The sequence below is a fragment of a genome, unplaced genomic scaffold, assembly GCF_019419815.1.
Source record: "Pyrus x bretschneideri cultivar Hongxiangsu unplaced genomic scaffold, Pyrus_bretschneideri_v1 Contig14, whole genome shotgun sequence".
In the NCBI taxonomy this organism is placed as follows: Eukaryota; Viridiplantae; Streptophyta; class Magnoliopsida; order Rosales; family Rosaceae; genus Pyrus; species Pyrus x bretschneideri.
In genome coordinates this window covers 1600999-1722894 of record NW_025999435.1, presented here as the reverse complement: position 1 = coordinate 1722894, position 121896 = coordinate 1600999, and the positions used below count along the sequence as shown (strand labels likewise).

Genomic DNA, 121896 nt, shown 5'->3' with positions numbered 1-121896 from the left:
ATGTGGTGGATTAGGAGGAAGGAATCCGGAGATGATAACTTTCTAAGTAGATTGCCTCCTCAATTGGTACTCACCATATACAAATTTCCAAAGCCTCCCATTTCTTCGTTGAGTTTAGTTCTCTTAGTTACCTAGTTAAGAGGAATTCATGGTCATCCATTTTTAGATTTAATATCAAAGGTTTCAATTTTTCTTCAATGGTATGTAAAGCTGAGTGATGCAGAAAATAAGTGAATGAGATTAAAATAGATCTACCAGTTTGTCAAAATCAAATCTAACAGCTCAAACATGTAGCATCGAATGCTATGTAACGTTATAATCGACCCCAAAGATTGAGATTAAAACACTAAAAGCACATCCGTTTACTCCGCTTCCTCGATATCAAATACAGGGGTGAGCAACTGCATTTCTTGGTCACATTGCCCATTTCTTTGCAGCATTGGCAGTTATTATGCATATCCACATTCTAGTATATACTCTGAACCAAAAGGAGCGAACAGATTTTGTGTTACTAGGAAGATTGGGCATGAAGAGATCATACATAGCTGGATAAAAGAATACAACCATTCATTCATTCATTCATCTCTTATGAAAGAATCTGATACAGAACACAAAGTGCAGTGAAAAAAAAATTCATGGAAATGGTCGAACCGATACACAACCAGATGACATGCATACAATGGAGCTATTTGACACAAAATGTTACTGGTTTTAAGTTTATACACTGTATATATGACCACTAAATTCGATTTCTATATGTTGCATCGGTCGTAACCAGAGAACCATGATGAGGGTTGGGCGAGTTTTCGCAACTCGCCCTCTTCCCCATTGTAGAATGGTTCAAATTCCTCCCTCCATCTTTGATCACTTAAGCTATGAGGCTCACCTGCATCGTATTTTGCCATATTGGAACCGTCATAAGCAGGTTGGGTTGCTTGTTTGGGCATACGAGACTCGGCAATGAGCTCATTAAGACTGCTGATCTCCTTCTCATGTTTTTTCTTCAGTTTTTCAATCTTCATGTAAGCCTTGTCTGCTTCTTGCTTGGCCTCCATTGCTTGCTTCTGCAGGTTATTGGAAGTTTAATGAGATATCAAATACAAGAAAAAGGCCGTATAAATGGAGGAAGGAGAGAGCAAGCTAATAGTGTCAAAAGTTTACTAGATAACATGAATGAATTCTATGAAAACGAAAAAGATAGAGAGCGTATCTGAAATGATTCAAAACATAAAACTCTCCATCAAAATGCAGTATCTCAGCTCAACATGGTTGCATGTATTGATCTCAGAGAAAAAATTCAATACAATTTCAATTAGTCTCTCATTGTCGGTAAATTTAAGTGTCATATTAGGGTTCTGGCTAATTGGACTGGAAGTTACTACGATTAACCTACAGGTCTTTGCAAGTATTAGTTAAGCTCATAAATGATGGTTTTCTACAGTTCTTTGCAACTCGTTCTGAAGGAGGGAGGGGAAGTTGTTAGGCAGGTAGTTACAAAAGGAGACCAAAAAAGAACAGCATTTGTGTTCCTTTGCGTCATCTTGTGTAATGAAACTTACAAGGAAAATGGTTTGAGATCAAATTCAGAACTTAATTGCAAAGAAAAAATAAGGACGAAAATAGAAACAATTTATCCAATTAGGATGGAAAAGGAAAGTCATTAGAATCCTGAAAGCAAGGATCTCAACCGAGGAAAACGGAAAAGCATCAAAGCACAAACAACTTTTAACACACCTGAGCAGTTGCAACAGCCTCATCTGCTTCTTTGAGTCGCACGAGTAATTCGCCTGCAGCCTGCACAGCTTCAGCAGTATCCCGCAATTGTGCCTGAAGCCCCTTATTTTCATCCCTCAGATATCGCCTCTCTCTTTCTCTTTCTACTCTCAATGCTGAAATTTCTGCAGCGATAGCATTTATGAATTTGGACTCGGCACCCCTGACTCCTGCCTTAGCAGCTGCTTTCTTCACATCCTCCACTCCATCCCGTATCATTCTATGCCTCGCAAGCAGTTGCATATGTTTCTCTTCCAAATCCGCATACTGTTCCAACATCCGTGATTGCCCCTCCATAGCCAGTTGCATTGCTTCCTTGAGCTCGTCTGCACATTTCTTTTCAGTTTCTAATTCTTGCATCGTCTTTTCGGCCAGTGATCTGCTAGCCTCAAGTTCCATTCTTAATTCCTCAGCAAGAGATATCCACTTACTTTCTACCTCATTCCACTGTTGTCTCTCTTGTTCAAGTTTCTGTTCAGAGCTTTCCTCATTTGACTCCGAAATTGTACTGAGAGGAACCACATTTGGGTCACGTGAATGGGTCAACTTCATCATAGAGTTTCGTGTCCGGGCTGATGTGGATGAACAGTCTACATAATACTGTAGCTGGCTTCTTAAATCTTGAATCTCTTCCAACAACACTTCCCTTTCACCCATATCACAAAAGTTTCGTAAATTTTCCAGCTCATCTTGAACTCTTTTCAATTCAATATTTGTCCTTAAAAGTTCTGGGTGATTCTCGTATTTCTCCTTCAAAAGCTGTATGTCATGGATAATCTATAAGCATAAAGACAAAACAAGATCTGGCAAGAAAAGAGAGAAACACACGTAAATGGAGCCTTCATAGACAGTTTATACCTTATACTCGAGTGTGAGAGACACTAGCTCTTCCTCCATGAACTCCTCAGTTGGTAAAACACCATCCATGAGGCTCTCAAGGCGTAGAATCTTATCCTCCCTTGTCTGGGCTATAATGCCATTGCATTCTCTCTCATGCTTGTACTGCTGAACCTGTAAAGTACAGCTAAAAAACGTCAAGCAAACAATAGAGGAAAATAACTGTTGTGGATGGCTGTCAGAGAATTTGGAGAAACCTACCAATCGGTTTAGCTGCATAATTTCAGAAGTTTTCTTGGCACATATGTCTTCTAATGCCATTTCTCTCCTAATAGCTCCAGCTAAAACCTTCTCCACAGCCTGTTCAGTAATGGGGAAAATGTCAAGTAACTGCTGCTAATGAATAAAAAAAATCGGAAAAAATAACTGAAAATCCAGCTTTTCTCTCTTGAGCTTACTTTGGGAACTTGTATCTTGGATTTGTCAGCAGACTCTGATCCATCAACAGGTACCAATTGCATAATTTCATTGCCCTCGACGTCTAGCTGCATCCTGTTCTTGCAATTACTACACATAAACTCCACTGAATCTTCTTTTACTATTTCTTGACTAGTTTGTACTCCCACGTCAGCTTTAGAAACTGGCACAATCACCCTAGACTCTGAAGGTTTCAATGAAAACCTAAACGACGACTTCCTTAAAGCTGAACTTTGGCGGTGACTACCAATAATTTCAAGGCCATGCCGAATGCTTGCTGCCAACTGTTCAGCAGGTGCCGAAAAGTTATTACATGTTTGAGCAGATAGGTCATTTGCTGAGCTCTTTATTGCAGGTTTTGCCAAAGATATGTGCATGCCGTCTGGGCTTAACGTACTCCCACCAGCAAGATCCTTCTGAGAAGCAGTCAACATTGAGGAGGTCCTCAAACTTTTCCTGCTGGCGTTGACCCTGGGTGAAACACTGGGAGTAGGAGACTTTAGAACTTGGGGTGCATCGCATGGAACTATGCTCAGGCATGGAGAAACACAATTAACTAAGCCATTTGAAGAACCAATGCATTCATCTGCAACTGAAAGGCAGCCAGGCATGCTTCCAGGAGGATCAGAGGCTGCACATGAGGAGCCCTTCTCTGCACTTTTGCAGGCTGATTCTTCAATTAGAAAATCACTAATGGAGGACATTAGAATATTTTCCTCCTGAACGGGCTGCATGGAGGTATCTTCCATAAGATTGTGAATATCCGATGCACTAGCACTGGGAACAACTGGGGTGCTGGTACCACATTCAACAATCACGTCCCCTTCTTGTTCAGAGATTCCTTCTTCCATATTAACATCTGTATCAACAACTTGTTCTTTGATACAACCACTTCCAGATGCATGGTTTTGAGGACCTTCAGAGCTTCCAATTTCAACAGCCACAAGTTGTGAATGCGATTTCATTGTTTCTACACTGTTCACATCAGCTCTGTTGTTAGCTTCACTGACAACTGTCTGGTTACTTACTTCAGCACAAAGCCTCTCAACAGCTTCCTCATCAACTTCCATCTCCTCATCACTGTCATCATCGACATGGGGTAATGTCATCGAAGGGTTAAGGCTAGCCTTTAGCATATTCAAACTATGACGAAACCATGCTGCACTGTGACCCCCATTTGAAGCAGCTGGGTTGTTTCCGTGTGCCTTAATCCGCCGTAGTTCATCCTGTCAAATTAACAAGCTCATAGGGATGAATCACATGTTTAATTTGTATATGGATGGATCACAATATTCCAAACTACAGTGAGAGAGAACATACCCTAAGCTGTCGTATCACCTCGCGCAACTGATTCACGTCTTCCTGCATTACTTCATTAACAACTGCCTTGTTCTTGATAGCCTTAGCCCGCTGTGCAAATCTCAATGTACTGAAAGTCTCACTCTTACAGCTGCAAGATTATATCAGTTACTTCCAATTCACAAAGACAGATTAAAAAAAAAAATGCTAAATGTTACTTTCAAGGAAGAAAGGGGCTGCAGGACTACCTTTGTGTTGGAGAAATAGCACAGACCATTGCTAATTTTGCATTTCCACCCAGAGATTCCTGTAATAAGAATGTAAGCCTGGAATCTCTATAGGGAATATGCCTTTGCTTTCCCGTTTGAGAAATTTCAGCAAGAATGTTTATCAGGTTCCTGCATCAAATAATAAGCTGCAATTAGCACAAAAATATAAAAGAAAAGAACAAAATCTCGAAAATAACAAAACTCTGAATCTGAGATAAAATTTCAATGACACGCTCAGCTGAGTATTAAGCTTTGGATAAAGAATTAACACATGATATTATTCTTAGCCATTTAGTTAAACTGATACCACTGTACTACAAATCACTCTATCAAGCTTGTGTAACTTTATGATGCAGCACTCTAGCCAGGTAAAGCTAGGCTCAGCACAGCTTTGTTTCAAGTGTGTAAGCTCAAAATTTGGATTAAGTGTTGGATACAGAATTCAAACTTGCTAGTATTCTTGACCTATTTAGGTATAGTAAACTGATACCACGGTATTACAAATCACTGTAATCTGTAATTAACCTCTGTGCTTCAACCAAACAAATAAATAACAGCTATACTAAATAGGACTTTTAGAAAGCTTGAAACGCACCTATAATGGAACTATGAAAGAAGATAGATAAACCATACCCAAGCTGTGAGAGTGATCGATTGATATTCCCTGCTTCCTTCAAGCGCTCTCCTGCTGCCCCTGTTAACTTCTGACGTTCTGATCCAGCTAGATCAACAAGATTTATTCTGCTGGTTTTAAAGCTTATACCATTTGTCACATTCTACAAAAGTGAAAGTTCATTTTATTCACTTGATGATATAAGTGAGTACCAAAATGAGAATAGATATAAATCTCAATCTTTTACATAAGTAAAATTATGATGAACAAGTTCATTGGGAAAGTATTATGTTCATAGGTCCTGCACATAGGTCCTCAAATCAGTTATTACCTTGCATTGAGATTCAACAACACATGTAAATACAGTATGTGAGCGGGAACTCTCAGCATTGATACTAGTTGAACCTGTTCTCCTGTTTGACAAGCCCTGTATAAAGCACATGTTAATAATAGAATTCCTGAAGAAAAAAAATTTATCCAAGCTCCAATCATTCATCAACAATGCCGTTTTCTATAAAGATTATCTGATTATGTATAAAGCATTGCCACTGGGAATAAATATCTGAAGTGTCGGAAACGAAATCAATACTCATGAGACTCTTCTAATTCATATATTTCTTCTCCCTGGTTATAATCTGCATCCTGAGAACTTTCTTTCATAACACAACCACTTCCAAGTTCCCTTATTCTAATCTACTCTATATTTTTTACTTGCTTAAGAATCCACCCTAAATGCGAGCTACTAGATTGCAAAAATAATCAGGATGTATTATTGAAAATACAAACAAACCTAAATTTCCACATCTTGAAAGACAAAGGTTCCTGAGAGAGAACTATATGTATTCCAGAAACGGTTAAGATTTGCTCAAAAGTAATCTGACAATGTTTCTCCTTAGTATTATTATATGCACTTACACTATGAATATTGTACAGGTGAAATAATAAAGCAAACCTTTATCAAAAGCTGAGTCACATCTTTGATTGTACGTACACACTCCTCGGTGAGATTTTCGACATAAACGCCCGATTTAACATCTTCTCTTATCTAGAAAAATAATGTAGAAGACCTATGAACACCAGCCCACATACTGTACAAAAGGTTGATGATTAAAAAAGACAAATATTCCATTTACCTGAAGGCTTTTTTGATTTGGATCTAAAAGATCTGTGATTTGTTCATTGTATATCTGCAAGCAAGCCGATAAATTAAGTGAAATAAGTTAACAGGCAATTGACCAATAATCAGTCAACCAAAATGAATAATTACGTAATGCTTCTACCTCAAGAAAAGAACAGTGGCACTGATACTTGAGTTCTTTGTCAGCATGCTTGATTTGCTCCTGTAAAGACGAATTCCCAAAAATTGTGGGAAAACTTTAATACAATAACTTTAAAGGGTGTTATCTTAATTTACTAATGAACAAAATTAAAGCTCACCTCATTTAAGCGAGCAAAAAGACGCTCAAAAACACGGGGGGTTAACCCTTGTTGATCACTTGATAGATTCTCATCCATCAATGCATTGGCTGGACCCCACATGGTATATGTCTTTCCGCTTCCAGTCTGATAAATTCAATAACCAAACATATATAACAGAAATAGCATCAGCATCATAACATAGCGCAGACACAGAATGAAGCAAAAGACGAATGGAAACAGACCTGTCCGTATGCAAATACAGAACTGTTAAAACCTGCCATACAATTCTCAACTAGAGGTGCTCCTACAAGCTGGAAAATATCTAGCTGCAATGACAAGCACAACAAAAGGTAAGACTTTACTCCAAATCAGCTATTGAAGAGTACCATTTTGTAAGAGTTCATGCCTGTGATGCATCTGCGTCGCAAACCGAGTCAAACGTGAAGGTCTGGCCATTTATCGACAAAGAGTCACTAGATAATTTCTGCACCATCATATCTCCTTCATCCTTGTCCTTTCGTGGTGGTCGCATTCTCACTACTACCTATACATATTAAGAAAAGAAGAGTAATAAAGAAGATTATTTCGAATCCTTTAGCAGATACTTTTTCGTTTTGTTTTCTTTCAGTGAGCCCTTTTTTAAATAGAATAAGCAAAATAACAGCCATATGGTGAACCAAAGAATAATTAGAGACTAAGGTTAGCATATACGAAGCACTCCTTGGTGGAAAACCGACATTTTCTTTAATTCACTCTCATTCTTAACTAATTATATTTTGATTTTTCTCGGCAGCCAAGGAAAACAAAAGTGGGTCAATAATCATGAACTGCAGTCAGCAATCAAACTGTAACGATACTATCCACTCAAAATAAAAATAAAAATAAAAATTTCAACAAAACAGATTTCGCCAATCTTATGAATTTAAATATATAGAAAAAAGAACAAAAATGTTGAAAAGTGATGAAGGTTAACAATAAGAATTCAATGTCAGTATATAAGAATCGCTCCCTAGTTGAGGTGAAAACGCAATTATCTTTAATTCTTCTGAGTCTTAATGCCTGATTGTTTACTTAACCTTTTATATTTCACAGCAGCCAAACAATCATTTACAAAACCTACAGACAAAGATAGTAGTTGAGATGTAAACATTTTGAAATAGAGGGGATGATGATATCAAGTCAAAATTAAGAAAGATTTCAACAAAAATTACAAGATTTTACAGAGCCCAAGCAGAAGTGATTCAAGAACAACGTGCCACAGACAGCAATCGAAGTGTAGGCAATACAAAAATGGAGAAATCCAAACAATATCAACTCAAAGGATAAAAGATAATTCAACAAATCCCACAAGATTTCTAGGCAACCAAACAGATTTTAGCAATTTGTCAATTTAAAATTTAAAGAAAGAAAGAAGAAAGTACCTGGACACCAGAATCGGAGGTTCCAGCGGCGGAGTTTTCAGTCTGAGAGTCAACGCTGAGCTTCCGCTTGAGAGGGTTCGACGACGGTGGCCGAGGTGGCAATGGGCTCTTCAACTTCGCGGCCGGCGAAGGTTTTGAATCGGAGATCATGGAGCTCGGATCGGACGGGGGAGTGTTCTCCTTGGAGGCCTTGGGCTTCCGAGGTGGCCTGGGCTTGACGGAACTAGGGTTTGGCGACGAGGGAGGCTCCGTCGTCTCCCTCAATATTGTGTTTCTGGGCTGCATGAAGTGCTTCATCGAGAAATGTAGAGAGAGAAAGCGAGGGTTTCAGAGAGAGAGGGTGGAACTGAGAGAGTAGGGTTTGGATGGACAGAAGAGCGAGATAGAAGGGGAAGAGAGAGAAATGAGGGGTAGCCGTTGGAGAGGAGAGAGAAAGGGAAATTTGAATTTTGGGGAGATTTGGGGAAATTGAAAAAGCACGTGAGGGTGGGGTCTTTTTCTATTGAAGTCAAAAAAAAAAAAAAATTGCAATTTGAATTTGTGATGGATCTGGAGCGTCGTGATGGAGTTTTTGGGTAACCCGATGCGCATATGGACCCTTGATTTACTTTCCTTATACATGGACGTCCAGGATCCATTTACAATTATCCAACGAACAAAAAAAAGATTCCTTTGCAACTTGCAACTACGTTTTTATACATGGTAAATAGAAATACAAAACTGCTACCTGATTTTCGAATGCAGTGGATCGAAAAAGAAGACCCTGACCGCAAGAAAGATTAATTATACTTGAGCTAACTTTAAAGAGGATATTATAAGTGGTAGATTGATATGATGAATGAACCTTCAACTCACTGCGTCACACATTCAAATACTCTTTCTTTTTGTAGTTCAATTGAATTTAGTGTTAACTATTCTATCATTTTACTAAATCATTTCTGATTTGGTTGGTTTAGATCACTGTGCAATACTATAAGCCAAGAAAGTGAACCAAAAATGTAGAACGAAAAAATTCAAATGAGAAGATTACTAACGTTTCTCAGTATTAAAATTTGTCAATTTTTCATTTTAGGCAAAAAAATTTGAACTGCGTTCCAAAGAAGATTAATTATTAAAGCCACCTTCCTTCACCAGTGTTTGCAACTAATGGAATATTGATGTGAAATTGAATCAATAATAAGCAATCATGACAGAGAGAGATGGGAGATGGGAGATAGGGGAAGATTAGGGGATGAATTGGGTTGTGAGTTGAACTGAATTGAAGTTTTGCTGATATATGTTGATTTGTACATAATAAATGTAGTAAATAAACTGATTTTTTTTTTTTACGCGCTTGCATTGTATTTCTATTTAAAAATGAATTTTTAGCACAAATGGTTTTTGAGATTGATCAAACTCATCATTTTGGTCTCTTACTTTCAAAATCAATCAATGTCATCCATGAAATTCACCTCACATCAATTTGGTTCTTCCATTAAGATTTCGTCAACTATTCTGTTAGTTTGTATGTGGAATCCACAAATCCCATCAAATGGCGACACGTGAATTACACAAAATAAGGGTTTTTATCGCAAACAATCCTTGACAATGATCTAACTCCTTATTTTGATCCTTGAGTTTCAAAAATCAATAAATTTGGTCATGACTTTCACTACCGCACATCAATTTATTCCCTCCATTAATATGGTCCTAGTAATCCAATTATATGGCCCAACGTGGATCAACTATAAGAAACTATTTTTTTAAGAGTGAACCAAAATAAGAGTATTCTACGCTGACATTTTTCTCCCATCCCACAACCCCAATTGGAAAAAAAAAATCAATCTAAATTCAATAAATTCAAATCCAAATTCAATTCAAATTTGATAGGATTTAGTATTATAACCAACTAGGGAGAATGAGAAGTGAGTTAAGGAGGCCAAGTACTTTAGTGGTATGCCTTCATTTTCCTTTTGAGCATACCTTGATGAAGATGATGATGACCTTTTTTTCTTCTTTTAGTTTTGGTTTTTAGTTTCTTATTTTACTTTTAGTTTTAAATCTTAAAAAAAAAAAAAAAGTTTCATATAGTTAATCCATGTGGTGCCATATGATTGATTAGTGGGACAACAAATATTGACGAAACTTTAACGGAATGATTAAATTGATACTTTAATGGAATGATTAAATTGATACTTTAATGGAATGATTAAATTGATGTGTGGTATTGAAAGTTAGGGACCAAATTTATCAATTTTTAAAACTCATGGACCAAAATGAGGAGTTGGATCAATGTTAGGGATTATTTGCGATAAAAACCCTTATTTTGTCTAATTCACGTGTCACCATTTTATTGGATTTGTGGGTACTACATATAAAATAACAGAATAGTTCATGGAATCTTAACGGAAAGACTAAATTGATGTACGGTAGTGAATGTTACAGACAACATTAATTAATTTTAAAAATGAATGATCAAAATGATGAATTTGATCCATCTTAAAGATCATTTAGGATGAAAACCTTTTCAAAATTTGTATTTAGCACTAGAACTTTCCAAAAGTTCAAATCCCGAATCCCAAACTACTCCAAACTTTTTCAGTACATATCTCCCATGTGAATGTTGTCAATTGTGTTTTTGGCTTTTACTTGATACAAAACTCTTTCCACCTCTCCAGTCCACAGCAGCTTAGCAAGTTGCATGCATGCAATCCCAACGTGGCTGCACTCTCCCTATCAGATCCACACGTGTCGCTCTCTCATACTCTCTGTGTCGTTCAGATAAAACCAAAACCAGCCTCTGCCACCGTGCTCTTCCCCCCATTCTCCATGCTCCATGCTCCGTCAACTGCAGAGACCGAGGCGATAAGCATCACAACAGTAGGACAGAGAATTGAATTATACGAAACTGAGTTTATGCAAGCAGTCCTTTATTAAATAAAAGTATTGAGTTTTTGTATAATAGTATGCGTTCAAATTTTATCGACAACGAGTCTAGCGTTTAATTTAATAAAATTTGTCATTGATAAAAAGAAAAGAAAAACGAGTTTATCCTCATGTGATTCGAATTTACAATATACGTTATGCTTGGATGTGTAAATTTATGCATCCAATATTATCTAATCATGACGTCACAACCACCTTGAATTCATCTTGAGTAAGTTCTTCGCTAATAATAATAGGCAGATGTGATGACTTCCAAATGTAATAACCAATTGTTTGAAGTTATTATCTTCATATAGAAATTTCCACTTCCATTAATATAGAACTAGCCTTCATACACGAGCTCATGCGCATGTAGAAAATATTTTTTGAATCATAGCGTGCTACGTTTGATTTACACGTTTTAAATGTATTTATATACGTAAATTAACAAAGCAAATGAATAATATTAGATTTGCTAGAAGAAACCTCTCATAAATCAATTAAAGCAGCTGAATCTACTAATAAATCGATCTCTATAAAATTTACATTAAGAATAGAGAAAATAATATTTAATAAACAACTTATTAAATCACATTACTAGCTCATTGTGAGGCTAAGCCCACCCCCTCTTCCTTAGTGTAGATAATATCGTTTGTTTAAAAAAAAAAAAAGGAAAAAAAAAAAAGACAATCATTTGACAACTAATTTAATCACATTATTATCCGCGTGCGAAAGACCTTTTTTATAACCGGCATAATGACATACCCCGCCGATGAAGGTCGAAGCATGATGGCCATCACTGTGAGATGACGTAACCATAAGGGTAAGTGATGTGAAATGGTGAATAAATTAAAACTAAATTAGAACTGATTTAAATTAAACGGTGAAAGAGTATGCAGTCGTGGGAAAAACCTACTACAATTATTTAGAGCATAATAGACAGTACGACTACAGTAAGGTAGTCAAAATAGCTAAAGTACACTTATTACACAACAATGGATGAGTTCATACTTCTAAACAGAGATAACATCAAAACTGCCGGAGGTTCCTCGAAGGCCACAAAAAGTACATCTATCTAGGTCTTGGAGGGGTGAAAGACAAAGTTGAGTCGCCCAGCAAAAAAATGTTTGTAAGAAAACCTTTATATTCGAATATGGTAACCCCTCGCTGTAAAACAAGTATAGTTTCCTTAAAACATACTGAGTAAGTATGTAAACAACAGTACAACAACAATAGCTATAAATATGCCAAGTCATGATATATCAAATGCCGCAATAATATAATTATGTGATAAACAAGTATAACTAAGTGCTTATCCATCTAAGCTGACACACGAGTTCGTACATAAAATTTCTGACACCAACAAGACTGGGTACAATTAGTAAAGGACTGTCTCTGGCCCTGGGGCAGAGTACTAACACTATGATGCAGCAAGATGAGCATATACAAATATGTATGAATGTCATGATAGTAATATCCCAACCATATAGCAGCATTTATCACAATAACGATATTTGGCAATATAAGCGTAAAAAATAAGGTAAATACGGATTCATGGAAACTATAATTATATATAGGTATAAAAACAAACTGCTCACTCACAAATATGTCGTCGGATCGTAGCCCCCGAGCCTTGCCTAACCCCTCAAGTCCTCGAGATATGTTTCCCCTATATTCAAAATAACTATTTTTAAATTAATTAAAACACGTATACGAAAACTTAAATAAAACCCTCATAGTTTGCTCAAACCTAGGGTTTAATTATATGAAATTGATCTACTCAACGTCACGGACCTACACAAATTTACAGAAAGCAAATCGAAGGCTGGACGCGCCCTTACGCGCCATCTAAGGCACGGCCATATGCGCCACCACGCGTAGGCAGAAGTTGATGGAGGTCTGACGACCGTTAGAAATATTTCATTAAATCATTAACAGAGATTAACAGCATTACCTGATGCAGTTAGAATATTCCATCAGAGTTGATGGAATATTCCGTCGTCTTCTCCGGTGGTCCTCGCCGGTCGCTGCCGTCTGAACTTGCTGAAAACTGGAAAATTTTCAAACCTTCATATCTTCTTCATTTCTCAACCATTTTTCACAAATTTTATATGGAAATGAAGCTTATGAAGTGTAGAATCACGTTATACCTTCCAAAAGTCCAAAAAGTGGATGGAGGTGGACTAAAAAGGGCTTGAAATATCTGGCCAAAACTGGGCTCGTCGAAACTCGGTTGTTTAGACGTCAAAGCTTCTTCAAAATTGTCCTAGGAGCATCTGGGAGTTGTGAGAGAGCTTCCCCGAGTCCTAAAACGCCATGACTCGGTCGAAAACACATCGATCTAAAACTGGTCCGATTCGGACCTTCCGAGTTTGCGAGTCAAAACTCGTACGTTTTGAGTTTGGTTGGTATGGTTGTGTTCGTGGAGTGGAGATGAACACAATGGTGTGATTTTTGGGCTCGATCTACAAACTTTGGTGCTCATTCATGGCGATTACAGAGAAGGAGAGACTTTGGGAGGGACACAGAGAGAATGCTTTTCTCTTCTTTTTTTCTTCTTCTGATTAGGTGCAGGGAAGTGGGAAGAGATGTGATTGGTGAGAGTGAAAATGGGAAAGTTTGGTTGGTGAATGACAAAGGAAGGCATGTGTTGGGTTAAAAAGAAAATATGGGGGTTTTTTAGATTTCCTACAGTAAAAGGAATCAGAAAATCTATCCAGCACAGTGGTTCTAACACTGATAATTTAATACACACGTGTGTACAAATCTACTTGTTATCCTCATACTTTGATGGAGCATAACTTTAACATTACAAGTCCGATTCGAGTCTAACACGCGCTCATGCGTTCGTAGTGACGAGTACAATTTAATTACGATAGCGAGAAAAATAATTTAAGAACAAATAAACACATCCACGTCACTTGCCAACAAGGGCATTAATGTCAATTCACATACTCGGGGAGAAATTACATAGAAAATTAGGGACGGGTCGTCACACATTGCACGCCTCTTAAGATGTTTTGAACGTGTTTAAAAATAGAAAAAATAATATTGAATGAACTGCTGATTGAATTACATTATTGTTAGCCTATTATGAGGTACTAATTAAAAAAAATTACAAAAAATTAATTATTAAAAAAAGCACTGTTAAAATGACAAAAATACCGTTGCATTATTTTGAGATGCCTTTGAAGTTTTTTTATTTTTGAGGCATTTTTGTCCAAATATTTTTGTCGAAGCTTGGTGACACCAAAAACACTATTCATCTTTTGCGTTGGCTTTATATATAAATTAATGACTCATATAATAATTTGTTTGCTCTCTCTACACTCGAGTTCGAATTTCTCTTTCGCAATTGTAACAATTTTGTAAAATATTTTATAAATGAAAGAGTCAGTGTGTTTGTCCTCTATGAAGGACATCCGATAAAATTGGATGATTAAAAAAAGATTAGCATGACCTCTCCACAAGAATGACAAGCATAAAACGAAAGATTGTCCAATTTTTTTTGTGAATAAGAATTTGTTCACTATATGAGATTTTTGTTCATCAAATTTATGCGACCGACACTTTTAAGATTAGAATCGCTCGCACAAGGTGACTGGATTTAACATAATTCTACATTTTCTAATGTGATTCTTAACAAAATTTCAGAAAATTCACTTAGGCAAAGATGATCATCCGGTGAAGCAGCTACAAAACAGAAAACTATAAGACATGAATTTTGGCTTCTCCAAAAAGCAGAAATTGAAGGGAGAAAAAGGAACACCCATCAAAACCTCTATCCCGTTCATCATAAAAAAAAAAAAAAATATCCCTCAGTGCCAGTCGGTGTGCCTACACGTAGGTGGTTTACGACGTGTCGTTTCCCAGCAAACTAAGACGCGGCACGCCGTCTGTGTTGCAATCCCCACCTTCTTAATTTGCGCGTCGAAACGTCCCCTATTTTTTCCACAATATACCCCAGAAATATAACTATAAGACCCACCAGATTCTGCCAAAACCCATCAATTTCAATCCTCATTCGCAGCAAATTTCGAAAACCCAGAAAAACCCACTAGCAAAGTCGAATCAATATCCTGTTTTCCAACAAACAATACAAAATCATGATGAAAGTTCCGATTTTTGCCCTTGTGATCTGCCTCCTCTTCGTCGCGTCGAATGGGTACGGCGGCATGCTCGGGGGAAGGAAGGAGATCGAGAACGTGAAGACGAACAAGGAGGTTCAAGAGTTGGGGAGGTTTTCGGTAGAGGAGTACAACAGGCAGAGGGGTACCCAGAAGATGGACGGCGGCGGAGAGCTTCAGTTCTTGGAGGTGGTGGAGGCGCAGAGCCAGGTGGTTTCCGGGCTCAAGTACTACCTCAAGGTGTCGGCGGTGAGGAATGGGGTCCACATGTTGTTCGATTCGGAGGTGGTGGTGAAGCCGTGGCTCCGTTCCAAGCAATTGCTCAACTTTGCCCCTCACGGTCGCAAATGATTGATTCGAATTTGGATTCAAAATGCTTGATCTCGAATCTGTGTTTTGTTTCTGGGTTTTTGTTTTGTTATTTGTGTTGGGAATCTGGGTTGTGTAAAATATGGAATGTGTTCATGCAGTTGTATCAATAAATGGGGTCCGCTGTGAATCCGTGAACCGCTTTCTTTGCAAGTTTTCGTGTTTTTCGAAACGTCACGTAACTGTGAATCCGTGAATCCGCATTCTCGGCAGGTTTTTATCTAAGTTCAACGTGTAAGAAACTGTGCACCATGCAAGCCAGAGAAGGACCTCTCACCGCCTCAGCCTTCGCCAAACTCAAAGCACATGCTCCACCCGGACCACCTCTCCAGGCTCCAGCCACAGACCATGATTGACCTCCACCTTCCTAAATTCAATTACTTAACTGAAAAGGCAAAGGCAAAAGCGAGTAGAACCCGTACTTCAACTTCTTGACGGATGTATCCAATATGGAGGCAGATTGTCTGCCCTCCTGTCCTTCCCGGCCTGCTGTCGTCAACGGTCCGCTTCCTTGAGGTACCGTTTGGTACGTGGGACGGGACGGAACAGAGTAGGACGAGGCGTTCCGTCCCACGTTTGGTGCGCCTTAAACGGGTGGAACGAGCTGTTCCACGGGACGAGTTTTGGATGAATTTTCGTTCCACCTCACCCCCCTGGAACGACTCGTTCCACATCCGTGGAACACAAAATTATAACCTCTCCGTCTCCTTCTTCTTCCTCCTTGTTTCCATCCGAGGGCATCTTTGCTCCCGCTTCGTTCCGTTCCGTCTTGTCCCGTCCCGTCCCGTCCCATCCCATTCCGTCCCGTCCCGTCCCGTCTGCATACCAAACGATACCTGAATGAAAGTTGGTCTTCCCGATCCACGAATACTGCCCCGTTGTCCTTTACTTGTTTAGTGACTTCTGTCTGAGGACATCCGGAATTGTCTGTTTCGGTATTAATGCTCTTTCCATCATTTTTTTTATTTATGCGGTCATGTTTAAGCCACGTTAATATTTTATATTAATTTTTTTATAAAAATAATAAAACAAAAAGTAATAGGAATATAAAATGTTAACGTGAATTAATCGTAACCACACAAAATAGGAGGAGATAAGAAGTGCATACAATTTGCCTCCATCCAATATGATGGTAATTGAAAATGAAATGTTAGAGATGGTCAAATGTAGTACAAAATATAAATGTTTCTATAATATTTAAGATATATTGACAATATCTGTCAATTCTAATTTAAACATAAAAAGTTTTTATTTTTATTTTTTAAAAGGGATAATTGATGAAAAGTTATGGTTATCCATCATTTCGAAGGTTGAGAAAATTCATAGAGTTTAAACGTTAGCTCATTTTTATATTTTTATCTGATAACTACTGTATCCACATACTCACCATCGTAAAATGTATATTATAACCAAACATGAATCGGTATTTTCCTATCAAACACGTTTTAAAGGTTTTTTTTTTTTTTTTTTTTTTGGCTTAAAATCATTCTCAAATTAAACCAGTGCACACATTTATAAAAATATGAATCTCTACTCAGGAAAAATATTTTATAAAATTCGCACAATAACATTTTAAAAGTCATAAAACTATGTTGTTTGTAAGTTACCGAACGGTTCGAAATTGTCGGGTGGTATTTGTGCAATTTTTCAAGAAAAACACAAGAAGGAAAAAGGAAAAATAAAATAAAATAAAAATAGCCACCTAAAAGGACGAAAATATCCTTCAGGCTCGTATAATCTCCCTAGGGTTTTTGACAGCCACCCTCTTTAACAGAAGAAGGTTTCAGGGTTTTACTTTAGCCGAAGCGCGGAGGAGAAGGAGGAGGTGGTCTCGCCGAAGCTCTCACTCCGGAACCATGGGTACCACTCAGACCCTCTCTCTCTCTCTCTCTCTCTCTCTTCCTCTCACTCTCTCTGTATGTGTGTCACTGGTTTTGTATATGTGATAATATGCAGGTATCTCACGTGACTCGATGCACAAGCGCCGTGCTACTGGAGGCAAGAAGAAGGCATGGAGGAAGAAGAGAAAGTAATGCTTTCTACCTTCAACCCCATTTCTCTCTCTGCTTTACTCTTTGATTGCTTGTTAATTTTCCTTCATTTTCTATTATTTTCCCTCTGTAATATTTTTTTATTGATTTGTTATGTTGTAATTAGGCGACAGATCTGTTATTAATCGTAAATTATTTCTGGGTTTTTCGTTGTGGTCTCCGATTTTTTGTGAGTATGTTGGTGCCCGCATTGCATTGCTCGGCCAATTACTGGGTTCTATGTGGTAATTATGATTAGTGCTTGTCTTAGAGAATGTGATTTGTATCTTAACTTCTAGATATTTTTAATTGAAGTCTCGCTCATTTTTTTATTCGAATTTGTTTACGCTGAAACACCGTGTTTCATTTGTATCTTAACTTCTAGATATTTTTAATTGAAGCCTCGCTCATTTTTTTATTCGAATTTGTTTACGCTGAAACACCGTGTTTCATCTGTTTTGATTTTTCGGGTTGGTATGCTTTTGTGAGGTTTAAAATTTTGCTACATGGCTCTATCTATTTCGTGGTATCTAGGTTTTACAATTTGGGCGCATAAAACTTCAAAAGAATCTTAATTTTAATATGTCGATTCTGCCGTTGAAGAATTTTGGAGTTTGTTAGTCCTGTTAAACATTCTCATTTGTTTGCTTAGTCGAAGCAGTGATATCGCTAGAAAGAATGTGAAATGAAACGTCACAGGTTTTCCTTTGGGCTTCCCAGGAAGAGAATAGAATAGGATAGAACCAGCGTAGATCTTGAATCCCATTGGTACTGTGCATGTGGCATTGCCTAGAATGGGGAATTAAGAGGGAATTTAACCATCTAGGATTTTTGAGGAATAAAAATGTTGATTTTGCTTGAAAGATGGACAATTGTAAGGTTATGAATTTTTAATTGTTTCTCATTCTTTGGACTTAACCAGGTATGAGCTCGGCCGTCAGCCTGCAAATACTAAGCTCTCCAGCAACAAGACTGTAAGGAGAATCCGTGTGCGAGGAGGCAATGTCAAATGGAGAGCTCTCAGGTTGGATACTGGGAACTTCTCGTGGGGCAGTGAAGCCGTTACTCGCAAAACCCGTCTCCTGGATGTTGTATACAATGCGTCAAACAATGAGCTTGTTAGAACACAAACTCTGGTGAAAAGCGCCATTGTGCAGGTGGATGCAGCTCCATTTAAGCAATGGTACCTCCAGCATTATGGAGTTGAAATTGGTAGAAGAAGAAGTCTGCTGTTGCTAAGAAGGATACCCCAGAGGTAAGCTTTTTGTGAATTCAGACACCTTTTGTTTGCTACATTGGGCGCGATAATTTATTGACCCTCTACTTACTTACATATCATCATTGTCAATGTAGAACAACCTGGCTTGAAAATTAGTATTCACTTCTGAATGGTTGCACGGACTTGTAACTGCACATAGTTGTTGAATTGCATTGTGAGGGTAGTGAGGTTAGCTTTGAGAGAAGCATTGATAAGTGATGTCAAATCTCACTGTCCTATTTGGTTATAATAAAAACACAAATGATGTCGGTATGTATTGTTAGGGCCCATCAAGGTTTTTTCAGTAACTTATAGGCGACGGTGTGTATGTGCATGGTTTGTGAAATAAGGATAAGTGGTTTCGTATAGGCTTTCATGTTATCACCCTGTCCGTTGCAGTTCCTACTTTGTATTTGTTAGTGGATGGTAATTTTATATCATTATCACACTAACTAGTTCTATGTTTATATGTACAAGCAGGAAGGAGAAGGAACTACAGAGGAAGCAAAGAAGAGTAATCATGTTGCCAGGAAACTTGAGAAACGTCAGCAAGGTCGCACTCTAGACCCCCATATTGAAGAGCAGTTTGGAGGTGGGAGATTGCTGGCTTGCATATCTTCCCGTCCAGGCCAATGTGGCAGATGTGATGGGTGAGTCTAAAAACTCGTGTTACTATTCTCTTGAGTTGTATTCCTTTGTTTGCATCATCTTATTTTGTCTTGCATACTTTTCGTCAGGTACATCTTGGAGGGTAAGGAACTTGAGTTTTACATGAAGAAGCTCCAGAGGAAGAAGGGAAAGGTGCTGGCGCTGCTGCATAAACAGTTTGTTGACAAGGCTCTTTCTTTTTTGGCTTTCGATGAGATCCGTTTTAGTTGGAACCTTTTTCATCTGTCTAGGACATATATGTTGGTTCCCTGTGTGCTAATGCAAATCTTTCGAGTTTTGCTTGGCATATCCGGTATTTCAAGATTTTGACAATTTTTTATACCTATTACTAGTCATTTAGTATTTTTATGGCGCGAGCCGAAGCAAACTGGTGTAGTGAATGTTGAGTTTGGTGGATCTGGATACAATTCAATCCGGAGTTTTATGAACTCTAAATCTTGGTGTTCGAGCGCTGTTTGATCTAACCCTATTGCAGAAAATTAGGTTACTTTAGCATTGAAATTTTGTTGATCAACGATGGTGTGCTGAGTTTATTGTGTTTCTTCGATATACTAGGTTTACAGGAACTTTAACGAAAAACTTTCGGTGCTGTTCACTTTAACGAAAAATTACATTTTTACATTAAAAAGTCAATCCTGGTATTATTCATTTTATCATTTATTTTGTCCTTATTGTTAAAATTCAAAGTGTTCAAGCATTTTCATTAATTTTCCTTAGTTTTTCTATTTCTTTCGTTGATGCTTGTTTGCAGAGTATGTGAACTAAGAAAGCAGTTTCTGCAATGCATGCAGTTTCTTTAGACGATGCCATTCTGGTAAATGACCTACCATGTGAATTTTTACATGAATTAATTCGTCGTTACAGTGATGGTTCAAACAAGCAGGCCACAATTTTTCTCACCACTGGCGAGTGATTACTTTTTAACTGGCAATTTTTTTTTCTTTCTTTCAATAAAACGATATTGGAGGGTTCATGATTAAATCGTACAATGAGTTAATTATAATTTAATAGGCCACGGTTTTAAGGTTCGACATCCTAAAACCGAGTTAATCTCACTTTATCTTTTGATTTGCCTCACTTTTGTGTTCATGTTGGCAAAGATTTAACAATTTTAGAGGTTTGCGGCAGTTTGAAAATTTCTTACCTCACCAAACAAAGGCTCATTACTATCAGCAAGACATGAAATGTCTCGACTACCATTTCATTCGACGTTCATAATGAAAATGGGATGAAATGACTCGATTTTGTTGTTTTATAGGCAAAATGAGACAAATTCAATTTAAAAATATAAATTAAGACGAAAAAATAATTTTAGTGGGAAAATAAATCAAATAGCAAATTTGAAATCGAAATTGAGAATTCTCACGGACAAACAAAAGCAGGATAGTACCATTAGAGCCAAATAGTAAGAGACAATTTTGAGGCAAATCTCTCGCCAATATTGGTATTACCATCGGGATTCGGGTGGTGACTTGTTCTTTTTTGGATTGATCGGGTTGATTTGAGATTGTTGTGCTTTTTAAAAAAGTAGTTTAATAAAAAATTGAAACATTAAATGTAAATTTGGTAAAACAAAAAAAAAAGCTTTTTTTTTTAAAGAAAAAAAAACTGCTGTCATTAACAATATAAAAGGATAAAAAAGTAGAAGCATAGTCTACCTTACTTTTTTTTAAAAATGTCTTTTTCTATGACCGTTTAATGAAAGAATGGTGATAAACCAACCTCAATGTCTTATTACTTTACCCCATTTTTTAATAAAAAATTTAGTATTAATTTTACCCTTTTATAAAATGACATCAAAAACCAGCACAAAAAAGAAAAAAAAAAAAAAATCTCTCTGCTCATCATCCCTTCAGTTGAATTGAGAGATGTAGGGTCGGATTATCTTGAAAAATGTGCCCTCAATTATGGAGAACGTGAATTTGATAATTGAACCAACTTTATTGGAAAGGACCCAATAGAGCATATTCTCAAAATTTCGTTATCATGCTCCATTTTCAAACTTGGAAAAAATTGAAACAAAAAAGACAAGAGGAGTGAGAAAATCCGCTTTGGCTCGTCTCTAATCACGCTAGTGGTCCTTTTCTTCCCTCCCCTTTATTCTCTCCCTGGACTTCTCTCTACCTTTATGTCACTTCTTTCTTCCTCAATCTATAACACCATCATTTCATTTCTGTTCATGTCCTCTCTCTCAAATTTCACACTCGTTTTCGAAGGTGTTTAATCATTTAATTTCAGTATTTTTGCAAGTGCAAGCAGAGGAGGAAGGGATATATTATAGCATATATATTAAAGGTTATTTTAGAAAGGCCTAATCAGTTAAACGGTTCCTGTGGTGATAAGGTAATCGGAAAGTAGCCATATGGTAAAAAAATTAGGATTTAAACCCTCGTGATGTAGTCCTTTAGCAAATTTAGTTCAAAAGTAATTTTTCATTAAATGCTCGTTAAATACAAGGGTAAAAACGTGTTTTGATATATGCACCTTCTTCTTCAATGTTCAATGTCTGCTCTCTCTAATAGTGTGAAAATTTGGGGAATCTGAGTCGTTGAGAAGGTGGCTAAGATGAATTTGAGCCCCGCCCACCCAATTGCTGTTCTAGACTGAGGTTGCCCACCTTTGTTGTATATTTATGTATCCAGGTGGGAACAGAGCTCACTGAGACAGTCGTCACTCGGACTGGGAGAGGAGCCGGGGCGCTGGAGAGTAATTGAGAAATTAAAGTAGCATCAAGTCTTCAACTTAACCACCACCGCCAGTGAAGAAGAAAGGACACATTGATTTGATTTGATACCAAAAGTCCCTCTGGAGTTCTCTTTAAACCACTCCCGCCCTCCCCCAAAACTCCCCATTTTCCACCCACGACATCTCTCTCTCTCTCTCTCTCTCTCTCTCTCTCTCTCTCTCTCTCTCTCTATATATATATATCTGTTTTGTTCAAAATAAAAACTAAGGAAAATGACTTGAAAATTTTGAGTTTCAATGATAAAGACAAAATAAAGGGTAAAGTGAATAATACCAAAATTAACTTTTTAGTGTAAAAATATGATTTTTCGTTAAAACTCCCTCGTTAAAATCCCAATTGTTGTTGTAAAAGATTAATGTGAGGTTTAGTTTAGTTTAATTTTTTTAGCATTATCAAATGAATTATTAGTGTTTCGAGATTGCATTGCGGTTTAATCCATGAATTTTTGGGTTGATTTGTTAGTCCCCTTCATCTGTTATGTGCATTGGTTGTACTTGTTTTACAAAAAGAGTAGAGTGGTTCTACTTGTTTTACAAAAAGAGTAGAGAGACGAGGAAGGAGATAAGGAAGAAGAAGGCACACGTCAATGTACATTTTTACCCTTGTATATAACAGATATTTAATGGAAAAATTACTTTTGGACTAAATTTGCTAACGGATTACACCACGAGGGTTTAAATCCTAACTTTTTTTACCACGGGGGCTACTTTCCGATTACCTTATCATCACGGGGATCGTTTATCCGGTTAGGCCTTTTAGAAATAATAGTGGGTAGAAAAATAACATTTTTGTTATAAATAGGCAAACATTAGAGAGATAACCTTTGCTAAGGACATGAGCGAAGCGAGTGCAAAATATTACACTGTAACTTTAGTAGCTATAACACAAAACGATGGTAGATAAAGACAGGGAGGGAGAGATACTAATATGATTTCTCCAGTTCTTTCTTTCATAGTGTGTATTTTGATAACACACGGAGTACTCTATTTATAGAGGCACATCCGTGATATACAAATGAGGGAAATCATTGCTCCTTTTGACAATATCATACCTCCACTATTAATTCACTATTCTAAAGTCTTCTCATCTTTTGCCAAATGCATGTGGGCATTCATCCCACTAATTTTACAACAATTTTAATTTTTTCTTCTTTTTGAGGTGGGTGAGATTATAATGTGGGTGGAAAGATAGGATATTGTGGTGGATTTAGTAACACTCTTAATGAAATTTTCAAATAGCAAGTGTAACCCCGCATATTTTACAAAATTACAATCTTCGTCCTTATATTATTCTCTTCGGCAATTTTTTTTTAATACATCGATATTTTTATACGAAATGGATGGGGAGTTCGGTTAAGCCACACATTGGGCAGCCCAACATGTTCATAGCAATTTTATATAAAAGTTTACCAAACACTCAGACATTCTTTAACAAAAAAAAGTTTACCAAACATTCAACAACTTTATTTTACCATTGTTTATTCTCACAGCGCATAAATAGCTTTATTTATTTGTTTATTTAAAGTACATCAATATCAATGACGAATTTGAATCACATTATTGCGAACTTATTGTGAGACGGTCATGCCAAAACATGTAAACCTTTGAATCAATGAACTTTTGGTTTATGACAGTATGTGATTTAATTGTCTTTATGTATGTATAATACAATTCACTCGACAAACCACACAACTTCTCCAATATATGCTTTTGGGTATCATTGGAGGCAATGCATAGATACTCCACATTTTCTACACTTTTCGTTTCAATGTGGTATCTATCTAAACATATGTCTTTTAAACTCAACAAATTTCAACTAGATTGAGTAGTGTACAACGCATTTTGTATGGACAATATTGTTCCATTTGGTAACATGATATGGGCTTTTCCTGAGCCTTCAATTATATCTGATTGGTTTGATATTGTTGTTACCCTTACTTTAGTAAGCATGAAGCTTGAAAAATACTTTCGATCTCGAAATATTGTATGTGTGGTTGCACTGTCTGCAAGACAAATATCTCTGTCATTTCTCTTGTTTTGAGAATAACCATAGTTTTTATCCATGTTGTTTGAGTAAAGGGGATCATGGTTAAAAACAATTTATTGATAATAAAAGGAAATCGAAATACCACTTTTATTGAATTGAAATGCGAGTTTTAAACTACAAGTTCAGAATAATAAAGTACATCAAACATAAATGATTCAATTGGACCGATACACTTCATTCAGTCTTTCCACAATGAAGTCTGAGACATCTAGGTGGATCATGTTCAACTGGCCTGACAAGTCAAACATTGGATTAGTTATATCCATTGGTCTAGCCTGGTTGAGGAAATTGGTCTCGACACCATTCTTCTTGAGGGAGGCTTGATATAAATCTACCAGATGTTTCAGGGTACGACAGGTACACATTTAGTGCCCATTACCATCACACCTATGGTAGGCTCCTTCAGAGTTTCTAGGAGCATTGTTCATATAAGCTTTGCCGTTGTGGCGATTTACATTTTTGAAGTTCGGACCTGAATTATGCCTTGGAACCTGGTTATGAAACCGGACGTCATGATTCTTGCATTTCCCGTTCTACCAGCCTCCTTTGTGGCCACATCCTCGTTTATGATTATTGCCACTAGAGGATGTTGCATTCACTTCGAGGGAAGCAGCATTCACTTCTGGGAATGGTGAAGATCTAGTAGGTCGGGACTGATGATTTTTCATCAAGAGCTCATTGTTTTGTTCTGCTACCAGGAGCATATATATCAGCTGGTTGTATTCATTGAAAGCTTCATTCTCTATATTGTTGCTGCATGAGCACGTTAGAGGCATGAAAGGTGCTGAAAGTCTTTTCCAGCACATCTTCCTCATTGATGGTTTCCCCACAGAGCTTCATCTGGGAGCTAATTCTGAACATCACAGAATTGTACTCAACCATTGACTTGAAATCCTGGATCTTTAGGTGAGTTCACTCATAACGAGCCATTGGAAGAATCACCGTTTTTTGGTGATTGTATTTGTTTCTCAATGCCTTCCAGAGAGCTATTCAACCTTTAGGTACTCGCTTTTTAGTCCTTCATCAAGGTGGTTACGGATAAAAATCATGGCCTTCGCCCGATCTTGAGAGAATGCACTGTTTTCTTCCCTAATGGTTTCTCCAAGATTCCCTGCCTCTAGATGGATCTTGGTATCTACTACCAAGGTAAGGTAGTTCTTCCCAGTAATATCCAGGGCAACAAAATCAAGTTTTGCCAAGTTTGCCATTTTCTTTTTTGAAAGAAAAAAAAGATGTGTAAGAACTTGCAATAATATGTATTTCTGGAGGACTATAGTGTTAGAACTTCTGGTTCTTACAAATTTTCATTTTGATTTTTAGGCCAAAATGATAAGTACTCGAAACTTTAGGCTCGAGATTTACATGATTAATGAGGAGGGCAATTGTACCGCACCATTCTCATTGAAACAAGCATAGGATGAGCGATTATTCCGCGCCACTCAAATAGCAGGAAATTTAAATATGTAGAGCAGGATGTGCGATTATACCGCACCACCTAAAATTGCAATAAAATTAAATCTACAGCTCAAGATGGGCGATTGTACCGCACCATCTTTGATCGCAGTAAAATTAACATAAATAAATACTGGGTTAGTAATCAAGAACCACACCAAACAATAAATCAAACATATAAGTAATTGTTAAATTGAGAACGAGAAGCAGGCATGGTGCCAGCAATTCTCCGCGAGGGTACATCATGTGGGTGAGGCAGATGAGGAAGAAGAATAGGAAAATCCTTGGAGGAAGCATTTTTTTTCGGTGAAGGGAGATGAGAGCTAGTTAAGGTTAGAAAGTCGTGCTGATAACGTGTTATAAATAAGCAAAAGTTAGAGAGATAACCTTTGTTAAAGACATGAGCGAAACGGATACAAAATATCACACTGTAACTTTACTAGCTATAACATAAAAGGATGGCAGATAAAGAAAGATAGAGTGAGAGATACTGATATTATTTCTTTAGTTCTTTTTTTCGCAGTGTGGATTTTGATAACACACGGAGTGCTCTATTTATAGAGCCACATCCGCGATATACAAATGAGGGAAATCATTGCTCATTTTGACAATATCACACCTCCACTATTAATTCACTATTCTAAAGTCTTCTTATCTTTTGCCAAATGCATGTGGCATTCATCCCACTAATTTTACAATAACTTTAATTTTTTCACCTTTTTGAGATGAATGAGATTATAATGTGGGTGAAAATATAAGACGTGGGGTGGGTCTAGTAACACTCTTAATGAAATTTTCAAATAGCAAGTGTAACCCTGCATGTTTTACAAAATTACAATCTTTGTCCTTATATTATTCTCTTTGGCAATTTTTTTTTAATACATCGATATTTTTATACGAAGGAGATGGAGAGTTCGGTTAAGTCACACAGTGGGCAGCCTAACATATTCATAGCAACTTTATATAAAAGTTTACCAAACATTTGGACATTCTTTAACAAAAAAAAAGTTTACCTCAACAACTTTATTTTACCGTTGTTTATTCTCGCATAAATAGGTTTTTTATTTATTTTAAATACAACAATACCAAAGATGAATTTGAATTAATTTATTACTAACTTATTATGAGACTAAGTGAATTGCTATCCCTCCCTTGTAAATAATATGGTATGTTCCGAGACAAAAAAAAGTACAGCCCATCATCTTCTGACTCACTACCACAATTGCCACATTTTTTTTCTTCCCTCTACATCTCATCATTTTCCACTAGGCTCGTTGACGTGCACCCCTCTGTTCATCGCCGATCATTCTACGTCAATGGCTTCTTCTTCTTTTTGTTCCGAGTCGTCGTCTTCCTCCGGCCGTCGTAGTTGGAAATACGACGTTTTCCTCAACTTCAGAGGCGAAGACACTCGCAGGTCCTTCGTCTGCCATCTCTACAGAGCTCTGGACCAGAAAGCCATCCACACTTTCATCGACGCCGAAGAGCTCCGAAAAGGCAACCACCTCTCCGACCTACTCACAGCCATTCAAAACTCCAGGGTCTCGATCGTAGTTTTCTCTCCAAACTATGCTTCTTCCACCTGGTGCCTCAAAGAACTCGTCCAAATTCTGGAATGTATGGACTCGGACGGCCAGACTGTGGTGCCCGTCTTCTACGATGTCGATCCGTCTGACGTCCGCAAGCGCAAGAGGAGTTTTGCGGAGGCGTTTGCGAGACACGAACTCGACTCCGCGGCTGAGATGGCGGAGGTGCGGAGATGGAAGTCAGCTCTTACAAAAGCCTGCAATATATCGGGCTGGGATTCGCGAAATTACGAGTAATTCTACTTTGTTCATAATCTAATTATATTTTTGGTTCTTGTTTTCGAATTTCTTGTATGCCAATTTTACTTTCGATTCGCAAAATTACAAGTAATTCTACTTTGTTCATAATCTAATTATAGTTTTGGTACCTGTTTTCAGATTTCTTATATGCAAATTTTACTTTCGATTCGCGAAATTAGATGTAATTCTACTTTGTTCATAGCTAATTGTAGTTTTGGCTCCTGTTTTCGTATTTCTTATTTGCAAATTTTACTTCCGATTCCCTAAATTACAATTAATTCTACTTTGTTCATAATCTAATTATAGTTTTGGATCCTGTTTCCGGATTTCTTGTATGCTCTTTGTTCATAGTCTAATTATAGTGTTGGTTCCTGTTTTCGGATTTCTTGTATGCAAATTTTACTTCCGATTCCCGAAATTCCAGTTAATTCTACTTTGTTCATAGTCTAATTATAGTTTTGTTTCCTGCTTTAAGATTTCTTTTGTGCAAATTGTACTTTCGATTTGTGAAATTACAAGTAATTCTAATTTGTTCATATTCTGATTAGTTTGGTTTCCTAATTTGGGATTTCTTGGATGCAAATACTTTGGATTCGTGAAATTATAAGTAATTTTACTTTGTTCAGTCTTAAACTCTTAATTGGTGTTGGTATTACAGTATTATTGTTTACTATCAAATGCAGTAAGACTTGCTTTGATTCTTTACAGACGAAATGCTGAACTTTTATTTATTTATTCTTAATTTCACAGGGATGATGCAAGGCTTATTGCAGAAATTGTACAAGATATCTTTGATAAATTGACCCATATGTCGTCAAGTGAAGGCGAGGGCTTGGTTGGAATGGATTCCCAGCTAGATGAAATGAATTTGCAATTATGCCTTGGCACGGAGGATGTTCGCTTTGTTGGAATATGGGGTATGGGTGGAATAGGCAAAACAACCATTGCCAAAGCTGTTTATGATAAAATTGCTTGTCAATTTGAAGCTTACTGCTTTCTTGAAAATGTCAAGGAAGGTTTCTCCAGGCATGGTGCAATACATATGCAGGAAGAGCTTTTATCCAGAATCTTGAAGGAAAGGGTGCCAAGTTTAGGAACTTTGGACAAAGGTTCCAAGATGATAAGGGAAAGACTAGCTAAGAAAAAAGTTTTCCTTGTTCTTGATGACGTGGACAATATAGACCAAATTGAAGGCTTACTTGGAAAGCAACGTTCATTTGGCTGCGGAAGTAGAATTATTATAACAACACGAGATGAGCAATTACTAAGACTAAGCAGAGTTGATGCAATATATAGGCCCAAGTTTTTAAGTGACAATGAAGCTCGTGACCTCTTTATGCAATATGCCTTCAGAACAAACCAACCCACAAGTGACTACAATCATCTCACATGCCATGCTATAGAATATGCTAAAGGTTTGCCTTTAGCGCTCAAAGTCTTGGGAGGTTTTCTTGATAACAAAAGTGTACGCGAGTGGGAAGATGTGTTAGAGAAGATAAGGAAAATCCCACACATGGGAATTCAGGATGTGCTTAGAACGAGTTTTTATGGGCTGGACGATTCAGAGAAGGACATTTTTTTGGACATTGCTTGTTTCTTTAAAGGAATGAAAAAAGATCGTGCAACAAATATCCTGGAAGGTTGTGGCTTCTATCCTCATAGTGGATTAAGAGTTCTAATTAATAGATCTCTCATAACAATCTCAGATTATGGCACACTCGAGATGCATGATTTACTAGAAGAAATGGGTTGGGAAATTGTCCGCCAAGAATCTATTAAAGAGCCCGGGAGACGCAGTAGGCTGTGGAGTTATGAAGATGTTCATCCCGTGTTCACTCAAAATACAGTAAGATATAATCATCAATACTGTCCTTTTCATATGCAACTAGTGTAGAAATATGTATTTATTTTATATACATAATCAAGGTTATGGGTATTTGCACTTACTTAAATTCCCCCATTCTCTATCCAGGCTACAGAAGCTATTGAGAGCATAGTCCTGGACTTGTCAAACAAATCAGAAGAAGTATACTTAAATGCTGAAGCTTTTGTTGGAATGACGAGGCTAAGACTGCTCCGTATCCAATATCATAACCCCTCTAGACGTGTTTTCATACGATGCCCGAGTAGAGACTTTCCTTCTCATAAACAACGCCTGAGTGGAGACTTTCCTTCTCATAAACAACACCTGAGTGGAGACTTCAAGTATCTTTCTCATGAATTGAGGTATCTCGTTTGGCATGGCTGCCCCCTAAAGTCTTTGCCATCCAATTTTAACCCCAACAACCTAGTTGACCTTGACATACAATTTAGTAACATCCAACAACTTTGGGAAGGAACCAAGGTACAATCATCTTTTTCATATTTTTCTTTAAAATTGGCTAATTTCTCATTTGCTTTGTTATGTAATCCATGTTTTCCTGGATATTTGGACAGCATTTGAAAAGCTTGAAGTTCATCAATTTAAACCTCTCTCAATACCTTGAAAGAACCCCCGACTTAACTGAGGCAAAAAATCTGGAGGCATTATACCTTGAAAATTGTAAGAGTTTATTTGAGGTTCATCCATCCATTTCATCTCTTCAAAATCTTCTTGTTTTGAGTCTAAGAGGGTGCAAAAAACTGAGGAAATTTCCAAGCAGCATTGATATGAGATCTCTCAAATCTCTTAATCTTTCTGGCTGCTCAAAATTTGAGAAGTTTCCAGAGATCTCAAACGTCATGAAGGAACTTTCAAAACTTTGTTTAGATGGGACTGCAATTAAAGAACTGCCCTCGTCAATTAAAAATCTTACAGGGCTTGTTACTTTGAACTTAAAAGATTGCATAGAGCTTCAAAGTCTTCCAAGCAGCATTTATATGAGATCTCTCAAATCTCTTAATCTTTCTGGCTGCTCAAAATTTGAGAAGTTTCCAGAGATCTTAGACGTCATGAAGGAACTTTCAGAACTTCATTTAGATGGGACTGCAATTAAAGAACTGCCCTCATCAATTAAAAATCTTACAGGGCTTGTTACTTTGAACTTAAAAAATTGCATAGAGCTTCAAAGTCTTCCAAGCAGCATTTATATGAGATCTCTCAAATCTCTTAATCTTTCTGGCTGCTCAAAATTTGAGAAGTTTCCAGAGATCTTAGACGTCATGAAGGAACTTTCAGAACTTCATTTAGATGGGACTGCAATTAAAGAACTGCCCTCATCAATTAAAAATCTTACAGGGCTTGTTACTTTGAACTTAAAAAATTGCATAGAGCTTCAAAGTCTTCCAAGCAGCATTTATATGAGATTTCTCAAATCTCTTAATCTTTCTGGCTGCTCAAAATTTGAGAAGTTTCCAGAGATCTCAGACGTCATGAAGGAACTTTCAGAACTTCATTTAGATGGGACTGCAATTAAAGAACTGCCCTCATCAATTAAAAATCTTACAGGGCTTGTTACTTTGAACATAAAAGAGTGCATAGAGCTTCAAGGTCTTCCAAGCAGCATCTACCAACTTAAATCCCTAAAAGATGTTACTCTTTGTGGCTGTAAAAGTCTCAAGATGTTTCTAGAGAATTTAGAAGTTTCGAAGAATCTTTCGAAACTTTGTTTGGATGGCATTGCAATTAGAGATTTGCCCTTTTCAATTAAAAATCTTACAGGACTTCATACTTTCAACCTCAGAGGCTGCCTACAACTGAAAAGTCTTCCAAGCAGCATCTGCCAACTCAAGTCCCTTAGATGGTTTTCTCTTTCTGGCTGCTCAAATCTTGAGAAGTTTCCAGAGATTTTAGAAGTTATGGAAGAACTCCGGTTGCTTTGTTTGGATGGGACTGCAATTGAAGAATTGCCATCGTCGATAAATAATCTTACGGGGCTTCGTAGTTTGCGCCTTAAAGGCTGCTTGAAGCTTAAAAGTCTGCCGTGCAGTATCTGTCAACTCAAGTCCCTGAAAGATTTTACTCTTTCTGGCTGCTCAAATCTTGAGAAGTTTCCAGAGATTTTAGAAGTTATGGAAGAACTCCGGTCGCTTTGTTTGGATGAGACTGCAATTGAAGAACTGCCATCGTCGATAAATAATCTTACGGAGCTTCGTAGTTTGAGCCTTAAAGGCTGCCTGAAGCTTAAAAGTCTGCCATGCAGTATCTGTCAACTCAGGTCCCTGAAAAATTTTACTCTTTCTGGCTGCTCAAATCTTGAGAAGTTTCCAGAGATTTTAGAAGTTATGAAAGAACTCCAGTGGCTTTGTTTGGATGGGACTGCAATTGAAGAATTGCCATCGTCGATAAATAATCTTGCGGGGCTTCGTAGTTTGAGCCTTAAAGGCTGCTTGAAGCTTGAAAGTCTGCCGTGCAGTATCTGTCAACTCAGGTCCCTGAAAGATTTTACTCTTTCTGGCTGCTCAAATCTTGAGAAGTTTCCAGAGATTTTAGAAGTTATGGAAGAACTCCGGTCGCTTTGTTTGGATGAGACTGCAATTGAAGAACTGCCATCGTCGATAAATAATCTTACGGAGCTTCGTAGTTTGAGCCTTAAAGGCTGCCTGAAGCTTAAAAGTCTGCCATGCAGTATCTGTCAACTCAGGTTCCTGAAAGATTTTACTCTTTCTGGCTGCTCAAATCTTGAAAAGTTTCCAGAGATTTTAGAAGTTATGGAAGAACTCCGGTCGCTTTGTTTGGATGAGACTGCAATTGAAGAACTACCATCGTCGATAAATAATCTAACGGGGCTTCGTGGTTTGAGCCTTGAAGGCTGCTTGAAGCTTAAAAGTCTGCCATGCAGTATCTGTTTCAAGTCCTTGAAATATTTTACTCTTTCTGGCTGCACAAATCTTGAGAAGTTTCCAGAGATTTTAGAAGTTATGGAAGAACTCCGGTCGCTTTGTTTGGATGAGACTGCAATTGAAGAACTGCCATTGTCAATAAATAATCTTACAGGGCTTCATAGTTTGAGCCTTAAGGGCTGCTTGAAGCTTAAAAGTCTGCCATGCAGTATCTGTCAACTCAAGTCCCTGAAAGATTTTACTCTTTCTGGCTGCTCAAATCTTGAAAAGTTTCCAGAGATTTTAGAAGTTATGGAAGAACTCCAATCGCTTTGTTTGGATGAGACTGCAATTGAAGAACTGCCATCGTCGATAAATAATCTTACGGGGCTTCGTAGTTTGAGCCTTGAAGGCTGCTTGGAGCTTATAAGTCTGCCATGCAGTATTTGTCATCTCAAGTCCCTTGGATGGTTTTCTCTTTCTGGCTCCAAAAATCTTGAGAAGTTCCCAGAGATTTTAGAAGTTATGGGAGAACTCAATTCGCTTTGTTTGGATAAGACTGCAATTGAAGAATTGCCATTGTCGATAAATAATCTTACGGGGCTTTGTAGTTTGAGCCTTGAAGGCTGCTTGAAGCTTAAAAGTCTGCCATGCAGTATCTGTCAACTCAAGTCACTTAGATGGTTTTCTCTTTCTGGCTCCAAAAATCTTGAGAAGTTTCCAGAGATTTTAGAAGTTATGGGAGAACTCAAATGGCTTTGTTTGGATGAGACTGCAATTGAAGAACTACCATCGTCGATAAATAATCTTACGGGGCTTCGTAGTTTGAGCCTTAAATGCTGCTTGAAGCTTAAAAGTCTGCCGTGCAGTATCTGTCAACTCAAGTCCCTGAAAGATTTTACTCTTTCTGGCTGCTCAAATCTTGAGAAGTTTCCAGAGATTTTAGAAGTTATGAAAGAACTCCAGTGGCTTTGTTTGGATGGGACTGCAATTGAAGAACTGCCATCGTCGATAAATAATCTTACGGGGCTTTGGAGTTTGAGCCTTGACGACTGCTTGAAGCTTAAAAGTCTACCATGCAGTATCGATCAACTCAAGTCCCTGATATATATTTTTCGTAGTGACTGCCCAAATCTTGAGACAGAGAACTTACCGAATTGAGGGTTTCAATTGTAATGAATTCAATTCTCTATGTTGTCGGAGCCATTTGAAAACCCACATACTTTTTGAGTCAATATGCTCCCTCGGTTCAAAACTGAGAAAAGATGGGCGGGGGCGGACAGAGAGAGATTATGCGACGATGAGCGGGGGCGGACGAAACGTGAACGGAAACTTAAACGCGGTGTTTTATGCGAAGGCGTATCATCCGATTCAGGCAGGAAGCATAGACGGTACTGACACACTTCCGCACGACAATGCCGTCTACCGAGCCTTCCTCTGCTCCTCCGCCGGCCTCTGTAACCACACATTCTCTCTCTTCTCCTTTTATCCTTTTTCTCTAATCTCCCCACCCTTTGCTTCTACTTCTTTTCTTTCAGCCATGAGCTTTTTACTTATACTTTGTCCCTGTAACTCTTTTGCTTTTGCAGATGACCCCCTGGGCGATCCCCGGCTCCTCGGCGACCCTCTTTGCACTCTTTTCGTCGGCCACCTTTCTCATCTCACCACTGAACGCACTCTTCGCAAGGTTCATCTCTTTTTTTCCCCCCTTTCTCTCTCTCTCACACACATACACATTCTGTTTGGTTGCTCAGAAAATTGAGCAGAGAAAGAAATAGAGAGAAAGTTGTTCGACTGTGATCGGTAGAAACCCAATTCAGTGGAAATTCTTGGTCTAAAAACGAATTTTGAATTTGGGTTTTCAGGCTATGAGCAAGTATGGTCGGGTCAAAAACTTGTGCTTGGTCAGGCACATTGGTGAACTTCTTAATTTTGGTTTGAATTCGAACTCTGTATAGAATGTCAAAACATTACAACTACAGTGCTCTTGAATATTATGCATATTGGTTTGCAGAGTTTTATGTGTGTGCGTGCGTGTGTGTGTTTTTTTTTTTGACACAATACTGTGAGAGTCCTTCTTTGGAATTTGATTGGTGCAATTTTTCCAGTAACTGGTGCCTCGCGTGGATATGCTTTTGTTGAATATGAAACCGAAAGGGAGATGCAGCATGCGTATAAGGTGCTGCAACTTTTTAAGCACTCTCTGTAGTCTATACAATATGGAATCTCTTCTTATATTTTCATATATGTACATGCATATTTATGTGGCGGGGAGTTCTAATTTGACACTCTGGTACTGGTGATGGATTTCGCTTCAAGCATAATAGTATTGGTGATTGTTCTCATATACACATCCTTCTCTCATGAAATTAAATTTATTGGCTGTGCTTGCTAGTATTGTGAAAAAAGACATGCATATCAATTTTATGTGGTTGGATAGCATATTTCGTAATGGTATGACGAGGCAAGCCGGAAGTTCAAGGAAAAGAAAATAGGGGATAATGTGAAAATATGATCTGCATATGTCATAACATGTCTATGATGAGCTTAGATTAGTTGCTTGTTTGCACGAAGCTCACCATTCCTTGATTGATGATTCTAAAGTTATTGTTGATTACAACAGACAGCAGTTGATAACCAGGCGTATTCTTCTACCTTCAGTTTGCATATGCCTATAGGGGTCAAGTTCATCTGATTTTATTGTTTTACCAGGAGGTGGTTTCTGTGGCAAGAAGGAATCTAGACAGCTTCGTTTTGGAGGATGAGAAAACCATTTCGAGCTCCCCTGTATGCATAACTGTCTTAATTACGTAATATATTTTGTAAACTTGCAGTGAACTAGATGTACCGACTCTTTACCGTTTATTTATCGTGGTAACCAGGCGTCCAATCCCGTAGGACGAGCTGGAGAGACTTGGGAGACTTGGTGACCCGGGTTCGATCCCCGGCAACGGCGCCAAAATTTGATGTGAGAATTACTTGACACTCAAATTAAACCCTCGTTTGACAATTGTAGTATATGAATAAGTAGGGATCGTTCTTAACCGGGGATTAGGAGGGATTGCAAAATCACTTGGAGATTGACTCAAAAACGTAAATAAAGTTTGAAAACACTAAACTAGACTCAAAGAATGCAAACTAAACGATAAAACACTAAAACAAATCAAAAGACTCAAAGAATACAAAACGCTTATAAACACAAACTAAGACACTTTCTAACTAAATTAGACACTAAGGTAAAGGGGGATTGGTTTTGGACGAGATTAAACTAAATGGGCAGATTGTAAGAAAACAGATTTTAAGACAAAATTGTGATGAATCAATGGATGATGGGATAGCTAAGGGGTTCTTCTCCACACATGAAAAATATGCAACGTAAATCAATTTCCAATTATCAATCCAATAAGTTGTGAACCTCGACACTCCAAGTTAATTAGGTCCGCTTAAATTAACCTTCAGATTTCCTTAAAATCATTAAATTTGGATGAATATGCATCGCAAACAAATTATTCCTAACAAATTCTCTATATGAACAACATGATAAAGATATAAGTTAGAATCATTACGTTCTTTGGAAATCATAAGCATCGACAAGGCATTTGTAACTATGGAAAGCATGATACGCTTGCCAGGAATCTACTTAACATGATTGTGACTAGCAACCTTCACTACTTGTGAATATAAATTCATAACGATTAGGTGAAACAAACTTATATCCTAGCACCAAATTCAAGCATGCAAATTAAGCGTGCACTCTCAATCAACATACAAGAATAAGTTCTAAATCAAACGGTTAAGCAAATTGTATTCAAAACTTATGCAACGATAACTGGAAGTAATCAACTTATTTCACATATATAATCATGGTTTCGAATCACCCCCTAGCTAACTAGGGGGTTTAGCCTCTCATGTTCACAGAAAGAGAAATACAATTGAATTTAAACATAAAGCACAAAGGATTGATTACACCTAGAACGCCCAACGAATCCACTTGAATTTCGGCGCGTCCAAGCTCCTCTTTCCTCTTCTCCTTGCTGCGGCAGAGATGTTGTGTGGGTTTATTTTGGTGATTTTTTTTGACTTTGGGATGGATTTAGGGTGTTAAAGTGGGCGGCAATGGTCGTGGAATGATGTGTAAGAAGTGATTGAATAATTTATGAATTATGGGATTATGGTGGCTGATTTGATTATAGGTAGTGCACGGCTTAATGGATAATTAGTGGGAGATAATGGGATAGTGTGGATGGTGGGAGAATAAATAAATGGCAATGGGATCATGGTGGCTACGGCTTAAATGTGAATTAATTAGGTTTTGTGGTGCTGCATGATATGAATGAAAAGTAGGGGAATTAGCGTCAATTTGGAAGGTATTGCTGGGAGAAAAATAGGGTAGAATGGGTGATATGGATGGGTGCGGCTGCAAGATTATTGTGGCTTGTTTGAGTAGGATTCCTCGTTTTGGTAAGAATTCATCGTTGGAGTAGGAATTCGTCGTTTCTTCACGTCTTCAACTCATTCATTCCTCTTTCGCTCCAAAAGGCTCCAATTTGCATCTTCTTGCACACTTTGGCCTTATAATCTGAAAATATACAAAAGTGGCCTTAAACACTGAAATAGATAAGTAAACACAACATAAATGCACGAGAACAAGCTAATTAAGTCGCATGAATATGCTCCTATCACCCACCTCCACCAGAAGGAAGATACATGTCACCCTATCAGGCATTTTTCTTCTTTTGGTCCCATTAGCCATTTATTTTCCTCCCTGATTTCAGCAGCCTATAGCTAGTAGCAGTTGCTCAAAGCAGTTTAGATCATTTAGCTTTCGAGCATTATGAGATCTCTCCTCATGGGACTTGTATCACAGAGTCTTTGTTTCTTGTTTGTGTTTGTAGGTCCCGTCCCCACCTAGAAGGAAAAGGAGCCCCATGGATAGTGAAGAAAGTACCCATAAAAGGTCCATGGACAGGGAAGCGAACATGTGCAAAAGTAGTCCTGTGGAGAACGAAGAAAGGTTTTACAAAAGATCTATTGACCCAGAGGACAGTTCTGTAAGGAGCTCAACTGAGACAGAAGAACACTATCACAACGGGAGCTCGGTTGACAGAGCAGAATGCTCTCACAGGAGCTCTAGGGATAGGGATGAGTGCTCTCACAGGAGGATCTCTAGGGATAGGGACGAGCATTCTCACAAAAGGAGCTCGAGGGATGGGGATGAGTGTGCTCACAGGCGGCACAAGTCCTGTCACCGTGTGAGGTCCACCAGCTGTGATCGCTATTAAGATTTTCAGCTGGAGTTAGGAAGGGGTTATGGAAAGATCGAGGAGAGCAGTCAGTCATGATTTCGTAAGACCCGTCGGGAACTCGAAAGTCACAATATACTCATGAGCTAGTCGTAAACACAAGCAAAAAGAATGTCCAATTTGCTTGACTTTCTCCTTCACACTCAACTTCTTCCACCATCGTCGGTTGATGGTGTCAATATGTATCACGATTTGCTCATTCACATTTAGAAATGCAGGGATCATGCTATGTAGAACTGTGTGCATTCAAATTTAGAACAAGAGCTCATGCAATGTATGGAAATTCAAGTCGCCGAATATTTTGGAACACACACTAGTAGAAATTGGTATATACTTTTAACGATACAGAATTACCTTTAAGGCTTTAACATTGCACGAGCAGGGTAAATGTTTTCATCCATATTAATCGATTTGATCGGTTTGGTTTGAGGTCAAACGATTTAAATACCGAAATAAACCAATTTATGTTTTGTTTGGTTCGTTTTTTCAAAATTTTGAAGGCGAGGAAATTTTTCAAAATGTCATGTGAACTTATATTTTTCAATGTCATATGGAATAAAATTTAAGCGATTTATGCCAATTTTTTAAATTCATTAATTTATTCTCACCCTAAATCGTTTCAACACCTCACTCCTCTTCTAATAAGTTGTCTTTGACAACAAAAATTCTAGGTTTTCTCAAAAAATACAAAAAAAAAAAAATGATTAATTTGATATACAATGATCTGAGAGTTTGCCGTTAAGAAAAAATGAATGACTTGCACTCACTTATCTGTATTTCAGAGTGTAAATTCAAAATATAGTCACTAAAAACCCTCTAATTTATGATACAGTAAAATAATATTCACTATATTAAAATGTTCGAAATAACTCTGTACACAATTTATGTGCAGGGAACATGACTTACAAAACTTAACAAAATATAGATAAGATAACCAATAAAAATTTTAAAAAATTAGTATCTAAACTTAAACAAAATATGGATGGAATGACGAATAATAATTTTAAAAAATTAGTATGACTACGCTTATAATTTAGCTCTTAAGACAAGGATTGAACAAACGTTTATAAATTCAATGACATTTCAAAAGCTTAAATGACTCTTTACTACAATGAAAATTCTACGATAGTGAAAAGGTGTTGTATACTTACATAACAACGTAAGTTCAAAACCCATCAGTGACAATATTATAATTAGAAAAATGATCATGCTGCTTCATCCCCGGACCTCTTATTCAGGTAACGGGTGTTCTTTTGTTTTCTTTTGTGTACGTTGTACTACTTGGTAAGAAACCGTTTGGAATTGATTTTGTAGCAACCACTTGTGAGGCTCACAAGTGCTTCTACCATCTTAGAAAATTTCTTGAAAGTCGAACACTTCATGAAAAACAATAGAAGCAAGCACTTCTCAAATACGCTTATATAGTGCAAAAGCACTTTTATTTAGAAGCACTTTTTAACTGTCAGAAGCACATTTAGCCACAAACATTTTGACAAACCCGAGGTTTTACATTACTAATCTTGTTCAAAAATGCACACAACCTCAAATTTTGTTTCGATTACATGACAACCTCAATCATGCCTTGCTGTCGATGGTCATCGGCACCGGCTCCTGTTTGTTCATTTTTGCAAATATGTTGCCGTAGAACTGCGCGTTCTTCTTGTTGTACTCTCTCACTTTCTGCTTCAATACCTTGTACTCCAGTTTCACATCCCTGGAAATACATAACCGCAATCCCACACAAGTTAATCGACATACGAAACATAAAAACGACACAACTCGTCAACGAACCATCTAAGACGAACAAAAACGACACGACTCATCTACGAACCTGTTGTCGGGGTCTATCTCAAGGGCCTTCTTGATATCCAGCTCTGATAAGTCCAAATCCACAAGTTGGATATACGCTTGCGCCCTTCTGTACAAAGCCTTCACATTCCGGCTGTCTAAATCCAAAACCTCCATATCAATGCTCTCACACATAAGAAGAGAAACAAACTACACTACCATCGCACTCGCGTGGAGATATGGGAAACCGGCGAGCTTGTACCTTTGTGCAGAGCTTCTCTGCCTGCTTGTAGTCTTTGAGTTTCAGCTTGCACGCAGCATCATTCAGATTGCAGGTTATTTTCAGCACCTTCGCCCGCTGCTTCTCCTCGTCACTGAAAGTGGAGTCATATTCGACAAACCTCACAGCCTGTCACTGAAAATTAGATGTTTTTATGAGTTGCCATAAAGGTCCAAGTAAAATCGGTGTCACTGAAGCAAGAGGCAAGACTGCTGGATATACCTTTTCGTATCTCTTGGAGGCTCTTTCGTGTTTACCAGCCTTGAAGAGTGCATTCCCTTCTTCCTTCTTCTTCCCAGCGGTTTCGAGTTTTTCTTGTGTGTTCGTGTCCCAAGACTCCTTGTCCTGCAACCAGTAAAGTAAGTTAGACCGGCTTAATTCACAACGGGGAACGGGGACTGCGTCGAGGGCAACATATCATACTTACCTTGACAAAGGAGACCAGCTCCACCTCATAATGGACCGTCGAATTTGCAGGAACAACAGCCAAATCTTGTGCTGATTTGGTCAACCCGAATGCATATTCTGGTTGAATGGTCACAAGAGCCACTTCACCGTTCTTCATGTTCTTTACAGCTCTATCGAGTCCCTCAATTACTTGCTCTGCAAACAATCAATACATCTCAAGTTTTCCTGTTTGGAATTTTAACTCAATAGTTTCAGAGAAATGACGTCGAAAGGAGATGATTATCTTCATCCGTCTTGAAGATCGTGCCGTCAGGCAACTTCCCAACAAGTTTCACTGCCAGACCAAAACAAATACAGAATTTAAGATCCGCGGACATTCGGGTGCTCATATCCCTCTCCCTCCTTCAATGTCTTTTTCAGGACCTTATCTTTGGTAACATCAGAAACCGTCTTCCACGATAGCAACTGGAGTGCTATCTCAATGGTCGCATTTGGCGGCACTGCACCTTCATCCCCTATAGCTGACCTGCCCGCCTCGCCAAATCCATCTACAAAATTATAGCCGTTAAGTTTTCATCTTGTGAATAAATATGAATACTCTCAATAAATAAGTAATCAACAAGTGAGCATATGGGCACAGGACTCACATTGTGGCTTTACAGTCAAAAGGACCTTTTTCGCCTTTCTTCATTGTTTTCACAGCTTTTGCCAAGGCGGGGCAGAAATAGCCTGCAATCAAAGAGGTTTCACACTCAGATTATTTGGAAAAAAACGATTCTTTCTGTCGCAAGTAAACATATGAGATACGGCAATGAAACTAATCATCCTGGACAGTAAACTCGACCCCATCGGATTTCGAAACAAGAGTCCCATCTTCAAGCCGAGCCACGCACTTAACTGAGATGCCAACAAAGCAATGTGTAAGAAACCAATGGGATAAGGCTGCCTACAACTTAAAAGTCTTCCAAGTAGCGTCTCCCAACTCAAGTCCCTTAGATGTGTTACTCTCTCGCTGCAAAAATCTTGAGAAGTTTCCAGAAATTTCAGTAGCTATGAAGCAGCCTTCAGAGCTTTATATGGATGAGACTGCAATTGAAGAATTGCCGACGTCGATAAAACATCTTCCGGGGCTCGAAACTTTGAGCCTAAAAGGATGCTCGAAGCTTAAAATACTGCCATGCAGTATCTGTCAACTTAAGTCCCTGAGATATTTTACTCTTTCTGGCTGCTCAAATCTTGAGAGAAGTTTCCAGAGATTTTAGAAGTTATGGAAGAGCTCTGGTGCCTTTATGTAGATGGGACCGCAATTATGGAACTACCCTCGTCAATTGATCTTTCCGGGCTGAGTACTTTGAAGCTAAATGGTTGTCTTGGGCTTCAAGGTCTTCCAAGCAGCATCTGCCAACTCAAGTCTCTTAGAGATGTTTCTCTTTCTGGCTGCTCAAGTTTTGAGAAGTTTCCTGAGATTTCAAAAGTTACAGAAGGGTTCACTTACCTTTATTTAGATAAGACAGCACTTAAAGAACTTCTCTCATCAATTATAAATCTTTCCGGGGTCGAATCTTTGAACCTAGAAGGCAATCTTTGAACCTAGAAGGTTGCCGAGGCCTTAAAAGTCTTCCATGCAGCATCTGGGAACTCAAGTGCCTTAGAGATGTCAATCTTTCTCGTTGCTCAAATTTTCAGAAGTTTCCAGAGATTTCAATGGTTGTGAAGGGGTTATCGAGTCTTTGTTTGGATGAGACTGCAATTGAAGAATTGCCTTCGTCGATAAAACATCTTACTGGGCTGAGTACTTTGAATCTCAGAGGTTGCCGAGGGCTTGAAGTTCTTCCAAGCAGCATATTTCAACTTAATTCCCTCAGAGATGTTACTCTTTCTGGCTGTTCAAATTTTGAGAAGTTTCCAGAGATATCAGAAGCTACGAAGGTGCTTACGTACCTTCTTTAGATAGGACTGCAATAAGAGAACTGGCGTCGTCAATTGAAAATCTTAGGTCTGTTTCTTTGAACCTTAAGGACTGCAGAGAACTTAAGAGTCTTCTAAGCAGCATATGTCAACTCAAGTCCCTCAAATATGGCACTCTTTCTGGTTGTCCAAAGCTTGAGGTGCTTCCAAGTATTTTAGAGTATATTCAACGATTATGGAATGCTTGATTTAGGTGGAACATTTAACCAAGTTTTTTCTGGATCTGTCACAGCTCTGATAAACCTTGGTTTCTTGAATTTCAAAGAAGTTTGGATTTTTCCAAGCATTACTGGTAGGAAATCTTTGTTATCTTTGATTTTATTTGCTGCTCAAATATTGGGAAGTTTCCAAGTATTCAGAAGTTATGAAGGAGAGCAATCAGTGCTCCACCAAATATGTGACTGCAACTAAGTTTGGTCAGTTGGTTGTTGCTTCAGATCTGATTTTCTATCAACCTGTTGATGGAGTTGTGGTTGATGGAGTTAATGTGTTGTTGATACCTTTGGGGCTGGATTGTCTATTTCTGGGAAAGTTTGGCTGTAGCTGCTTACGGGGCTATGGAGATGGGTTATTGTAGTCCTGCTTGGTTAGGAATGGAAGACATGGCTCTAGTAGCTTACGAATTGCTCAGTTGGATACCCACCGTTGGTACTCGCACCATGGGAAGTGGCAAGTGGCCGAACCATTGGGGTTTCACTTTATGCTTTAAAAAACTCTAGAGGACTTGCAACTCCAATTTCTTGGGAGGAGGGTTGGGTTTGGCCATCTCCTGTTGTGGCATTTTCATTCAGAGGACCCAATTTCCAAGCCCTGAAATTCTCAAGCCTGATGTGGCGGGCACCAGGGATGAACATTTTTCCTTGGACTGGAGAGTTAGGTGCATCAAGTTTTCCAACAGACCACCGTTGAGTGAAGTTCAATATATTGTCTGGTACTTCAGTATCATGCCCTCGTGTGTGCGTCATCGCTGCTTTCCTCAAGGCTAACCACACCTCGAACAGTAAAACAGCAATAAATCTGTCTTGATGACAGCTTATTTTCTTGACAACACACGAAAGCCTCTACAAGATGTCAGCAGCCGAAGTTTCAACTCCAGATGATCGTGGCAGTGAAAACATAAATCCAATGCGAGCTCTCTACTCAAACAGGAGTTGCCAGCACTCTCTATAGCTAGTCCAGGGGACATTAACTTCCTGGCTTATTTCAGATGTGTGCCCAGAGGAATACAAATGGTTTCCTTTTATCCTTCGCAGAACAGTCGGTAATGTTCGCCGTGCAATTTCAACTTACAATGCCATGGTTTCTCCATTCAAGTCATGTTAAAGTTGAGCATCGTAACCTTATTTTCACCAGAGCTAATCAATAGCCATCTTATAAAATCCCATTCACTACGAGGTCTTGGCAAGCAATTCCCGAGTTTGGAGGCTTGGTATGGAATGATGGAGAGTGCACAGGTGAGACCGTGAGATGCCCTGGCTGCCACGTTATTTGTTGTTTTTACTTGAATGAATCTAAACGGGTTTTATTACTAATTTATGTTTCGTCCAGTGGTTGGTTAACCCTCCTCTACTTGCCATAATCTTCTAATCATCACTGCCTCATGTGCTTTATAAAAAAGAATGGGCGATCCCAAGTTAACAAGGCTCCCCGCGTTGCGAGAGTTGAGCGAAGAACGTCTATTGTACGCAGCCTTGCTTAGCAAAGAGGCTGTTTCCACGTCTCATGTGCTGTATAATGCATTTGATATTCCCGGATTTCCCATTGCCTAGTTTCTTTCACGATGCTTGATATACAAAATTTAGATGGAGGAAATGAGAATTTTTAAGCTCAATACCATGATCAATGGATTGTGTTATGTTTTTTTATCATGAGGTGAAGGACAATTTCATTTCATCATCACACTAACTAGTTCTATCTTTATATGTACAAGCAGGAAGGAGAAGGAACTACGGAGGAAGCAAAGAAGAGTAATGTCGCCGGAAAGCTTGAGAAGCATCAGCAAGTTTGCACGCTAAACTCCCAGATTGAAGGACAGTTTGGGGGTAAGTGGTTTTTGGCTTTGCATGTACCTTCCCGTCCTTGCGAATGTGACAGGGCAGAGCTGATGGCTGAGTTTAATAACTCGTTTTAATACATTCGATTGTATTTGTTTTCTGCATCATCTTATTTTGTTTCGTAAACTAATCTGTCAGGCACATCTTGGAAGGTAAGGAGCCTGAGTTTTACATGACCAAGCTCTAGAGGAAGAATCGAGAGGGTGTTGGCGTTGCTACATAAACAGTCTGTTGACGCTGATATAAGAGCCACCACCTTACATTGATGACAGACTAATCTCGCTTGTTAAACAGTCCCAGAACTACACAACATCGTACTTTCGATAATGAAATACATTCATGGGAGTTCAAACCCGGATTGAGGGTTTCAGTTGTAATGAATTCGATTCCAAATGTTGTTGGAATCATTTGAAAACCCACATACTTTTTTCAGTCAATATGCTCCCTCGGTTCAAAACCGAGAAAACATGGGCTGAGCATCATATTTTTTTGGCCCGTTTGAGTCAATGCGTTGCAAATAAAAATGTGGGCCGGAAACAAAATGGGCCCAGAAAATACATCTATAAAGCCCACCTGTTTTGTCCATGAATTTGCATTGCTTCTGAAGACAGAGAGAGATTATGCGACGATGAGTGGGGGCGGACGAAACGTGAACGGAAACTTAAACGCGGTGTTCTACTCGGAGGCGTATCATCCGATTCAGGCGGGAAGCATAGACGGCACCGACACTCTCCCTCACGACAACGCCGTCTACCGAGCCTTCCTCTGCTCCTCCGCTGGCCTCTGTAACCACACACTCTCTCTCTTCTCCTCCTTTTTTCCTTTTTTCTCTTATATCCCTACCCTTTGCTTCTTCTTATTTATACTTTGGCCCTGTAACTCTTTTTCGTTTGCAGATGACCCCCTGGGCGACCCCAAGCTCCTCGGCGATCCTTATTGCACTCTCTTCGTTGGTCACCTTTCTCATCTCACTACCGAACGCACTCTTCGCAAGGTTCATCTCTCTCGCTCTCTCTCACTTTCTGTTTGGTTGCCCAGAAAATTGAGAAAAGAAAGAAATAGGAAGAAAGTTGTTCAACTGTGATCGGTAGAAACCCAATTAAGTGGAAGTTCTTGGTCTAAAAACGAATTTTGAACTTGGGTTTTCAGGCTATGAGCAAGTACGGTCTGGTCAAAAACTTGCGCTTGGTCAGGCACATTGGTGAGCTTCTTAATTTTGCTTTGAATTCGAGCTCCGTGCAAAATTTCACAACATTACAACTACAATGCTCTTGAATAGTAATATAGTATGCATACTGGCTTGCAGAATTTTATGCTTCTATTTTGACACTGTAATGCTATGAGAGTCCATCTTTGTAATTTGATTGGTGCAATTTTTCCAGTAACTGGTGCTTCGCGCGGATATGCTTTTGTTGAATATGAAGCCGAAGGGGAGATGCAGCGTGCATATAAGGTGCTCCAACTTTTTAGCCACTCTCTCTAGTCTATACGATATGGAATCTCTTCATTTATTTTCATATATGTATTGCATGTCTGTGTGGCGGGGAATTCTAATTTTACATTCTTGTACTGCTGATGGATTTCGCTTCAAGCATGATGGTATTGGTGTTTGTTCTCATAGACACGTCCTTCTCTCACAAAATTAAATTGATTTGGCTGTGCTTGCTAGTTTTGTGAGAAAAGACATGTGCATATCAAAAGACATGTGCATATCAATTGTAGGTGGCTGGATACTGTATTTCATAATGGTATGCTTAATGTCTTAAATGTGGATAGACGAGGCAAGCCAAGGAAAAGAAAATTGGGGACAATGTGAAAATATGATCTGCATAAGTCATAACATGTCTATGATGAGCTTAGATTAGTTGCTTGTTTGCAGGAAGCTCACCATTCCTTGATTGATAATTCTAAAGTTATTGTTGATTACAACAGACAGCAGTTGATGCCAGGGTGGATTCCAAGAAGATTAGGTCAGTGAAGTTTTCGTATTCTTCTACCTTCAGTTTGCATATGCCTATAGAGGTCAAGTTCATGTGATTTTATTGTTTTACCAGGAGGTGGTTTCTGTGGTAAGAAGGAATCTGGACAGCTTCGTTTTGGAGGACGAGAAAAACCATTTCGAGCTCCCCTGTATGCATAACTTTCTTAATTATGTAATATATTTCATAAACTTGCAGTGAATTAGATGTACCGACTCTTCACCTTTTATTTATCTTGGTAACCAGGCGTCCAATCCCATATGACGAGCTGGAGAGACTTGGGATCCCACCTCCACCAGAAGGAAGATACATGTCACCCTATCAGGTATTTTTCTTCTTTTGGTCCCATTAGCCATGTATTTTCCTCCCTGATTAGCTAGTAGCAGTTGCTCAAAGCAGTTTAGATCGTTTGGCTTTTGAGCATTATGAGATCTCTCCTCATGGAACTTCTATCACAGAGTCTTTGTTTCTCGTTTGTGTTTGTAGGTCCCGTCCCCACCTAGAAGGAAAAGGAGCTCCATGGATAGAGAAGAAAGTACCCATAAAAGGTCCATGGACAGGGAAGCGAACATGTGCAAAAGTAGTCCTGTGGAGAAGGAAGAAAGGTTTTACAAAAGATCTATTGACCCAGAGGACAGTTCTGTAAGGAGCTCAACTGAGACAGAAGAACACTATCACAACAGGAGCTCGGTTGACAGAGCAGAACGCTCTCACAGGAGCTCTAGGGATAGGGATGAGCGCTCTCACAGGAGGATCTCTAGGGATAGGGATGAGCATTCTCACAAAAGGAGCTCGAGGGATAGGGATGAGCGTGCTCATAAGCGGCACAAGTCCCGTCACCGTGAGAGGTCCACCAGCCGTGATCGCTATTAAGATTTTCAGCTGGAGGCAGGAAGGGGTTATGGAAAGACCAAGGAGAGCAGTCACTCATGATTTCGTAAGAACCGTCGGGAACGCGTAAGGTAACGACTTCAGGCTCACAAGTCTATGATGAGCTTAGATTAGTTGCTTGTATGCATCATAATATATTGTACTACTTGGTAAGGTAGCGTTTGGAATTGACTTTGTAGCAACCACTTCAGGCTCACAAGTGCTTCTGCCGTCTTTAGAAAATTTCTTGAAAGTCGAACACACCTTGAAAAACAATAGAAGCAAACACTATTCAAATACGCTTATATTGTGCAAAAGCACTTTTATTCACAAGCACTTTCAACTGTCAGAAGCACATTTAGCCACAAACATTTTGACAAATCCGAGGCTTTTTACATTACTAATGTTGTTCAAAAAAGCACACAGCCTCAAATTTTGTTTCAATTACATGACAACCTCAATCAAGCCTTGCTGTCGATGGTCATCGGCACCGGCTCCTGTTTGTTCATTTTTGCAAAAATGTTGCCGTAGAACTGCGCGTCCTTCTTGTTGTACTCTCTCACTTTCTGCTTCAATACCTTGTACTCCAGTTTCACATCCCTGAATACACAACCACAATCCCACAAACACGTTAATCGACACACAAATGCTACAAAAGCTTGTCCAAAACGAACAAAAACAACACAACTCATCAACGAACCATCTATAACGAACAAAAACGACACAACTCATCAACGAACCTGTTGTCAGGGTCTATCTCAAGGGCCTTCTTGATATCCAGCTCTGCTAAGTCCAAATCGACAAGTTGGATATACGCTTGCGCCCTTCTGTACAGAGCCTTCACATTCCGACTGTCTAAATCCAAAACCTGCATATCAGTGCTCTCACACATTAGAAGAGAAACAAACTACACTACCCTTGCACTCGCATGGAGATCTGGGAAACCGGTGAGCCTTGTACCTTTGTGCAGAGCTTCTCTGCCTGCTTGTAGTCTTTGAGTTTCAGCTTGCACGCAGCATCATTCAGATTGCAGGTTATTTTCAGCGCCTTCGCCTGCTGCTTCTCCTCGTCGCTGAAAGTGGAGTCATATTCGATTAACCTCACAGCCTGTCACCGAAAATTGGAGGTTTTTATGAGTTGCTACAAACGTCTAAGTAAAATCGGTGTCACAGGAGCACGAGGCAAGACTGCTGGATATACCTTTTCGTATCTCTTGGAGGCTCGTTCGTATTTACCAGCCTTGAAGAGTACATTCCCTTCTTCCTTCTTCTTCCCAGCGGTTTCGATTTTTTCTTGTGTGTTCATGTCCCAAGACTCCTTGTCCTGCAACCGGTAAAGTAAGTTAGTCCAGCTTAATTCACAACAGGGAACGGGGACTGCGTCGAGGGGGACATATCATACTTACCTTGACAAAGGAGACCAGCTCCACCTCATAATGCACCGTCGAATTTGCAGGAACAACAGCCAAATCTTGTGCTGATTCGGTTGACCCGAATGCATATTCTGGTTGAATGGTCACAAGAGCCACTTCACCTTTCTTCATGTTCTTCACAGCTCTATCCAGTCCCTCAATTACTTGCTCTGCGAACAATCAATACATCTCAAGTTTTCCTGTTTTGGAATTTTAACTCAATAGTTTCAGAGAAACAATGTCGAAGGGACATGATTACCTTCATCCGTCTTGAACTCGAATGGCTCGTCATCATGGCCCTTCTCTGTGAAGATCGTGCCGTCAGGCAACTTCCCAACAAGCTTCACTGCCAGACCAAAACAAATACAGAACTTAAGATCCACGAACATTAAGAATGTAATTACCCACGAAATTTTATGCATCACTCGTATTACCTTTAACTACCGCCCCATCATTCGGGCGCTCATATCCCTCTCCCTCCTTCAATGTCTTTTTCAGGACCTTCTTATCTTTGGTAACATCAGAAACCGTCTTCCACGATACCAACTCGAGTGCTATCTCAAGGGTCGCATTTGGCGGCACTGCGCCTTCATCCCCTGTAGCTGGCCTACCCGCCTCGCCAAATCCATCTACAAAATTATGGGCGTTAAGTTTGCATCTTGTGAATAAATTTGAATACTCTCAATAAAATAAGCAATCAACAAGTAATCATATGGGCACAGGACTCACATTGTGGCTTTACAGTCAAAAGGACCTTTTCGCCTTTCTTCATTGTTTTCACAGCTTTTGCCAAGGCGGGGCAGAAATAGCCTGCAATCAAAGAGAATTCACACTCAGATTATTCCAAAAAAACCAATTCTTTGCGTCACAAGTAAATATATGAGATAAGGCAATGAAACAAACCATCCTGGACAGTAAACTCGACACCATCGGATTTCGAAACAAGAGTCCCATCTCAAGCCGAGCCTCGTACTTAACTGAGATGCCAACAAAAAATTGTGTAAGAAACCAATGAGTTCATGCCATTCATCAATTTTTAGTCATCGGATAGACAATGTACCAAACACTTCGTCAAGATCTTTCGGATTCTCCCATTTCTCTCCTTCGATGATAATTTTCTTCATAACTCCGCCGTCCTTGAGAATATCCTTCACACTCGTCCAGGAAAGCAACTCCACATCGAACTGAAGTGTGGCATTCGGAGGAATCGTTGGAGGGGATCCAGACTCGCCGTAAGCCAACTCAGGCGGTATGGTGAAAACCGCATTTTCGCCCTTCTTCATGGTTTTGATTCCTTCATCCCATCCCTTAATCACTTGTCCTGAAATTAACCAATTGAATCATAACGGCTCAGTAAGAGGAAAATTTAACAAAATGTTATCCTCTCGAATCAAGAATTGCTCCATTGGGACCGAAAGGTCACGAATTCGAGTCGTAAAAACAGCCTCATTTCAAAGCAAGAGTAAGGCTGCGATAAATGTTCCCCACCCCTCACAAAGTGAGAGCCTTGTTGGCTTATGGTCACCCTTTACATATATAAACACAATTGAAAACAATGATAAAGTGGAAACGAATCAATCACCTTGTCCGAGATTGAACTTGAAAGGGGTCCCACGGTCACGGCTCGAATCGAATTTGGTTCCGTCCAGCAGAGTCCCAGTGTAATGCACTGTAAAATTATCACCAGCCAATTAGTACCAACGCTCACCATCAAACAACATACATACATGTGTATGTATGTACGCGTGTGTGTATAAGTATAGTATATATATAATTATACCTTCAACTTCGTCGCCGGAGCCGGGAGTGTCCCAGCCTTCACCCTCTTTAAGGAGCTTCTTCTTGAGGCCATTCTTCCCGATCTCCTTCTCATCACCAACCTTGAGAGTTGGGCTAGTTGGGTCGTCCTCGGCGTCGGGAAGGTCCAAGTCACCGGGGTCGTTGAGGCTGTTGGTGGCAGCTGAGAAATCAAAGTCGTCTTCCATGGCAACTTCCTGACCCGATTGCGATGGGCGTTTAATGTTATTGAACAAGCAAGCGCGAAACAGAACAGTGAATGCAGAGGCTTTTTCGAATTGCGGAGAAACAGAGAGCTTGCCAATGGAATTTATAGAGAGAGAGGCAGAGGAGAGAGAAAAAGAGAGGAGAGTCTAGAGAGTTCTGAAACGTGACATGGTCAGGATGGTTCCAGAATTATCTCCATTTTTGACGAACTTTGTTATAAGATACAGTCTTGCAATAAAAAAAATAATTATTCCATTAAAAATAAATAAAATATATAAATTAGTTTGGCCTCTATCACAGGATTTTTTTTTTCTAAAGATTTTAAGAATATAGTGATTAGGATCGTCCATCTGATAAGAATCCTTTTCCGTTTAGGGCCAGTTCATAATTTGAATCATAATATAATTGAATGATCATCTTAACGAAGTTTAACTAAAATTGAAAGACGTTTAATTATTTAACGAGAATTTATTATATATAATTAAAATTTAATCTCTAATTTCATAAATATTAGGTTTCATAAAGATTATCAATTATGGCAACAAATAAAAAAAATAATTATTCCATTAAAAATAAATAAAATATATAAATTAGTTTGGCCTCCATCGCATGATTTTTTATTTCTGAGGATTTTAAGAATATAGCAATCAGGACCGTCCATTCGATGAGAATCCTTTTCCGTTTAAGGCCGGTTCATAATTTGAATCGTAATAAAATTGAATGATCATCTCAACGAAGTTTAACTAAAATTGAAAGACGTTTAATTATTTAACAAGAATTTATTATATATAATTAAAATTTAATCTCTAATTTCATAAATATTAGGTTTCATAAAGATTATCAATTATGGCAACAAATAAAAAACATAATTATTCCATTAAAAATAAATAAAATATATAAATTAGTTTGGGATTTCTCTTCTAAGGATTTTAGGAATATAGTGATCAGGACCGTCCATTCGATGAGAATCCTTTTCCGTTTAAGGCTGGTTCATAATTTGAATCGTAATAGAATTGAATGATCATCTCAACGAAGTTTAACTAAAATTGAAAGACGTTTAATTATTTAACAAAAATTTATTATATATAATTAAAATTTAATCTCTAAATTCATAAATATTGGGTTTCATAAAGATTAGCAATTATGGCAACAAATAAAAAAATTCATTAGACCTAAATGCCGTAAGATTTGATACATAATTACTCTAAACCCTAAGAATTTATACACTACCGTGCTTCAGCATCTCCATCGCGCCTCCCCTCCTCTCCCGACAACTTTTCTCTGCGTTCTTCGTTCTGTCTCTGCCAGAACCCCACTTCTTCACGCGCCGCCGTCATGGCTGTTGAGTAATTAAAAGCCCTCTCTCTCGCTCGTCGGATACTGTCAACTTCCACACCCATTAGTAATCGAATTGAAGGTGAGGTGGGTTTTCTCTGCTTCTGTGTTTGTTTCAATGTAAAGCATCAATTTTTCTGGAAATTAATTATTTTATTTTTTTTGTTTGTATTTAGTTTCTTCATGTTATGGCCGGTATTCGGGAAACAGCCGCCGCCGAGTTCTTACGAGTAAGTATTCTTCGTTACCATTTTTTTCTTTGTTTTTTTATTATTGCTTTGAAAAATTGTAGCATTTTGGTAGAAAATGTCGATCAAAATCGAAAGCTGTATGTCGCTTGGTTTTATTTGGCAGGGCACGAATAGGCAGAGCCTTTTTTTGCAGAGGAACTCGGTTAAGGGAAGAAGCCAGGTGCTTTGGGGCTCGCTTCACGGGAGAAGTTCAGCTCCCAGTTTTGGTAATAGGAGAGGTGTTTCTTTGAGATGTCGTGCTCAAGAAAAGCCCAGAGCTTTGGTTTCTGGTGGTGCGAGCACCTTGGTAGATGATGAGCAGTCAAGCTTGCTTGAGAAGCCTGCAGCTGAAGTTATTCACTTTTTTCGCATCCCGCTCATTCAGGAGAGTGCAACAGCTGAGCTTCTGAAGACGGTTCAGACAAAGATCACGGATCAGATTGTAGGTTTGAAAACTGAGCAGTGCTTCAACATTGGCCTTGACTCGCCACTTTCTAGCGACAAGGTTTTGGTTTTGAAGTGGCTTCTTCAGGAGACTTATGAGCCCGAGAATTTGGGGACTGAGAGCTTTCTTGAAAAGAAAAGGCAGGAAGGGCTTAGTACAGTTATTGTTGAGGTTGGTCCTAGGTTGTCATTTACAACAGCCTGGTCTTCTAATGCTGTATCAATTTGTCGAGCATGTGGGTTGACAGAGGTGACTCGTTTGGAACGGTCAAGGAGGTACTTGCTGTTTAGTAAGGGATCACTTCAAGATCATCAGATTAATGAGTTTGCTGCACTGGTTCATGATCGAATGACTGAGTGTGTGTATGCCCAGAAGCTAGTTTCATTTGAAACGAGTGTAGTTCCGGATGAAGTTCGTCATGTACATGTCATGGAGAGGGGTCGGAAGGCATTGGAGGAGATAAATCAGGAAATGGGTTTGGCATTTGATGAGCAGGATCTCCAGTACTACACTAGGCTATTCAAGGATGAAATCCAGAGGAATCCAACAACAGTTGAGCTGTTTGATATTGCACAATCCAACAGTGAGCATAGTAGGCACTGGTTTTTTACTGGCAAAATTATTATAGATGGACAGCCTATGGATAGAACTCTGATGCAGATTGTGAAGAGCACGTTGCAGGCAAACCCAAACAATTCTGTAATTGGCTTCAAGGATAACTCAAGTGCAATCAAGGGGTTTCTTGTAAAGCAAATGCGACCGGTTGAGCCAGGTTCAACATGTCCATTGAGCATAGCTACTCGGTACCTTGATATTTTATTTACTGCTGAGACCCATAATTTCCCATGTGCTGTAGCGCCTTACCCTGGTGCGGAGACAGGCGCAGGAGGTCGAATCAGGGATACCCATGCGACTGGAAGAGGGTCTTTTGTTGTAGCATCTACAGCTGGTTATTGTGTTGGGAATCTCAATATGGAGGGCTCTTATGCACCTTGGGAAGATCCGTCTTTTGCTTATCCATCAAATTTGGCTCCACCTCTGCAGATCCTTATAGATGCTAGCAATGGTGCATCAGACTACGGGAACAAATTTGGTGAGCCCTTGATTCAGGGCTACACTAGAACATTTGGAATGAGACTTCCAAGTGGAGACAGGAGAGAATGGTTGAAGCCAATCATGTTTAGTGGAGGCATTGGGCAGATTGATCACACCCATATAACAAAAGGTGAGCCTGACATTGGTATGCTGGTTGTTAAAATTGGAGGCCCTGCATATCGTATTGGAATGGGGGGTGGGGCAGCATCGAGCATGGTTAGCGGCCAGAATGATGCGGAGCTTGATTTTAATGCTGTACAGCGTGGAGATGCAGAGATGGCACAGAAACTTTATCGTGTGGTCCGTGCCTGTATTGAGATGGGGGATAATAACCCTATCATTAGCATTCATGATCAGGGGGCAGGTGGAAACTGCAATGTTGTTAAGGAAATTATATACCCCAAGGGCGGCCAGATTGATATCCGGGCAATTGTAGTTGGTGATCACACAATGTCTGTCTTGGAGATATGGGGTGCAGAATACCAGGAGCAAGATGCAATCTTGGTGAAGCCTGAAAGCCGCCACCTCTTGCAATCAATATGTGAAAGAGAAAGGGTTTCTATGGCTGTTATTGGAACAATAAATGGTGAGGGACGTGCTGTTTTAATTGATAGCTTAGCTATTAAAAAATGTGAATCTAGTGGACTCCCTCCCCCTCCTCCTGCAGTCGATTTGGAGCTTGAGAAAGTACTTGGTGATATGCCACAGAAAAGTTTTGAATTCCACAGGACGATTGATGCACGAGAACCACTTGATATTGCTCCTGGAATAACAGTGATGGATTCACTTAAGAGGGTGTTGAGACTTCCATCTGTTTGTTCAAAGCGCTTCTTGACATCCAAAGTAGACAGGTGTGTTACGGGTCTCGTAGCACAGCAGCAAACTGTTGGGCCCTTGCAAATTCCTCTCTCTGATGTTGCAGTAATAGCGCAGACTTTTACTGATGTGACTGGAGGTGCATGTGCCATTGGGGAGCAGCCAATCAAAGGTTTGCTGGATCCAAAAGCAATGGCGAGATTGGCTGTGGGAGAAGCACTCACAAATCTTGTTTGGGCAAAGGTCACTTCTCTATCTGATGTTAAAGCCAGCGGGAATTGGATGTATGCAGCCAAGCTTGATGGGGAAGGAGCAGCTATGTATGATGCTGCTACAGCTCTTTCAGAGGCAATGATCGAACTTGGTATTGCAATTGATGGGGGGAAGGACAGTCTTTCCATGGCAGCCCATGTTGCAGGCGAGGTTGTTAAGGCACCTGGCAATCTTGTAATGAGTGTTTATTGCACTTGTCCTGACATAACAAAAACAGTAACCCCAGATTTAAAGCTCAAGGATGATGGCGTGCTGCTTCACATTGATTTGGCAAAGGGAAAGCGGAGGTTAGGTGGGTCTGCTCTTGCTCAGGTTTTTGACCAAGTTGGCAATGACTGCCCTGACATTGAGGATGTTCCTTATCTAAAACGAGTTTTTGAGGGAGTTCAGGACCTTCTTTCTGACGAATTGATCTCTGCTGGTCATGATATTAGTGATGGTGGGCTACTGGTCTGTGCCCTTGAAATGGCATTTTCTGGGAATTGTGGCATAACTTTGGACTTGACTTCACATGGGAAGGGCCTATTCCAAACGCTTTTTGCTGAAGAACTTGGTCTGGTTATTGAGGTAAGCCGGAATGACTTAGATTTGGTGTTGGAAAAACTGAGCAGTTACAATATTTTGGCTGAGATTATTGGTCAAGTAAGTGCCACACCCTCAGTAGAGTTAAAGGTTGATGGGGTTACACATTTGAATGAGAGTACTTCTTTTCTAAGGGACTTGTGGGAGGACACTAGTTTTCAGCTGGAAAGACTTCAAAGGTTGGCTTCTTGTGTGGATCTAGAAAAAGAAGGGTTGAAAGATAGGCATGAGCCTTCATGGGATTTGTCTTTCACTCCTTCTTTCACAGATGAAAAGTATATGACCGTCGCTTGCAAACCAAAAGTGGCTATAATCCGAGAAGAAGGCAGCAATGGGGACAGAGAAATGTCGGCAGCATTTTATGCTTCTGGTTTTGAACCATGGGATGTTACAATGTCAGACCTTCTTAATGGAACCATTTCATTGCATGAATTCCGTGGAATTGCGTTTGTTGGAGGTTTTAGCTACGCCGATGTGCTTGATTCTGCAAAAGGTTGGTCTGCATCGATTCGATTTAATCAGCCCCTTCTAAATCAATTTCAAGAGTTTTACAAGCGGCCAGACACTTTTAGTCTTGGAGTTTGCAACGGGTGTCAGCTTATGGCCCTTTTGGGGTGGGTCCCGGGACCTCAAGTTGGTGGTGTGCTAGGTGGTGGTGGGGACCCTTCGCAGCCCAGGTTCATTCACAACGAGTCTGGACGGTTTGAATGCCGATTCACCAGTGTGGCAATAAAGGACTCGCCAGCTATAATGTTTAAAGGAATGGAGGGCAGTACATTGGGTGTGTGGGCTGCACATGGTGAAGGAAGAGCATATTTCCCCGATGATGGTGTTCTTGATCGTTTGCTTCACTCAAAGTTGGCACCAGTAAGGTATTGCGATGATGATGGTAATGAGACAGAACTTTACCCTTTCAACGTCAATGGCTCTCCCTTGGGGGTTGCAGCAATTTGTTCTCCAGATGGGAGGCATCTAGCCATGATGCCTCATCCAGAGCGTTGCTTCTTAATGTGGCAATTCCCCTGGTATCCCAAGCAATGGGATGTGGAAAAGAAAGGCCCTAGTCCCTGGTTGCGAATGTTCCAGAATGCTAGAGAGTGGTGTTCTTGAAAAACAGTATTCCTTTTCGTACAAGAATGGTCAGTATTTCAGTCTTCTTTAGAGTTCTGCTTTATTTTATTTTTTTTGCCAGTTACATGGGAGTCGTGTTTTTCTTTAGAGTATGCTTACATGAGGGCTGTGGAAATAGGCATTTAGATTTTCATGTCTCGCTAATATGCTTTTTGGACTCGATATTATATGGTTTAATTATTGAAATCGACAAATATGAGGTATAATGAGTTAGTTCCTTTTTTTCATCTGATGCAAAACCAAGCGCAATGGCGTTCTAGGATTCCATACAGGCTAGCCCACTTAGTGGGATGAGACTTCTTTGCTGTTGTATGTATATAAAATAAGTTGGACAATTAAAATGCGAATCTGATGAATATCATGCGTGGGTAAGTTTTTAAATGTTACTGAGCTTCAATCATCTGACCAGGGCCAAAAAAGTGTAATATATTCGGTTGATGACCCTGATTTGCCTTGCTATTTCATTATCATTGTGAAATTTTTGGGAACTAGGGTTATGATGCAGGCTTCCCTTAATTGTGTGCAATTGTTGACCTATATTCGATGGATCTGGGGTTATCATTTGAATTATCCACAATTGGATTAATGGTTCTCGTGGTGATAGGACATTCAGAAGATAGACCATTTGGTTAAAAAACTTAGGATTTAAACCTACGAGGGGTATCTTCCGAAAAAATTACCCGGTCACCATGAGGAGCGTTAATCCGATTGGGCTGTTGAATGAATTCTTTTTCTATAATGTTAACGAGAGCTTTAGCTGTCTGTTGAAGAGGATTTGAATCATGCATGCTGTGGGGTGCTTTCAGTTTTTGTTGCTGACATGAATTTTGTTTTCCTTATCGTTTTGGCAGAACAGATGACGACGATGATGACTGATCGGAATCTGTTGCATTAGCCGCGACAGCAGGACGACCGGAGTCAAAACTTGAACTTATTTCGAACTTCATGTACGAATATGCTTGCAATTTTGTATGCTGCATCTTTAAGTCTATGAGTTTAACATGTGTTTGTTTCGTATGTATTTATTTATTTTCGGTACACAGGAAGGGATTGAACCCTTGACCTATCTTAAACTCTTAATCTGCGTTGATGCTGATCAGTTCAAAATAAATTGCAGTGGGTTAAAGAACAGACTGTCGATATGGTATTGATATTATATGTGTCATTGTCGCTGCATTTTCGCTGACAAAACGTTGCAACATTTTCATGATATATCTTCAACATCGATACGACACCTAGGCTAGGACAAAGTACGGATTATGGTTTAAACTTTAAATAGTGGTAATTCAGGAGCGTCTCCTTTCTCAAGTATTATCTTTAAATTGGAGCATGGGGCCTTTTAGTGGATAGAATGTTAGGTTTCTATTTATGCATTTCGAGTTCAAAATTCTTGTATCTTTTAAATTATCGTGATAATTTCGAACTTTTCCCAAGCGCCTAATAGTAGTAAATTTTTTTTTTTAAAAAAAATTCTTGGATAGAAAATTTAATTGCTAATTCAAATTGAAATTTAATTTTGTAGATAACAAGGTGCAAAAACACAATAATTCTGTAAATGACGTCTTATTGTAGTGGTAGAAAATATGCATTCTAGTATGAGTTTGATCTCCATCGATTCTTCTTCCCTAACATTTGATAATTTAATCTACTAAGTCCTAGTTTGGTATTGCTTGTTTTCACCAAAAACTAATCCATTTTAAAATTAAATAATAAAATAAATGTTTAATAAAATAAATATTCGGCTTATTTTAAAACCAATGACCTTTAAACAACTTTTAAAAGTAGCATGTAGGTTGCTTTTAAAGTTGTCTTAATAAAAAGTGGAGTTAAGCCCTTTGATGAAATATTTTTTAATTCAATCATTAATTTAAAACAATTACATAATGCATCCGTCTTGACACAATTTATCTATGGAGAGCTACCACCACCACCTACCATTACAAATGCTCCTTCTACACTATCATAGCCACTACCACCACCATTGTTGCCATTACCACTACGCCACAATCATGCATACATGTTGCCATTACTGTGACAATCTGTCCCTAATTTTATGATTTTATTAATTTTAAAAGAGTGAATTGACTACAATGCTCCTGGAGGCGAGATTGTTAACTTTCATTAATTGTCTTTTCGTGATGCGTACGAGTTACTACTTTATTGTATTCTCGAAGTACTTAATAGTACGAACGTGTAGACGCAAGCGGAATCAAAACCGGAATTATGGTTAAAATTTTACGAACTCACGATGTTCAAGGCCATTCTGGTAAATTCATTATTATAGATAAACTACGCTTTATTATTTTAATATTTTTCGTGTCGGATTTTCTGCATGGTGGGACCCCCCCACGTGAGTCTCTTATCTCCTTTGTCCCCGCGTCACTTCTTCTCCCATACGCTCTCAGATTCCCTCTCCTTTATAGCAACTCCACCACTAAAAATGCGCTGGCACCCAGCCCATTTAATCCACTTAAATGAATAGTGATTTACCCCAATGAACAGTAATTGGCCAAATGCATCTCCAACCCTAAAAAATGTGTTGGCACAAAGTCTAAAAAATGCGCTGGTACAAATGCATCTCCATCCCTACAAATTGTGCTGGCACCCAACCCATTTAAAATATTATTAATTTTTTTATAAAATAATAAATAAAAAATTTAGTTTTAATTTTGGATAGGATTTTCAACCAATCTTGTCACGACACGTGTCATTATCCAAAGGTACTATTTTGTAGATAGATTTCCGATAAGATTTTCAACCAATCCTGACATGCCACGTGTCACTATCTGTTTACAATAATTTAACCAAGATTTCAATCAAGTTTTCAACCAATCTTATCATGCCACATGTCATTATTCGAATGTACTATTTTGTGGATAGATTTTTTATAAGATTTTCAACCAATCCCAACGCGTCACGTATCACTATCTGTTTACAATAATTTAGCCAGGATTTCGATAAGATTCTCAACCAATCACATAGTGCCACGTGGCATTGTCCAGAACCTCATCCTTTCATTTTTTGTCCATATAAACCCTACATCCATCCTCATTCATACACCAAACTCAATCCTTCTTTTTTAGCTCAGAATCCCTCTTCATCGTTTTTAAATCTTAAGTTCTTACAATGTCTTCTTCAAGGAGATTGCATGAAATCGATGAGCAACAGAAAAGATTGTTGGCATAACAGGAAGAATTGTTCAATCTCGAGGAAAGTGGAGATGAGGCTTTCGCAATGGAAGAGGATGAAGATGATGAACATAGAAGGCAAAGAGCCTTATATTCCTGTTTTGTCATGAAAGCTGTGGGTCAGATATCCAAACCCAGACGTGCTGCAAACTTGGATAAAAAGAGGGAAAGACGAGGTAAAGATCTCTTGGAAGATTATTTTATCCCCAATAGTTTATTCCCTATATTTGCGTTATCTGCTCATCGTGTGCTGCACTGGTATTAATACTCGTCCGGGCTAAGACCAGTCTTTCACGTGTATGTTCACATCGCACCGTACGCTCACTTTGGATCCATTGCATGTGCCAGTCCTGTCCTAGATTGCTATAGGCAATTAGGACTCATATATGATGCGCATAGCGCCAGTCTTCACATGATTGTAATACTAGAGCGTAAATTATTATTACACCCAGTCATGTTCATGTTAGAATACCTCTGCATGAACCGTATGTCAGCATATATCAATGAGCACTCGATGTGATATGTTTATTTCTACGAGATATTACGATTACTGGAAGTTATATGCTTATTTAAAAATTTTGTGACGTATTGAATTCTTGAGATATTGCAGACTACAACAAGTACTTACATACTATACATAGTATGTATATTTTGGAAACTATACTTGTTTTACGGCGATGGGTTATTATGTTTTCGAAAGTGTTTTTACAAAGCTTTATTTTTAGGCCCACTCACCCTTATTTTTTGTCCCTCTAGGTTTTAGTAGCTGAGCTTTCGTGTCGACGAGGATTCTTGGCAAACTTGGTATAGGTGATTACCTTCGACGGTATAATTCTTATCCTACCTTTGCTATACTTTTCTTACGCTTGACATTACGTGTGAATTGGATTCATTCTCGCTCACAAGCGCACTTATACATTTAGGCACATTTAGGTTTAAATTTACTCACATTTTCCACATCACTACACTTTATGGCTTCGTCATCTGCATGGTGTCGGCCAACACAACTTGATTCGGAGTCCAAGTAGACATCCCGGATCGGGGTGTGTCAATTACCACTACAACCACCGCCGCAACCATACCTGCCACCATTACCACTACAACTGCCACTATCATCAAAGCCGCCACCCCCACTACCACCACAACCACAATTGTCACTACCATTGTGTTCTTGTATTTACCAAGTCAGAGTTAAATAACAGTTTTTATCTTAAATAACCAAAATTAAGACTCTAATTTTATAAATGTCAGTTTTTAGAAAAACTTTCAAATATGATCAAAATCACACTTCAATAGACTTTAATACCCTCCAAATTAAAAGCAATACAACCCTGAAAATCCAAACCTTCGATTTTTTTTTTGTCAAATGATAGATTTTGTTAGATTAGTCATGTATTTGAACGCCATCATGCAAACAATCATATGTATTCATCAAGAATTGAATTTCTTTTGTTTATCAATCACAGCCTCATCTCCACCTCCCCAAGAAAAAAAAATGTTCTTTTTTTTTTTTTTTTCCAATTGAATTTTTTTAACATACAATTTTGATGATTTTTAATAAAAGGTAAAGGTTGTGATTATCAGATGATGGATGACTACCGTCGTCTCCTTCATGTGATGCTCCACCCTCATTTAACTTTGATTCTCCAAGAAATAAAAAATGTTTTTTTTTATTTTTTATTTTTTGCAATTGAATTTTTTAACATATAATTTTGATGATTTTTAACAAAAGGTAAAGGTTGTGATTATCAAATAATGGATGACGTCGTCTCCTTCATATGATGCTTGCTTTCCTTGATTTGTTAGGTTTTGAAGACAAACAGAAAGTATATAACCAGTCGACTTAGTTGTAAGAACTCAGCGGCAGCTGTTGTTTCCCAAACACCTGCCATAACCTCGACCTTGAAGAAACTAAAAACAAACAAAAAAAATTCAAAAAATTAATTTCCAGAAAAATTGTTGCTTTACATTGAAACAAACACGGAGCAGAGTAAAAAACCCACCTCACCTTCAATTCGATTACTAATCAGTCGGGTGTGGAAGTTGACAAGTATCCGACGAGCGAGAGAGGTGGCAGTCTGTTAATTACTGAAGAGCCATGACAGCTATGTGTGAAGAAGTAGGGTTTTGGCCGAGACCGAAAACTTTCCACTAGTTTTTTCGTTCGGTCTCGGCCAAAACCCTACTTCTTCACGCGTCGCCGTCATGGCTGTCCAGTAATTACCAAACTGCCACCTCTCTCGCTCGTCGGATACTTGTCGACTTCCAGACCCCGCTGATTAGTAATCGAATTGAAGGTGATGTGGGTTTTTAACTCTGCTCCTGTGTTTGTTTCAATGTAAAGCATCACTTTTTCTGGAAATTAATTTTTTTGATATTTTTGTTTGCTTTTAGTTTCTTCAAGGTCAAGGTTATGGCTGGTGTTTGGGAAACCTTTACCTTTACTTAAAAATCATCAAAATTGTACGTTAAAAAAATTTAATTGCAAAAAAAATGAACAGAAAAAAAGAACATTTTTATTTCTTTGAAAGGTGGAGATGAGGCCATGATTGATAAACAAAAGAAATTTAGTTCTTTATGAATACATATGATTGTTTGCATGACGATATTTGAATCCATGGTTAATCTAACAAAATTTATCGTTTGACAAAAAAAAAAACAAAAAAAAAAAAATCTAAGGTTTGGGTTTTCAGGTATTTTTCTTCTTTTGGTCCCATTAGCCATGTATTTTCCTCCCTGATTTCTGCAGCCTATAGCCAGTAGCAGTTGCTCAAAGCAGTTTAGATCGTTTAGCTTTTGAGCATTATCAGATCTCTCCTCATGGAACTTCTATCACGGAGTCTTTGTTTCTCGCTTGTGTTTGTAGGTCCCGTCTCCACCTAGAAGGAAAAGGAGCTCCGTGGATAGAGAAGAAAGTACCCTTAAAAGGTCCACGGACAGGGAAGCGAACATGTGCAAAAGTAGTCCTGTGGAGAACGAAGAAAGGTTTTACAAAAGATCTATTGACCCAGAAGACAGTTCTGTAAGGAACTCAACTGAGACGTAAGAACACTATCACAACAGGAGCTTGGTCGACAGGGCATAACGCACTCACAGGAGCTCTAGGGATAGGGATGAGCGCTCTCACAGGAGGATCTCTAGGAATAGGGACGAGCATTCTCACAAAAGGAGCTCGAGGGATAGGGATGAGCGTGCTCACAAGAGGCACAAGTCCTGTCAACGTGAGAGGTCCACCAGCCATCATCGCTATTAAGATTTTCAGCTGGTGGCAGGAAGGGGTTATGGAAAGACCAAGGAGAGCAGTCACTCATGATTTCGTAAGAACTGTCGGGAACCCGAAAGTCACAATATACTCACGAGCTAGTCGTAAACACAAGCAAAAAGAATGTCCAATGTGCTTGACTTTCTCCTTCACAAATCCCCGCTCAACTTCTTCCCCCATAGTCGGTTGATGGTGTCAATATGCATCACGTTTTGCTTATTCACATTTAGAAATGTAGGGATCATGCTATGTAGAACTGTGTGCATTCAAATTTAGAACAAGAGCTCATGGATTGTATGGAAATTCAAGTCGCTGATTATTTTGAAACACACACAAAAGTAGAAATTGGTATATACTTTTAACGATACAGTACCTTTAAGTTAACATTTCACGAGCAGGGTAAATGTTTTCATCCATATGAATCGATTTGATCGGTTTGGTTTGAAGGTCAAACAATTTAAATACCGAAATAAACCAATTTATGTTCTATTTGGTTTGTTTTTCATATTTTTGAAGAAGGGGAATTTTCCAAATGTCATGTCAACTTACATTTTCAATGTCATATGAATTAAAATTTGAGCGATTTATGCTAATTTTTTTAAATCATTAATTTGTTCTTACCATACTTTTGTTTAATTTTCCCTGCAAAATAAATTGCACATTACTTGTGTTCAAGGTTATTTCGATGGTTTCAACACCTCACTCTCCTTCTAATAAGTTGTCTTTGACAATAAAAATTCTAGGTTTTCTCAAAAAATACAAACAAAGAAAAATTGATTGATGTGGTATACGATGATCTAAGAGTTTCCCATTCATAAAAAACAAACAACGTGCACTCACTTCTCTTTATTCCGAAGTGTAGATTCAAAATATGATCACTGAAAACCCTTTAATTTATGATGTAGTAAAATAATTTCTTTATATTAAAATGTTAAAAAAAAAACTCTATACGCAAATTATGTGCAAGTCACATGACTTGAAAAACTTAACAAAATATGGATAAGATAACTACAAGGATGAGATGACGAATAATAATAATTTCAAAAATTTAGTATGTAAACTTAAAACAAAACATGGATGAGATGACGATTAATAATTTTGAAAAATTAGTATGACAATACGAGAATTGAAAAAATGTTTATAAATTCAATGACATTTCAAAAGTGTAAGTGACTCTATACTACAATAGTAAAATGGTGTTGTATACTTGTGCAACAGCGTAAGTTTAAATCCCATTCTACTTGAAAAATGATCATGCAGCTTCATCCCCATACCTCTCACTCAGGCAACGGGTGTTCTTTTTATTCTCTCTTTTTTTTTTTTTTTCCTTTTGTGTTCACGTTCAGAACTCTTCTATGGTCATATTATATTGTACTACTTGGTAAGAGATCGTTTGGAATTGATTTTGTAGCAACCACTTGGAGGCTCACCAGTGCTTCTGCCGTCTTTAAGAAGGGTATTTCTTGAAAGTCGAACACACCTTGAAAAGCAATGGAAGCAAACACTTCTCAAATACGCTTATATGGTGCAAAAGAACTTTTATTTACAAGCACTTTTAACTGTCAGAAGCACATTTAGCCACAAACATTTTGACAGATCCCAGGTTTTGCACTACTAATCTTGTTCAAAAATGCACACAACCTCAAATTTTGTTTCAATTACATGACAACCTCAATCAAGCCTTACTGTCGATGGTCATCGGCACCAGCTCCTGTTGTTCATTTTTGCAAATATGTTGCCGTAGAACTGCGCGTCCTTCTTGTTGTACTCTCTCACTTTTTGAGGACCTTGTTATCTTTGGTAACATCAGAAACCGTCTTCCACGATACCAACTTGAGCGCTATCTCAAGGGTCGCATTTGGCGGCACAGCGCCTTCATCCCCTATAGCTGGCCTTCCCGCCTCGCCAAATCCATCTACAAAATTATAGCTGTTAAGTTTTCATCTTGTGAATAAATTTGAATACTCTCAATAAAATAAGCAATCAACAAGTAAGCATATGGGCACAGGACTCACATTGTGGCTTTACTGTCAAAAGGACCTTTTCTCAAAAACCCGTCTCCTGGATGTTGTGTACAATGCCTCAAACAATGAGCTTGTTAGAACACAAACTCGGGTGAAAAGCACCATTGTCCAGGTGGATGCAGCTCCATTTAAGCAATGGTACCTCCAGCATTATGGAGTTGAAATTGGCAGAAAGAAGAAGTCTGCTGTTGCTAAGAAGGATACCCCATGGGCAGGCTTTTTGTGAATTCACACACCTTTTGTGAATTCAGGTCTTGGCGAGCAATTCCCAAGTTTGGAGGCTTGGTATGGAATGACGGAGAGTGCACAGGTGAGATGCCCTGGCTGCCACGATGAATCATGCACTGTATTTTATTTGTTGTTTTTTACTTGAATGAATCTAAACGGGTTTTATTACTCATTTATGTTTCGTCCAGTGGTTAGTTAACCCTCCTCTACTTGCCATAATCTTCTAATCATCACTGCCTCATGTGCTTTATAAAAAAAGAATAGGCGATCCCAAGTCAACAAGGCTCCCGCGTTGCGAGAGTTGGGGGAAGAACGTCTATTGTATGCAGCCTTGCTTAGAAAAGAGGTTGTTTCTACGTCTCATGTGCTGTATAATGCATTTGATATTCCTGGATTTCCCATTGCCTAGTTTCTTTCACGATGCTTAATATACAAAATTTAGATGGAGGAAATGAGAATTTTTAAGCTCAATACCATGATCAATGGATTGTGTTATGTTTTTTTATCATGAGGTGAATGACAATTTCATTTCATCATCACACTAACTAGTTCTATCTTTATATGTACAAGCAGGAAGGAGAAGGAACTACGGAGGAAGCAAAGAAGAGTAATGCCGCCGGAAAGCTTGAGAAGCATCAACAAGTTTGCACGCTAAACTCCAGATTGAAGGACAGTTTGGGGGTGAGTGATTTTTGGCTTTGCATATATCTTCCCGTCCTTGCGAATGTGGCAGGGCAGAGCTGATGGCTGAGTTTAATAACTCGTTTTAATACATTCGATTGTATTTGTTTTCTGCATCATCTTAGTTTGTTTCGTAAACTAATCTGTCAGGCACATCTTGGAAGGTAAGGAGCCTGAGTTTTACATGAGCAAGCTCTAGAGGAAGAAGCGAGAGGGTGTTGGCGTTTCTGCATAAACAGTTTGTTGACGCTGATATAAGAGCCACCACCTTGCATTGATGACAGACTAATCCCACTTGTTAAACCGTCCCGGAACTACACAACATCGTACTTTCGATAACGAAATACATTCATGGGAGTTCAAACCCGGATTGAGGATTTCAGTTGTTATGAATTCGATTCCAAATGTTGTTGGAATCATTTGAAAACCCACGTACTTTTTTCAGTCAATACGCTCCCTCGGTTCAAAACCGAGAAAGCATGGGCTGAGCATCATATTTTTTGGCCCGTTTGAGTCAATGCGTTGCAAATAAAAATGTGGGCCGGAAACAAAATGGGCCCAGAAAATACCTCTATAAAGCCCACCTGTTCTGTCCATGAATTTGCATTGCTTCTGAAGACAGACAGAGATTATGCGACGATGAGTGGGGGCGGACGAAACGTGAACGGAAACTTAAACGCGGTGTTCTACTCGGAGGCGTATCATCCGATTCAGGCGGGAAGCATAGACGGCACCGACACTCTCCCTCACGACAACGCCGTCTACCGAGCCTTCCTCTGCTCCTCCGCTGGCCTCTGTAACCACACACTCTCTCTCTTCTCCTCCTTTTTTCCTTTTTTCTCTTATATCCCTACCCTTTGCTTCTTCTTATTATACTTTGGCCCTGTAACTCTTTTTCTTTTGCAGATGACCCCCTGGGCGACCCCAAGCTCCTCGGCGATCCTTATTGCACTCTCTTCGTTGGTCACCTTTCTCACTCACTACCGAACGCCTCTCTCGCAAGGTTCATCTCTCTCGCTCTCTCTCACTTTCTGTTTGGTTGCCCAGAAATTTGAGAAAAGAAAGAAATAGGAAGAAAGTTGTTCAACTGTGATCGGTAGAAACCCAATTAAGTGGAAGTTCTTGGTCTAAAAACAAATTTTGAACTTGGGTTTTCAGGCTATGAGCAAGTACGGTCGGGTCAAAAACTTGCGCTTGGTCAGGCACATTGGTGAGCTTCTTAATTTTGCTTTGAATTCGAGCTCCGTACAAAATTTCACAACATTACAACTACAATGCTCTTGAATAGTAATATAGTCTGCATACTCTCTTGCAGAATTTTATGTTTCTATTTTGACACTGTAATGCTATGAGAGTCCATCTTTGTAATTTGATTGGTGCAATTTTTCCAGTAACTGGTGCTTCGCGCGGATATGCTTTTGTTGAATATGAAACCGAAGGGGAGATGCAGCGTGCATATAAGGTGCTCCAACTTTTTAGCCACTCCTAGTCTATACGATATGGAATCTCTTCATTTATTTTCATATATGTATTGCATGTCTGTGTGGCGGGGAATTCTAATTTTGCATTCTTGTACTGTTGATGGATTTCGCTTCAAGCATAATGGTATTGGTGAAAAGCGCATTTTCGCCCTTCTTCATGGTTTTGATTCCTTCATCCCATCCCTTAATCACTTGTCCTGAAATTAACCAATTGAATCATAACCCAAAATACGGCTCAGTAAGAGGAAAATTTAACAAAATGTTATCCTCTCGAATCAAGAATTGCTCCATTGGGACCGAAAGATCACGAATTCGAGTCATAAAAACAGCCTCATTTCAAAGCAAGAGTAAGGCTGCGATAAATGTTCCCCACCCCTCACAAAGTGAGAGCCTTGTTGGCTTATGGTCGCCCTTTACATATATAAACACAATTGAAAACAATGATAAAGTGGAAATGAATCAAGGGAAAACTTGAAATAGGTCCAATTTTATAGCCCAACATTAGGATTAGTCCAATTTTTAGTTACTTTTGACTTAGCTCCAATGACTAGGATTCCATGTCAGCAATTTTTCTGATTAGGTTGATTTTTTTGCATTGTTATTACTATTTTACCCTCCTATAGATTTTGCACGTTCTTCATATATTTCCCACGTTTTAAATTTTTATCAGAATTCAAATTCATTGTTCAGTGGTCCTTCATCTCTCCCGGATTTCTTGATAACAATTTTTGAATTTGAATTTCTTATCAATCTATTTTTAAGGAAGGCTTAATCACTTTTAACTTTCTAGTAACTTTCTATATAAATTATATGTGTTTATACGTGCAGATTTCTTCAGAAGACCTATTCTCTAGGTACAATTTTGATGATCGCAGATTTCTTCAGAAGACCTATTCTCTAGGTACAATTTTTATGATCGTGTTTTTCCTTCGTGGTTTGTCGATATTCAATCTTTTCCATCTATCAAAGGACTAAAACACAACAGATTGAATGCCAATTAACTTTCAAGCCAGGTATATTATAATTGTTTTCCACTTTATTGTTGTTTGCTGTGCGAATTCAAAACATGAAGACTTTATCCTAATCCCCCTAATCCCTTTCTATCATCTCTCATTGATATGCTTCTTTTTCTTTTTATTAAAAAAAAAAAAAACCAATGCACAGAAGGTGTGTGATGTTATGCCTCTTTGAAAAGTGTACTCTTTAATTTCCGGTGGAAATTTATTGTTTTCTTATTGTCACTATCCTTGTAACTTATTCTAGATTTCGAACCGCCTGATGATAGCAAAGGGAAGAATTTCATTGTGATTGGAGTTGTTTTAGCATTATTCCTCATTTTCTTGATTTTGGGCATTCTTTGGTGGAAAGGTTGTTTACTTGAAGCTGTTTCCACCGTTTTTCCAGAAGCACCACATGTATTTTTCATGTTTCATTTGAAATTGAATATACAAAGTAAATATCCAAAGCAGATGGTTTCTGGTTATGGTGAAGTCGTTGCTAACCTGTTCTAAAAATGTTGTTAATTACGCTCCATCCCAACTTGTGTTCGATCAGGAAATGAAAACTCTCATCAAGGATGGTGGTACAATAATTCAGAAATTTTTGCAAAACATACCCAAAGAAAACTGGTCCAATGCATACTTCAGGGGGAAAAAATATGGTGAGATGTGCTATAATATTGCAGAATCCTTCAATTCTTGGATTTTGGATGAACGCAAGATGCCAACTTACCAAATGATTGATAACGTGTAGCAAAAAATCCAACATGTAGCAAAAAAATCCCACTTATATTGTATTTAAACTACCTAACATGTAGGAAAATTACTGACAACCATTTTTTATCAACAATTTGAAAGTACCTGTTCTACAGGTATACCATATGACCATGTATGAAACTGAAATCTTCCGAGAAGTTACAATACCTGTTCTATAGGTATACCTATCCTTGTAGAATATGACTTTTACATTCACCATTAGTTGTACAGATATATTACTGTTTGGGAAGGTTTTAAACTACCTAACATGTAGGAAAATTACCGACATCCATTTTTTATCAACAATTTGAAAGTACCTATCCTTATACAATTAGAAAGTACATTTACGAACTATGTCCAGATAATGACAAAATAACATTATCTGAGATTACAAACAAATCTTACTGTGCAATCAATAAAGGGAAACATGAAGAATATCCCCTTTCAATTGAAATTGAAATTAAAAAACAGATACGACAAAGCATATCTCAGTTCACATAACACCTAAACTTACAATACCTGTCCTATTCTGTTTTCATCATATACTGGGAGAAAATTTATTGCTTTCATAGCTTCATACGGATTTAGGATTCAAAACAAGGTTTTCGCTGGACATGGACGCAAACCAATTTGAAAGATGGGAGGATAAGGATTTTGAATAAAAAAAGAGATTAATCTGCAAAAGACCTGATAAAGGGGTCTAATGGCAATTGTTGTAATTTTGTTGGTAAATTATGTGCATTTTTATTGCTGACATGGATGATTGTTGTACTTAGTAGCCCCCACTTATGTTTATGTAATATAAGTGGATTCCATTCAAAATAGGCTTATAAAATTGGACCCATATCAAAAGACCCATGAATCAATCACCTTGTCCGAGATTGAACTTGAAAGGGGTCCCACGGTCACGGCTCGAATCGAATTTGGTTCCGTCCAGCAGAGTCCCAGTGTAATGCACTGCAAAATTACCACCAGCCAATTAGTACCAACGCTCACCATCAAACAACACACATATATGTATATGTATGTATGCGTGTGTGTATAAGTATAGTATAGTGTGTATATATATATATATATATATAATTATACCTTCAACTTCGTCGCCGGAGCCGGGAGTGTCCCAGCCTTCACCCTCTTTAAGGAGCTTCTTCTTGAGGCCGTTCTTCCCGATCTCCTTCTCATCACCAACCTTGAGAGTTGGGCTAGTTGCGTCGTCCTCGGCGTCGGGAAGGTCCAAGTCACCGGGGTCGTTGAGGCTGTTGGTGGCAGCTGAGAAATCAAAGTCGTCTTCCATGGCAACTTCCTGACCCGATTGCAATGGGCGTTTAATGCTATTGAACAAGCAAGCGCGAAACAGAACAGTGAATGCAGAGGCTTTTTCGAATTGCGGAGAGAGAGAGGCAGAGGAGAGAGAAAAAGAGAGGAGAGTCTAGAGAGTTCTGAAACGTGACATGGTCAGGATGGTTCCAGAATTATCTCCATTTTTGACGAACTTTGTTATAAGATACAGTCTTGCAATAAAAAAAATAATTATTCCATTAAAAATAAATAAAATATATAAATTAGTTTGGCCTCCATCACAGGATTTTTTTTCTTCTAAGGATTTTAAGAATATAGTGATCAGGACCGTCCATCTGATAAGAATCTTTTTTCGTTTAGGGTCGGTTCATAATTTGAATCATAATATAATTGAATGATCATCTCAACGAAGTTTAACTAAAATTGAAAGACGTTTAATTATTTAACGAGAATTTATTATATATAATTAAAATTTAATCTCTAATTTCATAAATATTAGGTTTCATAAAGATTATCAATTATGGCAACAAATAAAAGAAATAATTATTCCATTAAAAATAAATAAAATATATAAATTAGTTTGGCCTCCATCGCAGGATTTTTTTTTTCTGAGGATTTTAAGAATATAGTGATCAGGACCGTCCATCCGATGAGAATCCTTTTCCGTTTAGGGCCGGTTCATAATTTGAATCGTAATAGAATTGAATGATCATCTCAACGAAGTTTAACTAAAATTGAAACACGTTTAATTATTTAACAAGAATTTATTATATATAATTAAAATTTAATCTCTAGTTTCTTCAAGGTTGAGATTATGGCCGGTATTCGGGAAACAGCCGCCGCCGAGTTCTTACGAGTAAGTATTCTTCGTTACCATTTTTTTTTTGTTTTTTTATTATTGCTTTGAAAAATTGTAGCATTTTGGTAGAAAATGTCGATCAAAATCGAAAGCTGTATGTCGCTTGGTTTTATTTGGCAGGGCACGAATAGGCAGAGCCTTTTTTTGCAGAGGAACTCGGTTAAGGGAAGAAGCCAGGTGCTTTGGGGCTCGCTTCACGGGAGAAGTTCAGCTCCCAGTTTTGGTAATAGGAGAGGTGTTTCTTTGAGGTGTCGTGCTCAAGAAAAGCCCAGAGCTGTGGTTTCTGGTGGTGTGAGCAGCTTGGTAGATGATGAGCAGTCAAGCTTGGTTGAGAAGCCTGCAGCTGAAGTTATTCATTTTTTTCGCATCCCGCTCATTCAGGAGAGTGCAACAGCTGAGCTTCTGAAGACGGTTCAGACAAAGATCACGGATCAGATTGTAGGTTTGAAAACTGAGCAGTGCTTCAACATTGGCCTTGACTCGCCACTTTCTAGCGACAAGGTTTTGGTTTTGAAGTGGCTTCTTCAGGAGACTTATGAGCCCGAGAATTTGGGGACTGAGAGCTTTCTTGAAAAGAAAAGGCAGGAAGGGCTTAGTACAGTTATTGTTGAGGTTGGTCCTAGGTTGTCATTTACAACAGCCTGGTCTTCTAATGCTGTATCAATTTGTCGAGCATGTGGGTTGACAGAGGTGACTCGTTTGGAACGGTCAAGGAGGTACTTGCTGTTTAGTAAGGGATCACTTCAAGATCATCAGATTAATGAGTTTGCTGCACTGGTTCATGATCGAATGACTGAGTGTGTGTATTCCCAGAAGCTAGTTTCATTTGAAACGAGTGTAGTTCCGGATGAAGTTCGTCATGTACATGTCATGGAGAGGGGTCGGAAGGCATTGGAGGAGATAAATCAGGAAATGGGTTTGGCATTTGATGAGCAGGATCTCCAGTACTACACTAGGCTATTCAAGGATGAAATCCAGAGGAATCCAACAACAGTTGAGCTGTTTGATATTGCACAATCCAACAGTGAGCATAGTAGGCACTGGTTTTTTACTGGCAAAATTATTATAGATGGACAGCCTATGGATAGAACTCTGATGCAGATTGTGAAGAGCACGTTGCAGGCAAACCCAAACAATTCTGTAATTGGCTTCAAGGATAACTCAAGTGCAATCAAGGGGTTTCTTGTAAAGCAAATGCGACCGGTTGAGCCAGGTTCAACATGTCCATTGAGCATAGCTACTCGGTACCTCGATATTTTATTCACTGCTGAGACCCATAATTTCCCATGTGCTGTAGCGCCTTACCCTGGTGCGGAGACAGGCGCAGGAGGTCGAATCAGGGATACCCATGCGACTGGAAGAGGGTCTTTTGTTGTAGCATCTACAGCTGGTTATTGTGTTGGGAATCTCAATATGGAGGGCTCTTATGCACCTTGGGAAGATCCGTCTTTTGCTTATCCATCAAATTTGGCTCCACCTCTGCAGATCCTTATAGATGCTAGCAATGGTGCATCAGACTACGGGAACAAATTTGGTGAGCCCTTGATTCAGGGCTACACTAGAACATTTGGAATGAGACTTCCAAGTGGAGACAGGAGAGAATGGTTGAAGCCAATCATGTTTAGTGGAGGCATTGGGCAGATTGATCACACCCATATAACAAAAGGTGAGCCTGACATTGGTATGCTGGTTGTTAAAATTGGAGGCCCTGCTTATCGTATTGGAATGGGGGGTGGGGCAGCATCGAGCATGGTTAGCGGCCAGAATGATGCGGAGCTTGATTTTAATGCCGTACAGCGTGGAGATGCAGAGATGGCACAGAAACTTTATCGTGTGGTCCGTGCCTGTATTGAGATGGGGGATAATAACCCTATCATTAGCATTCATGATCAGGGGGCAGGTGGAAACTGCAATGTTGTTAAGGAAATTATATACCCCAAGGGCGGCCAGATTGATATCCGGGCAATTGTAGTTGGTGATCACACAATGTCTGTCTTGGAGATATGGGGTGCAGAATACCAGGAGCAAGATGCAATCTTGGTGAAGCCTGAAAGCCGCCACCTCTTGCAATCAATATGTGAAAGAGAAAGGGTTTCTATGGCTGTTATTGGAACAATAAATGGTGAGGGACGTGCTGTTTTAATTGATAGCTTAGCTATTAAAAAATGTGAATCTAGTGGACTCCCTCCCCCTCCTCCTGCAGTCGATTTGGAGCTTGAGAAAGTACTTGGTGATATGCCACAGAAAAGTTTTGAATTCCACAGGACGATTGATGCACGAGAACCACTTGATATTGCTCCTGGAATAACAGTGATGGATTCACTTAAGAGGGTGTTGAGACTTCCATCTGTTTGTTCAAAGCGCTTCTTGACATCCAAAGTAGACAGGTGTGTTACGGGTCTCGTAGCACAGCAGCAAACTGTTGGGCCCTTGCAAATTCCTCTCTCTGATGTTGCAGTAATAGCGCAGACTTTTACTGATGTGACTGGAGGTGCATGTGCCATTGGGGAGCAGCCAATCAAAGGTTTGCTGGATCCAAAAGCAATGGCGAGATTGGCTGTGGGAGAAGCACTCACAAATCTTGTTTGGGCAAAGGTCACTTCTCTATCTGATGTTAAAGCCAGCGGGAATTGGATGTATGCAGCCAAGCTTGATGGGGAAGGAGCAGCTATGTATGATGCTGCTACAGCTCTTTCAGAGGCAATGATCGAACTTGGTATTGCAATTGATGGGGGGAAGGACAGTCTTTCCATGGCAGCCCATGTTGCAGGCGAGGTTGTTAAGGCACCTGGCAATCTTGTAATGAGTGTTTATTGCACTTGTCCTGACATAACAAAAACAGTAACCCCAGATTTAAAGCTCAAGGATGATGGCGTGCTGCTTCACATTGATTTGGCAAAGGGAAAGCGGAGGTTAGGTGGGTCTGCTCTTGCTCAGGTTTTTGACCAAGTTGGCAATGACTGCCCTGACATTGAGGATGTTCCTTATCTAAAACGAGTTTTTGAGGGAGTTCAGGACCTTCTTTCTGACGAATTGATCTCTGCTGGTCATGATATTAGTGATGGTGGGCTACTGGTCTGTGCCCTTGAAATGGCATTTTCTGGGAATTGTGGCATAACTTTGGACTTGACTTCACATGGGAAGGGCCTATTCCAAACGCTTTTTGCTGAAGAACTTGGTCTGGTTATTGAGGTAAGCCGGAATAACTTAGATTTGGTGTTGGAAAAACTGAGCAGTTACAATATTTTGGCTGAAATTATTGGTCAAGTAAGTGGCACACCCTCAGTAGAGTTAAAGGTTGATGGGGTTACACATTTGAATGAGAGTACTTCTTTTCTAAGGGACTTGTGGGAGGACACTAGTTTTCAGCTGGAAAGACTTCAGAGGTTGGCTTCTTGTGTGAATCTAGAAAAAGAAGGGTTGAAAGATAGGCATGAGCCTTCATGGGATTTGTCTTTCACTCCTTCTTTCACAGATGAAAAGTATATGACCGTCGCTTGCAAACCAAAAGTGGCTATAATCCGAGAAGAAGGCAGCAATGGGGATAGAGAAATGTCGGCAGCATTTTATGCTTCTGGTTTTGAACCATGGGATGTTACAATGTCAGACCTTCTTAATGGAACCATTTCATTGCATGAATTCCGTGGAATTGCGTTTGTTGGAGGTTTTAGCTACGCCGATGTGCTTGATTCTGCAAAAGGTTGGTCTGCATCAATTCGATTTAATCATCCCCTTCTAAATCAATTTCAAGAGTTTTACAAGCGGCCAGACACTTTTAGTCTTGGAGTTTGCAACGGGTGTCAGCTTATGGCCCTTTTGGGGTGGGTCCCGGGTCCTCAAGTTGGTGGTGTGCTAGGTGGTGGTGGGGACCCTTCGCAGCCCAGGTTCATTCACAACGAGTCTGGACGGTTTGAATGCCGATTCACCAGTGTGGCAATAAAGGACTCGCCAGCTATAATGTTTAAAGGAATGGAGGGCAGTACATTGGGTGTGTGGGCTGCACATGGTGAAGGAAGAGCATATTTCCCCGATGATGGTGTTCTTGATCGTTTGCTTCACTCAAAGTTGGCACCAGTAAGGTATTGCGATGATGATGGTAATGAGACAGAACTTTACCCTTTCAACGTCAATGGCTCTCCCTTGGGGGTTGCAGCAATTTGTTCTCCAGATGGGAGGCATCTAGCCATGATGCCTCATCCAGAGCGTTGCTTCTTAATGTGGCAATTCCCCTGGTATCCCAAGCAATGGGATGTGGAAAAGAAAGGCCCTAGTCCCTGGTTGCGAATGTTCCAGAATGCTAGAGAGTGGTGTTCTTGAAAAACAGTATTCCTTTTCGTACAAGAATGGTCAGTATTTCAGTCTTCTTTAGAGTTCTGCTTTATTTTATTTTTTTGCCAGTTACATGGGAGTCGTGTTTTTCTTTAGAGTATGCTTACATGAGGGCTGTGGAAATAGGCATTTAGATTTTCATGTCTCGCTAATATGCTTTTTGGACTCGATATTATATGGTTTAATTATTGAAATCGACAAATATGAGGTATAATGAGTTAGTTCCTTTTTTTCATCTGATGCAAAACCGAGCGCAGTGGCGTTCTAGGATTCCATACAGGCAACCCCACTTAGTGGGATGAGGCTTGTTTGCTGTTGTATGTATATAAAATAAGTTGGACAATTAAAATGCGAATCTGATGAATATCATACGTGGTTAAGTTTTTAAATGTTACTGAGCTTCAATCATCTGACCAGGGCCAAAAAAGTGTAATATATTCGGTTGATGACCCTGATTTGCCTTGCTATTTCATTATCATTGTGAAATTTTTGGGAACTAGGGTTATGATGCAGGCTTCCCTTAATTGTGTGCAATTGTTGACCTATATTCGATGGATCTGGGGTTATCATTTGAATTATCCACAATTGGATTAATGGTCCTCGTGGTGATAGGACATTCAGAAGATAGACCATTTGGTTAAAAAACTTAGGATTTAAACCTACGAGGGGTATCTTCCGAAGAAATTACCCGGTCACCATAAGGACCGTTAATCCGATTTGGCTGTTGAATGAATTATTTTTCTATAATGTTAACGAGAGCTTTAGCGGTCTGTTGAAGAGGATTTGAATCATGCATGCTGTGGGGTGCTTTCAGTTTTTGTTGCTGACATGAATTTTGTTTTCCTTATCGTTTTGGCAGAACAGAAGACGACGATGATGACTGATCGGAATCTGTTGCTTTAGCCGCGACAGCAGGACGACCGGAGTCAAAACTTGAACTTATTTCGAACTTCATCTACAAATATGCTTGCAATTTTGTATGCTGCATCTTTAAGTTTACAAGTTTAACATGTGTTTGTTTTGTCGGTACACAGGGAGGGATTGAACCCTTGACCTATCTTAAACTCTTAATCTGCGTTGATGCTGATTAGTTTAAAATAAATTGCAGTAAGTTAAAGAACAGACCGTCGTTATGGTATTGATATTATATGTGTCATTGTCGCTGCATTTTCGCTGACAAAACGTTGCAACATGTTCATGATTTATATTCAACATCGATACGACACCTAGGCTACGACAAAGTACGGATTATGGTTTAAACTTTAAATGGTGGTAATTCAGGAGCGTCTCCTTTCTCAAGTATTATCTTGGATGGAAGCATGTGTCTTTTAGTGGATAGAATGTTAGGTTTTTATTCATATATTTCGAGTTCAAAATTCTTGTATCCTTTAAATTATTATGATAATTTCAAACTCTCTCCGAGCGCCTAATAGTATTCAAATTTTTCTTAAATAAAATTCTTGGATAGAAAATTTAATTGCTAATTCAAATTGAAATTTAATTTTGTAGATAACAAGGTGCAAAAATACAATAATTCTGTAAATGATGTCTTACTGCAGTAGTAGAAAATATGCATTCTAGTGCGAGTTTGATCTCCATCAATTCTCCTTCCCTAACATTTGATAATTTAATCTACTAAGTCCTAGTTTGGTATTGCTTGTTTTCACCAAAAACTAATCCATTTTAAAATTAAATAGTAAAAAAATGTTTAATAAAATAAATATTCGGCTTATTTTAAAACCAATGACCTTCAAACAACAACTTTTAAAACAACATGTAGGTTGCTTTTAAAGCTGTCTTAATAAAAAGTGGAGTTAAGTCTTTGATGAAATATTTTTTAATTCGATCATTAATTTAAAACAATTACAGTATGCATCCGTCTTGACACAATTTATCTTTGGAGAGCGACCACCACCACCTACCATTACAAATGCTCCTTCTACACTATCATTGCCACTACCACCACCATTGTTGCCATGATCACTACGCTACAATCGTGCCACCACCACCACTACTACAACCACCGCTACAACCATACCTGCCACCATTACTGTGACAATTCTTCCCTAATTTTACGATTTTATTAATTTTAAAAGAGTGAATTAACGAAAATGCTCTTGGAGGTGAGATTGTTGACTTTCGTTAATCGTCTTTTCGTGACGTGTACGATTACTATTTTATCGTATTCTTGAAGTACTCGATAGTACGAACGCGTAGGCGCAAGCGAAATCAAAACCGGAGTTACGGTTAAAATTTTACGGACTTACAATGTTCAAGAGCATTTTGATAAATTCATTATTCTAGATAAATTCATTATTCTATTTCTATATATATATATATTCCATGTTTGGTAATGAATAGGAAAATAATGAAATGTCATTTTTCAGGGATATAATGGGCATTTCCACTTACAAAAAAAAAAAAAAAAAAGCAACAAAACTAACCGAGTTGGAGCTATGGTACTCATAACGCTCGCAAACATCTTGTATCTTTTTATGAGATAACTTGATTCACCCATTGAAGTTTGCCTTGTAAACATCAAACTTTTTAATCCAATAATTAAATAAAAATGTCATGAAAAATCAAATCCAACATTTATATTGGTTAGGGAAAGGAATATCCAGGGTTTGGAAAATGCTACTCTAGGTTTGGTCGTCAAACTTGGATCGTGTTGTGGGAACTCATTTCTAGGCCTAGATCTTTTGCTATCGTCAATGGATTTTTTAATAAATCTCTAGATTATTTTTTTTGCAATCCAGTTCATTTGAACTATTCAATCTTATGGAAGATTGTTAATTGAGAAAAAATATGACCAATTTTTTGATATGGTCCAATATCCTAAAAGCCAAGTCAAAGGAAAGAGCGATGCTCGCATGAAAAAAGGGATTTGTCGCAGGTTAAAGAACCACATCTAGATCCAGCTACAAATCCCGAACTTTTTGGTCGAAGTTGACCTGCCACAAGCGCATCTGCTGGACTCAGCCGACATTCTGCAATTAAAAGTTCGAAACTCACCCATCCCGAAAATTAATGTAATAACTAGGGGTGGAAAAAATTCCCGAAAATCCCGAACCGAACCGAAAAAATCCCGATCCCAAACCAAAAATTTCCCAAACCGAAATTCCCGAAATTTTCGGGATGCTATCCCGAACCAATCCCAAAATTTCGGTATGGGATTCGGGATTGGCTTCTCGATATTTCGGGAATCCCATACCAAACCGAAAATATATAATATTAATTATTATATATATTTATACATATATATATTATTCTTTTATAATTGATGCTAGAAGTTTCTAATTCATGCTCAGCAACCTAGAATGCCCTACACCTTGCATATTTTTCATGTTCTGTTTGATATTCATGTGGATTTTATTATTGCTGCTGCCATGGCTGATGATTTCAGAAGGCTTGATTCTTTTGTCTCTCAACAGATTGCAAAAAGAGTTTAATTAATTTGAATTTTGACTATGATAAAAAGAGTCAAGCATGCCAGTGTTCAATTAAATGGTAGTGTGAATGAAATGAAATTCCTAGTTCATAAATGTGTTCTTGAATTATATATTTGAAGAACAATTCATAATTTCATATTTCAATTTGGGATTCCCGATTTGTCCCAAAATCCCGAAAATATTTCGGGATTCCCGAAATTTGGGATTCCCGAAAATTTGGTTTGGGATTGGTCTTCAAATTCCCGTCCCGAAAAATTTCGGTTTGGGATTCGGGATACTAGTTTCGGTATGGTATCCCATACCGAACCACCCCTAGTAATAACTGTGAACTTTCCTCTCCTCTTAATAATAGTAAATTAAAAAAAAAACAATTGAGAAAAATAAAATGTGAATTTGTAGAAAATAAAATAAAATATGAAATTAGAGCGGCCATTTTGCAATATTCCCACCCAGTCCTCATTCCTCTATTTTCTCTGGCGCCAAAATTCAAACGCTGTTCGCCAAAATGTACTTCGACGACTCACAGTCACAGCAGATTCAACACTACTACGACGAAGAAGAAGAAGATGAAGCTTCCAATTCAGCGGTGTCGCCGCCGTCTCCGACTGCATGCTCGCAGGGCCACAGATCCACGCTCATCCTCCAAACCAAGCAAGGTGGCTCAATCTGCTTGCTCTGCTTCTCCAACCTCATCTCCAACCCTCAATCTCCCACCGTCCACGTGTCCTACGCCCTCTCTCAGCTCTCTCAGGCCATCTCCGACCCCCCTTTCCTCCGATCTCTCCTCACCTTCCACTCTCACTTCCTCGTCTCGCCTCTCGTTCACGCTCTCTCCTCCTTCGACGACGACCCCATCGCACGACAAGTCGTCCGTCTCGCTTCCGCTCTCTGCGATTCCGCCGACGCCTCGCTTTCTGCTGACTTCGTCGCTAGGGTTTCCGATCGCCTCTCTTCCGGTTCCCTCGCCTGGAGTCGCCGTCAGGTTTATACGGTATTTCCATCGTCCGATCGACCAATTGTCTCTTTGGTTTTTATAATTAAATCAAATAATCCTCTTTTAATGCTTTGTTTACTGTTTGGTTGCTGAGAAAGTAAAGGAAAACTGTCCAATCCAACAGCATACGAAATTTATTCTCTGTTCGTTTGTTTTAGTGGGAACTTACAAATTACTTTCGAGATTTTGATAAAATTTTCGGTAATGCTAGAACTTTTCGGTTTTGCGAAATTGAACTCAATCAGATTTGTTAGATTCCTGAAATTTGCCTTATTTTTCCTTTGTTCTAAGTTGCGACGGGAACTTTAGACTGAATCGTTACAAATGCACTACACGGACACTACAAATGAACTACTAAGCACGACAAAACTACCACTAAATCACTACAAATGCACTACGAAACCTAACAAATTAGCCTAAGCTCCATGAAACTTTAAAGTTGCTTTTCCAAACGCACCATTGGTGACCTGATGTTCTAATTCAAATGGGGGGATTAGTTAGTGTTTCTTTGAAATATTATTAGTGGATTTATCTCTCATGTATTTTGGCTACTTGGTTTCCCTCGTTTATCATAGTTGAGTCCACGATGAGGTGCCTGGTAAATGTAATGATTTGCATCCATACACCGTATGACTCACTCTTTAACTGCAGCTTCACTGCTTAGGGGTTCTGTTAAACTGCCAGCATACTAATCCTTATGCTCACATTCGGGACAAATATGGCCTCATTACCAATCTCATTGCAGGTCTTCAATTGCCAAGGTAACAAATATAGAATTCAGAAAGAGAGCATGTTCCCTTTTCTAATGTATTTACCACATTATAACTCAACTTTTGTACTCTAATTCTTTTAACGTAGTGAAGAGATCCGGGGAGAAATCCTGTTTGTTCTATACAAAGTGTCTGTTCTTCAATACGCCTCAGAGGATGGTGACGGAACTGATCTTTTATTTGCCTTTTGCCCCAAGCTATTGCGCTTGTCTCTGGAGGCACTCATGAAGACCCAAAGCGATGATGTCCGATTGAATTGTGTAGGTCCGTTTTCCACTCCTTTGCTACTTATTTTCTGTTCCTTGAAAGTTGGGTCCATTGGCCTTTAGAGAACCATAGTTCAGCAAGATTTGAGTAGCATTTTAGTCAGCTCGTTTTATTTTTTATCTGTCAATTTAAGTTTTCTTTTTGGGCACATAGGTATATGTAGACACCAAGCATGGAAAGGTCCTCCCTAAGCTACACTACCATTGTTTCTTATTGATCTCATTCCATATCTTCACAATGAAGGTGAAGGTCCTTACAATTTTTATCATCAACAGTTCGATCTGTTAGTTTAAACAACTGTTGAACAGTTCTAGTTAATGAGTTCAATCAATTTGTTTGAACAGTTATGTGCATGTTAAGTTTATTTAAAACAAACGATAGACACATTACAGCTCTCAGAAACAGTGCTTGATGTTAAAACTTAATCCCTGCAGTGGTTACAAGTATAAGTTTAAACCTTTCAGGTTATGTATGAATCTTTGGGGGAATTCATCCTGATAGAGCATAGAATGCTTACTCTTCGCAGGCACATTGCCTCATTTGTATCAAACCTGTTTTCTCTCAACTAACTATTCCGTATTACTTGTTCAGCACTCTTGACAGTGTTGACGCAGAGAGGGCTTTTCGGGACTGCATATGCACTTGATTCAAACAGTATGAATTCATCAGAAGGTGATAGCTTTGAGCAAGCAACAGAAGATGGAAAAGATGTGAATCCGATGAATGTCTTATTTACTGAGGCCATCAAAGGCCCACTTCTTTCAACAGACAGCCAAGTCCAGATCAGCACTCTGGATTTACTATTTCATTACATGTCCTGGGAAGGCACTTCAGGCAAAGAACTCCAAGCCCTACTTGAAGAAAACATTGCAGATTATGTATTTGAGATACTGAGGTTGTCAGGTTAGTAAATTTTTTCGTGCCAAATAAAACCATAACAACTGTCCTTAAAATGCTGAGCTTGTCAGCTTGTATGTTTTTCTGGATGTTAGAGTAGCCATTTGAGTATTGCCAGTCATCAGGAAACCAGAAACTATCTTTTAAGTAAGGAGTCGGCAACCAGCATTGATCAAAAGCAATTACTGAATTTAAGAAGTTTTAAACTGTTCTTAGTGTAGGTAGCTCAAGCCTTTTATATGGTCTTATTTATTTATGAATATTATTCTATCCAGCCCTTAGAAAGTCCAGTTTCATGAACCCAAAGCATCTTAGTTTCTAAAAGTGCGTTTTAAATATATTTAAAAATCGAGTGCTTCTTGGACAAACTGGTTTTCAGCTAATAAGCCTAGTTAAACTTCAGTTCCCTAAATAAAAATGAAAATAGCTTATAAGTGTTGTTGATGAACAGAATGCAAGGATCCACTGGTCAAATCATGTGTTCAGGTGCTTGATATTTTATCAAAATCTGAGCAGGCTTTCAAACAGAGGCTTGTTGTCGGGTTTGCAACTTTAGTTCCAGTACTAAATTACGTGGCCGATGTTCCTTTCCATCCAGTTCAAAGTCAGACATTAAAGCTCATTTTGAACTGCATTTCTGATTGCCCCGGAATGGTATCCTCCTCTCATATAGCAGAGCTAGTACCTACTCTCACAAAGATGCTTAGAAAGCATTCTGATGGGGAGATGGGGATGGTTGAGGAAACATTTATATTGACCTGCTCAGTGCTTGTATCTATCATCAGAACTCCATCTGCTCATGTGAATTCGAATCTACAAATGCCAATTGAAGAAGCAATGCAACATGCTGTTTTTGCTTGTCTAAATACCTCTGAGAAGCATACATGTCAACTTTTGCATTCTTTGTTCCTACTTAAGGAGGCTTATTATACGTACAGTCAGGAAGGAAATTCTACCGAATCCGCTAAAGTGGAAATACGACAAGTTGTTGTGAATGTATGTACAAAACATTTGTTACCTTGGTTTGTAACCAACTTCAATGAAATGGATGAGGATACTGCCCTTGGAGTACTGGAAACATTTCATTCGATACTGCTTCAGGACTCCAATAACCAAGCAGCGGAACTTGCAAACAGCCTGGTTTCAAGCACATGGTTCAGTTTGTCATTTGGATGCCTTGGCTTATTTCCTACAGAAAAGATGAAACAGAGGGTATATATTATGCTCAGTTCACTAGTAGATGTTCTTATGGGAAATGACGCGGGGCAACCCATTAGAGATGCTGCTTTATGTCTCCCATCTGATCCCATTGATTTACTCTTTCTACTTGGGCAAAAGAACTCCCGTAATTTGGAATTATCTTCTTGCCAATCTGCCATCTTGTTGATTTTATACACCAGTTCCTTATATGATGAAAGGTAATTGAACTTTCGATTTCCAGCCTTTTATTTTTATACGTTTGACAGTAAAGTTAACAACTGCAAAGCTACTTTTCTTCACATCTTTAATACTTTGCTCCCCAGACTTGCAGATGATAAGTTGGTTTTAGCTTCGCTGGAGCAATATATTCTGGTCAACAGTAGTGATCTCCAAGGTGCGGGCACAGATCCAATCACAGTAATGAGGCTTGTGTATCTTTATGGTCTTTATAGGGGTCTCGCCAAGGTTAGCTACCAAATCCCCTACAGTCCAGAAGCGGAAAGAATCCTGTTCGAGACATTAAGTGAAACCGAATGGGATTTGCCTTCTGCAAGAATTCATCCAATATCATTGAAATGGCTGTTCCAAGAAGAGAAAATCAGCGGGCCATTATCTTATCAGCTTCTGAAATTTTGTGGAAGGAATGTAGCAAATGATTCTGACATCATACTCCATGGAAACATTAGTCGTATGGTAAATGCTAATTCAATTGCAGAGTTAATTGCCGGAGGAGATAATCATGCAGCAATACTTTTGGTGTCCTTGTTGACACAACTTCTCGAGAAAGGACACGAGCATGACATAATTTCTGTATTGAATCTAATGACATCTAGTATCAACATATTTCCAACTGTTTCCGACCAGTTATGTCGGCATGGTATCGGAAATGCTTTCCAGAATTTCTTTTGCGAATCAACTCATACGCAGTCGCCTCAGATATCCAGAGCCGCCTTGGTTTTAATATTTAAAACTTTATGCTCTGTACACCATGGAACTCTTTCTGATGAAGAATCTTGGCTTGCAGTGACTATGAAGGTAACTAACTAAAATTTTCTGATACCAGTTTGGTTACCATAATAGGAATTTAATCCGACAGTTTATCTTCTTTTGTAGTTAATAAATATCGTCACTCCAAGAGCTCCAGACGCGTGGAATCATGAATGTCTCTTAGTAATAGGCATCCTTTCCTTAGTTATGCACCATTCTTCCAACGAAGTGCTCCTAGCACCTTCAAAAGCCATTGTTCTCAGTACTTCTCTGGTCTCTGCAATCAATAGCGTAATTCATGCAGCGTGTCTAAAGGGACCGGCATTGGCTGACCATGATGAGGAGACAAGCTCTGGAGAAGTTTTAATCTATGTGCTTCTGCTAAATTACTTCTCTTTACGAAGGTCAGTTCCTACTACTAAATTCAACCATAGAATTGAATTTTTCTTTTGAAACTAACTTTTCTTTTTTCTTGGTTTCCTCCAGTTTGGACACTGTTTTACCTGGCATTGTGGACTGGAAACATTTCTTTGATCCTCCAGATAGGGTGCAGCCGATTTCCTTTATCGGAATCTATTGCCACGACCTCTGCAGACTATTGCATTTTGGATTCTGGTTCGGTCAAACTTTTTGCTTCATACTGCCTGTTGGAGTTGTTTAACAGATTGTCCGATCAGCAGAACAGAACAGGGAAGGAGATTATATGCACCACGAAGCACCAAATGTCTATAACGGCTGTCCTCGAAGGCCTTATTTTCTACACTGACCTCAGAGTGGCTATGAACTGTGGCCTCTGCCTATCAATGATCTTGAGGTGGGAATCAGCGGGAATGCAAGGGACAAGTGCGAGTACAAAGAATAACTGGAGCAGGATGATCGTGGAAGAGCTGGCAATGTCGTTAGCAGTCCCAAGCTTAGCATCAAAATCGTTCATTAATCTTCACAAGCCTGCAATTTATGTCGCAGTCACATTGCTAAGACGTCAGAAGGTTCCTGAGTGGATGAGGTCTGTATTTGACGATTCTTGCATATCTGCAGTAATTCAAAACCTCGAAGCTCATAATCTGAGCGCAGAGATTGTACTTTTATTTCGAGCTTTACTGAACTCTGAGTTCCTTAACACGGAACAAGTTGCTAGTGTGAATCAGTTGCTCCAGGTGACCATTCCTCTCTCTCCTCGTGCATTTTTCGAGTCATTATATTTCTTTCCAGTTGGCTTTAGAATGAACACGAGACAAGATGAAATTTCGAACAGCAGCCCGAAGTTCTGCGAAAAGAGAGTTAACGGAGTTATTTGGTACATTGCAGGTGTGCAGAAAACGAAAGTACAGCGGCAACAGCCGAGGCGAAAGTGCAGAAGAGTATAAAATGAAGGCAAAGGCGGCAACCGTCCTGGACGACATGGGAGAAGTTTGTGAGTTTCTCATCGACTTGATGGCGTCCGAGTCGTCTTTAGATAGGGATCCAGGAGGATTACAGGTTGGGGATAAGAGATTGTTGGAAGAAATAGAGCTTTTCTTCAAAACTCAAACAGAAACGAACGGAAGCTAAGAAAGTTGTCTGTACTGAATCCATCTTGGCGAAAATGGTGAGCTTCAGCTGAGGAGTACCCCTGTGGGGCTCTCAACGGTCTAACCGTCTATCTCTAGATCTTCTCTCATAGATCATGTCGATCAATAATCGCTCAAATCTAAAATCATATTACTATTAGATCGAATGGTAGTCACTTTAGTGATTCTTCGAAGCACCTCATTTGTCTAATATCTTCACGTCAATTGACGCATTAAGCCTAGCGTTATTTATGGTACTAAAATACGGTACAAATATGTGGTAAGCCTAGCATTGTGTCAAAAGGCAAAGTTGGAAGTTAAAAAAGCAGCTTAACCCGAACGCTTGAGGTAGCTCATCGTAGTGCTGCTATTCCTTGAAGGATTTTCTATGGTCGACCAGAGTGAGATACTACGAGATTTTTAACCATCAGATCTTTGATTAAAAATACAAAAATCAAGACCTAATCGCAACCCGGAGCACCACAGAATTTAAGCTTGAAGAGCGTTATATTTAAATTCAAGGATGACGGAATCAAGTTCTACCACCATGGAAGAACATAAAAAGGGCAACATAAACGAACAACCACCAAAATATAGTTCACATCGAGGAAACGAAACGAGCTCAACTCAATTAGTGGAATAAGGCTTTGTTGTTGTAACTATAACATTTCTATTGGGAAGTCAATATAACGGCAGATATCCGGTAACAACGATGTCCTCAATTTCAACCTGAATGAATCCAAACATTTCCTTTTCTGGGCGTAATATATGTTAAAAATAAAAGCAAATACAACCTAAGCTTCATGAACCCACAAGAGCATATAACTTAAAAATTAACACACAAGAAAGTACCTCCTGACCTCGTTGAATGCAGAAAATGTAAAGAAAAATCTCACAAAATATCCTCCTGACTTGGCTGCGCTACTGAAGTAGGAACGCTCACTCTTTAAGTCACATTCCTGTCACACACCTTTCTTTCCAAATATATCAAACACATTTCGCCTTTCGTGTCCCTTACTCAATCAAAAGGAAGCACTAAATACCCTCCCCGCACCCCAAAGAATGTTGTGAGCTTTTTTTTCCTTATTAAAAGAATGTGGGGGGTGGGACCTCTTGCTTTTAGACACATTGGAAATAAAGGAAAGCAACTGAATGGAACAGGAGGACGAGAGGGGGTTGATAATCTAAACTGAGTTTCCCCGTACCAAAATCGAGTGTAGCTGCAGAATTCGAAATTCTACCTGGCTCTCTCAAGATTGCACTGCCAGCCTCTGAAGATGCTCAAAGAAAACTTGAAGGCTTACATCATCTGTGAAGATAACATCTGAACCGGCAGCCATTTCATGCGCATTGTTGTATGTTGCTGACGGGTTCAACTTTGCTAACAAGAACCTTGCCTGCAGAGCATATCAGTAGAAAATAAGTAGGCGTTCAGAATACAGTGCAAATAAATTCATCCGCCTTCATGAAATGCAGTACAATTGACAACTGTCACTAGCGAAGATTAACTCATGAAAAAATAAAATTTTAGTCATGGCCCTCTCGTACCAACAACAACAAAGTATATACCAAACTAGCACTCTCTACACAAACGGTTTACCAAAATTTTTAAATTGTAAGTTCTAACAAATTAAAATCAAGCCCAGATGAAAACTATCAACCGTGCAACTGGGGAAGCAAGAAACTAAAACTAAGATTTTAAGAAAGTTAAAAACCTGGGAGCCATGCTGATCACACACCACCAATCTAGGGACAGGGAAACGGTCCCGAACAATCAATTGTGTATCATCATGGGGAGCTTGCAGTAGTTGTGCAAATGCCTGGAAACAAAATAAGTACACAGTAAGTTGAGACAATAACAACATTTGCACACCACCAGTCCGGCAATCATAAACTTAGCATTCATACCTGGTGTTCTGGCTGATTCTGGTATCCCATGTTACGCCACTGTGCTATTGTCATTCCATGGAAAATGACTATACTAAAATATGAATCCAACAACAGAATACGGTCAGCTGCAATGGATGCCACATCTAACAAAGCTGGCTGAGGCAGCGAATTAAATGAATATGATATTAATGATGGTTGTATCATGACAGCAGCATTGCTGATATTTTCCCGATTTAACAACATGCGAAAATATGCTGTTTCATCTGGGCTATTGTTGAAAACCTGCAAACAAACCATTTCAGATCCCAAAGTGGGAAAAAAGATAAAATATTAGCAATAGTTTGCAATATTAATATCAAAACAAAAGAGATGAAAAGGAGAGGAGCAATCATGGTTACCTGCACAAATTGTGAGCGTCGGAGGTTAAACATAAATTGAGGGAATAATGAGAAAGAGGGATTTAAAGTAAAGGACGATGGATCATCTTTTCGATAATCACCAAATTTCGAACAGAGGCGAATAAGTCCTCGATCCAACCATCGTGTAGCATCAAAAGATTCCTATATGAAACAACGTATAACCTTTTTTGAGAATTCTATAATTGAAAATTACAAGAAAAATAATTCAAGAAAAAAAAAATCATCGGTGAAGAACAAACAAAATACAAGTAATCTACAATATAAGGGAGAAAGCTTAAGATATAATAAGAAAGCAAAACCTATAAATTGTGTTAAGAATTTGCTATCAATCAAATTAAAGAAACAATGACTAAAAGTTTGATATATCAACAGTCCTGAGATAAACATTGGCGTACTAAGAAAGCAAGACATATAAATTGTGTTAAGAATTTGATATCAATCAAATTTAAGGCTTAACTTTAGGATACCTTCTAACCCGAAGTTGTGAGATATGAACATAACAAATTGGAAAAGGTATGCAATAGGGATATACAAGATAATGGAAGATGAGAATGGCTGTGAACTACCTCTGACTCCATTTTCAAGGAAGTTTTTCTTGCCATTACTACAGCAGCAGTCTCTTGGTCAAATCCTTGAACCAATTCCTGTAAAGTCAAGATCCCTCTGTGTCAGTGATATCCTTTCAATCAAGCTCGGTAATTAATAATCAATTGGCAGCATAAGAAAATATAACTAAGAAGAAAACATATCATTCCACACAAGGTTCAGGCTCCTATTACATGGCCAACTATTTGATAGCAGCCTTAACAAGCAAAGAGAAAAATGACAATTCAACAACTCTAGGAAACCAATCAATGTGCTAGAACATGATATATTTCTTTTTGGCGATATACAACAAACATTGGCAACTAAGAACAAAATAATAAGTACTGTTTATTCAAAATGCATACTCACACTTGTACATATATCCACGCTCCAACCAATTTCACAATTTTCGCACAATGATGAAACCATATTATACCTTTTTACAAACATTTGTATTCTTTCTCCATTATCCAACTCTTACTTGGACTTAATAAAAGGATTAACAGAAAAATATTAAAAAGGAAAAGAGAAAGCAGAATAGTTTTTCCTTGCTCGGTTATCTAAATAAAAGGAAGTACATGTGTGTGAATGTGTCATAGCACAATCATGCAACGTGAACAAGGGTGTTTATGATATCCAAGGAAAAAGGTGAATTTAAAAGAACCAAACTTCACCAGCTATAGCAAAGGCTAAACTATTTTACAACCTAAACAAATATTTTCACAAAAAAATGAGAGAAACTGAAATAACCTCTGAGCTAACTGAACTATCTATCCATTGTCTAGTAATTGTTGTCACTCGAAGCATCATTTGACCTTCAGGGTTTTGAAAACTGCAATTACAAAGAAAGCACCCAAAATTCAGTCTTCACATAGAACTAACAAGAAAAATTTAACCAAAGGGTTCCATAAGATGTTTCATCGTTGAAGGTCGTGATACAATCTTCAAGCATACCTTGTAAGAAACTGCAGATACAATTGTGGATTTACAGTTCCCGGTGTATTTGAATGATCACTAGATGACAAATCAAAGAAAACTGTCAAGCAAGTACTCTTGTCAAGGCCACACATTTTCCAAGCTGTTGTATTCCCCTCCCCTATAGCGGTATCAGCAACAGCAGGTCCTTTCTGCCAGGCTTGGAAAATTTAACATCAAACTCCCCAAACACGTGTAAACCAAATACATTTCAATGACTCTAAACATTATGCCACAAAAGCAAATAAATACAAGCTCTAAATCATCAAATGGTCCAACCTTCTCCAAAGATGTGCAAGGTCCAATAATCCCTTGAATTTTTATGTCCTTAGAACAGTTGATCTCAAGCGTACCACTGAAACAAATAATGTCATGTAATTAGAGTTCGAACACAAATTTGTTAATGATAAAAGTCAAAGCATAGAGGAGTAAAAAAAGGAAAAATTTTTTAACATGTCCATGCACTTGAAAAAGGCATTGGGAGTACAAATACCTAACCTAAGGGATATGACCGTGTAAGCAATAGGAATCCCATATAATGATAAAAAGGCCACTGGTACATATACCAAGCAGCCACTCACCTTCAGATATTATCATGCTAACAATCATACACTACCTTATGGGTCTCCTTCTCACTCTATTCTTCGATTCTTCCACCGACCCAAAATGAAAAAGGAAAAGACAAGAAAAAGAATCGTGTGTATTGAAAAAGAAACTGAAAAGAGCCAGCTAGTATCATTGCTAGCATTTGAACGCATCTTCTACAAGCTTAAAGGTCAAAAATCAAGGAATATGATTCTCAAGCCATAGCTACATTCCTATAACTATGCTCAAGGTGTATCGCCAAAATAACAAGGTACAAGAATCACATTTGGAGCATCACTAGAACATGTCAAATTCAGCTACATGGTTAGCGATACAACTTTAAAGTTGATTGCCAAGCTAATTATAATGAACTCAAAATGTGAAGTGTGAACAAAGACCAGGTCCATCGATATGTTTAATGATTATTACACTCACTTGAAACAAAGGCCAAGCGACTGTTCCCCTTCATCAAAAACACGCTTGAAAGAGTCTTTGAATACAGAATGACCAAAACTTTCTGCCGAGAACAACAAGCCCACCAGTTCTTTCAATTGCAACTTTCATTTCTGCAACCCCAACCTACACAAAAGAATTGCCTCAAGTCAATGCATAATTAAAATACAATCCAGGTGCATAAATTTCTTAAAAACAAATGAAGAAGACATAGTTTTACAAACTAATTATATCTTAAGATTTGTTGCAGAACCATAGGCACAAATATACAGTTCTTATTCCAGCAAAAAAATTTGCCTTGAAAAAAAAAAAAATTAAAACAGACGATAATGACCGTTAAATATGTATATGTGAGTGTGTATACTGCAATGAACTAAGACAAATTTCATGAATTACACACTGAGAACTCACATTACATGACCAAACCTATAAAAAAAAAAAAAGGAACTAGAGTATGGTGATCATTCCAATAATTATAATATTGCTATTTCACCATTCAACAAACATAATTCAAAATTTACTTCCCACACTTTGAAGTTTTAAGTTACCATTATATACTGTTTTTTTCTCGATCATCCGCCTGAGGTCAAATAAAGAATGAAACATAAATTAAGGCACGAAAAGTGGTGTTTCTATCTTAACTCTGAACTATCATAAGAAAACAAAAATCAATAGACATTAGATTCTGAGACATAAACGTGAGTGCATCTGATCCCTTGCAGCTTTAATAGCTCATGGACAAATTTAAAAAGGATCCCAAACTACTGGTATACATCTGTGTCTCTACTTTAGTTAGCGATTTCATACAGCGATAAGGAAGAGGCCATGGCCTGGCATTCAACCATTTTACATTTCAATCTTACTATTTCCAATTTTCAATTAAACCTTACCTATGTAGTAAAAGAAGTATAACCCACTAAATTAGCAAAGGTGAGTCTAACAAGCAGTATTCTGACCAGAAATTTTTCTGTTAGGTGATAAATTTTAAGAAGAACTTAATCTAGTCACCAATATCCAAGGAAGGCCATTAAGGACTGCATTGGAGTCGATCACATGATTGTGAAGTTGCATTGTCAAATTGTCCAAAGCTGAATACAATGCTCATTTGATTCTATCAACGAATCACAAATGGTTCACCTAATGCCTCAGAGAAGCGATATACAGATTGAGAAACGCAAGCAATCCATGAACAACAGTGATGGAAATTTGATTGATGGTCAACAATGCTATGTTATCCAGATGCTAATGCAGCTCAACCATGCACAAACAAGAACATAAGCCCTAATAACTGAATTGATGATAAAGTTTATGCTTGGGAAAAAAAAAAGGCCAGAACCACAGGAATAATTGCTGAAACAAAGAAAGACCTGATCGAGTGCAGATGCAAACAGGTCCAAGACATGGCCCTGGCTAACCAGCTGCTTTGCAAGATTTTCATAAAATTTGATTGCTTTCTTAAAGTATGGTGCTGCATCCTTATCCAGATCCTTATGGGAACGTACTGGATCTGATAAATCTTTCGATACAATCTGCATAACTTTTGTAAATCAGTATCTTTATTGTCTAAAACTTGAATAAATCGCATCACTGAAGTATATAAAACTAAGTGATAATAAGCACCAATGGAACCATCCCCTTCATTATGCCTACATACACTGTAATGCACAACGATTGTAGATTTCCGAAGTAATTTAAGACCAGAAAGACTCAAAATTTGTAATCTAAATCATCAGAGAAAAGCAAGCAAGCTAAACGGAAGCTGAAGGCAGCCAAAAACACCTGTCAACATTTGTTATCATATGCGTTTAGATTCACATCTGCATGCATTCCTGAACATCAAATTGAAAACAGAATAGAATTCTAAAGCTTTACCGCGCCAGGCCCTTCAGTGCATGGACCGCCAACCAAAGCTACAATGCGAGCCCCAGTTCCAGGCATACAAGCTCCAAGTAACCCGGCAGCAACACTCAAAGCCACTCCTGTGCACCTGGAAGCACGGCTTCCTTGCGGCACAGGCCACTGGTCCGTTTGCAATTCATCCAACAACTGAAAATTCACAACAATTCAAACCCAAATAGCAGAACCGAAGAATCAACAACACCATTTATTAGAATCAAACACACAAATACAGAAACCAATCAATCACACTTAAAATCTCACCGTGTTCAATGTGTATTCGCAATCCGAAGCGGGCAACAAGAACCGGGTCACACCAGCATTGGGAAGTCCATTTTGTACCCCCTTCAGCTGGTACCCTCCACCACCAATTGGACCAGGTCTCCGACCCAAATTGCCGAGACCCAATTGCTCCAAAACGTGTTCCTTTGAAATCTCCTTACTCCCCCGAAAGACATACACTTTCGACAAATCAGAGAACCCCAATTCATGGACCTGAACTTGGGTCCCATACGAAACGAACCCAACAAGCGCATTATCGGGCAGCAACCCAATTGCCCTTTTGAGCGCCGATTTGACATATCTCATCTCCTCCTCGATCATACACGTGTCGAGCACGAAGAGAAAGACCGGGGACGGCAGAGATTGAGGGGCAGAGGAATCCGTCGGCAGAGCGTATTGGAGGGTGGTGTACTGAGGGTATAGCTCACCGGGGAGGTTGGTCTCGGAGATCGCGGCGTAGTGAGGCGGGAAGTGGTTGCGCTGGTAGCAGAAAGGGCAGATCCAGATCTTGGCGGTGAAGTCGACGCGCGCAAAAGGGTTGAGCGCGGCAGAGCAGGTCTTGCAGCGGAGCGGCGCGTAGGGGAGCGTGGGGATGTCAGGGTGGGAGCGGATCGGAGAGATGCAGGCGGCCAGTGGGATCACGCACTTGCTGGCCTCCACCTTGGTGCGCGGCCAGACGTTCCATGTCATCCGAACTCCGTCGATCCCTTCCGCGTCAGTGTTCGCCATCTCCGACATCTTTCAAATTCTCAGCTCCCTGAATGCGAATTGGGGTTTTGGGGTTTGATCGGATTGAAATTGGAAGCCTGTTTTTCTGGGTTCCTTTTCTTTCAAAATTTTATCCTTTTTCTGGGGAGAGAGGAGGAGAGTGGAGAGAGGAGGCGACGACCCCTCGAGAAAGGAGAGAGAAAAGGGGTCACCGCAATTCGCAGAGGTCAGAGAGAGAGAGGCTCTCTGAGATGTCGAGAAAATAGATATGTGTTATGGAGTTTAAAGAGATGCGTTTTAGGGGGCTGTTCGATCGAGAGAGAGAGAGAGAGAGAGAGAGAGAGCGGGGGGGGATGATCTGAATCAAGGATTGTTACGAAATTGTACGTGTGTAGGAGCGTGGCTGCCGTTATTCATTTTCTATTCCGAACAGATGCCAAATTAAAATGTTTTTGTGTATGCTTGTAAAATTGAGAGTTTTAACGAAAAACTCATGATATTGTTCACTTTAAAGAATATTTTTTTATACTAAAAAGTTAATTTTGGTACTATTTATTTTACTTTTTATTTTGTCCTTATCATTAAAATTTAAAATTTTCAAACTTTTTTTCATTAGTTTTTCTTATAAAATTAAGTGGGTTAAAATTTAGATGAAATTAGAGTAAAGGTTTTTCAATTTTAATTTAATTGAAACAATGACTTCTCAACTAAAAATATATGATCACTTATCTCTTAACTCATCAAAACGTGCAGCTATGATCCTTTTAATCAATTGTTTTAGAACTTCTGTTAAAACGAGACGTGCTAAAAAAATCATTGCTACAATTAAGTTAAAGCTAATGTACAATTTCTGCAATTGGGCTAAAGTTGACCATTTCTACAATTTGGTCATTTACTTTCCCACGTTTGCCCCTTGATTCTAACTTCACGTGCATGACATATGACTCATTTTGACAAAAGTTTTTACAGAGTTGACCAAAATGATCATAACTGCACGTTTTGATGAGTTAAGAGACCAATGGTTATGAATTTTGAGTTGAGGGAGCATTGTTATAATTTTCTCTAAAATTGAAGGTCCATTGTTGTAATTTTCTCTTAAATTTAATGATAAAAATAATTAGTAAGGGAAAAAATAAAGAAATATGTGGATTTTTTTTTTTTGTTGAAAAAAGGAGAATAAGAACCTAAACAAACCTACTTGATAATAAATTTACACCGAACAACCCAAATCAATCTTTACAAATAAAACTAACTGAATAAGGAGTGTCAAAATAAAAATTACCTAAATTTAAATCAAGACTATAGTTAATGTATGCCACAAAAAAATTTCTTTGCAGACATGCTGAAGTTCGCATTGTCAAGATCTTGAAAGCAATTTTCGACTAGTCAAAACAAGAGGACCTAAAGGATGATTATTGCAAGTTGCTTGCAACACCAAATGAAGTGACTACAAAGTCTAATTCCATCAGTAACTTATCAATATGCATGCTAATTGTAAGCCCAAGTAAAGACCTCATAGCTCAACACTAAGAATCCCACATGTGCCCAAATTGGCGCCAAACTCATAAATCCATTTATCATCAAAATCTCTAAAAACACCACCTACTCTAATAGAATTATTACTTCCCTTCTTACAACCACCAACATTAAGCTTAAACTAATCCGAATGAAGAGTTTCCCAATGGACAAAAGATTGAAACCTATGTAGCTTATCAACCTTGTGAGTATTAGCCCTCAATCTTCTTCAAATGACAATAAGTACAAATAGCAATTGTAGGCTCATTAGTTATTTCAAAATCCTGCTAAAAAATAATTTATCAATTACAACGCGACATATGTCAACATCAGAATAAGGCATGTGGAGTCTCACATCAACTGCGGACGAAAGCCAGAGACTCTCCTCAACTATAAAAGAAGACCATTCTCCTACAATTAATTTATAATGTCATTATTGTATTTAAACTCGTCATTAGAACCCACTAATGATAATTATGCTTGAACCTATGTATTTGTGGAAACCCTTCACTATTAATGAGCACTAATCCATGGACGTAGCCAAACTTAGATGAACCACGTACATCTTGTGTGTTGCTTCCCTATCTCTATCTCTTTACATACTATTATCACTAGGTGACCAAAGCAGCTGAGTGAATGTCACAAACTTAACACTTTACGTTGTTCCAAAGTCTTGTTGATTTTGTGCATTAACATTTGGCGCCGTTTGCGGGAAGGACACTTATTCATACTCCCACCAATTTCGTCAAGCTAATTTCCATTGTTTGTACACTCTCTTTTGATCAAGCATCTCTCTCCAATGTGGGGAGCAAAGGAAGCCACACCACGTAGAACGACACCCCTCTCGTGCCTAGTGTGAAGCAATGAAGGAAGGAAAGAAAGAAGTTTGCCTTCTAGGCCAAGGTCGATGAGCTGGAGGCTTAGAACAACAAGATAACAATCAGAAATGAGATCCTCCAAAACAATATGAAAAGCTTTTCAAGATGCTCCACGAGGCTAGACAGACTCAGTCTTACGAGTTTATCGCCCCCGTGACTGTGGATCACCACATGAGTACCCACCAATGCGAGAGTTCACATGTCATTAGCATGGACGTTCTTAATGAAGAACAACCTTCTCACCAAAGATATCGATCAATATGAGACACTTCTTGAAGCAGCGTTGAGAAAAATCTATCCACATAGGCTCAAGAATCAAACACCTAAATGTCATCGAAGAGCTCAGTCACCTACCACAATGTAGGCCAACCCCCAAATAAACTAACAAGCAACAGAAAAGCTAACCTTCACCTGCAATATGAGAGATTTATGGGTGAGATTAAAATGAGACAAATATTTTGACATTGCAATCAAATTTGGCAGCAAAATGGACAAGTATTTTGACATCGCATTTAAAATTGGCAACAAAAAATGGAGAATATCAATCTATGTAGGATTTTGGCATCTCTTTAGGTACCAGAAAACCACCTTTTTTTTTTTTGTCTAAACAGTCCCCATTGTACTTGTGACGTCTTCTTGGAGACGCTTTTAAGTACTAGGCACAATTTTTTATACTACAAATTTTGAAAAATGGATAATGTTAAGAAGACCATCACTATAGACTAATATTGTCTGATGTCAAAAAAAATATAATAACTACCCAGGCCATAAAGTGGTGGGGGTGCACACTTTGTTGGCTTTGTAGGCATATTATTTAGATATTTAATTCGAATAATTAAATACACAACAGAAAAATAATAAACAACATACAATATGTTATCCTAATTATATGTCGGTTGGTTGTGAACAATAAAGCAACAAAGAAAGATAGCAAAGAGATCACTCACATATATCCTTAGCCACATGTGCATCATTTTGTAGGATCATCTTTGTGCTTGCATTCTTCCTCTTCATCATTGATCACACGTAACTCTTCAACTGTTAAGCCTCTAAGATTATCCACATTGGTAATAGCAACAGATGATTGAGTGATTGATTTATACATGCTAGCAATATTTCAAACTTGGATCAATACGGTTGGTCGATAGTACACAAGGTGTTTTCGCTTAGGGTATTTTTCTCTTATTCACTAAGGGGGCATTTGTTTGCCCTCTTTAGCTTTCACTAGATTGGATTGGATTAAAGATTTAGTGCAATCTGTGGTTGTTTGCTCTCGGGACTTAACATTAGTGGTACTAGCGAGGACTTGCCTCGACTAACAACGAGGCTAGCTGGTCTTAGCGTGTCCCCTCCAAAACTATGGGACTAGCTAAGACGCCTTACTCTGCTTTCACCTCCTCTATCTACTTCTCTTGTTCTCACATGGCTGCTCGCGTCCTAGAATCACGTCATCTCCCTCTCCTCGTGTCTCTCTTCTATGCGTCTATCTTGCAAAATCACACCACTAGACCAAGCACAAACTGACCTGACCTGCCAGCGCTAGACTGGTTGAAGACGAAGTTGTTAGGGCGGAAGATCTAGCCGAAGGGGCTGGATCAAATGTTGTCCATGGTACTAGCCTCAAGATCCATGAGGACGACACGAGGGACGTACTTGCCGCCGAAGGCCTTATGTAGTAGATGTTGATCCTTTTGAGCTGGAGATCAGAGCCGGTGTCTCCGCGATACCTTCTAGTGGGCTCAACGCCGTGCTCGTCGCAAATAACCTTGCAAAACTTGGGAGTCGATCTGGTTGCTGCATTGGCCTCCCTAGATGTGCAGGTTCTCTCTCTCAATGAGATGAGATTCTTGAAAGTTGTGGAATTTGGACGAAAAGAAGGGAAAGGGAAAAGAGATTCTTAGTCCAGAATTGTGGAATTTGGATGAAAAAAAGGCTGAGGGAAGAGAAAGGTTTCTTAGTCCAAAGAGAGTGTTCTAGAACAAGAAAAAGAAAAAAAAAAAATAAACAGAATTAATTATTATTATTTTCATTATTCTGCTTTTTAGTTCGACACTTCATTAAACGCTTCACAAAGATAGTCCAACTTAGTCTAGTCTAAGCCAGTCCACCTTAGTCCTTGAAGCTAGTTCAATCCGAAATAATCTGATGTAACAAACGCACCCTAAGGGACAAAAGTGATTACACTTTGCAAATAATAGAAAACTTTAGGTATATTTATACACACCCTATGCCGCACCATAGCAAGGTTCTGACGCCATGGGCTTTATCCCACGCGCCAAGCCCTTCTTCATTTGCCCTCTTGAACTTGTTACTCCGATTCTTTTAATTAAATAAAGCTCAAAACATATTTAATTAAAACATGTCCAATTGGCCAAAATAATTGAAGGAAAATTAATGAAAATTACTTGAAAATTTTGAATTTTAATGATAATGACAAAATAAAGAGTAAAGTGAATAGTACCAGGTTTGACATTTTAGTGTAAAAATGTGGTTTTTCGTTAAAGTGAACAGTATTGTGGGTTTTTAGTTAAAACTCCCAATAATTAATCCAATATAATCAAGATATAAATGTGATTCTAGTTTTGTTTATTTTTGGGAAGATCGAGCTAAAATAATATCTGCGGAAAAAGGTTGTTTGGGTAAAAAATACTTAAAAAGTTTGTTGTAACAAAATAAAAATAGAAATACCAAATAGTTTGTTATTTAAAATGGAAAAAAAATAAAAAATAAAAAATTCTCCGAAACCGGTGTGGTGGTCGCTGTGGCACCCAAACACCAAATCATTCCCCCAATGCTTAAAAGTCTCCCGATCCTTTTTACCCTAACTATTTTCTCTTGACCCAAAAACCAGAAAATCGAAAAACATTTAAAATTAAAAATTAAAATTCCGAACCCTAAGCCCCCAACTCATCGCCCAAACCGCTGCGCCCTCTCTCTCTCCCACCACCCCGCCCCCTCCTCCGGGCCTCTGATTCGCCTTAATCGTTGAACACAATTGCGTCAGATTCTTGCATTCCAACCCAGAAACCCGATTTCCACCGCCTCTTGAGATCGACGGCGATCACCTAACGCAGAGAGGTACGCTCCCCGAATCGATTCCCACCGCCCTCTTCTTTTGGTTCTTCAATTGCCGTCGTTTGTTGTTGTGATTGAATGTTTACGAATTGCAATTCTTGTTCTTTGTTACATTTGTTTTGAATTCCTATTTTACGAATTTCAATTGTTGTTTTTGTTTCAATTGTTGTTGTGATTGAATTGCCTGGGGTGTTCTCTGATTTGGGTTTGCAATTGTTTGGTTCGATAAATGGAAATTTGACTTAGTTGGGTGTTTTGGGTTGGATTTTGTTTAAGATTTGAACCGTTTAATTCGTGATTTGTTCTATGCCAATTCAAATTGACCGTGGATTTGATTGGTTTGATTCGGTTCTTGCACCCAATTTATTAATGTTCTTGAATTTTGCCAAGAAAATGTGGGTTTGGTAGGAATTTTGCTTAAATGTTTGAGAAAGTGTAACTGGAACTCTAAAGTTTGCAATTCTTTGATTATATGTGTGATGGGTTACTTTGTTTCGTATCGAAATGCTGCTTTCGCAAAACAATTTGTTAGAAACAACATGTGGCGAGATACAATTTCGTTTGTACTGAACGCATGAATTCTATATCTGAAGCGCTGTAGGAATTGTTTTGCTTGCTTGCTTGCTTCCAAGTTTCGAGGAGATGTCTCCAGCATCATCCAGATCTAAGTCCAAGGACAAGAAGGCTGGGAAAGAAACCCAGACACCTATAAAGCCTTCGACGGGGCCTGCTAATGCAGGTAGTGGGATCCCAGCTAGTGCATACAATCCACTTTTAGGAACATTCCATGCCCTTGAATTATCATCAACATCTTCTGTGTCGCCTCTTCACAGTAACGGTCGTTTCCGCAACATAGATGAAACAGATGACCATTCTGGGGGCTCGGTTGCTACCGGAGTGGAGTATGATTCTGTTTCCAATAACGGTAGCTGGTCAGGTGAGTCGGAAGACCATAAAGATAAGACATCTAATCCTCCTACCAAGCAGGAAGCAGTGCCAGGAGCTGACAATGACAAGCGAGAGAAAATCCGTCAGAAGAATGAGAGGAAGCATCAGCGACAGAAAGAGCGGCGAGCTCAGGAGTTGCATGAACGATGCAGTGGTTATCTCATGTCAAGAAAGCTTGAGGCACTTGCTCAACAGCTTGTGGCAATGGGGTTTTCACAAGAACGGGCAACCATGGCTCTCATACTGAATGAAGGCAGAGTAGAGGAATCAGTAGCATGGCTTTTTGAAGGTGGTGAAGATACAGATAAGCCAAGGGATCAAAACTTTGGTGGGGATAATTTGAAAATTGACATATCAGAAGAACTTGAGCGGATTGCTGGTTTGGAAACTCGGTTCAATTGCTCAAAGCAGGAGGTTGAAAGAGCTATTGTAGCCTGTGAGGGTGATCTTCAGAAGGCTGCTGAAAGCTTAAGAGCATCAAAGCAAGAATCACCCTCTGTATCAACTAAGCCTGAAGAAACTGGTGATCCTCCATCTGGTACTAATGGCAAGCTTCCCGTTGCTGTTAGCCATAACTTGAGGCCACAAACAAAACCTAATCCTCCTCCAACTATACAACAAAGAAGGGATGACAAGGACTTTAATTACACAAAGCAAGCAGCTGCAGTTGGAGGGTCTTTAGAATCTGCAAGCAAAAATCTGCAGCCTCTGAAGAGAGGACAGCCAAAGTTGGAGTGGGCGAAACCCCAACCGACACCAGTTCTGGCTGAGAGAAGGTTGACAAATTCGGGATCGAATCCTTCAGTTTCCTATTCTTTGGCATCACCTTTGCAGGTCTTAACTCCGCCAGTCAAGACAGAAACTCGTTATGTAGCTGTAGGGGGTGAGTTGAAGAACCTTCAGCCTGGAACAGTAAGGGAACCGGTTATAATGATGCAGCGCCCTCAATCTGTCAATATAAAGCAGGTCCCTGCCACCAGTATGAGCTCATCGCCTGCTGGATCCGCTGCCAATTGGTATCCTTCTACTAGTGTCGAGATTATGAGGGCCAGTGGTTATGTGCCCCACATGCCTAGCAATAGAAGCCCAAGCCCTAGTAATTTGAGTTCAAATCAGATGTACCACCAGTTTCAGTATCAACAGCAACAGCAGCAGCATTTTGTTCCTGGAAGCAGCCCAACTGAATCCCCTGGAACAAGCCGAGGGAATAATCTATGGAGTAGGGCAGGTGCATCTCCGACCCTTGCTGCCGCTTCCTCCCTTGGACTTTTCTCAGGGTTGGGTTCAGTTGGTTCATCAGGGGCAGCTTCTCCGGCAGACTGGAACGCAGGTGGCGGCTCATCTGGACAAATAGATTACACCAACATTGACTGGAGTTTGGATAGAGGTTTGTCTGTGCCAAGGCCCAACGGGCTGTGGACAGGACTGCCTTCTGTCATGAAGAGCAATCCCAACTTTTATGATCCAAAACCTACTGGTATGGGTGCACAGCCTGGAATGAGAGCGGCTTCCTCTAACATGAACGGCATCTCCTTTGTGGGACTGCAGGATGGAGCTGCTAATGGTGAAGCATCAGCCGCGGCCTCCCGAGAGTGGACTTCGCCATTCGAAGGAGAGGATCTTTTTAGTTTACCCAGACAGTTTGTTTCTTCTTCCCCTAGGTGAGCAAAGTATTTCAATGAATAAAATTAAAAAAGAAGACGAAACATTGTGCGTGGATTTGATGTTGGTGTTGATGCTACAGTGTTCCTTGTTGGGGGATAACCTTTCGGTAGAAAAGCATCCCTGAGTCTTTTGCTTGGTACTTTCTTCTTTTGATAGTTTTATGCATTTTGGCAGAGAGATAAAAAAAATGCTGCGCTCTAAGATTGAATTGGAATGTATAACCCGCTATAATCAAGGTAAGGTATGTTGAAAAAAGAAATGTCGAACTTGAATATAGCGGGTTCCGATACGATCCTAGACCCAACTGAGACTAAATCTGAGGTTTGAACCTATGTCTTACTTCCTTGGATAGAGTAAAACAGAGACAGGCATAGAGGTGGATTTTCGACGAATTCTATCGGAAACGAGGTTTCAATTTCCATTCCGAATTTTTTAGATAAGATCGGATCGCAATTTTCAAATTCGGAAATTTTGGATTTTGAGGAACCTTTGGAAGCGGAGTACCCTCGGAAATTTGTAGAATATTATTCGGATTTCATATATTTTATCTGTTAAATCGATCTTATTTTTTTGTCAAACGATAGAATTTGTTACATTAGATGTTAGATTAGTCATCGACGGAGTTTGAACCCACGTCGTTATGTAAGGGCTCAACATCTTTCTACTACTGTGGTTAAAGGGACATTTGCATGTTCGATCAAATTGGTTTTCCATGTTTTCTCCTAGACATCAATTTGTTCCTTCCGATTGTGTTATGTTAACCTACGTGGCACCATGTGATCGATGAGAGTAAACATTGGAGGATCAAATTCGAAAATAAATGATGAAAGTTGTGAGTTTTCAAAACATCAAGGACCATTTGCAGTAAACATATAAATAACTAAAAAAATTTGAAAATTTTGAAATCTTGTTTATTAGTAAAATTTGGATAAAAATCTCGGAACTTTCAGAATCTTTGGATGCACTTTAATTTTCATTATATTTTTCGGAATATTCAAATTCATAAGTGTTTAGGTTCATATAAAATTTTTTAAGGAAAACTAATAAAAAAGACTTGAAAACTTTGAATTTTAATGATAACGACAAAATAAAGGGTAAAGTGAATAGTACTATGATTGACATTTTAGTGTAAAAATGTTGGTTTTCGTTAAAATGAACAATATTGGAAACTTTTCGTTAAAATTCTCAAAATTTTAATAGCAGAATTAGAAATCTCAAGTTTAGTTTTAACTTCTCTCTCTTTTTTTTTTTTTTTTTTTTTTAACTATATTTTTAAGTTTTAAAATTGTTGAAATTAAGTTATCCTGATATAATGATATATTGACACTAAAAAATAGATAATAAATTAACTGCGAATTCGCCATTCTGAAATTCAAACCATAATATTATTGACAAGTTTGAATTTGACTGATTCTTTTCATACACAAATTGTAAAAGAGAAACCTTAGAATCACAGGTTTGACCATCCACTATTTAAAATTAAGCATGCGCAGGAAATAAGTGGAAATTAGGGGGTGAGCTGGTGGAGTGCACTGTTCAAAAAATTCTTGTCTAACAGTGCTTAGGTCTCCACCTAGACGATAGGCAGTTAGTCATTGTCTCAGTTAGTTTTTAGGTGTTTAAAAACTAAGAAAATGCGCCTAGACCCACTTCGGCGTCCGCCTCGCCCGCCTAGGCCGCCTCAACCCACCTCACCTAGGTCTCGACTCTCACCTAAACAGAAAATTAAGGTTCTCATTTTGCATTTTATTAAAAATAAAATGTAAAAGACTTGTTAAATACTTGGGTGAACACCATTTTATACTTGTTCCTCATGTTTTCAATATGTTCTATGTCACATCCTAGCCCGGGGTCCACCACATCCCGGGCCCGCACCACTACTGTAGCACGATATTGTCCGCTTTGGGCCCTGACCACACCCTCACGGTTTTGTTTCTGGGAACTCACACAAGAACTCCCATGATGGGTCGGCCCGGGGTGTGTCATTCTAATACTTAATAATTTATATGTCATTTTATTTTGCAATTTATGTATATAAATACAATTATGTGTTTTTTTTACGTATAAATAAACACTTATTTATTCAATTTATAATAAATCTATTTAAATCCGCCTAGGCATTAGGCCTTAGCCCACCCCCGACTAGAACCTAGATATGTTTAGAACCTTGTTTTTGACAAAAATGCAATTTTTTATTTTCGCAAAATATTTTTCCTGAGCATTAAGTTAAACTATTTAAGGAATGGAATTAGTTTTATAGTTTATTGAGCAACAAATGTATATTTAGTAGAATATTTAACCCGAAAACTAAAAAAAAAAAGTGAAAAATATAATAGTGAGGCTCATAACATTGTCAAATTGGGTTCTACACTCAAGAATCTCAAATGAAAGCCTCACCTTAATTTTTAAAATTTCACAATGAGGCAAAGGCGAAAATGAAAAAATTGAATGGTGATTTATATACGAATTTTCAAAACTGACAGAAAACCGTGAGTGTTACATTCACGTTTTTTTTGTAAAAAAATGAAATTTTTTATTTTCTCGAAATTTTTTTCATGAGCATTAAGAAAATCTTTATAATGTATTTGGAAGTGGATTTACAATTTATTGACCAACAAGTGTATATTTAGTAGAATATTTAAGCCCAAAAGTAATAAGTATAAGTGAAAAATATAGAGATGTTAAAATGCATAGTTCATCTTTTTTAATGTATATTTTAATAAAAATTAAAGATGTTAAAATCACCTGTCGTTTGTAGATGAGGTGTAAACAAAAAATAGCAAAATTTTGTTTTGTTAAATAGTCTTTTACCCTATTTTGGACAAAGAAGCTTCTATTAATATATATATATATATATATATATATATATATATTAGATTTAGATAAAAGAAAAATTAACAAAAAAATAGTTCAAGTATTTTTAAATTTCGATTTTGAAATCGTTGATTACAAGTGTTTAAATACGAATTATAATAGATTTTGCATAGAAAAATATATTTTGAAGAATATGAATATGATAGTGGTAAGAGAAATAAAAGAAAAATTAACAAAAAAATTCAAATTCTTGGGGTGCCAAAAAGTCATGCGTGACTTTGTTAATTTTTCTTTTATTTTTCTTACTACTATCATATTCATGTTCTTCAAATTATATTTTTTTCGTACGTAGAGCCCAACTCGTTTTCTAAGCACTAGGGAGTTCGCCTCGTTTTGTGTGCATAGAGCTCGCTTCATCTTGTGTGCCTGGGTTCACCTCATTCTGCATGTGAGGTGTCTACATCGTTTTGCATATCAAAAGTCCACCCCTTTTTGCGTCCACAGAGCCTGCGTTGTTTTGGCGTGCACAGAGCCAGCATCGTTTTCTGTGCGCAGGGCTAGCTTCGATTTGTGCGACGTATCCTATCTCGTTTTCCATGCACGAAGTTTACCTCATTTTGCTTGTCAGAAGCTCGCCCCATTTCTATGAGCAGGGCTCCGCCTTGTTTTGCATGCCATGGTTCGCCTCGGTCTATGTGAGTTGAGTCTGCCCCGTTTTGCATGCGTCAAGCCTGCCTAACACCTATGTTTTTTTACTAGAGTGTGTGTGTGAAAGTGAACACAAGACCTCAAAGGGGTTTATATTTGTTTGGGAAGTGCTAGCAACCTCTATATTTGGTTTATTTTTCAAATGCTATATATAGGAAAACTTTTCTGTACTGATACTTTATATGAAATAATCTCTTTAATGTTATAAAAATTTGACTGGTTATGTATTAGAACAAACTCTATATTGTAATAAGTTGAAATTTTTCTTGGTCCTATCTTTAGGAAATACGTCTCCACATAATTATAGTTGTCAAGATTAAATCTTCTGCACTCATTTTGCGTGTGACTTCTCTGTGAACTTTATCATTGATTAACATAGGCTAAGTTCATAATAACAAATTTAAGAAGGGTTAAGTTTATTAACATGTGTTAATCAATGTTAGATGTCACAGAGAGATCACACACAAAATGGGTGCAAAATATTTGAATTCATAATTGTCAATGAGTATAGAAATATGCAAGAAATAAGATATTTGGCACCCAAAGAAAAATACAACATTCATTAAGGATAAATAAGTCAATAAATAATTTTTTTTAACTACACCTCTATTAAGCAAGAGTGGTGTTATACCCACCCAGTGTCTTATTTCCCCACTCACCTTATATTCAAACCCACCATAAAAAGACAAAACACACATAAACTCTTTCCCCACCCACCATTATTCCCAAAATAGCCCTATATATTTCTTCTTCCAATTTTCTTTGCTTTAAAAAATTTATTATAATTTAACAAAAATGAAAATTATCATTAAACAAATATGCCCAACAACTCCAACTCCAAATATCACAGTAGTCCACTCCCCAAAAATTTCCCAGAACCATCATTATCAACACACCCAAACCTCAGCCTAAACGCCCCCTCCCCCCTCCAAAAACACACCCAGCGCCCTCCTCGCGCAAAATCCTCGGTCGGCCTCAACGGTGTGTTTTGGGAATCAGGAGATGGTTCTCGAGTCCCCATTTGATCGAGTCTTTGGAGGACTGCAGAGGAGATCAGTGGATGAGATGGGCTTGCCGTCCGAGCACAGCCTCGACGAATTTGACGAAGGTCTCAACCATGGCGAGCGAGACGATCAGTGAGAAAGCCAATGCATAAGAGAGAGGGAGAAGAGAAAAAGAGGGAAGGAGGAAGAAACAGTAGTGTTTGGGGTTGAAGCAGTGAGGTAGGAAATTAAAATAGGGTGAAGTTGTGGAGGCTGAGGTCAAGGAGGGTGGTGGTTATGGGGTTCTTCAAGTTTTTTTTAATTTTTTAATTTTCATTTTTATGTTAAATAAGTTTTAAGTCCAGCTGTATAATGATTGTATATGCGTTAAATTTTGAGTGGAAGTTATGTGCTGATGTGGTAATACTAAATTATCTAATGATTTATCCTAATTGTGGAGGTGAAGGGGTTTGTGGCAAGATATAATCGGTTAGTTTTTAAGTCTTTGAAGATCATTTTATACAAGAATAAATTTGTCAATAAAAGTATTATTTTAAAATAGATAAAGTGATAAGACATTGAGCTGGGCTTAGTAGCACTATTAAGTAATAACCTTCATAAAATCATAAAATTGTTCACAAAGGTTTTACTGTATCGCTTTTTTCCAAAACAAAAAAGACCTTTAATGCTTTTGGCTATAAATTAAATAAGAAAAAAAATATATGATTTCAAAGGCTTTAAATATCTTGACTTTTGTCCATAAGATAAATTATTGCGTTTTGTGTAAAAAATAGCACTTGTCATTTATTAAAGCTCAAAAACTAGTGCAAAGTTGTAACATTTTTCTAATTTTATTAGCCAAAAATTATAAATGAGAGACCACTCTAATCTTGTGGCTGATTGTAGTTACTTTTTTAGGGTAAAACTACGGCGTAATTTTTAGTTTATGCTTTGGACTTATTTTTCTCTTAATTACCAATTTATGTATTTTTACACCTATATCTTTTTCTTGCCAAACTAATACCAGGTGTAAAATAAATGCTCTTAACCAACTGAACAACAAACGACTTGCACTCTTTCATTATTTTTGTAATATCAATAATCTTATTTGATTAATGTGATTTCCAATTCTATCTATAATTTGCATTTCTAGTGTAACCTCGTTATTATGAGAAAATTATATATGAGAAAAGTATACATGAGAAATCAAGAAACCACAATTTTCAACGAAAACCAGAAATACTATTTTCAAACAAATTTAAAGAAAAAGAAAATAATCCAACAAATCTCGTGATTAATTGTAATGGAATGAAAATTAGAACTTCACTCAAACTGAGACAAATATATCAAAATAGTACTCGGTTGTTCTCCATATCAAAATATCAATGATCATCTTACAAAAAATATGATTAAATAGCGTTAGTTTTCCCAAACAGAGTTGGATTATCTAGTTTCTTGGGAAGCAAGGTTGGCTCGGGAGAGTTTTATTTGGGCAGTATACCACATATTATAACTTATATATATATTAGCGGTTAACTAGGGTTTCTATTTCTCACTCTGCATCACATCCATTCCCTCGACCTTTACTCGTCCGCACTGCGCTTTCCTTCTTCGTTCTCTCTTGAATTTTTTGTCACCAAACATGAAATACTCTTGTAAAACTAGAAAGTGGCTTGACGAAATCCTCTCATCTGATCAGCAAAAACCTGCAGCGGAAACCACTCGCAATCTGAATGCTTTCAAGAAGGCTGCTCACGATTCCTCTTCTTCCCGTTTGACGAAACTACTGGTCTCCAAACCCGAATACCCGCCGGTAGTTACTTTGAATAACTCAAAGAAACACTGCGCTACACCGGCCGACGATCGCGAGAGAGTTGAGATTATTGGCCAGGACATGAATAGGGCAAAGAAGCAGAAGAGGCTGTGCGCTCCTCTCCCTGTGACTTGTGAGATTTCATTGGATAAATCGGGTGGCTACTTGAGCTGCGAGTCACCGGTGACAGTGCTACCTCCTCTTCCTCTTTGTGATCATCATGAGCATGGCACCACAACATCTGAGGCGGCTCGGGTGGCCATGCTGAAATCTCGGTTCGCAGTCACCATTCTTAAAGCGCAAGGCCCTGAAACCCCCGCTGTCGTGATTGAGAAGTATAGAGCCGCTGAACTTGCCAAAGCCAATGAATTGATAAAGAAGAATCGACAAAGAGACAGAGAAGCCGCTTGGCTTGCCCTCATTGAGATGGAAAAGAATGTCGACATTGACGATCCTTTCAAAACCATGAAAGAGTTTGAGATGATAATTTCCAATAACACTTGTTAGATTCATATATTAACACGTAATGAAGTTTCTTTAGCTTAGCATCCTCTCTTATTTTCGAAGCAGTTTGTGGATATGTATGAAGTTTACGCATTTTATGGCCTCATTGAATAAGATATTGATTGGATATTCACATCTTTTCAATCTCCTGTTGCTTGCCGAAAAGTTAAATATTACTTAATTAAAGGCCGTGTTTGATATGGAGGATTAGTTCGGACTAGTTATATCGCTATATTTTACGTTTATCAAAGAAGACTATATATGAATATTGTCTTTCAATTTGGAGGATATGAATTGTTTTGCAATCATTCGGACCAGCTGATCTTACTATTGAAGAAAAATCGCACGAACAGTCACCTTCCTAAAAATATTAATATGGTATCACAAATATATAAAAATATAATATGAAACAATCGTTGTGTTGTTTAGGGAGTCCTTGCAGATTTGTCTATGTACTTATGTGCCTAAAATGAAAACAGAAGTTTGAACACTGGATCGCCTAGGATAATTTACATTAAACTACGAGGACGGTAATTTGAGCACGGGACGTCGGGTGCAAGGGCAAATGCTCTTGACCAACTAAACAAGCCACGTGCACTCCTTAATTATTTTTGTAATATTCTTAATCTTATTTGATTAACGTGATTTCCAATTCTATCCATAATTTGCATTCCTAGTGTAACCTCGTTATTATGAGAAAAGTATACATGAGAAATCAAGAAACCACACTTTTCAAGGAAAGTAGAAATATCCTACAGTTACAAACAAATTTAAAGAAAAAGAAAATAATCTAACAAATCTCGTGATTAATTGTAGTGGAATGAAAATTAGTACTTCACTCAAACTGAGACCAACATATAAAAATATTAGTCGGTTGTTCTCCATATCAAAATATCAATGACCATCTTACAAAAAATAAGATTAAATAGCGTTAGTTTTCCCAAACAGAGTTGGATTATATCTAGTTTCTTGGGAAGCAAGGTTGGCTTGGGCCGGGAGAGTTTTATTTGGGCAGTATATTAGCGGTTAGCTAGGGTTTCTATTTCTTACTCTGCACCATCCACTCCCTCTACCTTTACTCGTCCGCACTGCGATTTCCTTCTTCGTTCTCTCTTGAATTTTTTGTCACCAACTATGAAACACTCGCGTAAAACTAGAAAGTGGCTTGACGAAATCCTCTCATCTGATCAGCACAAACCTGCAGCGGAAACCACTCGCAATCTGAATGCTTTCAAGAAGGCTACTAACGATTCCTCTTCTTTCCGTTCGACGAAAGTGGTCTCCAAACCCGAATCCCCTCGGGTAGCTTCTGTGAATAACTCAAAGAAACGCTCTGCTCCGCCAGCCGACGATCGCGAGAGAGTTGAGATTATGGGCCAGGAAACGAATAGGGCAAAGAAGCAGAAGAGGCTGTCCACTCCTCTTCCTGTGATTTGTGATCAGATTTCATCCGATAAATCGGATGGCTACTTGAGCTGTGAGTCACCCGTGACAGTGCTACCTCCTCTTCCTCTATGTGATCATCATGAGCATGGCACCACAACATCTGAGGCGGTTCGGGTGGCCATGTTGAAATCTCGGTTCGCAGTCACCATTCTTAAAGCGCAACGCCCTGAAACCCCCGCTGCGGTGATTGAGAAGTATAGAGCCGCTGAAGTTGCCAGAGCCAATGAATTGATAAAGAAGAATCGCCAAAGAGAGAGAGAAGCTGCTCGGCTTGCCCTCATTGAGATGGAAAAGAATGTCGACATTGACGATCCCTTCAAAACCATGAGAGAGTTCGAGATGATAATTTCCGGTAACTTTGTTAGATTGATTGCTTAACATGTAACGAAGTTTCTTTAGCTTAGCTTCCTCTCTTATTTTCGAAGCAGTATATGTATGAAGTTTACACATTTTATTGCCTCAGTTGAATAAGATATTGATTGGATATTCACATCTTTTCAATCTTCTGTTGCTTGCCGGAAAGTTAAATATTACCTAATTAAAGGCCGAGTTTGATATGGAGGATTAGATTAGACTAGATTGGACTAGCTATATCACTATATTTTACGTTTATCAAAGAAAACTATGAATGTTGTCTTTTAATTTGGATGATTTGAATTGTTTTGCAATTCTTCGGACCAACTGATCTCAATATTGAACAGAAAAACCGCAATAACAGTCGCCTTCCTAAAATATTAATATGGTATCACATATATAAAATAAAACAATTGTTGTGTTGTTTAGGGAGTTCCTTTGCAGACTTCTCTATATACTTGTGTGCCTATAAAGAAAACAGATGTTGAATAAAAAAAAAATCCAGCTGACCACACTTCATTTCAGCAAGAAAATATATATTGTGGAGTGAGATCTCCTGTACAGTTCACTCAATAATGTATCTCAACGATCTAACTGTTTATTTTTTAGATTTTCTCTCAAAGATCATTTCTATTAAAAATCATATGACTGTTGGATTAAATTATAATCATTGCTTTGAACAACTTATCACGCCACCACATTATATACCATTGAATCACATTATATCTCTACTAATTAATAAAACACTCATTGTCAATCAAAACCCTATAAAATTACCAGTTTAACTTTCTAATTAAAACAGAACATGAATAAGAAATATGGGGTAGAAATGTAATTTCACACAACCAAATTTTGTTTTTTTTTTTCTTTTCAAAGCCTCATCTACATCTAATCCTAACATATCTCTAATTAAATAAATATATATATAAATAAAAATAAAAGAAAAAAAATCTTCCCACTCCCACATTCTCTATCACTCTCTTCATCTCTCCTCATCTTTCCTTCTATTTCAAAAACAAAAATAATAAATTTTCTCACACTTTGTGTGTGCTCATATGCTAGTATCATTGAATGAAACTAGTTTTTGAGATTCGTAAAGCGGGTAAATTAAGTAAAACTCATCCTGTAACAAATAATGAAGTGGTATACAAAAATGAACTCAAGGGAGAAATGCAACTAATGCTAATTTCAAAGAAACAAGACAAGTGGACAAGCATTCAAGAATATCAGCACTAACTCGTACCTCAGTTATATTATAAGAATCCCTCAATATTAGGATTTAATTAAGAATCCTATAATTACTATTGTTGATATTACATTAACAATCCGCTTGTATTAAAAAAAATAAAACATAGTAAAAACAATCCGCTTGTATTAAAAAAATAAAACATAATAAAAATTACAAGTATATTATAACATGCAAAAGACCATTATGGATAAATAGTTCTTTCTGAGTTCTTATCTTTTTTTCTTAACTTGCTCTCAAATTGGACACTAATTTATAAACTTAAATTGCAAAATTTTGGAGTTTAGAAAGTTTATAAATACATATGAATATTTTCAATTGCAGTATTTTGGAGTTTAGAAAGTTTATAAATACATATGAATATTTTCAATTGCAGCCACGGTTCTAAGTTATATAAAAGTGACGTAATAATATTTAATTTTAGTGGATTAAGATAGTTCGCTAATTCATTTTCTCAAAATAAAGGGAGATTCTACGGTACCTTATTAAAAATAAGGTATCGGAGATAATAATTATACCTTTTTAAAAATAAGATATCGGAGATAATTATGCAAAATTATGACAAGGTTGTAGACGTAGTGGACTCTTTGCTAACAGTATTATTTAGGATACACAATGATGGTTCAAAATTAACTCTAACGTTACATAATTATAATAAGATTCAAGTTAATAACAAAAAAAATGACGTGATTATTATAACACTATTAACATAGTATATTATAGTTGAATGTTATAACATTATGGTTTAACGTTGAAATTAAATTAAGCTACCCTAGAGGGACCCTAAACTACCATAGTAAATTTAATATTTTTTTTTTTGAACAAACAATATTATTTACACTAAGAGGGTAGGAGGTGGACTTAGCCTAGCAATAATGTGGTTCAAATTCGCCTTTGACGAGAATTGAAACTAATACCTCTCACTTACAAGTGAAGAGGAGTACCACTATACTGTAGTAATAAGTAGTAATAGCAAATTTAATATTATCTTAGAAAAAAAAAAAAAACTACGAAAATGTGCAAGGGTAAAACGTGAAAATTGTAGGAGTTGTCAAGGAGTCATATTCGGGTTTGAACACGGAAGTAAGGACCACGCAAAGGGTATTTTGGTCAAGCAAGGTGTTAACGGAAACCTATTTAAAACGTAGCCGTTGAACTCGAAACTCTTCAAAATTTCACAACGGAAACCTGTTCGATAATTTGATCACCTTTCTCATTGCTTTCGATTCTCGCTCAAAAAGATCAAGGCTCTCTATTTTTTACGATTTTTTAGTTTCTGTATCAGATTATATATTATTTTCTGTGATTTTCGCGTTGGGTTTATTTGAATTTAATTTGATCTTGTTATTTGCAGGTTTTATTCTTCTTTTTTCTTGTTAATTTCTGTTTCCGCCTATGGATTCATCACGAAAGATCAAGTACCGAAGCCCTCTGCAAGAACAGTTCCTTCCGAGAAAGCGCAATCGGGAAAATGTAAGCGGTTTTCCCTTCTGGGTTCTTTTGATTTGTTTCAAATTGTTATGGTTTACATATTTTTCCCGTTTGAATTTCACCTGGGTTTGCTGTTAATTATCTGCACCGTTGCAATTTTAGGGTTTTTTTCTTCTTCAAGAATTGGGCGAATCTTTGTTTTTGATTGCTTAATGAAAACAAAACCGAATTCTGAGATTTGTTTTTCAAAAGCGGCCAGCTAATTTTCTTGAACCTTTATTTTATTGGAAACCAAACAGAGGCTTAATGTGTCTTGGGTTTTCGTTTTCTGATTTTGTCTTTTGGTATTCATAGTTGGACAGGTTTATACCGAATCGAGCGGCATTGGACCTTGATTACGCGAATTACATGGTCACTGGAGGGAGAAAAGGCAAAGAGAACTCGGTTGTAAGCTCTCCATCAAGTGACGCGTACCGTAAGCTACTGGATGAGACGTTTAACATGAACCGGCCGCGAATCCTGACATTCAAGGAAAAGCCGCCAACACCAGTTGAAGCCATTCCGAGGAGACTACTTTCACCCCCTCCTCGTAATGCCAAATCTGCCAAGCCCCGTCGACAGATTCCTCAGGTATAATCGCATTAGTATTGTCATATGTGACTCTACTTGGATTCTAAGGTTGTCATATGTGATTCAACAGTCTCATCCCCGTCTACAGACTTCTGCTAAACAATGTCTACTTGGATTCTAAGATTGTTTCACATAGGTAATGATAGACATAAGGGAATGTAAGTCTGCTCGTATTGCATGTGTAATGATGATAACATGCAGTTTGTGTGTTGCAGTGATGATCATATAAGGGAATTTAATTCTGCTTAGGATTTTGTCTGAATCATTGGTTGTAGTGTGCGTTACACCGTTGTCTTATTGTTCCAAAATGATTTTGCAGGGTTCAGAGAAGACGCTGGATGCCCCTGGGATTGTAGATGATTCATACTTGAATGTACTCGACTGGAGCAGCAATAATGTTCTTGCAATTGCTCTAGGAAACACAGTGTACCTATGGAGTGCTTCTGATGCATCCGTTGAAGAACTTGTCACAGTTGATGACGAAGCTGGCCCCATTACAAGCATCAGTTGGGCTCCTGATGGGCAGCATGTTGCTGTTGGCTTGAACAATTCCAATGTTCAATTGTGGGATTCCATCTCTGTTAAACTGGTAAGAACATTGTTATTGCTTATTCTACTGTTAAACAAAACTTTGTTGCTAAATTTACTACTCATTATGCAGTTGCGAGTGTTGAGAGATGGTCACCAACAAAGAGTGGGTTCACTGGCCTGGAATAAGCACATACTTACCACAGGTGGTGGGGATAGTAGAATAATCGACAATGACCTTAGAGTGAGATCTCATATAGTTGAAACCTACATCGGTCACCATCAGGAAGTTTGTGGATTGAAATGGTCAGCGTCGGGCCAACAATTAGCTAGTGGAGGGAACGACAATCTTCTCTTTATATGGGATAGGTCGGCAACCTCTTCAACTTCATCACACCAGTGGCTTCACAGGCTTCAAAACCATTCTGCAGCAGTCAAGGCCCTTGCTTGGTGTCCATTCCAAGGGAATTTGCTGGCCTCTGGTGGAGGTGAAGGTGACCAGTGCATTAAGTTCTGGAATGCACACACAGGCGTGTGCTTGAACTCAGTTGAAACTGGCTCGCAAGTGTGTGGTCTGGTGTGGAGCAAGAATGAGCGTGAATTGCTTAGTTCTCACGGTTTTAGCCGGAATCACCTGGTCCTTTGGAAATACCCTTCGATGGTGAGGATGGCAGAGCTCTGTGGCCATACATCCAGAATTCTCTTTATGACTCAGGTAATAATTTCAGAAAACTTTAACTTTTGATAAGTTGAACGGTGTTAATGAAAAAGGCTAGGTCACAACTTGATATTGTAGTTTCTAACCGTGTTATTTATGCTTTCAGAGCCCAGATGGATGCGCTGTGGCCACTGCAGCCGCGGATGAGACTCTTCGGTTTTGGAATGTGTTTGGGATTCCTGAGGTTGCTAAACCTCCACGAGAAGAAACTTCAATGCCATTTGTTGATTACTGCATACGTTGAAGATCAGGAAAAGCGACTGCGGCTTTAAGGTGGTTCATATGTTGAAGCTGACCTCTGTTGTTGGGAGTCTTGGGACAATCTGCAACAGGAGAAGAAAGTGCAGTGCTATTTGCTTATTGCTGCATTCGTGGAAGATCATGACAAGTGCCTCTCTAAGTTGACCTCTCTTCAGATGCTCTCCCATTAATCTTCTCTCTTTTAGCTAGACTTGATTTCTCCTGAGGTTAGACCTTGTTTTCGTGGTGGATTCCAAAACTGAACAGATAGAGTATATGTTTTTTACTGTAAGTTTGTAACAGGGAAAAGAAAAAGAAAGAGAAGCGTTGATGCAAATGTGTATTATTTACTGTATATGGTTACAAGAAATAAAGCAGTTTGATATAAATTCTTCTTTCTATTCTTTTGCTATTTTGTAAGATGAAGGAGAACCTTGACCTCATGGTGGCGGTGTGATGCGAGAATTATACGCACACAAATTAAACCCTCTTTTTGACAATTGTAGTATAGATATAAGTAGGGATCGTTCTGGACCGGGGATTAGGAGGGCTTTTTAACCACTTGGATTTGACTTCAAAAACGTAAAAACAAGTTTAAAACACTATACGAAACTCGAAGAATGCAAAATTCAAAATAAGATGGATTAAGACTAAAATTTTAACGAAATAGGGGGGAATTGGATTTGGACGAATCTAAAATAAATACTTGGAAACAAAACAAATTGTGAATATGGATTTGACGGAAATGAATGGATGGGAAGCTAGCTAAGGGGTTCATCGCCACACATGTTATACTTGCATACAAAACGATTTCTAATTACTTTTCAATAAACCATGAATTCTCAACGCCCCGGGTTAATTAGGTCCGCTTAAATTAACCGTCAAGTTTTCCTTAAGTTAATGAATTGGATGATTGCATACGACAATCCAAAGCATTCCTCACAAGTTCCCTACATGAATTGCATAATAGAGATACAAGCAAGAATCATTAAGCATCATGAAAACTATAAGTGTTGACGAGGCATTCGTTACTATGATTGCATGAAACTTATGCCAAGAATATGTTTAACGCGATTGTTTATAAGCAACCTCCACTACTTGTGAATATAAGTTCATAACTATTACGTGAAACTCACTTATATTCTAGCGTCAAATTCATGCATGAAAATTAAGCGTTCATTCTTAATAAACATACATAAATAGGTTATCAATCAAACAGTTAAACAAATTGAATTCATAACTTATGAAACGTAATTAAAAGTAATCAAATCATATTACAAACATAAACATAGTTTCGAATCACCCCCTAGCTAAAGGGGGTTTAGTTCCTCATAACTTTGAAATCAAAGAAACACCTAAACATTCCAACAACTCAAAACTTGAATTGTATGAACGTTTAAGCACTCTTTTCTTCCATTTCTCATACGTACAAAACAAAGAGAATTAAAATGAAACTTTGAAATCAAAGAAACACCTAAACATTCCAACAACTCAAAACTTGAATTGTATGAACGTTTAGGCACTCTTCTCTTCCTCGTTGTTGTAGCACAAGGTTTAAGGATAGGTTGGTTGGGGGGATGGAAGTGTTGGGGAATTATGGAAATGGATGAGGATTGGTGGAAATGGAAGATGGTTTTTGGATTCTAAGGGAGAGAAACTCACGGCTAGGGAAGTGTTTGTGGTGTGTTGTGTTGTGAATGAGATGATTTTTGAATGAATGAATGCAAGGGTATTTATAGGAGGAGTGGAGATGTATATGGCTATTTGTTTAAGGTGTTTGTGGTTGCAATGATGAAGAATTGCATGTGGAAATAAAAGGGAAAATGTGGTGAAATGATGAAGTAGGAAGGTGGAAATGCATGTGAGATGTTGGAAAGGAAATGAGAATATGAGTAGGCCATGACATGTGAGTTGTTTTGTTGGTGTAAATGTGCCATGGTTGCAATGATGAAGAATAAAGGGTGCATGTGGGGTGGAATTGAATGAATGAAAAGTGAATGAATAATGAAGTGAGTTAAAGAGGGAGAATGTGGTGAAATGATGAAGTAGGAAGGTGGAAATGCATGTGACTTGTTTGTGGAATAAAGAATGAATGGTGGAATGATGAAGAGTTGCATAAAGAATGCATGTAGGGTTAGCTAGGTTGGCTTTGTTTGGGTGCATGTGTGTTAATGGTGGTTTTGCATGTGAATTGATGGATTGTTTTTGATGGAATGGATGGTTCTTTGCATGGCTTTTGAAGTGATTGTGGGCTTTGGAATTGGAAGGAAATGCATGACCTTGGGGTTGGTTTAAGAGAGAATGGGCTAGGCCCTTTGTTTTATGTCCAAAATGAATACAAGGCCTTCAAATTCGTCCAACACTTTGGCTCCAATCATATGCTATCCATTCCAAGCCCAATTTTGCTCCAAAATGCTCCAAAATGCATCTTTTTGCTTCCTTAGCCATATGAACCTAAAAACACACGAAAATGGCTTAAACTACTAAAACAACTATGAATTAACAACATAGATGCACGAAAACAAGCTAAGTAAGTCGCCTAAATATGCTCCTATCACGGTGATGATGTGCACCATGGCGTCGGCACCACTACTATGCGGAGGTGGAGATTGGTGTACTGGCAGATCGTGAGTTTAGTCCCTGTAGTTTGAATGATGTTCCACGTTGATGACGACATATTTTCGGTTAATTTAACCCCTGTATTTTTGCATTCAAAGGCAATGGTTATATTTTGACAAATTTTTTCGACTTAATTAGCTCGCAAATGATATATGACAGGGTAAAACAACCTTCGTTCGTCGGTTGGTTAGCCAGACAGACGAATCTAATATTGTGCGTATGTCATGAACCTTGACCCTGCTGAGATTTTTAGTGCAAACCTGGGATGCTGTTTGCTACCGGGTTTTATGAGGTAGTTTATGCTGAAGAGTTGTTCTGTAGAATGTCTCGAATGCTCGATGGAGAAGTCATGGGGCTGCTACTTCAGGTTATCTCGATTGTCTGGACTCGTGCAGTTCGGCTTGATTATGTACTTGCTTGGTGTACTACTGGTCCTGTCATCTCCGAAGCGCTAGCTTCTACATTTCCTATGATCGTCTTGAATCCTTACGTGCGCTGCATACAGTGGATGAATGATTTTAAGGCATTTCAATAGAGATCACTTGTACACTTCTGCTTTGACTCAGAGGCTTTCCCCGTGTTGGATGACATGTATAAGAAGCTGCCGTCCGTTGGAGTCTCTGCCGCCTTTTGTGCTGGAACGGAGGACTTCTTCTTTAACGCGGTTGAAGCATGCGTTGTGTATGTGCAGGCCTGATGTGGACAAGATATGGGCAGAGAGGCCGACGCTAGAGCGAGCAATGCAGGAGGGAGAAGACATACATGTTAGATGAGGACGATGAAGTCGAAGAGGAAGACGAGAGAACTACCAAAGATTTAGGACATGATTTGTGAAGGACTTTGAGATGTTATCGGTACTCCAAAAAAGCCACCTCCCAGAGGTGCAATTCCATCATATTTTTTTATAAGCGAGGAGTGCATGATGACTCTTTTCGAGTGCAAAACAGTTCGGCCCTAAGCGTGGGATACTGCGTACGGATCTAGTACCACTAGTCTGGTACCCGATACCAGCAACCTACCAATTATTGTCAGAACTCAGAAGGATGAAATCACATTCATATAAGCGCACGGTCCGTACAAAATCTCATCACATGAATGCTAAAAAATGTACATCCCCTTAGGCCTCAGAAACATTTACAAACTGACTGCTCATTATCCAATCAGTGCAGCAATTTACGCTCCTAACAGTGCTTCTTGCTCATCTGTTTTGCAATCTTACATTGGAAATCTTCGCTTCAACGCATCCTCAACCCCAAAACGTTCCTTACCATCACTGCCTTGTGCGAATCTCACATGCAACATGCCATCGTTTGTGCTCACAAGCATAACTTGCAGATGAAAATTAGAAGCGGAGGCCACTTTTGTGTATCGGAGAGTGAGTACATGATTCCTTTTGTTTCCATGAATCCAAGGGAAGCCGCCTTCATCTACAAGGATCTTGACCTGGGGATCAACCACAATGGGAAGGCAAGCCATTCTGAGGGAAGAGTCTATGGAATCAGGTACTTCAAGGATAATTTCCATCGATTGGTGCGTATTAAGACCAACATCGATCGGGGTAATATATTTAGGAATGAACAAAGTATCCCAACTCTTCCATTCTAGAGAAAGTAGATAATATGCAGCTAGCATGGTAAAAAGCACCTTCCTGTATTAATTTCGGATCAAGCTATTGATTAGGAAAACATTTCTTCAAAGTAGCAAAAGAAACAAAAAGGAAGAAATTAACTAGTAGAAAGTAAATCTCATTGCTGTAAACCTATTTCCCTTGCAATGTTTCGCTACAACTTGTGCCAAATTTACAAATTATGTAGGTTCTAGGATTTCCGACAATTATAATTCAAGATCCAAACTCAAACTGCTTAGTCAAAATGACAACTATAAAGATTACCAAGAATCTCTCTGAGAAAATGAGAAAAGAAGTTTTATAGTATACCATCCACCGCCGGACCAGCAACCCTTCTGTAATAAACATCAGGCATGTCTTTGCTCTTCTGAGTTAACCACTCCCAATGTCTACCGAATCTGCCTTATCATGATGGAATGATTTGTGCTTACAGAAAGATGATACCAAACATGCGATTAATCCAGAAAGAAGGGGCAGAGCAAGGGTAGCACGGAAGGGATATCAATTCAAGAAATGCAGATGTCGTTCATTCACCAAAGCAGACGACCTTTGTCCAATAACATTGCATTGCGTCGAGCAGTAAATTCTCCCCTTTATGATCTGAATATCCCGGATTCCAGGAAGCAGATGTTTTGAAGATTATCTAAAATCCATCCTAAGAGGCTCTGTCACATATTTATGTACAGAAGTGTCCCTTGGGTCAGTACATGACCAAAACAGTTAGAATAACATTATCTTTTCAAAGAGATTTTCGGACCAAAGAAAAGGGTATCTTTACTAAGCTAGCTTATATTGACTTCATAGCATCCTTCATAATGAGGCTAGATTCGGTGTGTTTTCAGACTAAATCAATGAGATGATGGTAAGTCCAGGTTTTGTTTTCTCTAACCTCAGGTTCAAGTGAGGAGAATGCTGCTTCACAGTTTCTAAGGAACTGTCCCTTCCCAAAGGTGGTGAGAACCAGGGGATCGGTATTCATTTCCACAGATCTTTGGAGCAAGCCCTTCTTTTTCCATGCATCTAAAGTCCCAGACCCGTCATAGCCAATCATATTTGCATCAAATAGAATTCCAACTGTGATAATATCTGGCTTCACACCCTGGGTTAGTAATTGAGAGAGCAAGATCCTCAAGTGTGTGAAATCTTTCATCTTCAAATAAGCTAACATGATTGTGTTTGCAACTGTTGCATTCCACGGGGCATTTTCTTCTTTCATCTCTTGGACAATGGAATCCATTCCTCTTCGACTAAGAAGTCCAGCATGAGACAGCAGACGCAGACACCAAACTAGATCAGTCTGACCAAATCTTGAAGAAATATCAACTCCCAAATTCTCTAATCTCGAAAACTTATAGTTCTTGATATAAACTTCAGCTAGTTTCCTAATTAAGTCATCCTTTACAAGTGTTCTGGAGTTCAACAGTCTCATATAAACCTTTTCCATCTTATCCAAGATCCCAAATTTTGCATAAACCTCAAGCATTGCAATCAAGGTAGAAGACTGCAAAATGATTCTCTTAGAAAGCATGGATTGATACACACTTTCCATTCTTTTGAGTAACCCGCCCCTTGAAAACTCTCGAATAAGCAAATTATATGTAATGTGGTCAGGTGGGCAGCCATTTAGTTTCATTTTCTTCACGCACATACCCATCTCATCATACATTTTATACTTCCCATACGCTTCAATAAGCCCATCATAAGTATCAGTTTCTGGCGCCACGTTCATTTCTCTCATCTCGCTAAGGTAAAACAAAGCATCATCAAAGTTTCCTTGTCTGGCAAAACCATGAATCATTGAATTGTAAACCTCCAAAGATGGCCTAAGATCATGACTCTTCATCTCTTGAAAGCATGGGGCAGCCTCTTCCATGAGGCCCTCTTCACTTAACAACCCTATTATCTTGCTGTAGTTGAACTCATTAATCCGCGATTTCTCGATCTTCTTCCACATCTCAAACAACTGTTCAAAGTTTCCAAAGCCACCATTACAATAAGAAACATAGGAAATTGTCCAAAAAACTACTCGTCATGATGCTCTGTTTGGATGGTCAGAAAAATATAAGAAAACCAATGAACGGAAGGTAAAAAAACATTATCCAAATAAAAAATGCTTAATTCCTAAAAACTCAATTCATTTTTCCTAAAAACCCAATATTCAAATTACAAATCCAGTAGTTATTGGAATAGCAACAGAGAGAGAGAGAGAGAGAGAGAGAGAGAGAGAGAGAGAGAAACCTGAAGAATTTCCTTGGACCTGGAAACATTGTTGAGGAATGTGATGACAGCCCAAAATTGGTCTTTGGTCCAATCACCATCATCTGCAAGCAATTGTAAAGGGCAACAGTCCTCGGTGGTGACCTTCACAAGTAAGTCTTTGAGCCTCTGGTGTTCATGGAAAGTCTCCACAAGGAGGGTGGTGTGCTTTGTAGAACCACCGCGTGGGGCGGCTACATTTGGTTGAGGAAATGGGTGGGAATAGCAAAGAGAAGAAGGGAATGGTGTTCTGGGTTTGGGGGAGGGTTTTGTGGTTAGGGTTCTGGGGAAGAGGAAGCTGTTGGTACTGTGATTAAGCTTCCATGTCGGTGGTATTAGGCAATGGATACGATGCAGGGGCACAACACTCTCCATCTTCCAATCTGGTTGCTTCCTAGGGTTGCCTCTCGTTCCTCCCTTCCATTTTTTTATTTATTTTTGTTTGGGGTGCATTTCAATCATTTTCAAAAATTAGCCAGGACGGTTTTAATTTTCTCACGTTACAATCTATTCTTTCAAAATTTGATCTATTTACATTTTATATATATAGGATGATAGTTTGGTCAAATGTTAAATATTGATGTGGTAATGTGAGACGTTAAACAATAATTTTCACACTCTCGTTTCGTCATCTTT

At 38.6% G+C, this 121896-nt stretch overlaps 17 protein-coding genes, 1 non-coding gene and 3 pseudogenes across 25 annotated transcripts; 15 read left to right on the top strand and 6 right to left on the bottom strand.

Annotated features, from left to right (window-relative positions):
- Positions 1 to 550: 550 nt before the first annotated feature.
- On the bottom strand, positions 551 to 8505 carry LOC103962599 (kinesin-like protein KIN-12B). The gene is made up of 16 exons (XM_009375336.3): positions 8109 to 8505; positions 7094 to 7231; positions 6930 to 7013; positions 6706 to 6831; positions 6549 to 6608; positions 6402 to 6455; positions 6221 to 6313; positions 5600 to 5695; positions 5289 to 5431; positions 4635 to 4784; positions 4408 to 4537; positions 3069 to 4313; positions 2872 to 2970; positions 2632 to 2784; positions 1735 to 2532; positions 551 to 1064 (listed from the first exon to the last, which is right to left on the bottom strand). Exons 1-16 carry the CDS (start codon positions 8403 to 8405, stop codon positions 753 to 755), a joined length of 3978 nt encoding a protein of 1325 aa, XP_009373611.2. The 5' UTR covers positions 8406 to 8505; the 3' UTR covers positions 551 to 752.
- A 5911-nt stretch (positions 8506 to 14416) lies between these two features.
- LOC125475341 lies at positions 14417 to 14520 on the top strand. Its single transcript, XR_007256740.1, has one exon. It is a non-coding gene; the product is annotated as a U6 spliceosomal RNA (small nuclear RNA).
- Positions 14521 to 14859: 339 nt separating this feature from the next.
- Positions 14860 to 15646, top strand: LOC103962594 (cysteine proteinase inhibitor B). The gene has a single exon (XM_009375330.3). It carries the CDS (start codon positions 15119 to 15121, stop codon positions 15488 to 15490), a length of 372 nt encoding a protein of 123 aa, XP_009373605.2. The 5' UTR covers positions 14860 to 15118; the 3' UTR covers positions 15491 to 15646.
- A 1605-nt stretch (positions 15647 to 17251) lies between these two features.
- LOC103960359 (40S ribosomal protein S8-like) lies at positions 17252 to 19910 on the top strand. The gene is given in 6 exon segments (XM_009372817.2): positions 17252 to 17368; positions 17465 to 17537; positions 18461 to 18750; positions 18753 to 18793; positions 19277 to 19446; positions 19534 to 19910. Coding segments are annotated over 6 exon segments (819 nt in total). The 5' UTR covers positions 17252 to 17364; the 3' UTR covers positions 19775 to 19910.
- A 6999-nt stretch (positions 19911 to 26909) lies between these two features.
- On the top strand, positions 26910 to 33481 carry LOC103962596 (disease resistance protein RPV1). Its single transcript, XM_018651244.2, has 4 exons — positions 26910 to 27528; positions 28286 to 29381; positions 29508 to 29879; positions 29972 to 33481. The coding sequence occupies exons 1-4, from the start codon at positions 27026 to 27028 to the stop codon at positions 33434 to 33436; spliced, it is 5436 nt and encodes a 1811-aa protein (XP_018506760.2). The 5' UTR covers positions 26910 to 27025; the 3' UTR covers positions 33437 to 33481.
- A 27-nt stretch (positions 33482 to 33508) lies between these two features.
- On the top strand, positions 33509 to 37869 carry LOC103962618 (annotated as a pseudogene).
- Positions 37870 to 39044: 1175 nt separating this feature from the next.
- On the bottom strand, positions 39045 to 40211 carry LOC103962617 (70 kDa peptidyl-prolyl isomerase-like). The gene is made up of 5 exons (XM_048580009.1): positions 40074 to 40211; positions 39869 to 39991; positions 39629 to 39775; positions 39410 to 39537; positions 39045 to 39292 (listed from the first exon to the last, which is right to left on the bottom strand). The coding sequence occupies exons 1-5, from the start codon at positions 40209 to 40211 to the stop codon at positions 39154 to 39156; spliced, it is 675 nt and encodes a 224-aa protein (XP_048435966.1). The 3' UTR covers positions 39045 to 39153.
- A 745-nt stretch (positions 40212 to 40956) lies between these two features.
- On the top strand, positions 40957 to 42599 carry LOC125475296 (disease resistance protein RPV1-like). Its single transcript, XM_048580008.1, has 5 exons — positions 40957 to 41236; positions 41350 to 41539; positions 41629 to 41864; positions 41957 to 42172; positions 42367 to 42599. The coding sequence occupies exons 1-5, from the start codon at positions 40957 to 40959 to the stop codon at positions 42597 to 42599; spliced, it is 1155 nt and encodes a 384-aa protein (XP_048435965.1).
- A 2066-nt stretch (positions 42600 to 44665) lies between these two features.
- Positions 44666 to 63010, top strand: LOC103962597 (U11/U12 small nuclear ribonucleoprotein 35 kDa protein-like). 3 transcript variants are annotated; one of them, XR_007256593.1, is made up of 9 exons: positions 44666 to 44861; positions 44973 to 45070; positions 45226 to 45277; positions 45459 to 45529; positions 46009 to 46046; positions 46131 to 46145; positions 46302 to 46380; positions 46542 to 47017; positions 62778 to 63010. XR_007256593.1 is itself a non-coding variant. In XM_048579662.1 (8 exons), the coding sequence occupies exons 1-8, from the start codon at positions 44705 to 44707 to the stop codon at positions 46926 to 46928; spliced, it is 1011 nt and encodes a 336-aa protein (XP_048435619.1). In that variant the 5' UTR covers positions 44667 to 44704; the 3' UTR covers positions 46929 to 47168. The 3 variants fall into 3 exon arrangements, 1 of the variants encoding a protein (XP_048435619.1); XR_007256592.1 differs by having other exon boundaries at positions 44667 to 44861; positions 45956 to 46046; positions 46131 to 46206; XM_048579662.1 differs by lacking the exon at positions 62778 to 63010 and having other exon boundaries at positions 44667 to 44861; positions 45956 to 46046; positions 46131 to 46206; positions 46542 to 47168.
- On the bottom strand, positions 47223 to 50536 carry LOC103962598 (70 kDa peptidyl-prolyl isomerase). Its single transcript, XM_009375335.3, is given in 13 exon segments — positions 47223 to 47525; positions 47666 to 47793; positions 47886 to 48032; positions 48126 to 48248; positions 48331 to 48506; positions 48596 to 48682; positions 48771 to 48965; positions 49066 to 49146; positions 49240 to 49293; positions 49296 to 49313; positions 49397 to 49657; positions 49919 to 50005; positions 50117 to 50536. Coding segments are annotated over 13 exon segments (1701 nt in total). The 5' UTR covers positions 50322 to 50536; the 3' UTR covers positions 47223 to 47386.
- On the top strand, positions 51565 to 57378 carry LOC103962592 (probable phosphoribosylformylglycinamidine synthase, chloroplastic/mitochondrial). 3 transcript variants are annotated; one of them, XM_009375328.3, is made up of 4 exons: positions 51565 to 51757; positions 51852 to 51905; positions 52030 to 56255; positions 57104 to 57378. In XM_009375328.3, exons 2-3 carry the CDS (start codon positions 51864 to 51866, stop codon positions 56224 to 56226), a joined length of 4239 nt encoding a protein of 1412 aa, XP_009373603.2. In that variant the 5' UTR covers positions 51565 to 51757; positions 51852 to 51863; the 3' UTR covers positions 56227 to 56255; positions 57104 to 57378. The 3 variants fall into 3 exon arrangements, with proteins under 3 accessions (XP_009373603.2, XP_009373601.2, XP_009373602.2); XM_009375326.3 differs by having other exon boundaries at positions 57099 to 57378; XM_009375327.3 differs by having other exon boundaries at positions 51565 to 51762; positions 57099 to 57378.
- A 1685-nt stretch (positions 63011 to 64695) lies between the features above and the next one.
- LOC108868168 lies at positions 64696 to 65865 on the top strand (annotated as a pseudogene).
- A 314-nt stretch (positions 65866 to 66179) lies between these two features.
- Positions 66180 to 67119, top strand: LOC103960349 (annotated as a pseudogene).
- A 38-nt stretch (positions 67120 to 67157) lies between these two features.
- LOC108868165 (peptidyl-prolyl cis-trans isomerase FKBP65-like) lies at positions 67158 to 70319 on the bottom strand. Its single transcript, XM_048579663.1, has 3 exons — positions 69955 to 70319; positions 69736 to 69822; positions 67158 to 67308 (listed from the first exon to the last, which is right to left on the bottom strand). Exons 1-3 carry the CDS (start codon positions 70157 to 70159, stop codon positions 67187 to 67189), a joined length of 414 nt encoding a protein of 137 aa, XP_048435620.1. The 5' UTR covers positions 70160 to 70319; the 3' UTR covers positions 67158 to 67186.
- A 544-nt stretch (positions 70320 to 70863) lies between these two features.
- On the top strand, positions 70864 to 76474 carry LOC103960355 (probable phosphoribosylformylglycinamidine synthase, chloroplastic/mitochondrial). Of its 2 annotated transcripts, none has more exons than XM_009372812.2 (3): positions 70864 to 71020; positions 71144 to 75369; positions 76217 to 76474. In XM_009372812.2, exons 1-2 carry the CDS (start codon positions 70979 to 70981, stop codon positions 75338 to 75340), a joined length of 4239 nt encoding a protein of 1412 aa, XP_009371087.2. In that variant the 5' UTR covers positions 70864 to 70978; the 3' UTR covers positions 75341 to 75369; positions 76217 to 76474. The 2 variants fall into 2 exon arrangements, with proteins under 2 accessions (XP_009371087.2, XP_009371085.2); XM_009372810.2 differs by having other exon boundaries at positions 76212 to 76474.
- Positions 76475 to 79080: 2606 nt separating this feature from the next.
- On the top strand, positions 79081 to 85654 carry LOC103962616 (protein PUTATIVE RECOMBINATION INITIATION DEFECT 1). Its single transcript, XM_009375352.3, is given in 10 exon segments — positions 79081 to 79795; positions 80450 to 80559; positions 80657 to 80832; positions 81427 to 81738; positions 82184 to 83150; positions 83256 to 83967; positions 84046 to 84323; positions 84406 to 84529; positions 84531 to 85076; positions 85228 to 85654. Coding segments are annotated over 10 exon segments (3954 nt in total). The 5' UTR covers positions 79081 to 79309; the 3' UTR covers positions 85471 to 85654.
- Positions 85655 to 86168: 514 nt separating this feature from the next.
- On the bottom strand, positions 86169 to 93628 carry LOC103962593 (protein transport protein SEC23-like). The gene is given in 13 exon segments (XM_009375329.3): positions 86169 to 86866; positions 87185 to 87289; positions 87378 to 87641; positions 87758 to 87919; positions 88345 to 88422; positions 89114 to 89195; positions 89318 to 89490; positions 89618 to 89693; positions 90359 to 90444; positions 90446 to 90502; positions 91744 to 91905; positions 92249 to 92422; positions 92537 to 93628. Coding segments are annotated over 13 exon segments (2322 nt in total). The 5' UTR covers positions 93293 to 93628; the 3' UTR covers positions 86169 to 86719.
- A 4929-nt stretch (positions 93629 to 98557) lies between these two features.
- Positions 98558 to 101482, top strand: LOC103962591. 2 transcript variants are annotated; one of them, XM_009375324.3, is made up of 2 exons: positions 98558 to 98733; positions 99332 to 101482. In XM_009375324.3, the coding sequence occupies exon 2, from the start codon at positions 99373 to 99375 to the stop codon at positions 101341 to 101343; it is 1971 nt and encodes a 656-aa protein (XP_009373599.1). In that variant the 5' UTR covers positions 98558 to 98733; positions 99332 to 99372; the 3' UTR covers positions 101344 to 101482. The 2 variants fall into 2 exon arrangements, with proteins under 2 accessions (XP_009373599.1, XP_018506759.1); XM_018651243.2 differs by having other exon boundaries at positions 99324 to 101482.
- Positions 101483 to 109299: 7817 nt separating this feature from the next.
- LOC103962614 lies at positions 109300 to 109989 on the top strand. The gene has a single exon (XM_009375351.2). It carries the CDS (start codon positions 109300 to 109302, stop codon positions 109987 to 109989), a length of 690 nt encoding a protein of 229 aa, XP_009373626.2.
- Positions 109990 to 112376: 2387 nt separating this feature from the next.
- On the top strand, positions 112377 to 115162 carry LOC103962590 (cell division cycle 20.1, cofactor of APC complex-like). The gene is made up of 5 exons (XM_009375323.3): positions 112377 to 112684; positions 112997 to 113272; positions 113592 to 113861; positions 113934 to 114515; positions 114625 to 115162. The coding sequence occupies exons 1-5, from the start codon at positions 112607 to 112609 to the stop codon at positions 114760 to 114762; spliced, it is 1344 nt and encodes a 447-aa protein (XP_009373598.2). The 5' UTR covers positions 112377 to 112606; the 3' UTR covers positions 114763 to 115162.
- A 3243-nt stretch (positions 115163 to 118405) lies between these two features.
- Positions 118406 to 121750, bottom strand: LOC103962589 (pentatricopeptide repeat-containing protein At4g14190, chloroplastic). 2 transcript variants are annotated; one of them, XR_669586.3, is made up of 3 exons: positions 121243 to 121750; positions 119314 to 120967; positions 118406 to 119025 (listed from the first exon to the last, which is right to left on the bottom strand). XR_669586.3 is itself a non-coding variant. In XM_009375322.3 (2 exons), the coding sequence occupies exons 1-2, from the start codon at positions 121633 to 121635 to the stop codon at positions 119843 to 119845; spliced, it is 1518 nt and encodes a 505-aa protein (XP_009373597.2). In that variant the 5' UTR covers positions 121636 to 121750; the 3' UTR covers positions 119102 to 119842. The 2 variants fall into 2 exon arrangements, 1 of the variants encoding a protein (XP_009373597.2); XM_009375322.3 differs by lacking the exon at positions 118406 to 119025 and having other exon boundaries at positions 119102 to 120967.
- Between the last annotated feature and the right edge of the window lie 146 nt (positions 121751 to 121896).

Excerpts from the sequence above, each read along its gene's own strand:
- LOC103962589 (XM_009375322.3), bottom strand. The coding sequence starts at position 121,635 with ATGGAGAGTGTTGTGCCCCTGCATCGTATCCATTGCCTAATACCACCG. Across the intron at positions 120,968-121,242 it reads GGTCCAAGGAAATTCTTCAG|TTGTTTGAGATGTGGAAGAA; the intron begins GTTTCTCTCTCT and ends AACTTTGAACAG.
- LOC103962614 (XM_009375351.2), top strand. The coding sequence starts at position 109,300 with ATGAAACACTCGCGTAAAACTAGAAAGTGGCTTGACGAAATCCTCTCA.
- LOC108868165 (XM_048579663.1), bottom strand. The coding sequence starts at position 70,159 with ATGGAAGACGACTTTGATTTCTCAGCTGCCACCAACAGCCTCAACGAC. Across the intron at positions 69,823-69,954 it reads CTCCGGCGACGAAGTTGAAG|TGCATTACACTGGGACTCTG; the intron begins GTATAATTATAT and ends GTAATTTTGCAG. Across the intron at positions 67,309-69,735 it reads CAAGTTCAATCTCGGACAAG|GACAAGTGATTAAGGGATGG; the intron begins GTGATTGATTCA and ends GGTTAATTTCAG.
- LOC103962596 (XM_018651244.2), top strand. The coding sequence starts at position 27,026 with ATGGCTTCTTCTTCTTTTTGTTCCGAGTCGTCGTCTTCCTCCGGCCGT. Across the intron at positions 27,529-28,285 it reads TGGGATTCGCGAAATTACGA|GGATGATGCAAGGCTTATTG; the intron begins GTAATTCTACTT and ends TTAATTTCACAG. Across the intron at positions 29,382-29,507 it reads CCGTGTTCACTCAAAATACA|GCTACAGAAGCTATTGAGAG; the intron begins GTAAGATATAAT and ends TTCTCTATCCAG.
- LOC103960355 (XM_009372812.2), top strand. The coding sequence starts at position 70,979 with ATGGCCGGTATTCGGGAAACAGCCGCCGCCGAGTTCTTACGA. Across the intron at positions 71,021-71,143 it reads CCGCCGCCGAGTTCTTACGA|GGCACGAATAGGCAGAGCCT; the intron begins GTAAGTATTCTT and ends TTTATTTGGCAG.
- LOC103962592 (XM_009375328.3), top strand. The coding sequence starts at position 51,864 with ATGGCCGGTATTCGGGAAACAGCCGCCGCCGAGTTCTTACGA. Across the intron at positions 51,906-52,029 it reads CCGCCGCCGAGTTCTTACGA|GGCACGAATAGGCAGAGCCT; the intron begins GTAAGTATTCTT and ends TTTATTTGGCAG.
- LOC103962594 (XM_009375330.3), top strand. The coding sequence starts at position 15,119 with ATGATGAAAGTTCCGATTTTTGCCCTTGTGATCTGCCTCCTCTTCGTC.
- LOC103962599 (XM_009375336.3), bottom strand. The coding sequence starts at position 8,405 with ATGAAGCACTTCATGCAGCCCAGAAACACAATATTGAGGGAGACGACG. Across the intron at positions 6,314-6,401 it reads CAAATCAAAAAAGCCTTCAG|ATAAGAGAAGATGTTAAATC; the intron begins GTAAATGGAATA and ends TTATTTTTCTAG. Across the intron at positions 4,314-4,407 it reads AGGTGATACGACAGCTTAGG|GATGAACTACGGCGGATTAA; the intron begins GTATGTTCTCTC and ends TTAATTTGACAG.
- LOC103962597 (XM_048579662.1), top strand. The coding sequence starts at position 44,705 with ATGAGTGGGGGCGGACGAAACGTGAACGGAAACTTAAACGCGGTGTTC. Across the intron at positions 44,862-44,972 it reads CTGCTCCTCCGCTGGCCTCT|ATGACCCCCTGGGCGACCCC; the intron begins GTAACCACACAC and ends TTTCGTTTGCAG. Across the intron at positions 46,047-46,130 it reads GTGGATTCCAAGAAGATTAG|GAGGTGGTTTCTGTGGTAAG; the intron begins GTCAGTGAAGTT and ends TTGTTTTACCAG.
- LOC125475296 (XM_048580008.1), top strand. The coding sequence starts at position 40,957 with ATGCCAACAAAGCAATGTGTAAGAAACCAATGGGATAAGGCTGCCTAC. Across the intron at positions 41,237-41,349 it reads GCTTAAAATACTGCCATGCA|ATGGGACCGCAATTATGGAA; the intron begins GTATCTGTCAAC and ends GCCTTTATGTAG. Across the intron at positions 41,865-41,956 it reads GAGTACTTTGAATCTCAGAG|TTTCCAGAGATATCAGAAGC; the intron begins GTTGCCGAGGGC and ends AATTTTGAGAAG.
- LOC103962590 (XM_009375323.3), top strand. The coding sequence starts at position 112,607 with ATGGATTCATCACGAAAGATCAAGTACCGAAGCCCTCTGCAAGAACAG. Across the intron at positions 113,862-113,933 it reads ATTCCATCTCTGTTAAACTG|TTGCGAGTGTTGAGAGATGG; the intron begins GTAAGAACATTG and ends CTCATTATGCAG. Across the intron at positions 114,516-114,624 it reads GAATTCTCTTTATGACTCAG|AGCCCAGATGGATGCGCTGT; the intron begins GTAATAATTTCA and ends TTATGCTTTCAG.
- LOC103962617 (XM_048580009.1), bottom strand. The coding sequence starts at position 40,211 with ATGAAGAACGGTGAAGTGGCTCTTGTGACCATTCAACCAGAATATGCA. Across the intron at positions 39,992-40,073 it reads AGCTGGTCTCCTTTGTCAAG|GACAAGGAGTCTTGGGACAC; the intron begins GTAAGTATGATA and ends TACTGGTTGCAG. Across the intron at positions 39,776-39,868 it reads CCTCCAAGAGATACGAAAAG|GCTGTGAGGTTTGTCGAATA; the intron begins GTATATCCAGCA and ends TTTCAGTGACAG.
- LOC103962591 (XM_009375324.3), top strand. The coding sequence starts at position 99,373 with ATGTCTCCAGCATCATCCAGATCTAAGTCCAAGGACAAGAAGGCTGGG.